The sequence below is a fragment of the Molothrus ater genome, chromosome 3 (genome assembly GCF_012460135.2).
Source record: "Molothrus ater isolate BHLD 08-10-18 breed brown headed cowbird chromosome 3, BPBGC_Mater_1.1, whole genome shotgun sequence".
Classification (NCBI taxonomy): Eukaryota; Metazoa; Chordata; class Aves; order Passeriformes; family Icteridae; genus Molothrus; species Molothrus ater.
Window position 1 is genome coordinate 7,721,748 of NC_050480.2, and position 120,046 is coordinate 7,841,793.

A 120,046-nucleotide genomic window follows, 5' to 3' on the forward strand; every position below is an offset into this window, starting at 1 on the left:
CTCATCTGCTTCTCTGGTTTCACTCCTGTCATGCATTTTGTCCCTCCATGGAGCTCTCCACTGGTCTTGGGCCTCTGGTTTCCCCCAGCTGGACTTTTTCAAAGTTCCACTCAAAACAAAGCACTGTTGCTCAAACGTACTAGTTTAACCTAAGTCAGTACTCCTAAAACCTCAGCTTCTGAAGGGAAAGATATTTAGATATTAACTTGAGCTTTCAATAAGGAAAAAAGAGTTTTGTTATTTCCCTTTGGGTTTTTCGAGAAAAGTTCGAGCATACCAAAGATAAAAATTCTAGGCTCTAAACCAAATAACATAAAACGTATTATTTCACGATGCTATTTTTAAAGACCAAGATTTCACTCATCTCATGACTTTTGACCAGAGGCTTGGCTCAGGATTTGAGTTTGCCTTCCACCACACAGGAGGGTTAGCAGAGAGAGACCACAGGGCAGAGACAGAGACCCTTAAAATTCCCACTGTCTTCTGACAGCTGTCCTGACAAACGTGCCCCAACTCTCAACATTCCTGTAAGATCTAGAGCAAAACTGCTGTAGATTCCCCCCCTTTTTCCATGTCAACCATGCAATGACTACAAGAGACAAGACCGCCAGCAGGCCTGAAACCTTCCAGTAACCAACCTGTGCAACACCAGGATGCGACTTCATGAAGCATTTTCCTTTTTTACAAACACCCAAAGGCAGGATCATAGGATCAGGGTTGGAAGGGACCTTAAAGACCATCCTGTTGGGCTGGGACACCTTTCACTAGACCAGCTTGCCCAAAGCCCCGTCCAACCTGCCTTTGAACACCACCAGGGCTGGGGCATCTGACCTCCCTGGCCAACCCGTCCCAGCGTCTCACCACTCTCACATAAAAGCATTTCTTCCACACACCCAACCTAATTTCCCCCTCTTTCAGTTTGCACCCATTTCTCCCTGACCAAATTGCATCAGGAAACCACCTGAGGCCGGAAATTACCCGGTCACCTCCAGGTGTCACAGGGACGGCCGGTCCCACCGGGACACGTCGGGGCAGCTCACCGCACCTCATGCGGGACCACCCTCGCCCCTCACGCAGCCAGGCGCGGGCACACACCGGGCACATGCCCGGGACCCCCGGCAGCCCCTCGGGCACGACGCCTGCGGCCCCCACAGGCGCCACGGGACCCCGCGCGGGCGGGCGGGCGGTGCCGTCGGGGCGTCCCCGTCCCCGCCGGGGGCCGCCCCGCCGCCGCCCCCCGGCAGCCGTGGGGCCGTGCCCACCGCGGCCCCGGGCGGCGGAAGTGTGTGTAGGGGGCAGTGCAGGAATTTCCTGTGACGTCCCGGCCCGGACTCCATTAGGTGCAGCTGGGCTGAGAGGAGACAAACCCAGCGGGCAGCGAGCGGAGCGGGCCGGGCGCCTGGGGCTGCCGGGCGGGGGCTCAGGGCAGCGGCGGCCGCCATCGCCAGAGGGAGCCCCGAGCGGGCGGCGGCGCTGCCTCCGGGACCCCCGGCGGGCGCAGGGCCCCGCTCCGCCTCCCCTCGCCCCCGCCGCCTCCCCCTCCTCGCCCCCCCGGCTTCCCACCACGGCCGCTCTCGGCGAGGAAACTCTGGCCTCCGCTTCCTCCTCCTCCGACTCGGACACCGGCGGAGCCTCCCCGCCCCCGCGGAAGAAAGCCCGGGCCTCCCCGGCGGCGGCGGAGGGAGCAGGAGAGCCCGGGGCTTCCGCGGGCAGAGCAGGCCTCACCTCGTCCCAGTCCCCCTCGGTGCCCGCCGGGCTCGCCCCCGCCGCCGCCCCGCTCAGAGGCAACAGCAGCAGCGGCGGCATCGCCAGCAGCGCCATGCAGGCCAACGGGGCGGGAGGGGGCCAGCAGCAGCAGCAGCAGCCGCCGCCGCAGGGCCCGGAGCTGGGCTGCCTGGGTGCCCAGAACGGCGAGGCCTCGGCGGGCACGGCCGCCGGTGACCAGCTGGCCCACGCCAACGGGCTGCTGCCCTCGGCCAACAGCGGCGGCCCCGGCGGCGGCAGCCCCGGCGGGCTCGGCGTCAACAACGGGGTGCCCGCCGCCGGGGGGCCCGGCCCGGCCGCCGCCGAACTGGGGGGCGGCGGCGGCGGCGGCAGCGCCCTGAAGAAGAAGAAGCGGCTCTCGCAGTCCGACGAGGACGTGATCCGGCTGATCGGGCAGCACCTCCACGGGCTGGGGCTCAAGTAAGTGGCCGCGGTGGGCGAGGGGCAGCGCGGCCGGGGCGGGGGATGGGCTCCTTCCTTCCTTGGTTTCCTGCGGCGCCCTGACCGGAGGGTCCCCCCGGGGCCGGGGCAGCCTCGCCGCCCTCCGCTCCGTCCGCGGGGAGGGTCCGGCGCGGGGTCCCCGTGGAGGATGGGCAGCCCGGAGCGGGGAGGAGGGGAGAGGAAGGGACCCCCGGCTCGGGGTGGGGGAGGTTTGGTGGCCAAAACTGCCCCGTCTCAGCCCGGAGGTCTCGGGTGAGAGGAGGGCAGTGCCCGGCGGTGGGGCAGGCCCGCTCCCGGAAAAATGGAGCCGGAGCTGTGTTTTCCAAGCCCGTGCCGGTGTCTAGCGAAGGGACAGGACAGGAGCTTCCCCTGCCAGGGATGGCAATATGGAAGTCGAGTTGCACACCGATAAGGGTAGATCAATACAAATGTGTTAGTGGGGGAGAAGTTATCTGGTAAACGTAATGGAGCCCGCAGCTGGGCGTGGGGGGGCGGCTTTTCGCAGATGAGCTCCAAGATTTGGCTTGTCAGCTCGGAGGAAGCGACACAAAGTAAACTGCCACTTTAGCAGCCCGATTGGTTTCACTCTGGAAACCTTTGGCCCTCTAAATGGTGAAGGCCTCTCTACATTTGTGCTGGACACGCGTTTTTGCTAATAATCTTACTTGTAAACAAGAAATGAGAATGTCGGCCCTTCCTTAAAACCAGAGTAGAGAAAATAATTTCCCAGTGGAATAGGGGAAGTCTTAAGTGTTTAATCATAGTGCTTTGTGAGTGAAGCTAAAGCTAGCCAGTATGTCATCATTTTGGAAGGAGGGTAGAGAAGTCCTGTGAAGCGCTTATGTAGCCACAAAAGAAGTCTTCAAAACGCTGCAGAATGGGTCAGCTATAAAGACATATTCCATAAAATAAATTGCCTCTGACACAAGAGGCAAGTTTACAGCAGCAGACAACTCGTGACTATTCATAGATGACACCACAGTAAATAAGCTATTTTTAGTATAAAAGGGGGAGGGCTACAGGTTCCTGAGTTTGTTTATTTTTTTTTAAGGAGCCACTCTTTTAAGAAGTGATGAAGAAGAAAAAATTAGGCCTGTGGCAGATGTTGTAGCTCTCCTTGTTCCTTTAGGTGGGAGGTAGGGAGGGGGCAGGGGATGGCAGCCAGTAGCTCACAGCTTTCTAGAGTGTATCTTCCTTCATGAAGTTTATCTTCTGTGCAGGGCTGGCTGTTTGTGGTGGCTGGTAAGTCACATACTTTATGGTACTTCAGCAAAGCTTTCAAGCTCCTCGACAACTTGCTTTAGGTAGAGGTAGCTTTTTACGTGTCTCAGGCAACTGAGATCACCTTCTTGAACGAGCATCTGAATCTGGTCATCGTTTTCTTGTTTAATTAAAGTTACTTTATGGTAAACTGTTATCATAGCAGGCGGTGTATTTGTGAGGGTGAAACTGGTCGGGTTTTTTTACACTGTATCTCTCCTGCAGCCAGACTGTTGATCTCCTCATGCAAGAGTCAGGATGTCGTTTAGAACATCCTTCAGCTACCAAATTCCGCAATCATGTCATGGAAGGAGAATGGGATAAGGTAACGTAGGGCTTATAGGACTGTATTAACCACTGTTGAAATTTATAGTATCTATGAGACAATTCAAAATTCATCCTCCTTATATATTTTTTTTTCTCTTATGCCGATTTCTGCAGGCTGAGAACGACCTGAATGAACTTAAGGCCTTAGTGCATTCTCCGCATGCAATTGTGGTAAGAGGCACACTTGAACTCTTTCAGAGCTGTGTAGTTGGACTAATTGTAGTGGTGTAATCTTTCACTATGGAGTTGGTTGTCCATAGTTCTTGTTTTCTCTTTTTTGTTTACCTTAAGCTGCTTGCATGCTATCTCAAACGTCATACTAATCTGAACCTTTTTTTATTCTGTTGTAGAATGTGAGATAGGCAGCCCAGAAGTATTGAGGCTAAGATTGGGTGTACTGAATGTTAAAACTCTATTAAATGTACCTAACTGATAAAATATAAATCCTGTCACAGTCCTAAAATAGGTCAGTTTCTGTAGAAACTGCCTATGTTGAATACTAATTTCAACCTTGAAGTACTTCTCACAATCTCTGTGTTTATAGGAGTTAGGTTTTCTTGAGGGAAGAGAAATTTAGAAATAAAATGCCCTAATACTAATGTGGAGTTGACATTATAATAGGACATTACAAGAATATAGAGGCTGCTATAGACCATGAACAATACTGTTGCTTTTCCAGATGGCTTTTAAAGAGCAAATGCATTTGTATTGCTGTTTGGGATTTTATTTAGAGCTTTTTCTCTTTGGGTGGCTTTTAAAAAAAAAAAAGATGAACCTAGAAATAGAAGGTTGGTGGATCCTGTGACTTGACACTACAATGTGTTGTTATGATTTCAGTTGCTCTGAGTAAAGTGTTCCTTGTTTTGATTTTTGGATCTCAAGATATAAATCATCACTTAGCTCTTCAAAGAGCTTGTTCTCTTGTTGTAAAACGTTTATTTTAATGAGATGAAGTTAGAACAGCTATGGTCACTTAGGAAGCAAACTGTATCAAGGCTTTTTGAAGTGTCTGTGACTGTAAACAATGAGGAATCAGCTGATGGCTGCTTAGTTCCACTTCTAGCTGATTCATTTGTTGTCAAGACAATTTCCTGTCTGGTGGGGGAGGGAGAGAAAGAGAGAACAGGAAATGAAGTAGGAAAAACAGATGTTTAACAAAACATCAGAGGGTACTTGACAGAAGTTTACATTTGGTTCTATTAGTTTGGTTAAAGCTTAGCACCTCTTAATTAGACTGACCAGTAGTTCACTTTCTCTTTTGTCAAAGACCTGAAGGAGTTGAGAATATTGCATGCAGCTTTCAACAGTTTGTGCAGCCTGAAAGTATGGAACTGCTATATTGGAATATCAGTGGTCATTTGAAACAAATTTTCTCACGTTTTTGACTTCTGAAGTTACAAAGTTTGTCTGTAGTATTAAAATGTTTTGCATGTTAGTGAGTCAAGAAATATAATTGAGTTTTCAGCATTGTAGTCTTTGGAGACCTCAGTTTGAGAAAAAAGAATGTTTTCCTTCTGTTGTTCTGAAGGGCTCCAACACCATTCTCTAATACTGATATTGTAACTGGTTCCATAAAGCTTGGTGCAGTAAAAACACTTGGTTTAAACTGAACTTTACCTGAACCAATATTAACTGTTTTCTTTTTCAAGTTGATCTCCTTTATATTAGCTTGATATAATTTAAAACAGGTAGCAGTTTTGAATATCTTACATGTGTAGGACAGCATTATTTGCAAGGATAAGTTGAGCTTGTGTGCATGGAGTCTCCTTCTCCCTCCCTGTCCAGCTTTTGTGCATGTGGTTGAGGTTCTGGGTGGGAAGTTAGAGAAAGGTCATGACAGGTAAGGAGGGATGCTTTATGCTCTGTAGGTATTCCCCACTGCAGAAAAGTCAGAGCTAATGAAGGTGATAAATATCTTGATCAGGAAAAGTCCAAACAAGGTGCTGCTGCAGGTAGCTCTTTAAAAATAGAAAATTGGATTTTGAGTTTCCTGACTTGTGACTCACACTATGTGACTAGATGTTTTAAAAATGTGTACATACAAGAAGAATGGGTGCCTAAAAATTTAGATGACACAGGGAGTATTTAACTAAGTAGGGTGTGTGTTCTGTGGTTTGTTTTTGGTTTGTGGTTTGGGTGGGTTTGTTCTGTTTTTTGTTTTGTTTTTTTTTTTTTTCTTAGAGTTAATATGACCTGGACAAAATAACCAGGATACATAGTTGCTCTTGAAATGTCTGGTCAGTGAAGGGAGATGCATATGTATTCAAAAAATCCTACTTGTGTTCAATTTCCTGATTTCTGCAAAGTGCTTTCAGTTCTGTGGGTGAAGACACTGAATGTGAAGGGGCTGATGTCAATTTTTAAAGCTTTGATGCAGTGTGTTGATATGGGGGGAAGGAGGGTGTGGCAGCACACAGGACAGTTTGCTATTTCTATTTGTGTTAACACAGCTGAGTGCTGTACAGTATGGGATTAGTCATGTTTGCTTTTCCTGCATATCAGATACAGCTGTCTTAGAAAATCTGTAGGAAAGCTTTATAATTGAATCAAGCATGATGTTTTTCCTTCAGCAACAGTTAGAAAACACCAACTTCAAGCCAGCCTGAGGTTTTGCTTACTTTGGGGCTACTCAAGCATGTGATGGCATCTGTCTTGGGTACTTAATTCCACCTAGGAAGAAACTTTGGGATTATTCCTCTACAGTCATCTAGAAAATACCTTCACATTGTTCTCTTTACTTATTCCAGAGGTATACAGCCTGCAGCAGGCAATACAATCTAAAAAGTGAGTTAAATATTATCATTTGAGTAAAGTGCTCCACCTGCCTGCGTGGTGTCCCTCTTGCTACCAGCATTAAGGGCAGTTCCCTAGTGGAGGTAATTACTCCCTGTGTGGTAGGACTTGGTGTGGTTGAAGCCTCATTAAATTCCTTGCTGAATTCTGTAGAGCACAATGCTTTCTGCCCTTTACGTATCAGGGCATTTAAGTTTTGGATTGTTTTTAAGTGCTTTCATCAGTGTTTTACAAAACTGTCACAGTAAAAGACTACAGGATGAAGAAAACTGAGGTCTTAGTTCTGCAGGCTGTAAGTAGAGATGGCTACTGTGTTGAGTTTGTTTTGAAACATCTGCTGATAATTTCACCATGTATTTTAGTTACCTATTTAATTTCAAAGAGCAGTTGTTTCAGCAATGTTTACTTATTTTGGACTCCTAGTACGTTAATAAAACTCTTGTGGAGTTATCAATAAGATACACAGGTTGAAAATAACACCAAAATCTAGACATAAAATTAGTTTATTTTGCATTTTGTTCATTAAACTTCTGAAGATTTACTGCTGCTTACAGTTACTGATCAGAATGGCCCAATTTCTTGCCTGTGGCTGGCAGTATGCTTGTCCTGTTCCTTTCACAGCTTTGTTTGCTGAGGTTTTCACCTTTGGGTGTGCAGTGATGGTGAGTTAAGGTACCTGCCAGACTTTCTAGAATTTAGGATTCTGGAAGAAGCTTTCCTACTAACAGTTAGGACAAGGAAGGAGTACAGTACTAAGCATTCATGTTAGTAATCCAAGGCTGTAATTTGAAGAAAGAAAAATGCTAATAGTGCATACATTGAAACAAACAAACAAAATCCTGTAAATCTCTTAACTCTTAGTTTTGCCCCAGGGTTATCCGAGTTCAATTTGCACTTCAATAATAGCTTGTAGAAACAACAAAGTAATGCACTTTATCCTCATCCTTTCTGTAGAGGTGAGAGACAGGATGAGGTACAATAACTGAACAAAGCCAGGCAGACTGCAGTGCTGACACTTGGATTGGACTTTTCCAGGGCTCCATCAGGGTGAGGAATCTTGGCTATAAGCTAAGCAATGATGGTGTCTGAATTTTGAATTGTTCAGCAGCCATGAGTGTGATGATGTTGAATTTCCTTTGCTGAGAACACTGAGATGATAACAAATCCCTGGCACTTGTGTTACTTTGGTATGGTTTTCATTATGGTTATTTTGATTTCCCTTCTTTGTAAGGCACCTAAAAAACAAATGGAGAAAGAATAAGCTACTTAATCAGCAGAGTTTGTGCTTTTGCCATACTTTAAACAGTTCTCATTCCTTCTAAAAGAGGTTGTTTGGGCTCTAAAAGAGATGGTGTACCCAAAATGGTATTGGATTTTGTAGAAGGTGGCGTTGGAAGAAATTAGAAGTACTATTAGGAGAGTGTAAAGGAGTTGAGAGAAATTTATTTGCCAGCAAAGTCAGTAATTGCACAAAAATAAGAAGTAGGAGACAGTGAGTGTCCCAATGTTAAAAATGACCTGCAATGTAATATTACTGGAGTGTGACTCTTGCCTCAAGGAAATTCATGCCATTGTTTGAGTATGCTGTAGGGCAAGTTTTGGAGCAGTTATCAAAATAGCTTAGTAATTCAATTTAATTTCCCCATCAAGACTTTAGTCCCTGCCCTCTGCTGTCGATAAGTTACTATTTCAAGTTGCTTATCTCTTACTCTAATTCTCCATTATGGGAACACTAGATTGCTGCATGAAATGTATAATACTTTGTTTTTCTGGGGGCCTTTATATTCCTAATATGCCTAAGTCACACATGGCACTGATGGCCTCTTTTTTTTTAAGCCATACTTTCTAGCCTAGAACTGAAATTACACCTCTTTGGCAGCAGCATTCTGAGTGGTATTCCTGTAATGCTTCATGGAATTGCTGAGACTGATGTTGTAAAACCCATATTATAGGGTTTTTCTGCTGTTTTTACTTTTTCCTCTGACAAAAAGAAATTAGTGTTCCAAGTCCTGAAAGTAAGGAGGGAGAAAAGGTAGGTTATCACATTTAATGGAAATATAAATTAAATATTATATGCAGTGGATGGAGAAGGAAGATAGGGAGGGATTACAGTTTTTATTACAAATAAATATCAGCCTGTTTTTGATCTGGTGGTGGTCATCAGTGTGAGGTGACCAAAAGCAGTGAAATATGGTGTGTGTCTGCTACCTGGGCATTTCCATGTATCCTGGAGAGCATGTGCACAGCTGGTGGAGGAAGTTCTTATCCCTCCTGCTGCTGGTGTATAAGCAAACAGCGTGGGGTCTGCTGGCCTGCTGCATGGAGCCAAGCACTGGGCTTGTAAATAATTGGGATATCTTTCATTTGGTTTTTCACGTGTCAGAACATCGAAAAAAGTTGTCTCACCTGGAAGAACTGTACAGTAATGGTGTAATAATTCCAAATTCAAATAAACTAAAGAGCTGGATTGGGAGTGCAATACAGGTTTGCCTGTCAGATACAGGACAGCAGAGCACTACAGACAGGTTTGAACATAAATCATCTTTACTGTGTCATGTTTTATGCTTCACAAAGCTGTGTGGTAAGTTAATAGCACTGTATGTGGAAACTTCATTCTTTTGAAGACTGAGTGTCTCTGGAAATGAAAGTGCTTTATGTTTTAACTTTGAATTTAACATCTAGGGAGCCTTAAACTTTCATGTGAGCTTTAATAGGACAGGAACATCTTAAACTTCCCCATTATCCCTCTACTTAAGGAGGCTGGCAGTGTGTTTGAAACGAAGTAAACATTGACCAAATATGAGCATGAAAATAGTGAGGTGCCTGAGGTCTGATGAAAGCAAAGGAAACTGGTGATGGAACTGGTGGTGTATTCATTAGGAAAGCAAATTTGGTTTGTTGCACTTTATCTCCAGCCTGTATGTCTTACCAGTTTGTCTAAGCATGAACATTTTCCTCATTTTCCTCTTCAACCTGGTGAGTTTTGTGGACTAAACCTGTCATTTCTGGTAGCAGCAAAGAATGTGTGCAAACACAGGATACTTGATTTCATCCAGGAACAACCAAACTGTGTTTGTACTAAATTACTATTAAAAATTTTAATGCAGTAACTTAATGCCTAATTTTTTTATTTTTTTTTTACCCACAGATATTTGTTAGAATAGCAGGCTTGATTTTTTTTTAAGAAAACAACCTAAAACTGTGAAAGGAACACTATGAAATGACAGCACTTAATTCAGAGTGTTGGAAGTGACTCCTAAATATAGGAAATGGGTTTTTCTGTAATCCTGAAAACAGCACCCAAGGAAAACAAGTAAACATGGAACAACAAAACACCCCCAAAACCTCAGGCAGTTTCAGTTTGTTACTGTTATATGTTATGGAGCTATGCAAACAATTTGTGTCAACACCTATGTAAGCAGTGTGAGAATTTGATGAGTTGCCCTGTTGTGTTCTGTGCTGTCATGCAGTCTTGAATATGTGAGTAGCTGATTTGGGGCCCTTTTGTTGATAGAATGTTTCACTGGAAAACCTGAGTAATGCAGGGTTTGAAAGATGATGACTAAAGAGAGAGCAGGTGAAAATGGGAACAATTGCAGGGGAGATCTGAGGAATAAGATAGGAACTACTTGGAGCCCCATCAGGCAGGGAAGAAATTAATGGATAGCTTAATTGCTGCAATGTTGTTGACAAGCCAACAAAAGAAGTTGAGTAATGAAACATTACTTAGAGCTGTCTTTCTGAAGGGCATAGTAGAATGGTTTCTACTGTTCTGTTTAGGCTCAAACGTTTTCTGAAACTTCAGTCAACCTTTTTCCCCTGACTGCTGCTTTCTGTCATGTCAGAGGATGAAGTTTTTGCTGCTGCAGCAGAAGTACCTGGAATACCTGGAGGATGGCAAGGTCCTGGAGGCACTTCAGGTTCTACGCTGTGAACTGACGCCTCTGAAATATAACACAGAACGCATTCATGTCCTCAGTGGGTAAGTGTTTGCACTTTGAGAGCTCTTGCAGAGATGTTTTTGAAGGAATTCTGTAGCTTTTGATAGCTGATGTTGTGAAGACTCAAGCTGTATTAAAGCTACTATCCTGGTGGATAATAAGCTGTACTGAGATGTGATAAAATGCTGAGTAAAGAATGCTGTTCAGTAGGCAGTATTTTGTTTCAGATGCTTGAAAACAACCTGATGATGAATAACTTTTATTGCTACTAGAACCCAAATTAATACATATGTATGGTTTTCTGATCTTGAGAATTATTAGCCAGTTACCTTAAAATTTAACTGAGTATAATCTGGTTTGTTCTTAGATGAAAATAAGACAATTCTACCATCCTAAAATTGCTTGTGCTTTGTTTTCTTTTTGTATGGGCAGTTTGCAGACATTTGTTCAGAAGACGTGTGTTTGTGTGAAATAGTTCCCTGCCTTTTTCCCTGTTGGTCTCAAGCTTAACTTACCTGTTCCCAGTTTGTTAAAAATGTTATGATCTGTATCATGCTTAAAAGTGAAAAGAATGATTCCAAAAAGTCTTGGTCTGTTGGTGTATGTGCCCTTTTGAAACAGGTACCTGATGTGTAGCCATGCAGAAGACTTGCGTGCAAAAGCAGAGTGGGAAGGGAAAGGAACAGCTTCCAGATCTAAACTTTTGGACAAACTCCAGAGTAAGATGTTCTAGTGTTTAGAATTTCTTCTCATCTCTGTTAAGTCCAGTATAACTTACACATCCCAGGGAGCTGACTGTGTTTGTTGGTTGGTTGGATTTTTGTATTTCTTGGTTCATGGGGATACCTTTAGGTGCCTTTACCCTTTGGTCTTCTGTACTTTAGCTTTTGCTGTCTCTGATAAACTGTTTGTAATAAGAACTGTTACTTCTTAGCTCTGCTGCATGCAGTAGTGATATACCTTGGTGATTAAATGTGTGGTTTAGGGAGGGGTGTGTGTGTGTGTGTCATAAATGCCAGCCACAGTGAGCGGAGGAAACTAAGTGTGGCCTATAACCTGTAGTGATACTGGTGCTGGTTGATAGTGGTCTCATACTTTGCTCTGAATTATGGGTTTCTCCTCTCTCTTGTGGCTGTTGTAATACTCTGGACCAAAGGTATAAAACCCATGGTATTCTTTATTTTCATAGTGCTGATAGAGAATTCCCTAAAGGAACCCAGCTGATGGTGTTATGCAACATTGTAGATTTTGTAAAATACTGAGTTTTGAGTTTGCTTGGGTAAATGGTGCTTGTTGGCCAGGAGAATGCACTCTAGAACAACAAATACCTTGCATACAGCTCTGCTTCCCACAAATTCATGCTTCTAATTCCAGGTGTATAGCTGTACATTGAAATTCAACAAGCTGCGTGCTATTATTTACTAAGATCTCTTCCAAAACCACTCCAATCAAAGTATGCCCTTACTTGTAACTTGCATTTGAGGAGTCTCTTTTTTTTCTTCATTTGTTTATTTTTTCTTCCTAACTCCTCTGAAGCCTACCTGCCCCCATCAGTGATGCTTCCTCCGAGGCGTTTACAGAACCTGCTGCGCCAGGCTGTGGAACTCCAACGGGACCGGTGCCTATATCACAACACCAAACTCGACAGCAACCTCGACTCTGTCTCGCTGCTAATAGATCACGTTTGTAGTAGGTAAGGAACCTTCCTGACTCCTGACATGGGCACTCTTTTCTTGGTCTTTTAAAATAAGCTGATGGTCAGAAACGTGAGGGCTGCTCTGAGCCGGTTTAACAGGATTTTACTGGGGAAAAAGCAGTTCTCGCTAAATGAGCAGTGGAGGTGGGGAGTAAAGGAGATGTGTAGAGGAGATTTTGGTAGCTGGATGTGGGGTAATGGGATCAGACTGAAGGTTAAAAATTTTAATCAGATTGGTGTAAAAGAAGATGCTGCTATGCTAATCCATAGCCACTTGTTTCCAGTCTATTTGTTCATCAACACAGGATTGCTGTGTTTTTCCACTGGAGATTCAGTGGTGTGTTGCTTACCCAGACTCTGTAGAAAGCCTGCTGAAGCATGGTTCTATGAACTCAACTGTCAGCTGTAACTTTGAGTGGACACAGATGCTTTTAGACACAAAGGTTAAGACAGAGGAGAAATGTACAGTAGGTTTTTCTGAGTTACATAATATATAACATGAATAATAAAAAGAACTATTTTCTCAGATATGTAAGGTAGTAAGAATTGACTGTCTCTTGTACCTTTGTATTGGCTCTTTAGACTGTCTGGATAACTTTTTTTTTGTGACAAAATGGAGGCTGCTTCTGAACCTTCAAAATGTAATACTCGTAATAGACATGAAACAGGAAGATGTTTGTTTTTAACAAATGGCTGACTTGAGCAGTTTTTCCTCATCCAGCAAAACTTGGCTAAGGACCTAAAACTCAGTGTAGCTTTTATGGAAAACTGCTGTGCTGTGCATGGTGGATTAAGGGAATAAGGGCTGTATGGGGTATCCTTATATATTTGTCCATGTAACAGGCTAACACTTGGGCTTTCAGGGGAATTGTTTTCAGTTAAGGTTAGCTCCTCTGAGGAAGTTAATTAAGAACTGATAAACTTGATTATAGAAGTTTTCTGAACTCAGCTGCTTTGACTTGCATTCTTGGGTTACTTGGAGTCAGTTTTTAAAGATGCAGGCTTCCACAGTACTTTGCTGTGGCCATCTTAAGGTTTGAAAATTACTGTCTTTGGCACTTTATATATTCAAGTAGTCTTTTAGCTTACGATTTCGCTGATTGCATTGTTTCAGCAGTTGTAGATGTGTGTGCAGACATTTGAATGTTGCCCTTTTTAAGACCTATTGGAAATGATCATGTACTGATGTTGTGGCTTCCCTCCTTCAGAACTGAGTCTTCAAATCAGACTGCCTAGAAGAGATTTAACCTTTACACAAGTCCATGAGTAGTATTGGCAGTTGTGCAACAGATTTGATACTACTTATCAAATCCCAAGGAGCATTCCAGAGCACTGTGAAGAGCTTGATTTACTGAAGCCAGGCTACAGAGAGCCAGATAGAAAAGGCAATATATGCAACAAACCTGAGTTTGAATTTCCCCCACCTGAATCTATTTGCTGACATAGAAGTTTGGGTTTTTGTTTTGTTGGTTCCTTTTTTTGGCTAAAGTAGTACTTCCTAAATTTGCATATTTGCTGTGTATATACATAGATACTCGTGGCTACTGTAATAACAGGAACCTCAGCCAAAAAGGTACCCAAAAATCCACTTCAAGGAAAGGCTTCCCTTCTGTCCTCACCCTATTGTAGCTACCTGTTGCAGGGGTCTGGCTCCAGTTCATGGTGTGCTGTATGTGCTTGGGCATAGTGAGGTGAGTTAGACACCAGAAGCCAAATTTTGGTGAAGGTGACACAAGTAACAGTAGTCTAAAAGCTTAGACAGTTCAAGTCCTGTGTTACTTAATTGATGGAACACTGATAAGTTTCCCTTTTTTTAGTTGGAACTAATCCCTTTTAGACTTATTGACTTATGGCAATATTTTGGTTAAGCATGCTTGAATTGCACTGACAAGCAAAATTATTTTTAACTATAAAACTCACTTGATAAGAGTGAGGCACTACTGGAAGTGAAGGTGAAGGATTTCATGTGATTGTGCCAGAGATTTTGATAGCAGGGAATTGATGCTCTTGGGGATGATGATTTTTGGTTTTGACAACCTTCAGCCTAGTTGGGTGTGTTGGGGTTTTTTGTTCATTTGCCTTTTTTGTTCTATTTGTTGAGGAATAAATCTTTCATTTTATGTACAGGAAATAAAAAGATAGCTATTTAGTGTTTCATTCTATAGTTTTGAACTTTTGTAAATACAGCAACAGTAAACTTTATTAGATGCTTTATCTCAGTAAGTGAATGACATAATTCAGGTGTTTTGTGCTGAACAGAACAATTTGTAATGAAACACTTCAAAAAAGATCAAGAAAAGTCTTTGGGCTTCAGTGATATCTAATTACCAAAACCAGAAGCTGGTAAGACAACTGGTTCTGGTTTCTTGTTTCAAGACTGCTGCTATTTCCTTCCACAGCCAGGTTATTTAATGTGACTTGCCATCTGTGAAGTCAAACTTGCTGAGTTCTGTTTCACTAGTTAGGTGAAGAGGACTTTTTGTGGGAGCACTCTGATCCAACTGGGTTGTGAGCAGCATAATTCAGTATTGGGCTGTGTCTGCAGCAGCCCTAATAGCTGTGTCACCCCTTCTAGGAACTGAGGGTATCTTACTATGAAAATGGTGTGCTCCAGCATTATCCTGCTTGCTTTTCATGCCTACAAAACCTTGGCTGCTTTTCTTAAGCTTTAAGATGGAAGAGCTGTTGTTCCACAGAGTATTATTTTGAAATGAAATGTGCTGAAAAGACTTTCCTGGGACACAGCAACCCCTTGTACTTTGTGTGAATTATGGATGCAGCCTCACCTCCTAGGGCAAGTTGCTGTTCAGAGCAAAACCATTAATTTCTACCAATATGGCTAAATAATAATGAAACACTGCTCCTGTAGGTGCACATTTCTGTGTGAGGGCTTGCCTGCTTCCCTCTAGACTTGAAGGGAAACAAGCTCTTCTTTCATGGGTGGGGCTTCTTTTACCTTGGGTTCAGTGTTCTTCCAGGGCCAACCAGGCAGTTCCTGGTCAGCTGAAAGCAGGAGCAGAGCACGCTTGTGTTTCTCTGTAAACAAATAAGTATAGACATACCCAAGGAAGCCAAATATATATATATACACGCACATTTTATCCTTCTCTACCATAAGAGTGGAAATGAGACTGTATGGATGTTCAATGCTCCTTGATAGCCCTGAAGCACAGACTAAGAAGCCTCTTCTAATAAAAGAAAATGCACTGAGAGGGTACAGACACTGTGTGAAGCAGAACTTTTTCCAGCTTCAGGGAAGAGGTAGTTTGTTAGGTGTCTGTCAGCCTGGCTGCTACCAAACTGTATTTGCAAACATTAATGTGAAGGAAGTAAGTTTTCTGCTTAAATTAATTGGGGGGATTGTTTAGCTTTTGGTGGGTGAATTGTGAAGTGTTTTTGTTGTTTTTTGATTGGTATTTTTGAGCCAGTTTATCTGCAGTGATAAATACAACTGTACATTCAAGGGCACCATTATTCCCTTAGTGTCACTGTTTCTCATCAGAGTTGTGTTGCTCTCTTGCACTGGGTGCTGTAAAAACTCAGCCTAAGACTAAACCACTTCAGCATCTCTGCAGTTGAAGAAAATGTGTCTGTGGTTAGAGATTATCTTTTAGTGCATCTGAACAATGAACTTGTACCTCTTGCAGTATTATTTCAAAATAAAGACATCTGCTGTAAAAGCCTACATTTATTTTATCTTAGCTCTGAAATTCTTATTTGAGAGCTTGTAGGCAAGATTTAAATCAAATAAAACTTGTCTCCAGTTCTCACCTAACTTAATAATTTGACTGTTTAGCTTTTTTTTGGTGTGTAACTAGAATATTAAATATTGGCTCTAGAGGAATGTTTGAATCTTCTCCAGTAGTTTATAATGTAATATTTTGTTTGATAAACTCAGCATTTTATGAAATAGTTTAGATTTTGTGGGGGAGAACTGCTCAAGCTGAAAGCTCAATGGTATCTTGCTAGTTATGCTTAGATATTGTATGTGGTACTCTGCAAAGGTGAAAAATGACAAAACAAAGGCAAAGAAACATCTAGTTTATTGCAAGGTCACATTCAGGAAAAGAAAGTTCTATGTAAAAATCATTTCTTAGCAAGATGTTTCTAAGTGAGTGAGATACCTACAAAAACTGCACGAGTAAAAGCATTGCACCTATGGTTCAAAGAGACCTATGCTATAGTATTTTCTATACAGTAGAAAATGGTACTGTAATAAACTGTTACACTCCTGATGAGGTCAGTTTGATTCCAAGTTACATGAAAGAATAACAGATCATGTAGGTGAAATAAGAACAGTTCTATGTTTTTATGGTTAATTATGATGACTTAATGGTGTGAGCTTGTTGCCAGGTGAGACACTTCATTCTGTACTTACTTGAAGCAGCTGTTAATAGAGGGGGTTTCTAAGTTGTCTGGCCTTGCACTTAAATAAGGTTTTTGTTTGACTGGTTTTTTTAATAGCTTGACTTTAATAAGAAAGCAGTAAGATTTTTTTTTTTTAATGTGTGACTGCATCCCTTTGTTTTCCCAGGAAACAGTTCCCCTGCTATACCCAGCAGATCCTCACAGAGCACTGTAACGAAGTGTGGTTCTGTAAATTCTCCAACGACGGCACGAAATTAGCAACAGGATCTAAGGACACAACTGTTATTATATGGCAGGTTGATCCAGTAAGTGTGAAAATGGGAGTGAACTTGTCTTGGCCTTTCCTTTCAGCTTTCTCCTGCTAGGATGGTGTGATTTTTGTAGGACAGGCTGACATGTACTGTAGCCCTGTTACATCCCATTCCCTGGGATGTAAGTCTTGTAAATCTCATAGCAGTAGGATATTTCATACATCCTTCCTACACATATCTATTGGTACAAATATAAATAAATAAAGAAGCTGATTGGTGAATCTAAACCTGTTTTGACTTGTAGAAGTGATTATGAAAATATGTCCATATATTTCATAATAATTGAAGACTGGGAATAAACTTGAACATACACACACAGCATTTGAATGTTTGTGAAACTCTTATCAGAAATAAGATCCTTATGGTTTTTTAACCACACTGCTGCAGGCTGGTATGTGAGGTGGAAAATGAAAGGTTTCTGCAGTTCCATACTGGTATTCAGTGGGGTTTGAATCTGAGTTTCTTTTCTTTCACTTCAGGTTAAGAAGCCATATAATCTGAGTCCTTTTTCCTGTTAAAATGATGGGAGGACTTGAAAACCCTGTTCCATGTGCATAAATGTTAAGTAGCCCCAGAACTAAAGCAGGCACCATGGGTCTTTCAGGCATAAGACTGCTGTGGTTTGTGTCTTACTGGGGCCAGTGTGCTGTGGGCCAAGAGCTGCATAGCAGCAAAGCTGACTTCTGTTATTTAGTTTGGAAAGTATCTGGGTTTTGTTTGTTGGTTTTGTTTGTTTTGGTTTGGTTTTTTCTTAGAGTAATTTGGGTGAATTAAGGATCAAACATTTTTTGCTGTGAACTTGTCAATTGACTGTAGATGCACATCTTCCTTCTATATTGATGGGTTTTAATACCAAACATCTTGATTAGTACATCTTAAAGTAAATTGTGAGTTAATAGCTGCTTAGTAAAACCACATCAATGTTTTGTGAGTCTTTAAGCTAAGCCTTTTGACCAAGAGTTGCCAAAGAATAAAAATCTCTAAAAAATAGTTAGTGGGAAAGTGGTTTTGTAGAGTTTTATTGGTTTGTCTCCTTTTTTGGGTGCTTTAAAAAAATTGCAATGCTTTCAAGCAGGTGGATACTTAAATAGCATTAGGCCACATCAAGTGATTCATGTTTGCCAGAACATGCTTCTCACATTTCCTGTAGCAGTTGACAAGGTCTTTTGACCCATAAATTTAAAGTGATTTTCAAGGCTTTAGGTATACAGAATTATTCTAATCTGTTTGCATAAACTACATGGAAATAAACATCCAGCAATGTCTGGGCAAGTGGTGGGAGAGCCCTGTTTTAAATGAACAGCATTTGATTTTTCCACACACACTTAACATGTGTGAGAATCCTTCATTTCTCCCTTTCTTTCTTCATTGCCCCTCTTGAAGTGTAAGGACACTGCTCCAATGTATTTTCTTACTTTCATACCTTGAATTTCTTATTCTTTTCTAAGACCCAGCCATGTCTAGACTGTGTTAACCTATGCTTCTGTTGTCATTTCCATGTGCTAATTTCAAAGTTCTGAGGAAGGCTCAGCAGCATTAAATAGTGTCTTGAGTTGACTGGGTTTGTGTGGGCTGCATTGTTTGACTGTCAGGAAGTGTGGCAGAACCTCTGTGGAGCACAAAAGGATGAGCACACTGTGCATCACCTTGTCTCACATGCATCTTTGTTAAGAGTTTTCCTTTAACAGGCTCCTTAAAAAAATCCCTTCTGCATTTTCTGAAAACTGTTGACAGGTTTTTGGTGTTTCAGCCAAGGAGCTCAGCTACTGCAGACTTGAGTTGATGCCTGAACAGTTGCTTGTCATACACAACGAAATTTTGGAAAGCTGCATGTAAGGGATAGAAGTGCTGAGATTTCTTTTGGTGGTGGGTGGGAGGCAGGTTGACTACATTTGGAGATGTTTGCCTGAAATACCACTGCCTGCTGTTTTAGAGCATGGTATGGCAGCTTTATGGTATTTGGGGAGAAGTATGAGAGCAGTATGGAAGATAGTAACAGCCCCAGAGTGCTATCATTAGAAGAGGAATATCTTATGTATCTTGTTCCTCATGAGTTTCAAATATGCTGAAGTGACAGGCTACTTTAATCCTGTTGTAAAAAAAAGTGTCTGTTCTAGACAAGCTCCAGGATGTGAGATGATGTCAGACATGACTCAATTTCCTTGAAAATCACTTTAACTACAGACACAGCAGTGTCTAATGCAGTCCAGGAATAATGATTAGAATGGGAAAGGGGTCTTGAGGAGGTCCATTCATTTGCCCCTCTTTCTCTGCACTCTTATTTTTAGCTCACTTTCTTTTGAGGAATTTACTTTTTCTAGCCAGCAGAACCTCCAGTGTTGCAGGCTGGCTGAGAATCACCAAATCCCTCAGAGCTGATCCCAGGAAATGATCCTGTGTGTCACTCTTCCCCTGGTCTTTCTCTTCAGAATCAAGAAGTGCTCTGTTGATTAATACTGAAAAAAAGAGAGAAGGGACAATTAGAGAAATCAAGCTAGAATTTCAAATTAGTCACGCTTTTTGAAAAAAAAAAAAGTGGAGATATAAGCATCTGCCATGCTTGGAAAAAACAGGGGAGGGTGGGTAGAGGGAGGACAATTTGATTGCCCTTTCCAAGAGGCTTCAGATAATTATTGTCAGTGTTTTAACAAGCTCTGTTCTGCTTGTGTATATGCTGTTCCCAAGAATCAGTGCTAATACTGTACTGAAGCATGTTTCTGTATTTGGGAAGCCAATGTGGGGTTGTTTCACAGTATCTAGCTGTACTATTTATTTTTACAAGCTTCTTGAAAAGTCAAGTTCCTCTGACGAGGCAGCAGTAAAACAGTTGTAATATAGAGATGATACAAGAGGCTGCATGTGCCAAGTATGCTTCATTCACTAAATCTGGCAGAAAACAGCTTGCTGTAGGCAATGCTTCTGAAATAAGAGCACCTCTCAAGGAAGATTTTAAAAATATCTTTCTGTAAGTCTCCTTCCTTGAGCAGCACACACAAGATAGATGCAAGTTTATAAAAATATTGGCACTTCAAGGTTTTCCCCTGTCAGCAGCTGTGAAGATTTTGGTTCTCTATTTAACCAGAACAGGTTTCCAAGATGTCTTTACTTTTCAGAAAGTAACTTAATTCTGTAAAATACAGATGATAGTACTTTCATATTCCAGTAGATGTAGAAAAACTTGACTCTACAGAAATCTTCTGTACTAAGGCAAGTGTAATGTAATGTAAAACTTTGTACTCAGTGGTATTTCTTGAGTTTTATGGTCAGAATCACAGAACATTGGAACAAAAATACCTCTGAGTGTTCTTATTTTGAAGGTTGAAGTTGAGAGCTTTCATTTTCTGGCCCTGTAAACTGTCAAAGCTCTCATGCTGTAGATGGATGCTGTGGAAGTGTGCAATGTGGTGGGAGTTGATTTGCAGTGTCTCAAGAACACCTCTCTTGTTCCAGGACACTCACCAGCTAAAACTCCTTAAGACGTTAGAAGGTCACGCGTACGGCGTCTCCTACATTGCCTGGAGTCCGGATGACAACTACCTTGTTGCCTGTGGCCCAGATGATTGTTCTGAGCTTTGGCTCTGGAATGTACAAGTAAGTGGTGGCTGAGAGTGAAAAAGAAAACTTTGTGCTGCTTTTGTTTCGATCTCTAAATCCCTTCCTGAAAGAAGGAATCGCTGCGGGCCTTGTGCCACAGGTGGGAGTGTAAAGAAGAGCTGCTGATCTCGCTGCCCTCCTCTCAATTTGAAAAAATAATTATGGCAGCTTGCAAATGCTCTTTGCACTTTGGACAGAACTGAAATTGGAGTTCAAGTCTAAGTGTCTGGGATTGTGCAGCAATTCTTGTGTGGGTGGTTACTATCATTTCTGAGAAGGGATGGCATAAATGCATAGGATGTCAGAGCTCCTGAAGAGAAGGACAGCAAATGAATCAAGAGAAGCAGAGGGCAGAAGTATCACTGAAGGGAAAGCAGTAAGCAGTTGCTCGTTGATGATTTTAGCAAGTAGGAAAAGTAAAAGATGCAAACTTCTGCTTTATGTAACCCTCCCAGTGATGTCAGTGAAAGAGGCTTCAATTCATGATTTCAGAACTTCATTTTTCCATCAGGCACTTGGGCATTTTGCCATTCCCTCCATGAATTTGAAAATCACTTTCTGCTGTTGAATTTTATGGGCACTTGAGTTGATATAAAAGCTTCCCTTGCCTCAGCTGAGAGCTGTATAGACTTCCTTGTGCTGCCTTGGACTCTGAACTAATGTAGTTTCCTAAAACAAAAACGTTGCCTTTCTTCACCCTTGGAACACTTTTCTTCTGTTTAATTGACTAAATTGGCTCAGTGAGGAGTGCTGCTGACAGTGCCACTCATTGGTGTTCTGTCTTGTGAAACAGTGGCTTTATAGGCATGAAAGATAAATTTTGGCATGGAGATCTTCAGCTCAAGGAGGAAAACATTCTAACTACTGTGATATTCCTAACTTCTTACTAAAATATATTTTGTCACCTCTTTTCTTCTAGTCTCTCCCTGTCTCCTTTCTTTGAGTGTTTTGGGTTTTTTTCATTTGATAGTGCTTGTCACTCTCTTGGCTTGTTCCTATGATTTCTTTTCATTCCACTCAAAATCTTTTAGCTGTCTGACACACCAACTATTCCATCTCTCTTGATTTGAGAGACAAAAGAAATTGTCCTGAATCAAGTCCAAATTCACTGGATATGCTAAAGTAGTTCTGCCTTTCCATTGCATTATTCATAAGTATGTCTTTCTTTTTAATAAATATATGCACCTCCAAACTATTGTTGACAGATAAAATTACCAGTGCCTTTTTGGGAAAGGGTTCTGGTGTAAGGCCCTGCTGCCTTTGTTTATTTTCCAGACTGGGGAGCTGAGGACAAAGATGAGCCAGTCTCATGAAGACAGTTTAACAAGTGTGGCCTGGAATCCTGATGGGAAGCGTTTTGTAACGGGAGGGCAGCGTGGACAGTTCTATCAGTGTGTAAGTGCTCTGCAGCTGGCCCTGTGAAAGCAGAGCAAGGAATTGAAAAGCTTGGTCAATGCTTTTATGGGTTTTGTATTGTGTACACTAAAGGTTCTGATCCTTTGCAATTCAAAGAAGCAATACATTAATGCAGATATTTCAGCAGCACTTCTGTATGGAGCAGTTTGAAGGGTTTGAGCGTCTTTGACCTGCCTCAAGGAGGATTTGTGGTCTGGAATTTTTTTTCTTAGCTGCTTCAGAAAAAAAACATTAATAAAAAGCAGTACCTTTGCCCACAAGTGTTTTTATTCCACAGAATTTTGACTACATCTTTCTTAGTTTTTGCATGCAGTCTTTGCTTAGTGAAAATAGATGTGAAACCCTGATTACTTGACTAGAGCTGGTTTGGGGTGGTGGTCCACAGTTTCACCACATTCTTGATTATTTTTTTCAACTCGTTCCCAGAATAATAATAATAATAATAATAATAATAATAATGTGGTATGCAGACCTCACTGTGAAGGTCAGCTCAGTGATGGGGTGCAGGTGGCATGAGCAAGTGACAGAAGGGATTCTCTGCTCTCAGGGGTGGATTTCTACAAAAGCCCTTGGTTAAGACAACCAACTCCCAATTCTTTAGGTCCTACCTTGTAAAGGGTAAGATTGCTTTCTGTAGCAATTGTCTGACTAGAAAGGGAAAGACATTGTTATTTGTGTCACAGCTCCTCAAAAACCTGAGACTAATGGTTGAATGTTTGTTGGTTTTTTTTTCCCTTCTGCTCAGGATTTAGATGGTAATCTCCTTGACTCCTGGGAAGGGGTGAGAGTACAATGCCTTTGGTGCTTGAGTGATGGGAAAACTGTTCTAGCGTCGGACACACACCAGCGAATTCGGGGCTACAACTTCGAGGATCTCACAGACAGGAACATGTAACTGCCTCTCTCTTTGGTTCTGAATTCCTGCTTCCTAGTGGCAGTTGTGGGGGACAGGATGGGAAACAGGTTGTTAAATGTTCTCAATATTAAAAGATGGGACAAGAATTAGTGAGCAAGTATCGACAAGCAGCAGTTGATCAAATGTTGGTAATAACTTCCCGAGCACTGGAGTAGGTTTCTGGTGGATGTTTTGGCATTTCTTTCTGTCATTGGGAGTACTTGTAGTCCTCTCAATTCCTGACATATTTTGGTAGATTCTGCCTTGAATTTAGGAGTTGAGGTCTGGAGTCCCGTTTGGTCTCGGTGTTTGGCTTCACTATAAACAAGTATTGCAGACCTGGCTTATGCTGGTTTCTAGAGTCATAGCTTATTTCAGTTTTGGAACTGTTATTCCCTGATCATACTGCAGAGACAGGACATGCCTGTTGTTTTGGTGTTCATCATTGTCTGCTTACTTTGACTCTCATGTGTTATCATTTCAGAGTACAAGAGGATCACCCTATTATGTCGTTTACTATTTCAAAAAATGGCCGTTTAGCTTTGTTAAATGTAGCAACTCAGGTGAGTTGGGGATGTTGAAAGGAAATGGAAATAAATCTTCTTGCAACTGCTACCTGTTTTTAAATACTTTGATGTGAGTTGGAATGTTTGATATTAACTAGTTGTATATTGTGTAATATGAAGGCTTTAATATTCATAAATACAGCATGGAATTATTATCTGACAAGAAGGCAATCCTGTTCTTGAGACCTGATTTTTTTTTTTGACTGATTTATAGCCAAGAGTTTCATATTGGGAAATATGTACTATTAAATGTTATTATCTGGCTGTTGCTTTGAGAAGCCAGATACAGCAAGAACTGTGGCACTTTACATGTCTGGGGCACAGATTTTATTTATCTATTTCTGCTTTTGAAACCTTGGGTAAAAATAAAGCTTTCAGAGTGGCAAGGACCTACAGTGAAAGTTGAGTTGAGTAATTGGATACATCTTTACTCTTTTCATCTACCAGCAGTACTGAAGTGGGCTCTAAAGTAGTGCACTTCCAGGTGTAATTTTTTGTCATTGTTCAGAAGAATGCCATTAATAATACTTAATGATAAAATAACATTCTTTAAATTTCTTATTTCCAGGGAGTTCACTTATGGGACTTACAAGACAGAGTTTTAGTGAGAAAGTATCAAGGTGTTACACAAGGATTTTACACAATTCACTCGTGTTTTGGAGGTCATAATGAAGATTTCATTGCGAGTGGCAGTGAAGGTAACACCATTCTCTTTGGGCAGAAAACTGGAACACTGTATCCTTCCTATACCTTCATCTTATAGATGACAGTTGCTAACAACAACATTATAAAAGCAAACCAAGTGGCTCATGAAATAAATTTGAGGCTTGCTGGGATTGTGGCATACTTCAAGAAGTAATTGTGGGCTGGCAGACAGAATCTTCTGAGAGGATGGCAGAGGTAGAACACATAATTGACTCTTTTGTGTTCCTCCTCTACAGCAAAAGCATCTGCACAGTTTTAATTAGAAGTGGGTGGGGTGTTCTTGAGGATTTTTTTTTTTTTTGTGGTGTGATATTTAGACTTCTGGTTTGAGTAAAATGTACTTCTGCGGAATAACAGCTTCATTTGCCTGTTGAAGATACAGGTGTGGTGAGGTTATTTTAATTTCCATAGAATCATTTTAATTACAGACAGAGTAGTCTCAAATTAGGCAGTTGTTGACGTAGTCTGGTAGAGTTTCTTGGTGATTAAAGGCTTTGAAGTGTGTTTTTATACAGCTGTCTGTGGCAAGAGTAGAAATTGTTAAAAGCTTATGTGTTGAATTGGTTTGGTTTTGTCACTGGTGCAGTGCCATCACCTGCCATGGAGGTCACTTTGAATTCAAGCTTATGCAGGGCCAAAAATTACACTTGTAATATGTAAACAAATTACTGTGACTACTGTGTAACTCACAGTTCTTAGGAAACAAGATTGGCCAAGGCATTTCCTACTCTGTTTTTGGAAAATATGAACATATATCTAAAATAAAATCAAGTTTCACTCTCTGACTATATCCGGTGGAATATGACTGAAGGACAGCACCTCCAGTCCTCCAATCCAGTGTGAATCTTTTCCCATGGCTGGACAAGCTTCTTTGTTTGAGACCCTAGTGCCTGGAAGTTCAGGATTTAGCCATAACTGTGTGCAGGTATAGATACTACAGTGTACCAGTCATTTTTGTCCCCCAGTTTGACTTTTGTTGTTTAAAAACCACTGAAACTGGTTGTAAGGAACTGATGGGTTCTTAGATTTGAACTGTCTGAAGCTGTCACCTTTTACACACCACCTGTGTAAATGTGGCTATTGAGACTCTTTTTAAAAGAGAAGTGAACAATAACAACAGGTCACATTCTCATAGCTGGCTTTAAAAAGTAATTGATCACATTGTCATAACTTCCTAAAACATCTTGTCAGGTTAGGTAGGGGTTTTCCTGGCAATTGCATCCAAAGGAAGAAAATAGAGGTCTGTCTCAGAGGGGAATTGACTGCTGCCTTGAAGTAGCTATCTTGTTTTTTCCAGACCAAAGTACTGGTTTGTCTTTAGGCTTTGGTTACCTGGCAGAGCAGAGGCTTGTGTGTCTATGTGTGAATTGTGTTGTTTGGTGAGTGGCATGGATGTGCAGTCCCCTTGAAATCTTAGGTGGAATGGAAGCACAGCCAGGACATGTGCATCCGCACAAGGACATGTGAAGGTGGTACCTCAATGAGCTGGTTCAGCACAGGACAAGGGAACTACCATATAGGAAAAAGCCTTGAGGCTTTCCTAGCAGAAAGGTCAGAGAGCAAGTTTGTTTTATAAGGGGCTGGGAGGAGGAATAGAGGGAAGATTGGTTTGTTTGCTGAGCCTTCAGTGGCATCTATGTGAAAGCCTCTCAGATAGATCAAAATAATTTCATTTGGTTGCTAGACCCCAGTACTAAGCTTTTGTGTAATACTAGCAATACACACTTGTCCAGTTTATGTAACTCTGTTTGGAATATTCCACAGACAGTCCTAGACAGGTAAACCCACAGACTTGTTACAGGCTGCTGGTCTGCAGCTGGGAAACCCCCCCTCCTTCTCCCCACCCCCCATTTATTCTTAAATATGGTTGGTTATAAAGAATGACTCTTCTCTAAACAGTGCAGTAGAGGGTCTAACCAGTTCCATATTCTATTTCTACCAAGTTGCTAGAAGTAATGAAAAGCTTCCTATCACAAAATAGGATGTGCAGGGTTTATTTGCATCTACTTCAATATGTACAAATTGATATCTTTAAATACCACGCAGTAATTGGTTGTCAGAGATAGTAATAGCTCACAGTTTGAGCCATTAAGCTTTAGCACTCCCTCGTTTGCTGTTTGCACTGTCTCTGGAGTGTTACAGGTTTTTAGTATTAAGATGTTTTTCATAAACTATAGAGCTGTGATCTTATCTGGTACTCATCAACAGGAGGTGGTTATAAATATTCTTAGTACTCATGACTTTATAATGCATTTACTAATTTGCAAATACAATTATTTGAGGGGGAGAAAAAAAATCTGCAAGTCTTCCTTTTGAATAAGATTTTAATTACAGGTATGGAGTTGTAGAGTAGTTTAGTTTCTCTTTTTACCCTTGTATTGACTTACTTGCATTACAGTCGAACATTTTCCTTCGAACACCAAGTGTAGTAGACTGGCAGGTGTTAATGGAAGAGTTTTGCCTGTGTGTGCTGGTGTTTGCAGGGGTTTCAGGATGAGGGAAGAGATGAGGATCTGACTTTGTTTCAGAAGGCTGATTTATCATTTTATGATATATATTATATTAAAGCTATACTAAAAGAATAGAAGAAAGGATTTCATCAGAAGGCTTGAAAGGAATGATAATAAAATCTTGTGACTGACTGGAGTCTGAGACAGCTGGACTGTGATTGGCCATTAATTAGAAACAGCCACTTGAGACCAATCACAATCTGCTGCCTTCCACAGCAGCAGATAATCATGTTTACATTTTGTTTCTGAGGCCTCTCAGCTTCTCAGGAGAAAAAGTCTTAAGGAAAGGATTTTTTATAAAACATGTCTGTGACACCTGCGTTCTTTTGATCACTTAAAAGCAAAGTTTTGTTAGTGCCGTTCCACACCGGAGGCTGGAGTTTTAATGAGAGCAGGTGTGAGAGAGAGTGCTGCTGGGTGTGTGCAGAGCAGTGCTGCTCAGGCTGCTGTCCCTGTGTTTGGCTCAGATCACAAGGTGTACATCTGGCACAAGCGCAGCGAGCTGCCCATCGCCGAGCTGACGGGGCACACGCGCACGGTGAACTGCGTCAGCTGGAACCCCCAGCTCCCGGCCATGATGGCCAGCGCCTCCGACGACGGCACCGTCAGGATATGGGGACCAGCGCCTTTCGTAGACAACCAGGATATTGAAGGTAAAAAAAAAACAGAAGAAAAAAGGCCTTGCTGAAAAATCAGTCACTGCTTTGTTTGTTTTTTTCCTAGTGTGTGACCGGTGGTTTTTATCCGAGTTACTCATTTTGTGTACGGCCGGTATTTCCAACATTGTTCTGACATGGCCCTGTAGAAAACTGTGGTGTCACTAAGAGCCTAGGATTATATTAATTTATTTATCCATAAAAACCTGGCTTTCAATGCTTAGGTTTAGTAATATACAATGTTATTAAAATTTAAACAGTGCATTCTAACCACACTGCAAATTGAGTAATGGTACTGGAATGGTTACAAAAGGAATTTGCAACAGAATTTAGACAGACTGTAAAGTTTTACCCTAGAGAACCTGTACAAAATTGTATCTTTACTAACCATCAGTAACCACATGTGTCCAGGGGAAAGAGAGAGAATGCTCATTTTTTTTGCTGCCAAAATGCACCCAGGTGTTCCCAGCCCTTCTTGCCTCCCCTAGATTGTTAAGGAGGTGACTGCTGGGCAGTTGTTGTGCACTTCATATGCTTCTGTCATTACATATTCAACCTTGCAGTAAGAATTTCCAGGAGACATTAAAATGATATATAGTATATCCTACTGCCACAGAAACCTCATGGATGTGACACCAAGGGGAACCTGGGCAAAGTAATCAAAGAGAAATCCATTAAGTGCTGGTAGATAAGTAAACACCTCTAGTTCAGAATGTCCCTTAGGTAAAAATGGCTGAAAGTTGGAAGGTTGTTAGGAGGAAGAATTACCTCTTCTCCCTGCTCCAGTGCTTTGATACATGTGCTTCTAGTCTTGGACTAGGTGGACCAGCCTGGCTAATCTGTAAGACCTGGAATGCCCCCATAAGGAGTCAGAGCCTGTCCTCCAGCTGGTTTTACTCATGGCTTTGTTGTTTGGTTTTCTCCAGTGAGCTGCTTGCTCACTCTTTCTTAGTTCCTCCAGAAAATGAACCAGTAAGTGCCATCAAAACCAAACCAACCACAAATGGATTTCTCACAGCAGTGCTTTCACAAGAGGTGTAGGTGCACAGAATAATACCTAACCACTTAGGAATCCTAAATGGGTGACAAGACAGCTCTGTCCTTAGCACACTCCCCATGAACTTGTGTGTACATGTGTGTTATATCTTTTTGGAACAGATGCTTTTTGAGTACCCACACCTAACATGCTAAAATAATTTCTAAATTGTTGTGAATAATTTTATCTAAAATAAGTAATTTTAAGCATGGAATTTAGCTACAGTATAAGATCCATTAACTAGTGCATGTTGAGTTAAAATTTATGTAAATAGACTGTATTAATTACCTTGTGATAGAAATATGAACTGTTGCTAAGATCTTCAAGCTGTGATTTCTTTCTCTCTCTGTGTTTTTGTTTTTGCTCAGAGGAATGCAGTAGCATGGATAGTTGATGGCGAATTTGGAGCAGACGACTTCAGTTTAACTTAATTAGTCGTATTTTAAATGGCTTGGGATTTGGTGCAAACAAACATGATTGATAGCTGGACAGACATGCTCGTCATGAAAAAAGAACCATTTCTGAAGCCCAGTTGGGGCCAAACATTTACCACCTTTGCTTCATAGTAACCAGTCGAGATGAAGCACGTCTTTAGAACTTTGTTGGACACCGTGTTGAAATTACCCCCCCATCGGTTGTGAAGAACTGTGCTACATTCAGGCTAACCATTGAACTCAGTATATATATTTTTCCCTCCTGCCTTTTTGTCTGGCAGGCTACTGTTCTTGTTGCTCTTCTGTGTAATGAAGTTTAAATGCTTGTTTGGAACACTTTATTTAACAGTTTAGAAGGCTTGATAGAAAGAGTGCTTTAGTCTGAAGAGTATACATTGGATAGGAAAGTATTTCCTTCTCTTGTTTCTCAAGTCTCTCTCCGCCTTACTTAGCTTGAGATCTTTGCAGCTTGGTTCATGGATTCTAGCCTTGCCCGTTGCGCAGTATATCTATCAATTGAGAGGATAAACCAATGAACTATGTCAAAAGCACTCTCAGTATCACATTTGACAAAAAGTTTTGTACTTTTCACATAGCTCGTTGCCCTGCAAAGGGGTTAACAGCACAATTTTTTAAAAATAAATTATTTATAGGATTAAAATGACTTCATTTGTATACATTTGGAATTAAAACAATGCAAGAAGTGTCGTGAAACACGGTATCACTGATGCTTTTCTGGAGTGACCTGAGACCCAATCAGAAGCAGTGGCTGGAAGGAGATTTATGTAGGCAGTAAAGCTTGTTTCAGATGGAGGAATTCACTGTCCATCTTAACAGTTAAGCTGTATTAGCTAGGAGAAAAAAGCATTCAGACTGCACCACCAGTCTAAGAGCTGAAACAAGAAGAGGTCTTTTGGTTTTTTAAATTACAGAAATATATGCAACAATGCTGGTGTAAAAGGTAGACTACACTTTGAGGGAAGAATGTGTTGAAAGAGTCCTTTCTTCACAAAGTCAACACTTTGTATAAGTAATTTACGTACAAATCATAATTAAACACTTGTATTAATGATGGAAATTTTTTCTTTATTTGATAAACAGGGGTGGACAGATTTTGTTGTTGAGAATATACTTTTAAGTTTGCAGATTTAAATGCCTCTCCCAGACCTTGTTGCAAGCTGGTGCTGTGAACATCTTTACACATCTAGGAGTAGTTCCACTAATGTCCCATATTAAGAGAAAGCAAACATTTATAGTTTAAATATTTATTCTTTTTGACATAAACAGATGGCCTGGCATCTCTGTGCTTCTGCACTACACACAAATCCATTATGGGATGGCACTGGATTCCCTTTTGCCACCTTGGGTGGAAAGGTAGTGTTGGTACTGCTGCAAAGTAAAGAAGGAGCAGGGAAGGGTGTGCCACCAGAGTCCTGTGAGCAGAAGTGTGGACTTCATCCTTTCATGAGATAATGATTTAGTGTCCTTATTAGTCACGTGTGGAAGAAGGGTGGGGGAAGGTTTGCTGGGATTCCTGGGAAGAGAGGTGTAGCCACTCTGAATGGGAGTGTGGTATTTCCCAGAAAAACAAAGGTTAGCAGGCTAGACTTTTTTTTTTTCTTTTAGATTCCAGCCATCCAGTGGTGTGTTTGTCTTGCCTTGTGTGCAAACTTAAGCATGAGTTAAGATTCTGATACTGTGGTTGAAACCAGCCCCAAATCTGACATATGAGTCTTCTAATACCTCCAAAACCAGGTAGGAACTTAATGTTCAGCCTTAAAACTAAGGTGAATGCTTTGATAGCAATTACTGTTTCACAGCACTGAAAATACATGTATAAACTTAAGATTATACATCAGTTCCTTCTTCCTTTAATCAGCTCTGGAGGAAGCTCTTTATTTCCCTTCCTAGTTCAGAAAGTGTAAGATGAGTCAGGCCTGTGGCCTTAATATTGCAGGAAAACAGACAAGTTCCCATGGTCAAATTTGAGTAAGCTAAACCTTGGGGTTTAAGGAAAAATTAATTGCCTAAATTGTAAACAGTAAATTGTAAAATGTTTTACATGTTCAAAACATGGTACAATTCATAAGCAATGCCAGCATGTGTATCTTTGGAAGTTACTCTAGTATTGTGTTACTCTGGAACTTAGGTTTTCAAAGCAAACATTGTATAGAGAGAGTAAGGAGAAGAATGGTTTTGATGTCTCTTAATGTCTCATGCAGTGGTCTGTCACTACATACTCATGGAAATAAAGTGGGAACTTAAGGCAGGTGGTGAAGGCTGGATCAAATGTCAAGTGTAGATTTAAAGTTTTGTGTGCACTTCAGGCATTTCCAGTGTGGTGGCCATAAGTGACCAGGGTGAGACTCCTTCCCTGCTACAGCTGGGGGAAGGTGTGGGCTGATGCCTGCTTTCCACAGCAGTGCAGTTAGGAATTCAAATGTAGGACCTCTGCAAAAACACTGCCCCTCTCTTCTGGCCTTGGATAGTCCCTCTGAGGTATTTAGAAGCTGAGTTAGGGAGCAGCACGTGTGGGACCTCTCTCCCTTGGTGTCCTGGTGCAGCCATGGCATGAAAAGCTCCAAGCAGGTGGCACTGCTTCCAGAGTGTCTCAGTGCCAGCTTGCTGGCATCTCAGGACAGAAAGGGGAGATTCATCTTCATTCTGCCACACTACTCAGTCCCACAGCAGCTGCCATTAGAGATGTAGCAATGAGTACCATCCCAACCTGGAGATGAAAGACCAACCTAAATTATTTCCAACACTATGTGGATTGAAAAGTACCAATACTTTTTGTGCACAGACAATAAAATGAGACTGGGGTGGGGTGGGGGGGGGGGAACCCAAATTAGTTTGCTCATTTGCAACACATTGATTTCCATGTGCTTAAAAATGTTCATAGGCTGGAGTGTAAAGCTGGAACAAGTACACACCCACAATAAATTACTGTATTTCCAGTCAGCAGGCCCATGGTTTTAGAGAAGAAAATACTGTAAGTGTGTACTCATTTTGTAACTTTCTCTGGTCACCTGTTGGCTTCAAATATTCACAGTAGCCCCAGGTTATTTTCAAGGCAGATCTCAAAAAGAAATGCTGAAGCATTTTATTATCTGAATGTTCTTTAGCTGTTCAGGTAAGTAATTTTCAAGGCACAATGGAACACAAAAGGGAAAATGGTAGCTCTGTTCATGTTTTGGAGGGGAGGGAAGTGGGGGAAATGACACCTTTGTTTTTAAATTCCCTCTGTCTTTTCTGAAGTTCTCCAACTTTAAAGTTAACTTCTCTTTATGATTGGAGCAAAGATGCAAGCTAGAAATCTGCCCAGATCTTGCCAGTTACTTCTCAACTTGGCTTCAACCAGGTAATGTTTAATAAAACTGTCTGCTGTTGGGAGTTGGTGTCTAGTTGTGTATTTTTACACTGCTAAGTGATACTCCCACCCAAAATCAGTTCTGGAAGTTTCCTTAGCAGGAAGCCAGGACTTGTACAATTAGCTGTAGCTCGAGGGGATATGTTGTAGATCCAAATGGGGAGGGAGGTAGAGAAAAAAGAATGGACATAAAAAGCAGGATTTACTGACCAACAAATAAACTACTGTAACTCAAGGGGGAGGAGGAAAAAATGCACTTTCAATAGTTTGTCCATATTTTTAGCTACAAAATACACTTGTATCTAATTTCTTTTTGAGACAACTATTAAGAGGAACACCCATCCCATAAATGGCTAATCCTCCTTTTGCCCTCCTCCTGTCTTTTCCACATTGGCTTGAGTCCATTTTCAGCTGCCATACTTGATTTTTGAAAACTGCTACTTTTAACAATGTCTAGAAAGCAAAATCATTAACTATGACACTTTTTTTAAACAGGGTGGACTTAATTGAAGTGTGCAGTGTTGAACTACTGCTGCAATAGCTGCCTCTAGTTGAAATAAACTGTAGCCAAGTTTTCTGTCTATTCATCCAGATAATCTGGATTCAGTCAAACATCTGTGAGAGTGTTCCTCCCATCTGGTGTGAGTGTGTGTGTGCATGTGTTCCACAAACAGACAGAGAACCAAATGTTCTAGGTACTTGTCATGTTTTATTGCATACTTTAAGTCGTGTGTATGTGAAGTGTCCTTTCACCAGAAGGTTTTGGTTAATATCAGTATATTTTTATAAATTTGAAATTCATTGTGCCCCATCTTTTTTTCATAAACATTTTTCATTCTTAGGGTATATGTGCTAGATTTGAAACTTAACATTTTTAGGCACAGATGGAAAAAGTTATTGGCTCCTTGAAAACACATGGGACAAAATGGATCCTCAAAGCATGTATGTACTTACAAACCAAGCTGTAGAGATCAAGAAAAGAACTTTATTGTTGATCTCAAGATTTCTAAATTGTCAAGATTTATATGGAGTTGTGGTGGAACTAGTTAACACTTAGAGCTTTTGGTATGTAATGACTATTTGCTATGGACTGATATTAAATGTTTCAAAGGATTGCGTTCTTAAACTTTCTGGATTTTTGTTACTCTCAGATATTATTAAGTAGTTAAAAATTTCTTTGCTATATTACATTAAAAACATAAGAACTTTGGGTCTCGTATTTATTTTCACTTGTTTTACTAATTATTTACAGAACACCGTTTTAACTTTTTTATTTTATAAATGTGTAGTATTTTAAACATATCTTTAAAAATTGTTCAATTGGAACTACATTAACTTCTGATTTGTTTTTATTAGGATTTTTAAAAAAAAAATACACTTTTTCCATGTCGGTGCACAGCACTTAACAGAAATGTTTGTATTCCCTTTCTTTCAATTCAATAAACAATAAATAACTGGAATGAATAGTTCTTAGTTTCCCTAACTTCACTTATATGACTGACTTGGATGTTAATTTCTTGATCAATAATTGTAGATTTCTTCCATATTATTTCACTTCCACGCTAGGAAAATTAATTTGTGGCAGTGTAGCTGCAGCTGAGTCACTCAGTGCTGTGTCCAGGCTCTGCTGTCTGCCTCTAATCCACCTCACCCTCGTGTTTGTGCTGTACTTTAGCACTTGACCTGCCCCTGTCCCAGGCTGTGCTTATCTCACTGAGGCTCTGTGAAACCCATCATTCCTTAACACTGCAGCCTGCTTCAATATCACACTCTGGTTGCTGTAGGTGATCTCTGAGTTTTATGGGGTTTTTTTGATACTTCATAGTAAGAAGGTGCTCCTAAAGTACTTGGATCTCCTGCCTTTGTGTTCCCTCCAACTTCTCCTCCCTGTGCCTTAAACCAGAACATCATCTTTGTCCTGAATTTTTATTCAGCTCTCGCTTATGTTGTGTTAAAAAGTTGTGCCTGAATTTCCACTCCCTGTAGCTTTTCCAAACTCAAACCTTTTGCTGATTTGCATTCAATTTTTGAATTCTTTTTACTTATTGATGAGAAGTCTTCACTCCCTCTAGTAGCACCTTTGTGTTAACTTTGTTCTCTCCCTTACAGTTTAGGCAGCACACAGATAATTATGGCTTAATTATGGCTTAATTATGCCTCATTCCTCTGCATGTCCTCCTTCGTGCCACTTGCCTTGGCTGCTGGCATTTGCAGGAGGGTTCTTGGGTTGCAGACCCACTTCAGCCATAAATTATTCACACAGCAGATGAAGGGAGTTACTAACAAACCCAGCCAAAAAAGCTGTGCTTCATCTGCTGTCCTGTCTGCCTTTAACAGGTCAGAAGAGTGCAAGAGAAACAGGCATATGAATTCTATGGGCCTGGGACTTTCCAGCATTTGTAACATTGAAGTCCTGTGGGTTTGGGATTTGATATTTTTGGGGGGTTATTTTAAAATCTGCCTTTTTTTTTTTTTTAATGTGTTTTTTTTGGTTTTTTGTTTGCTTTTTTAAAACAATTCAGATTATTTCAAAGAAATTCCACAATGAACCTGAGAGTAGATGTGCATTTCTTAATCAGCTTAAATCCAAGTTCTGCCTGAGAAGAGCCCTTCCTTACACCTTGTCCCTGCTCCGTGTGCTCTGTGTGTGCCTCACATGTGCCAGGGCTGTCACCTCATCCCAGAAGGATGGCAGTGCCAGTTGTCTCCTCACTTTTAAAGAACAATACTGTTCTCAAGGGTTTGTATGGCTCTGTTCCTGCCAGAACTAAGGTGCTGAAGGTACTGGTAACTGTTCATAATACACAGCCCAGATTGTCCCACTGCTGCCTCCAGTGTCCATCACACCCTACACTTAAAGGCATAAATGGTCTTTGGGCACTTGTCCAGCAAAATCCTAGAGAGCTTCTTGTGAGAAGAAGAATTAGAACAAAGGTCTGGCATTTCTGAACTGATAATGCTTTGCCTTTTTGGGCTTATCAGGGTTTCTGGTTGATTGTTAACCTGCATGTAGAATTGTTCTTAGGACTACTACTCAGACCACTGATTTACCATGTTCCATAATACAGAACCATTTTAGAAAATCAAAGCAGTCATTTATTAGATTGAGGGGGCAAGTGTATTCTTTAAAAACAGGTTCAATAACCAACAGTCTGTAGCCAATGATTAATTAGGGGGAAACATGCAATTCTACACAATTTAACTAACCCTCCAAATGCAGAATTCTTCACTGTGTTCTGTAATCTCTCTGATGCAAGATGATCATCTTTGAAGCTGGCTGGGCTGTAGATTGTGGCTGAGGAAAAGGGCTCAGTAACATCACTTAAAAGTTGGAATCCCTGCAGGACTCATTTATTTTCACTGAGCTAATGGTGCCTCACAAAGTTATACCTGAATACCTTAAGTCCAAAGGGAAAGAGTGTGAGTGAATAGGAAGGAATCTGTATTTGACCTCACACCAATTTATAGTGATTGTCAGATGATTTTTTTTTTTAAAAATCAATCTCAAGTTTCTTATTGTCTTGAATTCTGTATGCTAAGCTTGGGTTTAAATTGCCCTGTTCTCTGTTGAAAAAGAGGGAGTTTTGGTTTTTTTTCTTACCACCATAAAAATTTCTGTGCTCTGTGGGTCTCCCAGGAGTGACATAATTGCAGTATCCCTATCTCCAGCTAATTAATGTTTTTAGCTATTGCAAATACATTTTTTCTGAAGATCTCTTTTGAAGCAGGCACTGACCCTGTACAGTAAGAAGGCTTCAAAATTACCAGTGTAATTATTCAGCAGAATTGTAGTCTCTGAAACCTGCTGCTGAGGTTTTTACAAGTCTTACAATCAGTTGTTGGATATAAATGAACAGAGAACTTATTCATCATGTTTTTAGAATAAGATACCAAGCTGCTAGTTTGAGTAATGGACTTACAATTAAATGAGGGTAATGCTTATGTTTCTCAGTGTGAAACAAGTTTAGTGAACTGCATCTATTGTCAGCAGCACAGCAAGGACCTGACTTAGGCCCTTTCTCCCAACACCCAAAATACGTGTAGTAGGTTTCTTTCACACACAAATGAAGTAATTCAATTGCATACCATAATCTGCTAAAAAAGTTACTGACTTTCTACTCTTCTGAAGTTTTATTTGCTCTCCTTTCTCCAGACCTACCTCCTGTCAGAGTTTTGGCTTTACAGGGCAATACTTTTTGTAGTTTGGTGTTGTGCTGTCAGGCAGTCAGTGTCATCCAGCTGGGGTAGCTGTTTCCTTAGTTGTTTTTTTAATGAGCACAATTTTCATCATTCATCTTTAACACAGCTTAACTTGGACTCCATCTATCAAAACTTTAAAGCCAAACTTCTCCTAGAACAAACACTGACCACAAGGTTATCTACAGCAATAAAGCATCAGTAGTGCCTTTTCATGGCTAGCCCTGAAAACAGTTGTTGAATTCAGCTGTACACTGAAACCCCAAGTACTTAAAAAAGCTCATAAATTTTCAGATGGAATTACAGAAGTGTATTTTTTTAAGTGTTTTAATTGTTGTGTTTGTTCCAAGAGTCCTGTTTGCAAGCACATATATAAAACTTAAAGACAGTTATTGGACAGGGAGGGCACAAACTCAGGTTTATCCACTTGTCACTGATGCAAGAGCTGCACAAAGAGAACTTGCTGGTATCACTGAAGCAGAGTCAATCAGAACTGGAGTGAGTGGGGTTATGGGTTACAGACCATTTCCCTGAGCTAGACTGACTCTTGTTTCACCCCGCTGGCTGTGCAAACAGCAGATTCAGGGAGTAGCAACTGCAGATAGTCTCTTGCTCTGTAACCAACTCCACCCCAGTGCAGTATGATCTTTACTTTATCTGGATGTCCATGATGCACTTCAGTGACAAAATAGGAGTTGAAGGGAAAAAGCAAGTACTAATCATGTTTATCTGTGTTCTTACACACAAGTGTCATATCCACCAAAGGGATCTTAATCCATCCAAATGCAAGACTTCATATAGATTGCTGCAGTAGAGTGAGGAAAGGGAGGAAAATATCACTTTTATTCCATTGATTTTTGTCTGGAAAGAATACCAACACAAAGATGCAAGCTGTGCTCCTGTTCCACTTTGAAATCTGTTCCAAGTGCTCCTTCAAATTAGGCTCTGATAGGACAGCTTGGCAGCCAAAGTCTCATCCTGACTCCTCTCAGCAAGAATCAGATATCACTGCTGCATTTGAATGTGCTCTGGAACAACCATCATTAGCTAACGGCTGCTGAAACGAGTTTCCCTTATCACCATTCAATTCCTATGAGGTCGCTTCTGTAAGCAAGGATTTCATCTTACAGAAGCAGCAGCTCCAGAAGTTTGGCTTGTAAAGGAACAAAAACAACTGCTACACAGATCCAATGCCTTTTGAAAATATTTTATGTTAAAAATACAGAAAAATATTTCTTGTTCAAAGAGGAAAAATATACTGCATGACGACACTGATCTAGGTGTGTTCGGGAGGTGTCTGTGGCTCCACAACCAGTCACTGGAGTGATGACCCAATTTGGCAGCTAAGGGTTCTCTTTCAACTTCTCAATCATTTATCAAAGCCAGAATCATACTGTGACAAAACAGAAAACATTATACCAGTGGATTACTGAAGCTTGTGCAAGCAGGAGCAGCTCTCAGTGTCACGGGAGAGCTGCACTGAGAGAACCTGAAACAGAAAGTCAGGCAGCCCTGCTGTGTGCTGTGCTTATGAAGACAAGGCTGCAGAAGCAACACTGCAGCACAGGAGCAGCAGCTCTGCCACCCTGGAGTAAGCAGCCTTATCACACAACACATCTATTTGTAACTCAGCCAGATCAACTTCATTTTTTAAAAACAGAACTTGCAAAATAAACTTGTGCTCAGTATTTCCTTTCTAAACAGGCCACTTACTGTAGGTGCTGAAAGCATGAAACTCTTTATGTTGTACTTGTGGTTTTGATTTTAAGGAATAGCCTGAGTTTCCAAACAGTGTTAGATCAGAATGAATAAAGGCATATAGTGAGCCCAGAGATAGCTGTCAAAATGTATTACCAAGGCTTAGCAGGATGCAAAAAGCTAAGACATGAATACCAGCAATTACACCAGTGGAATAGAGGGGATAAAAATAGCTGGCAGACAATCCCTTTGTTGCTTGGGAGCAATTTTTGAAACTAACCTGTAAAGGTACATGAAGAAACAGAGCAGATGAAAGCCCAGCTTAATCATGGCTTCTTTCATGTGTGATTTCAGTTGTCCTCGGTTATGGATCTCTGTGGGATCAAATACTCCCATGTTTCCACTTGGCACCATAATGTACCTGAAAGTTAAAGAATAAAAAAAGAACAAAACAAAAGCCAAACAAACAAACAAAAAATTTAGGAAAAAAAATGAGCACACAGCAAAACCCAAAAAACGTTAGGGAGTGTCAGGGCAAGAGGCAGGGGAAAGCTTGCCAAGAAAGGACTTTCATCTGAAAAGCTGTTTCACAATTCAAGGTAAGGGAGTTCTGGATATTGCAGCTATCTCTGCCAGTACAACCCACAAATAATAAGAGAACAAGAAGTACTAAAAACATCAGCCCAGCTTCCTAGGTATAAGTGAGAGAGATTCCAGGTAACAGCCAATTCCAGCTCATTTTAATTGCTGTTCACAGTTAGTTGTTGTCATGGGGGAAACACCCACCCACACTGGAAAGATGCATTAGATGAAAGGGACTGGAAAATAATCTAATTTAACTAAGAATCAGTAATTTCTTTAGCAAAAAACCTCACAGAGAAAATGCCAAACTCCAGTGGTCACACTGAGATGGCATAAGCCAAGGCCCTGTGCTGTTACTGGTGCCTTTGTCACAGCCATCCTGGGACACCCCAGCACAGACAGAGGCTGACAGGGTGAGCTGGGCAGAACTGAACATGTCAAGTTCTGCTGTCTGAGCCCACATGAGAACAAAAGCTGCGTGAAGCCAAGTGGAATGAAAGCCAAGGAAGCATGAAAGCAGCAAACCAAATGTTTGTGTCCTGTGACAAGTGAGCCAGCAGCATGTTCTCTTGTCACTAGAATTTCTCGAGGGAGCACATGAAGTTCTCACTCCAGCTGAGCTCAGGCTACAACTTCACTTCACTCAGATGTTAAACAGGCTCTACCTTCCCGGAATCAGATTCTTTCCATGCAGGAATTTAACTCTCTAACCAATTTTAGAAGGGAAAGCAAGTGCCTACTTTAATAGAAGTACACAGTATGAAGCAGCAAGGTGGTAACCAGCACAAGAAATTTTGACAGCTTCAAAGAAAATGCATTCTGTCTGTGGCATCTCAGCCTTGCCTAAATGAAACATCAAACCCTAAACCTGCCAGCAGATCCCAAACCAAATATTGGTCACTACAGGTCACAGCTGTACACAGAGAGGGGCAAACAAAACCAGGCCAAACCATGCCCTGGGTGTGTATTTAGGCAACATTTATTTATTAAGCATAAAGTTACAGTCTCATGTTTCTCCAGCTTAGAAACATTTGGAGGCTTTGCTGGCAGTTCTGTAGGAAACAAGGGTGATATTTATCAATATTTAAATAGCACAGCTATTTTGCCCAACCAGGTTATCAGTACAGAGATCCTCAACTTTGTTTTAATGAGAGCTGTGAAACTTTTTGTTTAATTCTACCAGCAACTCAACCCATCCCTGCAAACAGTTAGCCCTGGCAGGTTCAGGCAAACAAGAGTTACAGCCAGCTTTCCATACCTGCACATTTAACATGGGGCTCTTCCCTCAGTAGAATGACTGGAGATAATTTGTGACAAATCCACATCCAGTTTCCATCAGCTAAACCCCTGTGAAGGGTCAGTTCTCCACACACCAAATGATGTCAGAGAAAAAGAACAAGGTTTGAAGTGACAGTCCCAGTGCTGCCACATGGAAACCCCCGTGGTAACTAAACCATTTCCAAGGGTGGCATGTACATTTCCTCGGTGTACAAAGAGCAGGAACACTGACAGCTGTGCTAGGGTGAAAAGGCTGCAAATCTTCCCAAATGGAAGCTTCCTTCCATTCCAAACCTTCCAAACGCAAACCTGCAGGATGGGGGCCAAAACCAGTGCAGGTGAGGGGATGGCACAAGTCAGTGAATGAAGGAGGGCGCAGGGGACAACACCACACCCCATGGTTTTACAACATATCAGGAATGGCATGAAAACATTATTAACTCAGTTTTCAGTACTATTTCATAATCCCAATTAATGTGCTATCATTTCCTGTCAATTTGGGAATGACCCACAAATGGGGATTTCTAGGCACTAAAGAGAATGCAAGCAAAGGCCACAAGTTTCATGACCTTTACCCTGTTGGGTTTCTTGTCACAAGAAATGATGTCAGTTTGATCAGTGAAGACTGTTAGCAACTGAAACATCTCAGCATGCCACATTATTCATCTTTGTACTACACTTAAAGCTAAACTAGTAACCAAGGAACCCCAGAAACCCTTGAGCACTTACCTGTATATATTCCACGTGGCCACTGGCAGGTTGAGGAGAAAGATGAACCAGTGCAATGAAATAAGCATTAATACAGTGACAACAGCATGGCCAATCACCTCAGGCACCTACCCACTGCAAAAAAAGGGGAAAGAGGAAAGAGTTACATGCACAACTCTAAATTCCTTGATGAAAAAGACATCTATTTGGGATTACAGTCTGATTATAACCATGTAAATCTGAAAAGCTGGCAGCAGAGGCATGTGGTTGCATCACAGTGTGGACAAATGAATACCTTCAGGCAGGTTCCACACTAAGTAAGCAGAAATCAAGCCCTGAGATGTTGTAACAGAGATGCTTTTTCCAAGCATCACCAACATTTCTGGAGAGCAGCACAGTCTGAACACAACTATGCTACACAAGCATTCAAGAAAGAGAACTGAGAAAGCGGAAAGAGCTCGTTTGAAATCACTGCAGAGAGGAGTGGGTTTAGGGATTCAGATAATTAAAACCTGCACAAACAGCCCCAGGCTTGGAACAGATAAGAAAGGGGATCAATATAAAAACTGGCATCATTAAACTGGGTCAGCCCCTGGCAATTCCACATTCTTGGATTGACAGGATCCTGTGCCATTCCCTCTCATATTGAGGAAAAAAAAATACCTTTAAATCAAAGTGAACACACAGATGGGTAGGGCACAGTGATTTAATGATTTAATGCTAAGAGTTTTAAGCAGATTCATTTAAAATAGTACTTTGGTGATGGAATTTACTGAAAGAGACACACGCAAAATACTGCCAATCAAGGTACCCATCACACCCCAGTTATTTACAATGCTCAGGTGAAGGATGTGGTTTTCTCAAACCACAGCAAATGCAAAGAAGAGTAATTTACTTTATTGAGCTTGGAGCAGCATGATCTAGCATTGATGTAGTCACATTCCAGATCTGATAGCGTGATTATCTGAGGTTCAGGATAAGGAAACACATTATGGTAATTCAGAATACACAAAGCTTTACTTTTGTCCAATAAACTGGGGACAACCCTCTGCTCTCAGCATCCACTGCCTTGCTCTGTCAAAGGCATATTTCAATTAGTCACAACTCACTCCTATTTTAGACAGAAGGTTTGGCTCTATTTTATCATCAGGCCAAGTGATTTTATTATGTATTCCCAGGGGCAACTATTGCACAAGTGCTAATGTTCAGTTCAGCCCGTAAAACAGATCAGGCAGGCAAACTTGCAGTATCGAAGTGTCGATACAATTGTACAATCTAACAGTATTTTTAGTATCAAAATTGTTACTACAACCCTTGTAAAATTGTATAATCAAACAGTACTTTTAGTATCAAAATTGTTACTACAACCCTTGTAAAATTGTATAATCCAACAATATAATATAAACAATATAATATAATCAAATGATCCTGCAGTTCTGTGACACTGGCAAATGCTGTTTGATACTTTTAGTATCAAAATTGTTACTACAACCCTTGAAACCAAAACTTAATGGGCAGGAGAAGCTGCTAATGCACTTTTAAACTCTCCTCACACAACTGTGCAGTTTTAAGCAGTGAATCTACTTTTTTTTCCCTAACATTTACAACAATATTGAATTAATTAATACTTTGCTAGGAAATAAGAGGGTAACGTTCATTACTGAATGAACTTTCAGACTGAAACACGAATATTTCAGACAGAAAAGTCCCCTTAAAAAAGGCTTAGGATGCACATGTGCACCTCACCACGCTGTCTCATGTAGAGCTCATGGTTCTTTTCTCCAAGGAAATGAACACTAAGACATCTTTTTCCTAAAAAACGGGTAAAGTCTGTTCATTTTTCAACAACTTATCCTTCTAGGAGGAATATTTTTTTTTTAATTGATTTTGTTAGAAGAACTGGGCAGTCCCTGAAAAATCCCATCAGGACTGGAAGAACGCGCAAGAAAAAAAAAAAAAAAAGAAAGAAAGAAAGAAAGAAAAAAGAAAGCCAGTTCTCTTTTATTGAGAAAAGCAAGGAAAAAAAGGTGAATATGTGCAAGATTGCGGACCAGCCCCTAACAAAAGAACATTGAAACGCAGCTCGGAGCACACAGAGCCAGCACAGCGCCGGCCGCGCTTCCAGGCCCGCGCAGCTCCCTCAGCACCGCTCCCTTCCTCAGCCGCTCCCGGTCCCCTCAGCCTTGCCTGTGTCCCCTCAGCAGCCGCGGCCGTGTCCCCTCAGCCCCTCCCGTGTCCCCTCAGCCCCTCCCGTGTCCCCTCAGCCTTGGCCGTGTCCCCTCAGCCTCGGCCGTGTCCCCTCAGCAGCCCCGCCCGTGTCCCCTCAGCCGCTCCCGTGTCCCCTCAGCCGCTCCCATGTCCCCTCAGCAGCCCCTCCCGTGCCCTCTCAGCAGCCGCGGCCCCGCGGAGGGAGCACGGCCCGGCTCTGAGCCCACTCCAGCCCGCTCCAGCCCCGCCCCGCCGCCCTCAGCCCCCCGCCGCCTCAGCGGGCCCGGCCCGGCCCGGTGACCCTTGCTGCCCACACCGCGCCCGCCGCAAGGAGCAGGATACGAAGTAAACGGAGAGGAAGATGAGGGCGCAGCAGTCGATCAGCGAGAAGATGAAGACCACCGACTCCATCCCGCCGCCGCCGCCGCCGCCGCGCCCGCCGCGCTCGGGCCCTCCCGGCCGCCGTAGGCGCCGCCTCGCCCGGGCGGGCCCGCGCAGTGAGGCACGCTGGGAAATGGAGTTCCCTCTCCGGCGGAGTGGCCGCCATGCGGTACCGGCCCGGCCGCGTCTCCGATCCCCGGCTGAAGCAGCGCATCAAGCAGGTACCGCCTGCCCTCCGGGGCATCCCCGGGCACCCTCGGCATCCCCGGCATCCCCGGTATCCCCGGTATCCCCGGTATCCCCGGTACCCCCGGTACCCCCGGTACCGGCAGCCGGCTCGTGTATTCTCCTTTGGCTGAGGGGCCATGAGCATCCGGCCCGCTCAGTGCTAGGAGAGTGCCCGAGCCCGGCCCTGCCTATGAGGGCTTTAGAAAGGCCTTAAAAAGGCTTCAGAAAGGTCCATTGGTTTATTTTATTGATTTTAATTTTCTGTAAAGTCTTTTTTTTTTTTTCCTTGTCATTTTTCTGCCCTCTTTAGTAGTTCTGGTCTTGAGGCTGACTGCTGCTGCTTCACATGTGAAATGAATAGGGCAAAAGAAATATAGTCAAAGTATTCATATATATATATATATATATAGGTATATAGTTATATATGTGTATATATGCCTATGTATATATATGTAGATATATAGGTGTGTATGTATATATTTACACATATAATATATATGTAATATATATTATATTTATTATTATATTTATTTTATTTTTTTATTTGTACATTTACATGCACATACCTATATACCACATGTATAAATAAATATATATATATATAAATATAGATATATACATGTGGTATATAGGTATTTGTATGTAAATATATACGTGTTTATATGTATATATTTGGACCTTAGGAAGAATTTCACTGAAAGGGTGATTAGACATTGGAATGGGCTGCCCAGGAGGTGGAGGAGTCACCATCTCTGGCGGTGTTTGAGGAAGGACTGGATGTGGCACTCAGTGCCATGGTCTGGTGATCAGTCATGGTTTGGACCTGATGATCTCAGAGATCTTTTCCAACCTAAACGATCCTGCAATTCTGTGACACTGGCAAATGCTGTTTGTGTTTGGAAACATGTTCAGGGATTTTATTGAATAGCTGAGAAAAGGGCAGAATGGGATTACTTCCCAAATACATGGTGTGAACAACAGGGAAAACTGTGGTTCCTTCAAGTGCTGTGTCACATCTTATGATAGTTTGTAATGACTTTGCACCTTGAACTCCAGGTTTCTGAGCCTGTATAAATGTACTCCACTTCTAATTCCTTAAAATGAGGCAGTGACTGCTTGGTTTAGTTCACAAGGTCACATTGACTGTGTCTTGACTATTCCTAAGTAGAAAAGCCAGCTGGGTTTATGGTAGCCTTGATGTTTCCTGCAGGGCAGGAGCTGCCCATGGGTTATCTGAAGTGCAGCATCATTTTAAAAGCTAAATACGTATTCAATTTGTTTGTTTTTTATGGAGTTATTAATTTAAATGAGGCTTTGAAATCCTCCTTGCTGTGATACTTGTGATACCAGATCTTTTAGGATGATTCTATATTTTCTTCCACTTTTTCAAGAAGGAATTATCTTTGTGGTATCAGAAGTTCTTGCTGCTGGTTTGGAGAGTGAGGGAAGAAAGCAAGTGGAGTACAGTTGTACATGAAATTTAGTACATTTTCTCACACTTTCATAATTGAGGTTTGAAAATGGGTTGGATTAGCTGCTGTCACAGCAATGAAAAGGCTTGAGAGAGAGAATTGACTTTATCAACACAGTTCTCTATAGTATGCTCTGAAATGTCTTGTAAGGGTTAAAGTTGTTCTTATGAGAGTATCCCTCCTGATTCATATAGATGGATGCATTTTCTAAATAAGCTTTCTTGCTAAATAAAAGTAACAGAATTGACCCAGCAGAAGCCCCCAAATGTAGGATGCTGCCTTTCCCCAGGAAGCAGAGCTGCCCAGGAATCTGTGCTTTAATAAACATTTCCCAGTTCATTGGGAGATACTGTCTGGTGTGTTGCAAGGCAGTGAAAAGCTGATTCTGATTCTTCAAATTTTAAGGAGGGCAGAATTTAAAATAGGCATATTTGGTCCAGCTGTTCTGGTGAAGTGATTGACAAAGATTTTATTCCCTGCTTCAAATTCTTCATTTCAGTATCTTGCAAGTAGTAAATGTGGGCAGTATGTTGACATTGGAGTTCTAGCATCTGATTTGCAGAAAACCTACAGGTGAGCCAACATTTGTCTTCTTACATCCTGTGTTCAAAATGTAGAATATATTAGTTTGTTCTATTGCATTCATTATTAAAGTTATAATTTTCCTTATGTTACCTTCCTTAGTAGTTGTTGAGGCTGATTGAAGCAGTAAGATTGCTTTGCTTCCCTCTGCTGATACATTTAATGACTCATATTTTATTAATTCATTGGCATTCTAAGATCTAGCTGTGGTTTGGGTTTTTAATGGGCTGATTTTTGTTTTGTTTTAAATAAAAAGCTGCAGATTCGTTGCAGCATGTCGGGGTTTACCCCAGTGAGTTTAAAATGTGCAACACCTCAGTGCAGACATGGGGAGGGACAGAGGATCCAGTAAGACACTAATTAATACCTTGCTCAGTTGCTCAGCAGGACAATCACCTTTTTGCCCAGTTAGTTTTTAATAAAAACCTGTGTGGAAGCTTGGGATTCTACTTTCCATGTACTTTTTCCACTGGGAATGACACTATGTTGAAGGAAAAACCAGTTGGTGTAACCTGTTTATTTTGGTTTTTTTCAGTGTAGATTATGGTCGAAGAAAAAGAAATGCCTTTAGAATACAAGTTGCAAAGGGTAGGTCTGTTAATACAGTGTCCAAAATGCCCAATTCTTTGATTGTGCTTTGGCTGTTAATTCTTAACATGGTTGAACTGTTTTCTTGCAGTGTTTGAAATAATCAGCAATGAAAAGGAGCGTGAAGATTTGGCAGTTTTAGAATCTGAGCATGTGGCAAAAAGAGCAAGACAGCAAGAGAAAAATGAGTAAGAAGAGTTTTTACTACTATATTAATAATGCCATTGCTGTTACCAGTTCTTTAAAGCTTTCTGGGTTTGGTTTATTGCATTTTGGTTGCTTCAAGGGTGCAGGTGGATCCCATAGGCTTGTGCTCTTTAGAAGTTACCTGTAGTTACTGGAATTTTTTTTTTCGTGCTGAAGACAAGCAGATATTAGAGCCAATCATGATTTCTCTGTTGTGAGGAGCATACAGCCCTGAATTAGTGGACAACCTGATGGCTTCCTTGATAGTTTTCCACATAATGCCCTGTTCCTCACGTGTTTCAGTTCCTTGGTTTTGTTCTTAGTCGTTTTTGGGTGTGGGAGATACTGGCCACATCTGAGAGATGAGACTACCAGACAGGCTGTTCAGAGTAAATCACCAGTGGGGGATGAAGATTTCCTGACTCCTAACCATGTCCATAATCCCATGGAGTGTTGTGTTTTCTCTAACCCGGGATAGATATGAAGGATCTCATAGGAAAGTAGGACACTGTTGTCAGAAGGATTGGTCTGGTTCAGCAGTGATTTGCCCTATTTCCCTTGGTGAACTGAATCATAGTGAACTACATCACTTTTATGTAGGTCTGTCTTTAAGACAGGTTGGCAAGTTGATCCAACTCATACACACTTGGAAAGGATGCATTTTTTGACTTTTCATACTAGAAGATTGAGAGCATGGGAGTCAGGAATTTCTCTCCAGCATTAGGCTACATACCATGATTATGGGGAGCTACATTGTGGAAATCACTTCTGTTTGATTTTACAGATGTCTCACTTGCAGTTCTGCTCTGATAAATTAATAGTTTTTGTCTTCCTTCCCTGTTAAGCACTACTGGAAGTGGCACAGATGACTCTGACTATGATGATTATCCAGAAGATCTAGTAAGTTGTATTTTATTATGATTGTTTGTATTGTCATAATAAATGATTCTGTGTTGTGAAATTGAAGAATTTGGAAGGGGGGATAGAGATAAGGTCTAGTCAGAGTTAGCAATTCCAGCTGAGAATCTCTGGAGCTGGAAGGAGGTTGTTTCCTGAATGAAAAAGAGGAACTTGTGGTGGGGGATCACCTTTGGGAAGGCACACTGAGAGCCTGAAGGACTTGGCTGTCAAATGGGTGAAGTGATTGAAGGAATTGTGATCTTCAGCTCCTGCCAAAAGAGGAGCCTGCCCATTAACAGGAGTCATTCCAGGGTAAATTGCACAGGCTGCTGCCCCTTCAGCCAGCACATGCAGGTTTCTATGCAGTCATTTGGTTTGCAGAGGAGTGGGTTGGAAGATGCATTGCCTATTTTCTCCAGCAGAGATAATGCTGAATTATGTTTATCAAATTGTTTTCATTGACCTCTAAATAGAAATAGTCCAAGTTAAAACCAGTCCTGTGTATTTTCCTTACAAATGTGTAAATCTGCAGTCTACAAATCACATGAACAGTTCCCTGCTGAGCTTGTACAAGAAAGGAAATCCTGATTCTGTTCCATCCACTCCAAAAAATGAGCCAGTGGAGACCTCTCCTCGTGTGAGAACAGCACCTCAAACAAGCACCCTCACACCAGAATCCAGAGGTGACAGACCAATCTCTGATGGTGGCTGGTTCATTGATAAAACTCCTGATGGGAAAGACTTCTTCATTGACCTTTCTGAGGATGGAGAAGGAGAGGAAAAGAAACTGATTTCTGAGGTACTTTGTGTTTCACAAACCCAAGGTGTTCTAAGCAGATGCATGAATAGAATTGGCACATTTCAAGCATGTTTGTACAGAAGGTAGAAAGTCACCAAGTAATTAATTTCTTCCAGATTTTTTTTGAGGCAAATGTAGTTCTCAGTATCGAGGAGGCCCAGATTAGTGCCCATACTGAGAGAAAGATGAGTGGGATGTGGCTGTTATTTATTGCATTTGCCAGTGACCAGCCTACCTGACCTGTGGCTTGCTTAGCCAGTGGTGAAGTCTTAGTGACCCTGGAGAAAAGAGGAAAGTTCTTTTTATTTCTTTTACCCTGTAATAGTCCTTCTCTCAGATGCACTTAGCTTGTGTTAGCACTGAATAACGTTTTCTTACACCCCCTTATGACTTACTAGAAATAAAACTCTTTTCCAGTGGAGTAAATAGATTTGTATAGTTGTATTCATGCCCAAATTGGGTTCCTTCATGGCAGGCAAATAACTGCTGTCTGATTTTGGTTAGTAGTTTTTAGGGGGTTTGTTTGGTTTGGGTTTGGTTTTTTTGCTCATTACTATGTTCTCTTAACAAAAAAAGTGACTATTGTAATCAACCCATTTAAAAATAAGGCACATTCTAAGTACAAAAAAGAGTTTCTGCAAAAAGGTGTAAGCTCCTGGCTTGCTTGTCTTTACTTACATAATTTGTGTAAGTTAAGCATCTTAGACACCCATTTTGTTAAGTTTTTGCAGAAGTTCACTGACTTGGAAGGTTTTTGTGTATATAATTCTGGTTTTATGTCCTAGAAATCAACAGACTTTTCTGTCTTGGAGAGTGAAAGAAAGAAGACAAAGGGCAGGAGAGCAAAAAGGAAAAAAGGAGAATTTCCAGACGTAGATGGAGAAATTGAATCCATGTTACTTAAGAAAGGTGAGAAGTTATTTTTGGTGTGTTACTCCAAACAAAGAAATAGTATTAGACCATGGAATCTGTTACCAGAAAAATGCTTTCTGATGTGCAGATAAGTGACCCCAGGCAGTTTTTAAAAGAAATTTAGCCCTAATGTTGTACTAAAATAATATTGCAGTCCTATGTCTACTACTAAAAAATAATATTACTCTGTGTGCTCAGCTTTTTGTTTAGGCTGAGTATGTTTTGTTCAGGATTAGCAAATACATTTATAGCATGGCTAAATTAGTGTCTTCTCCTCCTTAACAGTGAGAAATAAGGGGTCAGAGCTTTACCACCCTTCAGTGAAGTTTGAGGATGTAGGAGGCAATGATGAAACATTAAAGGTTAGTTACAATGTTATTGGTGGGCTACAGGATGCACTGAATAAAATGTGTCATGAAAAATGGCAGAGGAGAAATATTGCAGAGTTCATGTGCATGGCACTGAGTAAAGCTGCTTAAACCAGCAGCAAGGGGGGGAGTTGTTGGTTTTTCTCTAATTAATCTTTCTTTAAGCAGTCATTTAATTCAGATTGTTAAACAGAACTTGTTTTATTTTCCCCTGTCTGTAGGAACAGCAAATACTATTTTCTGCAATTTAAATGTAGATTTCTCTTGTTGTTACCAGGAAATCTGCAAGATGCTCCTTCACATCCGTCATCCTGAGGTCTACACCCACTTAGGGGTGGTTCCACCTCGGGGCTTCCTTTTGCATGGCCCCCCTGGGTGTGGGAAGACACTGCTGGCACAGGCAATTGCTGGGGTGAGATGGCTTCACATCTACAGCTTCTTCCTTTTCTGAGTTGCTTTTAGAGGGAGAGAGAATAATATTCTTTCAGGAGAGACTGGAGCTTTTTATTTTAGCTGTCCTGTGATAGTCTGAAATATGTTCATCTTTACTTCCTTTGTTTGAATTCCATCTGAATCTTTACTTGATAGAAGCTCATACATAAAGAGTCATGGTGACAAGGTTTTATCTGTGATTTAACTGTTTTGAGGCATTCCCAGAACAGAGCAACACAGGCACAGGTGTTTTGAGAAGGGTAAAAATGAAAGATAATTTTGGTTAAATTTACCTTACTGTTTCAAATCTAGACTCAACATTACTGATCACATTGATGACATTGATTCTGTTGGTTGTTAAACAGCTGATTTCTGAATTCCAAAACTGGATCTTGCCTTGCCTGTGTCATACTGATGTTTTCAGAGCCCATGACACTACTGGTGTTAATGGTTTGGGGTGATGGTGAACCTGCTCTGCTACTGATCCTGGTTTGGATATAAATCTAAGGACTTGTAAGGCTCTCAGTGATAACCATGGGCATTTCCTTTTCTTTAATACAGTTGCTCCTTAAATGTTACTGATGATAACCTTAAATTTAGATTCATGTAAATTACTGACTTCTGTAGTGCAGATAAGTAAGATATTTATTCCTGAAATGTGATTACACCCTTCTGACATTGTTTCAGATGTTTTAATTAAGAATATTTAGATCTTTTCTTTCTAATGCCTTATTCTAAAATGGAACCCTTTGAATCATTTGATGATATTTAATTCTTCTAAGTAAGTATTTGTATGCTGGAAGGGTCCTACACTTGAGGAAAGAAGCATGTCCCAAGTGAAAAACTTAGAGATTAAATAAATTTAATGACTGCTTCTTAAATATTTTTTTTCTTAAATAAGAGATTTTCAGTAGTGCTCTTTTAAGCAAATTAAGCACTGTAGGGTCTCTGGTAGCCTTGAGTTGCATAAATTAGGGTTCATTTTCTTTTATATATTAGGGATAGTTTTCTTTTATATATAATTCCAAGAGCTTGAAATAGGCTGCAACAACTTGTGGCACTACTGTGCTACAGTCTATTAAAATTGCAGTTGTATTTATTTATTTTTAATAGCAGAAAACTTTGAGCGTGAGCTTTGCAAGTGTCTTACTGTACAATCCTGCACAGATATTTCTGGAACGGGACTCTGGGAACCAAACCTGGTGGGGAATACCTTCCACACTGCTAAGCAATGCTTTGGGGTTTTTTTAAGTTGGAGAATGCTCCTTCTATTTTTTAAAAATTCCTAAATCTTTAGTCATGAGTACGTAATTTGTAGGTTTAAAAGATGTCCTATTGAAAAATGTTTGTCCTCAAGGGCACCCAGCATTTCTAAACCTCTGGATTTATCATAAATGCACCCAGCATTTCTAAACCTCTGGATTTATCATAAATGCACCCAGCATTTCTAAACCTCTGGATTTTCTTCCAGGAGCTGGAGCTCCCAATGGTGAAGGTGGCAGCAACAGAGATTGTGTCTGGAGTGTCAGGGGAATCTGAGCAGAAACTGAGGGAGCTGTTTGAGCAGGCTGTGGTAAGGCACACACTGGAAATAGCTCTGTGAATTGTTTATCTTTTTCTTTGTGAAGATTCATACTTTGTTGCTGTGCTTTGAATTTGAGTAAATGTGAGTGAATCTTTATCCTGCTGCACACATGACTGGTGTCCCCTCCTGTGACCAGAATTCCATTGTACTGCCACGATGTCACAGAGCACAAAGCTTTCTGTTCTGAAGCCTTGACAAAAGATGGTTCATCATAGCAATGTAAAGAGAGCAGCATAAATTATTTGAATATTTGGATCTGCTTGGCTTGATAGATTAAAAAAAAAAATAAGAGCAGTTCACTGTGCTTTTTTTGTGACAAGGGGTTTTTGCTGGATTTGTTTGGCATGGAATTTGAGTGGATGTGAGAGATTTTAGGCTTTGGCAGTCCAGGTAGAAAGCAGGAAGTTTGGAACAAACATGATAAGAGCAGGAGAAAAGTTAAAGTTGAAGTCTTGCTTTTGGATGTAGTAGGAAGCAAAGAGAACAAGACAGGTTGAGTTAATTTCAATATAAAGAAATGCAGATGTTTCTGGTTTTTAGTATGGGGCTGATGTTTTATTTCATGAGGTCAGTCTTCTGTTCCTGACCTCTGAGAATGTTCTGGTTTTCTGACTTTATTTCGTTTTTCTCTTCCCCCTTGAAACTGTTTGTAAGTGTTTAAAGTATGCCCCTAAACAGGGCAGAAAGGTTGTTTGCAAAGCTGTTTGCTATGTTTCCTGATGCAACTACATTTTAATTTTTAGAGAGCCTTGTTGAGAAATTGTTTAGAATAATATTACATAGCTTATGGCAAGGAGTTTTTAGAAATTATGTATGTTTTGTAGGTGTAGTGATCAAGGGGAGGTTGCTCTAAATTACTGTTACAGAAATAACATCTATTGCATAAAATGTGTCTAAAATAAAATCTCTTGCTTTTCTGATAGTCTCCCTTAAGTTTTCCCACTTAGTTTTCACAGCAATTTTCGTGCAGGGGAAAATATAATAATAATAATAATAATTATAAAAATAAAACCAATAAAAATAATAAAAACAAAATAAATACTAATAAAAACAATAGTAAAGATTCCTCATTATTTGGGTGGTGTGGAATCTGCATGGCCCTTCCCGCTCAGTCCCAGCGGGAACGGGAATAACCAGGAGATGGCGCAGCCGGTGCTGGGAACACCCAGCGCCGAGGGGGAACCACGCGGGTTTTTTTACCTGGGGCTTTTTGGGAACAAAATTCCGGTTTCCTTAAGTATCTGTGAAAAACGCCAATCGCTTGTTTTTAAAATTCTAAAAGTTTAATAGTAATAAAATGGTTATAAAAGTAGTAATATGATTCGAGTAATAAAAATTTGGATAATTTGGATTTAGGACAATATGAGACAATAAAAACAAAGAGTTATGGACAGTCTGGGTACCTCTTTCTGGGCAAAATAAGCCTGAAAAAGGACCCACGTTAACAGAGGATTAACCCTTAAAAGCAGCAGCCTGTTGCACATTCATACACCTCATCCATGATGCATAAATTCCATTCAAACACAGGATTCTGTCTGGTCAGTGTCAACTTCTTCCTCTGAATCCTGACTGAGTTTTCAGTCAGGGTTTTTGCTGGGCTGAGCGAGGCAGGAAGAAGTTGATTTCTCCTGATAATGGGGCAATAAATATTTCACTGCTTTTGGTCTTTTTTCTCTGAAAGATTTTGGTGTCCTGTGGCTGCTATCTCAGTGGGAGTACCTCATTCCTTTCTTTTAAAAAATATCCCACATACATAGTTTCTATTTAAACATTATGTTGTAACCTAAAACTATATTTAACAAACTACTTTAAAAAATTAATACAGCATAACTTTCTAGCATAACACATTTAATATTCATTTTAATATTTGGCAAAAGCCCATCATAAAATACACATTTTTCACAGTATCCCTTTGCATTACTAGTGCTTTTTGGGAATATTAATGATCTTACATCAGCTAAACACTGTTATATTGGTTACACTAATTATTAATCTGTATTATTGTTGGCTTTTGATAAAGTTAATGGAATTTTAGAACTTGTGGGAGTTTCTCACTGCTCATTTTTACTCTTTGAACGTGGTCAGGCTCTGTAGTAGTCTTGAAGTTCCATGACCACCTACTGCTCCTTTTGTTTCATTCTGTGTGTCAATAATGCTACTCTTGAAATTCCACAGCTCTAATGTCACTAACAAAACAAACAACAAACCCAGCCAGACCTTTCTTGTGTGATTTTCGTTTATGGACTTCAGCAGGCAGTCACAATGGAATATTTAGGGAAAACATAATGCAACACAGAGGTATATTTAAATTTTAGATAGTGTTTAAAGACTGTCTAAAATTTAAGGTCTCATGCCTTAATTATTCCATAACTTCAGATCAGTGAAGTTTCATAGTCTGGAGGCTCTCCAGATTGTCAGCAAGAGCAACAGAATTATTCCAGGACTTGATTGTACAGCAGATTTCCACTAAGAGTCACAGATCAGAAAACCTGAAATATTTCTTTCTTGTGATACACTGTGTCATTGTGATTTTGTAATTATGGATTTTCCTTGTTCCTTAGTCCAGTGCTCCTTGTGTCCTGTTCATTGATGAGATCGATGCCATCACCCCTAAGAGAGAGGTCGCCTCCAAGGACATGGAGAGGAGGATTGTAGCTCAGTTCCTGACTTGTATGGATGGTGAGTTTCAGGAAGAGCTGTGCTAAAACCAGATTAGAATTATCAGGCTCACTGTCTGCTTCCCTTCAGGAGTGACTTGTGCTTCCTTGAGAGGAGATAGTGGCAATAATTTTTCTTGTTTTGACACAGTTTGCCTGGGGAGTGGTTGGAAGATCATAATAAATTTGAAGGGGTGTTACTGCAATATTTTCACAGTGGTCTGTACAGCATTATATAAGCCTCTCTGTTGTATAAACAGAAATAATGGGGGAACCTGTTAAATTTATTAATAATTAATGAATCTGTTAGTTTTTAAATTTTTGCTTGATTGTGCAAAATACAAGTTTTAGGTAGTAGAGGCAGAGATGAGCAGCAGTTCAGTCTGACTGATTAGTTTATCTCTGCTGACTACTATCATGTGCTGCAGAAATAGAGTCCCACAGGTATTGAGTATGTGTACTGACTTAATTCCTTCTTTCCCTTAGACCTGAATAATGTGGCTGCCACTACCCAGGTCCTTGTTATTGGAGCAACAAACAGACCTGACTCCCTGGACCCTGCACTGAGGAGAGCTGGGAGATTTGACAGAGAAATTTGTTTAGGGATCCCAGATGAAGGGGCAAGAGAGAAGTATGTGTTGTGAAGTTAAACTTTCTTTTTGATACATTGATAAATAAGAAAATGAGGTGTAGGTTAACATACAATTTAAGGAAAAGTACTTTATTGTGTTTAGTTCTGTTTGTACCTGTACACACCTGTGGGTCAGCACACACTGAAAAATTGCAGAAGACATTAAATGAGCTCCTATTTGTCTTGCTAGCTGTGCCTACATTTGGAGTAATTTCCTTTCTTGTGTGCAGATCTGCTTTTAACATTATGTTAATGGCTTTCCTAGTGCCTTAACAGTACAGATGATGGAATCAAATGTATCTTTTCTGGTGTTCAGGAAGTTAACATTCTGTCTTTGGTGCTCCCTATGTAACTCTTAAATTAGGAACATAAATTAAGAAAAAAAAAGCCTGTTTGTACCTGAAGCAACAGGCCTGGATTCTTCCATTCCATTCCTCATGGAAATACACCAGTCTGGCATTAAGCTGAGCTGCAGTCATCCTGTGTTGTGTTTACTCCAAAGATCTATGACTATCAGACTAAGTTACAAGAAATAAATCTGGTTTTGCATTTTTAGTTAAAAAGGAACTGCTACTCATTTCCTCAACAGCAAAAAACATGGGAAGGGAAGTTAGAAAAACTTAGAGGTTATCTTGTTATGGAAAGGAAAGAAAGGTTAAAGGACAAGTTTCTTATTCTCAAATAATAATATTTCTAAGTTGAAGAGGCAAACACTTCTGCTTGCAGTATTGCCCACTTTGCATTGTCAGCACTCAGGCCATTATTCCCCCTTGGGTCTTTTATTTTTTTTCTCCTCCCTCCCTTCTTCCTCCAGATTTGCTGCCTGTAGTAATTGTGTTCCTCTTGGCTGTGGGCAAGACATGCAGATGGCTAGAGGTAGAACTAATGGATGACTTGAGGGGAGTTGTGATTCTCTGATAGTTCTTAGGAACATGTTAAAATGATGAATAGAAATATTTCTAATTCCCAGAAATAGCACAGTGTTGAAGGACAGGAATTGGGGATGACAGAGCCAGGGTGGTGTGTAAAGATTGTTCACAGATTCAAGTGGAGTCACAGGCATTCATATTATTGTTTGTTTGTATTTGTGTTCCTGGAGGTGTAGCCTTACAGGGAATAATGATGATTTTCTTTTTTAAGTTCTTCCCTCCTCCTCCTGCTTTCTGTTGTGTTTTGTGTTAAGCGTGGTGGCATTGACTTCTTTCTTTATTGTAAAATGGAATATTTGCACAGACCTTACAAGTCCTCACAGTGTGCTGATTTACAGGGTGAGTCTTGCTGAGGGCAAGATTTGAGCTGCTGAGTTGTGGTTCTGCAGCCTGAAGGGGTGGAGTGAGATGAGAAGGTGTACCTGGAGATCTTGCTTTACCTGGTGTTTTCTTGTGCAAATTCAGAATGAGCCATTTGTAGTCCTGAACTGTTTACACTTCATCTCAATCTGTTAACTACAGCTCTTGTCAGACAGGTTGAAAAAGTCTTGAGAAACAGGCTATAATCCCTAATAAAGATTGAAAGGAGATGATGGAACTTGCTAGTGGGGAGGGAAACAGATGGAATATATTTTAATTTTTAGAGTTTTGAAGAGTTTAACCCTTGGTTTTTTTAATAACTTTTCTATAGTTACATTATTTGATCTAGAAATAATTTGAACTAGTTTTTATTGGAACTAGAAGTATGTTACTGATCTGGACTTCTTTGGTTTGTGCTGCCTTTTAAAAATATTTTTCCAATGAAGTGATGCTTTGCTGTTGTATTCTGCTTTCAGTGGTCAGGTAAAGGTAATGAAGATTAAACCAGAGCTCCTCACACAGTCTGATTTCATTTGCTTCTTGCAGAACAGCTTGTTGTAGATGTTTCTTCAATAAATAAATTTCTAAAAAGTGGCATGGAACAGCCAGTGCAGCCTTAGGTTGTTAGGAGTACGAGGTTAAATGTGCATCTCCATGGTACACTGAAACCTAGCCTGTCAGTTGTTAATATTAGAGTTGAAAAATGACCTGTAATACTTAATTGACCAAAACTCATCAGCAATGTCTGGTTGAGGCTGTTGGTTTTTGTTTAGAAGTGACAGGAAGTTTATAGCACATTTCTGTGGGTTTCAGTGTTGGTTACTTCCTACTTGAGCAAAACCTTCCCATTGTGCTTCTTCAGTTCACGTGGACTGAAAAACACATTAAATGCTGTTTGTTTTCATGTGAAGAAAGAAAAAAAAGTAACAGCTTCTTCTCCATCTTTATGTTTTCTTTTTTTTCCCCCTCTTACTTGATTAGAATTCTTCAGACTCTGTGTCGCAAGCTGAAGCTCCCGGAGTCGTTTTCGTTCGGCCACTTGGCGCGGCTGACTCCGGGCTACGTGGGGGCTGATCTGATGGCCCTGTGCAGGGAGGCAGCCATGGGCACGGTCAGCAGGGTCCTCTTAACATCTGAGGAGCATGAGAAAAAACACACACACTCTGGGGGGAGCACTGCTGAAGGAAGCCCAGGGATGGGAGCAGACATGCTGGAGGAAGAGGCCACCAACCAACCAGAGCTTCCACCTAAGGTATGTGTTCCTTGAAGGGTGTGTTTTTAACATCTGAGGAGATGAGCCATTTTAGAGTTATGAAAGTCATTACTTACAAATTCTCAAACATCCACAACCAACCTAATATTATATTTAGATTTAGAAATAGCAGCTTCTAAGGCAGGAGCATAACTGTGGTATTTTCAGGGTCCCCAGGATGAAGGAGGAATTGATGAATCTGACTCCATGTTCTTAAAAGGCTAATTTATTATTTTATGATATGGTATTATATTATATTATATTATATTATATTATATTATATTATATTATATTATATTATATTATATTATATTATATTATATTATATTATATTATATTATATTATATTATATTATATTATATTATATTATATTATTATGCTATACTAAAACTCTAAAGAATAGAGAAAGGACACTTACAGAAGGCTTAACAAGAATGATCATGAAAACTCGTGACTCCTTCCAGAGTCCTGACACAGCTGGATGTGATTGGTCATGAAGTTAAAACAATTCACATGTTGGATAAACAATCTCCAAACACATTCCAAAGCAGCAAAACACAGGAGAAGCAAATCAGATAATTGTTTCCTTTTTTCTCTGAAGCTTCTCAGCTTCCCAGGAGAAGAATCCTGGGCAAAGAGGATTTTTCAGAAGATATGACAGTGACACATAACTCCTAATGACCCATATAATGGGCCTGGAAAAGTAGATCCCCTAAAGTAGTCCCCTAAAAAGTAGGTCCCCTAAAAATTATGTTCCTGTTTCATACAAAGTGTGGATTTACCCTGGGATTTTTTGTTTTGTTTGTGCTGTGCTGTTTTGTCTTCTAACAGAGCAGAGTTTCAAAGAGTGGCTGTCTCTCTCTTCAGAAGTGTATTGACTCTAACAGAATTTTAAAAGTATCAGACTTGAACTGAATATTTTGCAGCAGCTGTTTGCTGTGCCCTCAGTGAAATGTCTGTGATTATGCCTGGGGCTCTTCCCTGACCTGGCAGAGTCACAGTAAGCCAAGTCTAGAAGTATCTATGCAGACTTTATTTGCCTTCCAGCTATGTGATTACTTGGGGTAAATCACATGTGCTGTCTGGTACCTGTAGCAGGTTTGAGGAAGAGAGGAGCTGTCAAAGTGCAGCACAGCTGGATCTCTGTTGCAGAAAATAATATTTCAAGTGCCAGAATTATTCTCTGGCCTAAGTAACGTGAAGGTTATATAGAAATCCTTGGTCCTACTTCTCAACATTTGGAGTCTGCATATGCCTTCATTATATGCAGGCCTCCTAAAAATTTGTCTGGAGATAAGTGGGCTGAAATGCACATTGTGCTCAGGTTCTGTTTTTAGGAGGGCTGTCAGAGAGCAGTGGTGCTGTGATGACAAGAATCAATATAAAAAGCTGTAGTAAGCCTTTGTATTAGTGTAACATAAGCATGGTGCTTCTACCTCCCAGAGCTTCCTGGGGCCTGCTGTAGCCAGAGGAAAGTGGGGAGGGGCAGGTAGCTGCAGCTTTTATCAACATCACCGTGATCAAAGGGGTCATTGAGAATGAGGAAGTTTAATCCTAACAAAGCCATGTTTTGATAGCTGGCAGGAGGTTGACATAGTCTAATACAGGGTATTGTCATTAAAACCCTTGTGTTATGTTTATAATGGAAAAATAAACATACAAAACCTTTAAAAATCGTTCACACAATTCAAGTAAACAAACCCAGTGGTCTTGGCTGTTTCAGAGGTTCTCTCAATGGCTCTGTTAAGAGGAGGAGGGAGGACTTAAAAGGAATATCAGGCATTCTAAGCACTTGTATTTCTTTGTGGTCAGTTGTAGAGCTATCCTAGCTGAAATTGATAGGAAGTGATGCTTTTTCTTCCTACTCCTGTAGGAAAAACGTTGAAACTTAACAGAGTTTTTACATTTATTTTTTTCTCCCTCTATTTTATAATGAAAATCCTGAAACAGTTCTATTTGTAGCACAATACCAATTTGCTTTGATACAGCCTTAGAATGAGGATGCATTTATATTATGAAGATCTAAAGTTCTTTGATGGAATATTTTCTCAATTCCCAATATGGAACTGATTGGAGAAATTGGAATGTACCTCCCTTGGTCACTGTGGTCTGCAGCATGGGGCAGTGCAGAAAAGCATTACCCTGCATCTCTGTCCTGTTTGCCCAAACTTTATCAGGGTCTGATTGCAGAACCAGGTCTGACCAGGCTGAAGAAATGCTGTTAAAATTCAATGGTGTTAAATCCTGTTCTACAAGTGTCTTAAGAGTTTTAACAGTTTATACAGAACTGAATATTCTGCAAATTGTTGGAATTGTGCTGTCCAGCAGTTTTTCACTTTCTCTTGAAAGCAGTTTCTTGTTAAAAGCAGAATGAATACATATAAATAATACATCTTTTGGAAATTTCAGCATGGAAATACCTTTCTCCTAGTCAGTGTGGGAGAAGCAGTAGAAAGGTAAAAAACCATGTATTTTACCTTCTAGCAACTGGAAGGCAAAATACATGTGCTAGCTCATTTTCTGTAGCAACCAAATCAAGATTTTAAGCTCAGCTCAGTCCCTTCAGACCTGTTAAATATACACAGAGCTTCCCTGAAACATTTTTATCATTTATAGTAATTTACATATTTTATGTGCATTGTATATAATAATGTGATTGATAGTTGAAGTGTGGCTTTGAAAAAGCCCTAAAATGGTTCTGGAAGTCTAAACCAGTTGCATAATCTTTTTGTCTTCCTTCCCATGTATGTTAAGGATGAAGAAGCCCTTCAAATGGTTCTGGAAGTCTAACCCAGTTGCATAATCTTTTTCTCTCCCTTTCCATGTACGTTAAGGATGAATTGCAGAGACTTTTGGATTTGCTGAAGGAGCAAGCCCCCTTGCCTGAGGAGCAGCTGCAGAAGCTGTGCATTGAGATGAATGATTTTATTGTTGCACTGTCATCAGTGCAGCCCTCTGCCAAGAGAGAAGGCTTTGTCACAGTCCCTGATGTGACATGGGCAGACATTGGAGCCCTGGAGGATGTTCGGGAGGAGCTGACTATGGCAATATTGGTATGTCCCAACCTTCCTTCCAAAGAGCTTCTGCACTCCCCCCTACAGGAAATAAACCTGTTTATTTTCAATATTTCTTTAAGATATAGGGATATTTTGTAATTATTGTATTTGTGGGGTGCCCTGTGGCAGGAAGGAATGATGAATCTGACTCCATGTTCTCAGAAGGCTAATTTATTATTTTATGATACTATATTATATTAAAGAATACTAAACTAAACTATACTAAAGAATACAGAAAGGATACTTACAGAAAACTAAAAGGGTAATAAGGAAAACTTGTGACTCTTTCCAGAGCCTCGACACAGCTTGGCCCTGATTGGCCAATGAGTCAAAATAATTCACATGCAACCAATGAAACCATCTCCAAACACATTCCACATGTGAGCACAACATAGGAGAAGCAAATGAGATAAGGATTGTTTTCCTTTTTTCTGAGGCTTCTCAGCTTCCCAGGAGAAGAATCCTGGGCAAAAGATTTTTCAGAAAATCTGACTGTGACACAGTATCTTTATTTAAAACAGTCAAGCTTGTATAATTTACTTCAGAATTTGTTTCAAGTCTGCCATTTGTGTTTAATATTTTGCTTTTTGTATTCTTGCTTTCAGTGTGTTTGTATTGCTCAATCTTTAAGTATTTTAGAAGTTGTGTACCAATAACCTTGGTTATGCAACTACCACACAAAGAATTGGGGACAACTTAGCTGGAAGCTTAGCAATCTTGCTGCCAGTCAGAGGGAAACTTAACATTAAGACCTTTAGGTAACTTTGGTGAATAAAATCTTTGCCTCTGAATAAGGATATTTCTCCAATTTAGGGGTAATTAGCAGTGCAAGATACTAAGGTGCTGGTTGAATATTTATTCTTTTAGTCTATAAAAAATGGGAATAAAGAACTTGCTATGAATGATTTTTCATCCAGCTGTAACTAAAATGAAAAGTTTCATGTTTTCTTTATGCCAGAAGTAACGATGATAATTTCTTTTTTAGGCACCTGTGAGAAACCCAGAGCAGTTCAAAGCTCTGGGCCTGACTACTCCAGCTGGTGTCCTGCTTGCAGGGCCTCCAGGGTGTGGCAAAACACTGTTAGCTAAGGTAATGCATTCTCTAAACATCATTAAAAGCACTGGAGAATCCTCTTGAAATGGATGTTTTTGTAGGATGAGTCTGGATCATAGTGCAAGAAGTTGGCCTTTTGCACCACATTTCATCAGAAATCTAAATTTAGGCCTTTGTGCTGAAGTTACTTGATTTTTCTTGCATAAAGTTACAACTTTGCTTGAATGGAGTGGGAATTTCTGCAAAACTTGAAGGAATGAAGTTGATTAAGGAAGAAGTAGCAAAGATGAGGAGAAGCTCTATTGGATAACCACTCTATGGAATATTTTACTGTAGCTAAATTATGTGTTTGGGAGTACTCTGCAACTCTTACTGAAAATACTTCTTTTTTGCTTCTTGAGCATTTCAGTTCTTACCACATCTCCATGTAAATGCAGATAATCATGCAAATTTCAGATTGTTTCTCATTTTGTCTTCAGGTGCTCTTATGCAGTTGAATATCTCTTTAACTCCCATAATGATTGGACATTCTTCAGCTGGTGTGGGGGGTGGGGTGTGAATCTGGAGCTGCCTCCTCAGAGAGAGAACACATTGCTAAATTCCCTGCTCCCCTCCCACTCTCAATGGCATATAATTATACTTTGTACTGTTTTCTATATTTTGCAAACAGTTGGTGACTGTATGTTCCTCCCCTTATATTTATTTATTACTCCATGGACAGAACCCAAGCAGACATGATAAATGTGTGTTTTATATCTATATTTATATCTTTATCTATATCTATCTGGCTTTACCTTTTCTGCAGGCTGTGGCAAACGAGTCTGGACTGAACTTCATATCTGTGAAAGGTCCTGAGCTGCTAAATATGGTATGTGCTAATCATGGGGCTTTGTTATTTATGGAATTCTTGTCCAAAATGTGGGGCAAGCAAAATTCCTGATAATTACACAACTGGTACTGGTGCAGCTGAAATTGCCTTATTGAACCTCTCCTTAAAGTTTTTAGCAGTGAAAGTTGTTCATGTGAAAAGATAAAAGTCACATGTGCAGGTTAAATATTTATCTTAGTTTAAATTACGTGGCAGGTAACCCTTCTTGACTTGAAGTAGGGTTTCTAAATGACCAACTACATGCATCACTGCTTTTCTATAGCATGGAGATTTTAAATGTCAACAGATAAAAGTGCTGTAGTTCAAATTTTCAAAGCACTGGACTTCAGAAGTGCTGTGATGTAACTTCACTCCTTTTCAAAGTCAAGAGAATGTGTTGAACTGAGCAAGGTGGCTGCAGCTCCATTATCAGTCATTTGGAAGCTGAAACCCACATACTGGATTTGATTGATCTCTTCCAAATGTTTTTATATGTCTGCTTCAAGTACTGATACAGGTAGGAAATAAAACAGTTAATGAGGAGCCCACCTTCCTTGTGGAATAGAGAGAAAATGGCTGGCTGTGATTCAGAGACTGTGTTAACATATAAATTGAATCAAAACATGTTTGTTTGGAAAAAGTTAATTGTTTGCATTTACAGCTTCATAGCTCCTGTTCCTACAATTCAGCATTCAAAGGGAAATTCTGGCTGACTTTTCAGTTCCCTACCACCAAGCCCCTGTCTTCAGGCAACAGCTCTATGAACTTCAGATGTTCTTTGTGTTCACATTGCTCTCTGGGTTTGTTCATGAACAGCTGAACAACAGGGTCCTTAATTTAGACTTATTTGTTAATTCTCATCACCAGAATGATGGCAAGTTACAGTTCTTGCCCAGAAAAAAGGAATTCTGTTGAACTCTGAATGTTCTGCAAATTGTCAAAAGTCAGCTTGTGACAGTTCCCATGTAAATCATGATCAGTGAGGAAACAGAGACAAGGACTGTTGTCAGAAAAAAACAGATTACTAGATTGCATTTCTCCCTTGCAAAGTACTTTAAATAGCGTTTGAAACTCTTGATTTTTTTCCCCAAGCAAAATCTTTGTGTCTTAGACTGTTTCAAAGTTGTTTCTCTTGCTGTTTCAGTACGTGGGTGAAAGTGAGCGTGCCGTACGCCAGGTGTTCCAGCGGGCCCGGAATTCTGCCCCCTGTGTGATTTTCTTTGATGAAGTTGATGCTTTGTGCCCTCGGAGGTCTGACCGTGAGGTGAGTCTGCCTTGAGATATCTCCACAAATAAATACTCTCAGTTACAACTTTTGGGACATGGCAGGCAACAGAAGTACCCAAAAGTATTTCTCAAGTATTACCTCAGTATTTCCCAAGAAAGGCAATCCACTAGGCTTTTATTTGAGGGAAATAATGTTGGTCAAGGCTTATAAAGCTTAACACTTTTTTTTGTATGCATATATGAAAAAAAAAAATCCAGAGAAATTCAGGTTAAGCTGTAGCCACATTTCTCTCCACAGAGAAAAGCAAGGCATGATTCTTCCTAAGAATATTCCTGGGTTTCACATTCTCTGAACCTCAGAGAAAGGAAAAACAATTCTTATCTCATTTGCTGTGCCTGTGTTTGTGCCAGAGGAGAATGCAATATGGAGATTGTTTACCCACAGTGGTGGTGTTTTGTGTCCTTGGCCTGTCAGGGCCAGGGGTGTGTGTGTGTGGGGACTGTGGGGTGACAGCCACAAGTTCTGTGCATTGTGAGCAGAGTGGAGTGCTTGGCAGATTCAGTTTAAATGTAATGTAATATAATGTAATATAGTAGAGAATAATATAGTATAATAAAGTAATTAGTTAGCCTTCTGATAAGATGGAGTCAGATGCATCATTTCTCTCCCCCTCGTCAAGGGCAAAAATATCATTGATATTAAGCTTGGTTATAGGATGTCACTACTATGGAATTACTGTTTACCTCTCAGTACCTCACCTGCTTAAAATGTTGTTTCAGAGGTTTCAATATTTAAGAACTCTTTTCCCTCAAAAAACTGAATATTGAGAAATTTTTGTCTTTCATTGAGGTAGATATCAGAACAACTAGTACAAATATTTATATGTACTCCTTCAAGTGAGTCCTTTAGTTTTGATGGGAAAGAAAAGGTTTGCCATGTGTTAAAATACATGGGAAGTGTATAGCTAGCATGAATTTGGGATGGAGATGTACTGAGAGTATGAGAGAAGGAATCCACAACGCAGCTCCATTGAAAGTGTGAAAAAGAAATTTTTTTCTTTGAGTATAATATTTCAGTGCAGGGAGCTAGTAGATCTTTTGTTTCTTGAAATTTTCCCATTGCCACTGTTTCTTTGATTTGTTGACCAATTTCTCCTCCCAAAGTCAGGAGCCAGTGTGCGGGTGGTGAACCAGCTCCTCACCGAGATGGACGGGCTGCAGAATCGACAGCAGGTTTTCATTATGGCTGCCACAAACAGGCCAGGTGAGGAGCCAGAGGTCAGAAACAAGAAATCAGGCATCCTTGGTTCTCTTGTAACAAAGTCATGTGTTCCTAAATATTTGAATTCTGCAACTAAGCCAGTTCTGTACTTAAAATTACAGTGTCTGCTCAAATCCAAAGCCTTTCTGATCAGTTAATCATGTTCATGTGGTATTGTGAGATATAGCAATCTCTTTAAAATGTGTCTCACTTAGCACCTGGTATCATTGCTGTTAAAAAGCTTTGAAATACCTTTGACTGCTGTGGTTTATCTCCTTGCAATGTAGAAGCAGAAAAGAGACCTGAAATGTTTTGGAGTTTTTTTTTTTCTCTTTTACTGCTTAAATTGATTTTCTATCCAAAGGAGCTTTATGGTTTTCTGCTCTATATCTTTTTTTTTTTTTTGCCTTAAGACATCTGTCTCATGTTAAGTCATTTTTCCATGTGCTTATCTTTTGCTTCCTGGGCTCTGTGTTCCACACTAGACTGTTTGGAGCAGTTACTCTTCTGTTGCTTCATGTCCAGCTTGGATATTAACAGCTGACTTTGCTCCCTCTCTGGGCTCTTCGGTTTTTGGCAGCTCTTACAATTCCAGCAGCATCTTCTCAGTTAATAATCTAAACACTGATGTCTGCTTTACAAACATCATGTTTTACATTTTACAAGCAAATTTCTATCTCTGTTTTTGGGTTTGTTTTGTATTGTGGAGAAGTCTTGTGTTTTATACATAGCAAGAAACCTGTCTTTCCTGAATTTGAATTCCATGTAGAAGCTGTGGGTTGTAGATAAAGGAATTTGTTGTCAGTTTAGAAAAAAACAGGTGCACAAGGTGTTGCACTTCCTTGGTTATGATTATTTTCCTGAATATTGCAAGTGAAATGAAATACAGGATTACAAATCTATCTTGGTAAAACCATACTGGTGTGGGTACCACAATTCTGGAAAGAACCTCTGCACCTAGAACAGGTATTCTCCTTACAGTGAGACACAGTTATTTCTTACCTGCATGTATTAAGTAAGGACAAGATGTAGTTTTGCTGAGAAATGGCTTAACAGGAAAAATAGTAGCATGGCTATTTTGGATATAATTTGGAAGGTGGGAAAGTTAAAATACTTGATATTGGTTTTGTTCTGTAAATTAAGGAAAATTTGCTCTGAAATCATCTAGAATAGGCTACTATTAGGTGAGGTTTTTTTCCAATGTTCAAAAGCCTCAGAGATTTGGAGGAAGATTTTCCTATGTCTCGAATTCTTTGCACCATGACAGACTTTCAAGCCTTCCACGTGGTGAAGTGTGAGCAGTAGGGGCTTAAATCTCTACTGCTTGTACAAATTCTTTGACTTAAAGTGTCAGGTTTTCCTGGCATGAGCTTGCTGGTCCTGAGCTATCTAATGCAATGCAGAATAGAAAATAAGGTTATACTGTGTACAGATGCAGCTGGATGTACCAGGAGTGTTGGTGGGAGTGTCACCAAGTTGCCTCAGCAAAGAGCTCTCTCCCTAAATTAGCTGTGCTATTGCAAGCATTTGTATCAAGCAGCCCTATTTGGAAATGTGTCACTAGGGTTTCATATCTAATTACTGACTTGTCATTAGCTCTGACTGCTAATGGCAGCTTGGGCTGGGAATTCCAGCCCTGTGGAAGTGAGGACACATCCAGCTGTACTTCCTGCAGTGCCTCCTCAGCTGGCTGGGCAGGGGGCCAGTCCTTTCTTGGGCTGCTCTGAGCCAAGGATTCCTCTGTGCAAGCACTCCAGCAGCTTCACCAGGGCCAGCCTAGGGTAAATATTGCTCAGATGGTAATTTCAAAATATAAATATTTATGTGTGGCAGGTTTGTCCTAATTCCTTGGGTTAGATATGCACTGATTCTGTGCTTGCTTACAGGTCTGATTTTCATGCATATATGAAATAGACACCTGTCAGTTGTTAATTCCTCTCTCTTTAAGCCTTATACAAAGTTCATTTTTACCCTTATGTGGTTAGGAAGTACCTCTGGAATGGCTTTAGGATATTTTTTTCCCCCTTCAGTTTTAAAAAGTCATTATCACCTTTTTCAGCTGCAGTGGCACATCTACTGTTTGACCATACAGGAATAGTTAAAATTACAAAACTTTACCAAATAATGAGGTTTGGGCTCATATTTGAGGGCAGCTGGGAAATGTGTAAGGCATGAATTCAGCAGTCTATTATTAGCCAGTGACATGGTGAAAAAAAGGGGATTTGAGGTAAAAATGCCAAACTTAAAGAAAACGCAAAAGCAGGCTTATCAAATACAATTAATTTCTATTTATTGAATTTGTAGATTAATTTATATCCTTCAATTTGGTTATTTTATCTTGATAAAGATACGAGGATTTGTTTTGCCAACATTAATAAAAGGGGTTTTTTTTCAGCTGGAAGATGCCATTTGGACAGGATGGATGTCTTGCTTCAGAAGGACTGTGCATATGTGTATATATATATGTGTATGTGTGCATATATACACATATATATATACAGACATATATATATATACAGACATATATATATACATACATATATATATACATACATATATATATACATACATACATATATATATATACATACATATATATATATACATACATATATATATATATACATACATATATATATATATACATACATATATATACACACACACACACACACACACATTTTGGGAAGGTTTAGACCATAAATTTTTCCTGTGATATTTGCATTTGTCAATATGAGGAAACAGAGTTTCATCAGGACAATTTCTACTGAAGTTGTGGTTAAGTTGGGGAAGCTGATGTTTCTCTCCTGTAGTTTATTCACTGTTCATGAGCCCTAGGAGGAGGCAGTGCTCACCAAATGTGAGGTTTTGCTGGTTTGGTCTGTGTAGTTAAAAGGAGCACGCTGCAGGGAGAGCAGTGAAATCTGTGCTAGTAAAGCACTCTTAACCACCTTAAGAATGCAAAGCTCAAGCAGAGATCTGTAAGACAGCCATAGCTTAGACTGGCTGGTATATTGAAATAATTCCCCCAAACAATTGAAGTTGTGGTGCCTGAAAAGGTTTTTAAATCTTTGTAAGAGAGATTTTTCTGTCCTAGTTGTGGTGAGCAGTGGTGCTGCTGGGGAGGGGAGTTGTGTAATGTAAAGCTAAATTATATTATGTGTCCCAGCAGAACTTCTGCAGTTTTCCACTCAGCCAGTGCTGGGAAGTGTGAGAGCTCATGGTTTTTAATCCATGCTGGTATAATTTATTGGGAGAGAAAATGGCTTTTCAAGATGCTTCTTTTTTTAGAGTGATGGCATAGCTTTGAGAGTTGGGTGCTGGTACTGTTCATAACTGTTGTGTTTGCTGAAATCATTGTGCAATAGGAAGACTCATAAGTTATTATTACTGCTGTTGTTGTTATTGTTGTTATTGCTGTTGTTATTATTGTTATTATTGTTTAGGAGTAGTTAGGATAGCAGTGGCTCAACCACTTTTGGCATCAAGGTTTATTCCTGGCACAGTTGTTGCAGTGAGGTGTTGGCACCTGGGACAAAGTATTACTGTGAAATGGTGGTGGTTTTTACCCCATGGCTGAAAACTGCCAAATTCTCTTTTATATAGCCTTTAAACACTTGGAAGGCTTTAACTCCCATTTTGGCAAAAGGGGAGGCACAATAGATTGGTTCCTTTGTTTATCATCTACAATCTGCAAGTGATAATTCTTATTCTGGCAGTGGTGAAAAAACCCTTTGATACGCCCTAAAAAGCAGGATATTTGAATGTTTTTGCACTTACTCAATGACTTTGAATGTCCTCTGCAGATGTTTCTTGACTCCTTCTAAATTAGCAGGGATGCAATATTCCCAAGTCAATCTCTTTCCACCTAAATGCAGAATCAATGTCAGACTTTGTCTGAAGAGGATTAAACTTTTAAAGCATTTGGTATTATTAGAGAGGGGTGAAAAAATAGAGGCAGAAATGTCTTGTCTTGTTAGCACCTTTATGGGTCACAATAATGAAATTGTTTTCCAGCCTACTTCCTTTCCCAAATTCAAGACTAAATACTGCACAACAGCCAAACAGTACTGTTGAATAAAATCTATAATTTCCCACAACTTTCTAGCTACCAGTTTGAATTTCAGGATGGGATACTGCTGCTTTCTGCTCTTCTCTTACTTCCCCAGGCTTTGAACATTATAAACTCCTTAGAGAAATGCTGACCAAGGCATCAGCAGCATTTCCCCTGGCATCTGGGAAACTGTTTCTCATGTAAGGAAACAGACAAAACAGTGATTTTAAACTGGACATAAATTGTGATGATGTCTTGCTTTTATTCATGGCCTCTTTCTCTAGCTTTCTTCAATTAATTCTTGCAAAATTCCTCTTCTGCTCTTACCTTTGAGCACAATCCTGGTTTCAGTGAGTTCTATTTTTGTTGGCAAGTTTATTTTCATTTTTTTAGAGTTATTCACCTGAATCACATGTTTTGAAACACAATTAAAAAAATAATCACCAGTCTTTAACAATAGTTACAGTTTGGATTTGGGCATTGTTTATGTTTTTACCTGTTTATACACGTTGCTGAATTAAAGGCAAGATAAGATCTAAGAAAAGCACTTAATACATGAGGCATGGAACAATTTCTTTTGTAATAGTTCTAATTCACACAAATTCTATTTCTGCATTTCAGCAGCCTTTGAGTGTTGTGTACCTTTCACAGTAACTTCAGTTGCTGAGTGCAGCATTCACCTGGAGTCTCAAAAAACCTTTCAGGGCTTCTGAGCCTTCATTTCAGAACATCACAAATGGGAGGGCCTAGGTCTTGTGTACTTCAAATATATTTTTAAAAGCTGGAGTGAGAGCATGGGAGAAGTTTGATGGACTCACACAACAGCTGTCATTGCTTGTATGCACTGACCTTCTGTAAATGTGCTTGGCTTCTCTACAGCTGAGATAAGACCTGAATAATCAACTAGAAATGAATGTGGGACTGAGATTCTACTATAGAGCAATGGAATGTCCCTGTATAAGAATTCATGCACAGATACTTTCAATGGCACATAATGATTCTGTGAAAATTTGCAGTAGTTTGAAGAGCAGTGTAGCAAACTGAAGAGTGACTTCATTCTCTGTTTGAACCCTTAAAAACAGAGCAAGGCATGGATGTACTGTAAATATCTTTTTATGCAATTTTGTCAGATTATTTGGAAAATTATACTGCTGTCTTCTAATGACAGTCAACACCATTGACCACCTCAGAAAGGCAGGAAATTATTAACATTTCTCCCAGTAGAAATATATTCTGTCTGTGAGACAACTGCTTGGAAAAGGGGTGCTGTGTTTCATCACATTTCCATGCTTCACTTTCCTTCCACCTGGAGGGATAATAAGAGGCTTTGAAAGAGGTATCTGCAATAACTGCCTTAATTTCATTAAAATGGTAAATGTATCTAAAATGAGTTGACTCTCTTCTGTTTAGGTAAGTTTTAAGAAAATAGATATGGAGAGAGTGCTATGATTTACCAGGGTGGAATGCTTTGAAATTCCTTAAAGGGGTACCTTATTCAGTTCTTTTAAATGGATATGAAGTGCATCTAATGAGTGAGTTTGTCCAATGAGTAAATATTAATTTTCTGGGTTATGTGATGAGTTTTCAAGAACTTCAGGCCCAGATCTGAACCAGAAGAATGAAATGAGATTCATAAGGAGATGAGGAGTGTAGCTCTGTGTTTCAGACTTTGGTGTGGTCTTGTTGCTGTAAACCACCATTACTGCAGCTTATCTAGCTCTGTCAGTTGTGGTAACTTTTTGAATGCAGGCAGTGTGATAATTTCCATACAAAAAGGTGAATGCAACTGCTTCATGTTGTTGGACAAATAGCAAGTACCACGTTGTCAGTGTGCAAAATGGAAACTATTTTCCATAGCAAGCTTAATATTTTTAAATATTATTTAATACTTTATTTTTGGAACATTAGAATGGGGAAGTCAGCAAGTGCCTGGTGTTGTAATGCAGGCCCTATTGAGAGTATTTGTTTTGGTGGTTTGTAACAGATCCTTTGAGTGAATTTTGTCATCTCTTATTAATAACGTGATAAGGAACACAGAAACAGGAAAGTGCACTTGTGTCAAAAGCAAGACAAAGTGTCATCTGGAACAATGCACAGACGTATAAGTAACATGTTTTTGTCTGTGCCTGCCACGACAAGGATTCTATTTAACTCTTGTTTCATCTAGTCTGGATTAAATTAATACAAGTAATTCCTTTTTTTTCTCCCCCTCAACATTCTCATCACATTAGCATCTGCATTAGCTGATTTTTCTTCCATAGATGTTTCTGCCCATGACTGCTGTATCCTAGGGGGGGAAGAAGCTTTTGTCCAAGAAAAAGATAACAGAGTTGTCCTTTAAGCATAACTGAGAGAGCAACTTGAACAAAGCCATGCCCATCTTTAAAAAGTGGATCAAGACCATATTGTGGTAGGATCAGGTAGTTCAAGTGTGGACAGAGTTAAGCAAACCTTTTTCATTTGCAAAAAAGTGATAGTTTAACTTCCCTGCTACTATTTTAGGGCTTGGGTGGCGTCTGTTACTGTACAGTAAAGATTAGCAGCTTCACTTTTTCCAGTCCTTCCCCTTTAATGTACAGGAATGCAGTAATTTGTCTGTGAGCTCTGTTTTGTCAGGAGGGCAGAGCCAATGCAGGCTGTTGGCAGCTTCATTGGGAAGCCTTGATAATTTCCAGCTTCAGACTTAGATGGAATCATCAACTGTCACTTTAGGGAGAGGCTCTTGCAGTAGCTACCTCACACATTCCTATCATTTATATACTTTCAAATAGGCTGTTGTAGTAAAAATAGAGATTTCTTTATATCTTCTGTGAGTGCTTCTGTGACTTTGCTGCTCACATTACTGTGGCACGTAGGATATCAGCGATCACAAATCATTTAGGTTGGAAAAAATCTCAAAAATCATGGAGTCCACCTGTTAACCCAGCACTGCCAAATCTGCCATTAAACTGTGTCCCCAAGTGCCACATCTACAGGTCTTTTCAGTACCTCCAGGGATGGTGACTCCATAGAATTCCTTAGTGAAACAGATTAATACCATTATTGGGGTTTGGTAGATGGGGAAATAGGGCATCAAGAAGCATTGAGAAACAACATGCAGGCAGTTTGTGCTGAAATACAGATAGGAATTGAGGCCTTTTCCAGGTTATATGCCCTGTCTGTATCTCTTGTTATACAAATAGTCAGTATTTACATCCTGACTGACTTTGTGTACATTTGGTATCACAGCCTGTGGTGCTAAAAGGCACATTTTAGTGTAACACATTTCTGTTACACTTAAGCTTTGAATGGTTTTCTAGAAACATTTGTGATAATTTTTGTTTTCTTATTTCTCCACACATCATAAATTTGGAGTCTGTAGCTCTCCCTGGGAAACTAATTCTGTACTTTGCAGCTATTTTTGGTATTTTCCTGGGTTTCCTGTTTTACCATTCAGATAACCATTATGTAGTAGAAATACAAATGACCAATAAAATTAAGTTGGCATATGGATGGTTGTGATTGGCCCTGTGTGCTTGTTATGCTTGGCTTATCATTGTCCCTTTGGGTAAGAGTTCCTTCCAGTAGAAGAAACTGCTAATAATTAATGTGGAATTCCTCAGCAAAGATGTTCTAATTCTGTATTGCCAAATATAGAGTTGTCCTCTTATCCAAAGAGATGAAACTGGTATTTATGGGCCATCATTGATCAGCTGTGGCTTAATTTTACTGGCTGTTTGGGACTTGTTGACAAAAATGAACCTTTTTCATAAGGCTCAGAGCTTCAAATGCACGTGCATGACACAAATGCTTCTTTGAGTCTTGGTACAAATATGCATGTATTCCTTCTCATGTGCAGATATTCCTAAGGGTGCAACTCATTTCTGGATTAATTCTTTTCTATTTTTCCTCTCCCTAAGATATCATTGACCCAGCTATCCTGCGTCCTGGTAGGCTGGATAAAACACTCTATGTGGGTTTGCCACCACCTGAAGATCGACTTGCTATTTTAAAAACCATCACCAAAGTGAGTATTTGGAAATATATCCTTCATCTTGAAGCTTGGTGGAATGCTGTAAGACAAATTAAATGTTACAAAGAATTGCAGGATCCTGTCTCATGAAACACTTTCAGCTATTCCATGAGGTCATAAAAGAATCCCTCAGCCTGTCTGCTGTTAAATTTGCTCTGGGACTGCAAGGGGCTGATGAATCTTGAGTAAAGCAAACCTGTTAAACATAGAAGTTGCTGCCTTGATAGTCACAGCTTGAAGAGATTTAATTAGAAGATTCCTATCTGAGTGAGTAATGGGCCTAGAAGTGTTTTGTAAGCTTTTTTTGGGGGGTTCCAGACATCCAGCAGAATGATTCACAGGCTCCATCTGTATTTGCTCAACAGTAGTTGTGACACCTAATTTGCTTTAGGATGAAAAGAAGCTTGTGATGATTGAGGTTGTGTGTTACAGTAAATGTGAAAATGTACAATCTGTGCCTTCATGGGTCCTCCCTGTGGTGGACAGCACAATCTGCTACTTCAGACACTTGGATTATAGAATTCTGGGAGTGTTTCCCCAAGTAGGGCACAGCAGGAATCAGGGCCTTCAAAAAGAACATAAAAAGCATATGAATTACTTGGATGTTTCCTACTTTTTTCCAGTAGATCAGCATTGATTTTTATGACCAGGTGTTCTGTCAGATCTTGAATTAAGCTGCAAAGGAGACAAAGTCTTTGCTATAGAGGAGAGATAGCATTATGAGAAGTCTGGCAAAAATTGTTTAGTTTATTTTTTATTTTATGTTTAGTTTTTTTTTTTTTAATTTTTTAGTGTATTTTTAATAAGGGATAATCCAGACTTGTGTAACCTTAAAGTTGTGGTGTATAGGCAATAGTTGATTCAGAATTCAGAAAGTGAGAACTTGTTCCAGCCTGTTCTTTCATGCCAAAATGGATATTCACCAGGTGACCTCTCATTATAAATTCAGGATGTTAGACTTTCCTTCATTTGTTCTGTGCTTTGCTTCATGGAGGAAAATAGATTGAGTATTCCCCCACTTGCTGTTTGCAGTAGACAAGTTTGTTGTTTTTAAGTTTTACAGAAATACTTCAGTTCATACTTTTTACAACCCTGTTCTTAATGTTCTTCATGAGATGTTGAGAGTGTAACATCTCTGAATACTGTAAGGAATCACAATTTTTATTTTACCAGATTTATTTTTAAAGGTAATTAGGGGTGTAGGGGAATAGTGTAGCAGAGCTTGGTGCTTTGCTCCCTTCCCTGGAGCAAAGGTGGCATTAAACAGAGCTGATTTCTCTCACTCTCACAGCCACACCAAGATACAGGAACCCACCTGGCAAGGGCAGGATCACTCATGGGCAACACTGAGGACAAGGAACTGTAATGAGTCCTCATTCATCTTCTGGCTTCCTCTTGTGTCAGTGACCAGCTGGTTGTTGGGGAGAACTGTTTGCAGTTTCCCATCAGGAATCAAACTCAGAATTGCAATTACTGCCATAAATCCTGGGCGAGGTCACTGAAAAGTGTCTTTGCTCCCTTCTCCTGGGAATCTTTGTGCCTACAATCCTGTCTTCCTGTTGGGATAACACCAAGAGGAATGGCAGTGGGATGTGGTAAGCCTGTTATTATCCCACTGCCAGAATATTTTTGTCTTCTGCTGACATCAGCTTTGATGTGAACTTACCTGCTTAGGGGCCCTCTTGACAGCAGGAATACATTGCACAGTGTTTATCAGCTTGGTTTCTGTGGATCCTCTCACTGGTTATCATGTTGTTTATCTTGCTTTTTGGAATTCAAGATGCTTTCATGCATGCTTAACTCACACTAGTCTGGCTATTTTGATTACAAATCCTTGTGGTGAATGAGGAGTTAACTCCTACACATCTTTAAAGATTTATCTGAAAGAAGAACATGGAGTAGGAAGAGGGGACAATGCTTTAAATTAATTAAAATGCTTTATTTTTTGTCAGATTTCATCCACGCATTTTAGGTGAGGAAGTGTGAAAAATTTGAGAATATACTTGCTCAAGGCCAGAGAAAACAAAATGTTTGGTGCAGATGTGAGTGGCTTCTGAATGATGCCATGCATTCCCAGAAATCTCCTAGGAATACATGCACAGCATGTGGAAATGGAATCCTTGCTGAATGAAAACATGGATGCTTAGAAAGGCAGCATGAGGGGTAGAAAAGGGACTTGGGGGGAGAAACAGGTTGTCAGGAAGCCAGCCCAAATGTGGGTTGTGAAAGACTTTTATTTCAGTTAACTTGTACACATCAGTCATTGCCAATTATGCACATTATGCAAGAGAAGCCTGCCTTCACATGTTTCAGGCACTGCTGCACTTAAGCATTCCTGGAAGCTGCATCAGGCCTCCTCTGCTGCACAGAGCTGGGCACCAGAGCAGGGAGAGCAAAAAATGCCCAGTGCATTTGCTCCACAAAGCAACAGGTTAAACATTTCTTTTTAGCAGAGAAGGCATCTCTCTGGCTTGCAATTTCCCATAAGAATTACTAAAGTATCCCACGTGAAGTTGTATGAAGCTTCCTTGTTTCCAGGTTAAAGTCTCTCCTTCCAGGATGTTTCCAAATCAGGCTGCTCCTTTATCTTTTTGTTGTGGTGTTATTTTGGATTTTTTCCCCTTTGTAACTGTTAAAGATTCATTCAAGATAGTTTCCTTACTCTGCCTAGTCCTTGACTGTTCCACTGTCTGTTAAGTATTCAAGTATTTTAACTTGCCAGGTACTACACATTTTATTTTTTTCTCTTGAAAGTGTTGTAGGTATGCAGTATATTAATTCCTCTGAAGGAGTCAGAAAATATTTATGTGAATTTGTTCATTTCTGTCAAATGAATATCTGGCAGGAATGTATAATTTTATCCTAAAAGTGTTCTTTCCTGTCAAAACTCAGATATTGTTTGATCAAAGAGACATCTTGAATCTCTGTACTATCGTGATAATACTTCACTGTTGTCTAAGGATGACAGGAGGATCTCCAAGCTTACAGTGTTTGGAATTTTTGTTGCTAGTTTCAAAAACCATTTGTGTCATTTAAGACTTCTGCTGTTGGAGGTGCAAAAATAATAAGAAAAGAAACCACTTCTGGAATCTTTCTGGAGGAACCAGTAATAATATGGAAAAGTAGTGTCCAAAAATCTACAGTATATTTTTGGACAAACTGCTATGAAACTTAAATGGAAAACTTCTAAGTTTGAAAATCTATATCCAGAATATAAAAGATAGACAATTAATTTAGTCTTAAATGTGATAAGACTAAACTGACATGCCTATTGCTTAGCTGTTTGATTTCAACACACCAGAGTAAAACCAGAGGAAGTTCAGCTAAACAAGCTGCTGAAGCAACCAACTATTATTAAAAATAAGCCCACATATGGAATAATGTTGTTGTTACAATGCCCTGGGGCAGGCTGGCCATCATTTCCTTAGAGAAAATCTAATCTGTGGTGGCAAGTTAAAATTTACCATTGCTTAACATTTCCTAATTAAATGGTTTTAAGGCTGATTATCCTTCTTGCCAGTTTGAGGTTAAAAATATTTATATTTGTGGATATTGCAGGAATCTTGTCAGATATTTATATGATTCCTGATTAAAGAAACTTCATCACTTCGGGGATGGTAGATGTAAAAGAAAAAAAGTTTTCTTACCTTCTCTTTTTCCTTACCTCAACTCCTTTAGGATGGCACCAGGCCTCCCCTGGACAGTGATGTGAGCCTGGAGGAAATTGCTTACAGTGAGCACTGTGATTGTTACACGTGAGTATCTTCTACTCTTGACTTCCATACTTCATGTGCAGTGCCAGCAGTCCTTGGTGCATGATCAGCTGTGTTTTGTTGGTATTATTAAGAGGATTTTTTAATTTTATAAACCTTTTCCCTTGTGTTTTTTTTTCCCAAGAAGTTGGTAGGAATATATGGATGCTAAAGTCTTCTTCATCTGGAATAGTCTTCACATTGCAAATACAGAACAGTGGAGGCCTTTTGGTTTTCTTTGGTTTTATTTTAGAATTCTTGCATCATCTGAGGAACAAAGAGCCCTCTTTAAGTGGTGGGCCCATACACAATGGTGATGAAAGCAAATTGGTTAAGCAGCCATAACCAGCTTGTTCTGTCACAGAGTTGAGAGCACTCTGTTTGACAAAGGAATGAGGGCCCACTTCAGCTTTGGGAATAGCAAGGTGTGGCTTTAGGGAAAGCTTGATTACCATACCTGTCAGAATAGTTTGCAGTTATGGTCCATAAAACTTACAAAGCTTTAAACTATTCAATAATTTAGTAATACTCAATGTTTTTATGGAGTTCACAAAAGATAAAGTTTATGACAGACTGCTTGCCACAATATTATTGGGAAAAATGAATAGTTTTTCTTTCTGCAGCTTTCACTCACTGGTTTATGTTTCAGAGGTTTTTTATTCAGTGTGTGGGGGTTTTGGTTTGCTTTTTTGTTGTGGGTTTTTTGTTTGAGATTTTGTTGTTGGTTGGGGGTTTTTTGATGCTTGTGTTTATCTGCATTTTGAGTTTGGGGGTTTTGTGTGTGAGTGAATGTGTTTGGGTTTTTGTTGTGTGTTTTAATGTCTTTGGTTTTGGTTTATATGGGGTTTTTGTTTTATCTGGTTGGGTTTAATTTTTGATTTTTAAATACTTTCTGCCAAGTACCCCCAAATGAAGCACGGGGAGTTAATTTTGAAAATTTTTTTGATTCGATGACTTTCACCAGCTGAAAGACATGTGAAAACTTCCAGCTGTTCCAGGAAACTGGAAAGAAATACCTAAACTGATCTGACCATGCTTTGTGGATATTATTAAGAGCATGTTTACTTTGAGAGCTTTGAGCAACTCTTTTTGTAATGGTGAGGGCTCTCATTTGAATCTCTCATAAGATTTATTAAAAAAAGAAGTTATATTCCTAAGAAGTGGCACAGTATTAATCAACCCTTTGGCATTTTCAAGGATGCTGAATGGGGGTTTAGCCTCTTCCCTTGTTTCTCGTAAATTTGATCTTAATTTGTGGCTAAAATCTGAAGGGCATCACTCCGTAATGAAGGTTACAGACTGCCTAATCATCAGGCCTCTTTCCAGTGTTCTTAAGATGAAACTTTGTGACAGCACAACCAAATTTTAATGTCATTTTCAGTGTGTTTCTATATGCCATCAGCAAAACAGCAATTTATCCCCAAATAACCTGTTGTTTGTATCCCTAGAGGGGCAGACCTTTCAGCTCTGGTGCGTGAGGCTTCCATTTGTGCCTTGAGACAGGAAATGGCCCTGCAGAATACTCAAAGCAAGAAGGGTAAGAGAGCTTTAAAAAGAAAATCTTAACTGAACAGTGACAAGGTAAATGGAATATCAAGTATTTAGAGTAGTTGAAGACAAGCATAAGGCTGTGAAAGCTGTACATCATTGATTGATTGACTTCTGAGCAAAACAAAAATTGAGTCACATAAGGGGAGGCAGGGGAAGGTACAGGAAAAATGGGTTATGCCAGAAGTCAGCACAATTATTTTTTTTAAAGAATTCAAGGTTGCAGCCTTAAAGAAAAGTTTCTGTTAAATGGTTATGTAACCTGATTATTTTCTAGACTAAATAAATACAACTTTGCCAGTTTTCCCTGTCACTATCAGAGACTGTATCAGTGATGTATTTGGAGGAGGGTTGTAAGCTGCACATTCCCTGATTTCCTGCCTTTGGCACCCAGCTGTGTTGTGTAACTGAACATTTACATCCAGCACTGATGGACTTGGGGAAATCTATGCCACTTTTGATCTTTGGTGCTTAGCTCATCAGTGCCTCTTGCCAGGACTTTAACAGGAAGTTATAAATTGATTCAAGTACAATCTCTGCCCTTTCTTTATCTGTCTGCACTGCTGGTTTAAGTTGTATTTTTGTGGGGATTTTTGAATTAGAGATTGAAACTTTTATATAAAATGCCTGTCTGTTTAGATTTCTTCCCAGTGATTTTGTTTGTAATTTTATCTTTAAGCCAAAATGCAAAGCTAACATAGAATTGTGGCTTTTCAGATTATGTCCTTGGAAAATATTGTAGGCTTTCATTATGCTACTGATTTCTAAGAGCAACACTGGTATTTTAATGGCTTTGAATGATTAATTTTGATCTAGCACCTATCCAATCTTGTCTGGATTTTAGCAAGAGTAGATTACCAGAGCACAGTGTCTGTGTTCCCTGTTCTGAGGCAACAAGCATGTTCAGCTAGAGGAGGAAAAAACCCTGAGCTGTAAAAACCTTCCCTGTTGTATCACTTGGTTACCCATTTTGCTTGCTATAGCTGGCTAAAACTCTTGATTTGAGGTAGAAATATTTGAGTTTATCCTGGTCATTTTTATAATTGCTCAGAATACAGCAGGCTTTATTCAAAGCTGTTCATCCCTTGAATTCAGCCTTCACGGTTAGGATTGCAGCCTAAGCACTGACTGTGTGAATGTGTGGGCAGCCAGCAAGTCCATAATACATGTACAGCTTGATTTGCATGTTTATAGCAGCTGCTGCTTGCTTGGACTGCCCTTGGGTTTCCAAGATGTCAGCCCTGATTGGTATGAAAACATGTGAGGTGCTTTCTGAGTTGAGACCCTGTTCATTTTTATCTTCAAGATAAAGAGTGGGGATTTTGTTCCTTCAGTGTTGAGCAGGACAAGCTCAGCTGCCTCCCCTCCCACGCTCTGCTTGGCTGCTGAGTGTCCTCCCCAGTCAGTCCTTTGGAATCAGGGCTGCTCCTTTCTCTTCTGGAGAAACTGTTGCAACTTCTTGTTACACCTGATGTTTTCCCTCTGGAATAAAATCGGGGGTGTGGTTTTTTTTAACACTTGGCAGTGGTTTGCTTGAAGGTACTTTTAGGAAGTGAAATGTAAAGATATCCTTTTGGTGATATTTCTTAGGAGAATTCAGAAATTCTACTGCCAATCTGAACAGGCCTAGGCAAGCTGATCATGTTAGTCACTATGGTCTGAGAACTGCCAGATACAGAAGTTTGTAGGGGAAATTCCTAACAACTGGGCAGATTTCCACTTTTATGTAGTACCCCTGAATTTTCTCATCGCTGGGCCAGCACTGAATGCTCAGAAAGCTTCACTGTCATTTGCAAACTTGGAGTTTCACTTCTGCCTCCCTTCTCCAAACCCCTGAAGATGGTTTCAGCAGCACTGCCAGAGTGGGACCCAGCCTGCTGCAGCAGTTCTGCAGTTTCTGTCAGGCTCCTCAGAAACACCATGTGCTCCTGGTGACTTCTTCTCATTGACATTTTAACACCCCTACCTTTTAGCTTAATCTTGTGTATTTATTTCAAACAGATCTAGTTACACAGAATGTACAGGATATGAGAAATAATAGAGAGAGAGCTTTACTCCTATTTCAGCTGCAGTGACAAATACAGACCTTCTAAGCTATGACCCTTCTTGTATATTTTTGTAAGAGATAGCCAGTGGTCCCACATCACCTGCAGTCTGTAGGGCTGATCCTAAGCAGAGAATCTATGAGGCTTTTTGTTAGAGCAGTTAAGAGCAAGTGTGGTTTAACAAGTGAAAAGAAAGTTTTGCATCTTTGCAATTGAATTTGAAAAGCAAGATATGGTCCTTGTTTGATAGGAACCATGTATCCCTCACTCACCTATGTAAACTGGAAAACTCCAATTTCAGATTTAGAGTTTTAAGTATATTGTCTTATTTTTTAAAGATTGTACTTGTTGATATACTTCATTATTTTAATTTAACATTATAAATGGTTTGGTCATCAGAAATCAAGGCAAAGTGTCTGAAAGCAAGTAGCCAAGGTCTAGATTACTCACAGCTACATTTTGGACAAGCTTTTATCACATAATAAGCATGAAACAGTCTAACTGAACTTGCAGTGAGAGGTCAGCTACCTAGCAGGAGATTTTCTCTCTCCCTGTAGCCTTGTCACAGTTTGATTAAAAATTACATGCCTAAAAACAAAAGTGAAAGCAAAATTAAATTCTCCTATCTTTTTTGTTTTATGGAGTTTTAATGACTCAGTCTAAAAGTAATCTGTCTTCTGGGAAAGTCCCAATTTGAACATTTTTCTTACTGTAAATAGCATTTCCTTCAGGTAATAACAACTGTAGGCTATTTGCTCTTCTCCTGAATACTCTAGACAAGGTATATTTCATTTTTGATTTAGTATCTTCCATTTGCTTTTTAGTCTTTTACTGTATCAGCAGAAGATTTTTGTTCAACTAGGACTCAAAATATATTAGTGTCTAGAGTTTTTTCATGTTGGCACATCCCATTTCATGTGGCAGGGGTGGAAAGAAAAGCAATAATCATCCTAATGAAAGAGATTAAAAGAATGCACCAAACAAGACTACAATTTCTATTTCTGACATATCTGGTACCTGTGCACAGTGTTAGCTGGTAATTATTTATGTAATGGCATTTTAAGATTTTTAAATCCAGATTAAACAAGATACTTCCTTGTGAGAGCAGAGGAATCTATGACTTATTTGATGGATGCTTATGTTTTAACATACTAAGAAAACCTGTTCAAAAGGTTATTATTAGGAATAATTACTGTGGAGAGCTTCATTAAAGTCAAAAAGGCAATTTGCATAAACTTAAACACAGGGAGTTGTAGCAGTGAAAGCTTTCATCACTTCTGTGTAATGCCAGATAAAGCACTGATATAAAGCCAATTACTTAGAAATTGAGTAGAATTGGAATGATAGCAAAATGTTTTCTAGATACTTCTTAAATAACAGGGAAGTTTAATATTGAATTTATGTTTAAAAAAAAGCCCAGAAGTGGAAGCAGCAGAATTTGAGGGATTCACTTCCAGAAAGGTTACAGGAATTCAGTTACTTAAGTTTCATGAATGCTGCCTTGAAATACATGCAACAGTCACTTGATTGTCACTTGTCTGCAATTTCAGTCACTTATTATGCTTTGTTCTTTAAGCAGAAATCAAGATTTCTTGTAAACACTTTGAAGAAGCTTTCAGGAAAGTGAAGTCTTCAGTGTCCAAACAGGTAAGGTAAAATTCCAGTATATAAAGCTCATTACTGCCTTGGGAAGGACACTCTTCTGATGCTGGAGGCTGCTGGGAATGGTTAAGATGGATTTCAAACTGACACTGCCTGCTTCTGCATTAAACAACCCTGATGTCTGTGTTAAAGCCAGAAATTAAAGCCTCCCTTTTCAGCTGCAGATGGTGCACTGTATGTAGATGGCTTACCAAGATAGCAAGGTTTTTTTTTTACTGTGGTGCCTTGGACTTCACTGACATTCCCAGACTGCTGAGCTTTCAGTGTAAAGTCAAGGCCTTTAGTGTGCACCACATCCTGCCACAACTTTTCCTCCCCTGTGATGATGACACACAAAGATGCTCAACCTTTTCTGTTGATGTGCAAGAGATGTAAATTTGAGATGGGACACAAAACACACTTTATGATCTCAGTTATTTCTTATAGCTCTTTTCATTATTTGGATTTGTCAAGGAAGTTTGTTGTAAACCTTTCCTCATGCCCTTTTCCTTTTAATGACTGACAGGAAAGCTGCTCAGTCATCTTAATTACTGTAATTTTGAAGTTAATATATAGGAGTTGCTATTATTGCAGAGCTTGTGTCTAGGTCTCCATGTCTTGCCAAGAGTGTGCTGTATTGCAGCCAGAATACAATAATGTATTCACATGTAGCACTAGCCAGAGAGAAGTTAGTAAACTATTTCCATTTCCTTTCATTTTTATTGTGTTTTGGTGGTCAGTCACCTTTCATAAAATTGAAAGTAATCTGTGGCTCCAAGAACCTTTAAAGATGATGTTGGCTGTTGTTTTCCCTTTGCTAATCACTAAACAAACAGCCACAAAAATTTAAAACATCTCCTCTGACATGGCAATGACAGTTAAGTATTAGAACATATTCCTTCCTTCTGGTTAACAAAAAATGTTATTCTGCATCTCAAAGGCAGCTAAATATCACATATCTGAGAGTCCTATATTTCAGTTATATTCATCTGAAGATTTGTCAGTTAGATATTTTGAAATATCTTTTGCAGTACTTATCTCCCATTTCCAGCTGCTACTTCCTATCTGCTGGACAAATTCAGTCTGACAAAAACTACAGACTTTGCTATGACACTGGAAAATTTAAAAAAAAGGCAAAAAAGCTGCATCTTACTGATCTAGTGCATCTACCTTTTCTATCTCATACACATCTCTTTTTGGTTTAATTGGTTGACTCAAGATAAACAAAAAAAAAATTCTTTAGGCTGTGGGCAGACATCACCTTCTGAAGCCAGAGATTTCAGTGGAAGTATTCTGCTCCTCAAAGCTCTCATTCTGAGTGAGCAGTGGAAAGGGTTAAGGAACAGTGAGGTTAGACTAGCAAAGGATGACCCTGTCTGTTCATGGTGCAGAACTAGATGGGGGAGGAAAGTGTCAGTGCAGCAGCTCCTGTGGTGAAGAGGGCAGTGCCTCCTCAGTGAAGCTGCCATCCAACCCAGCATGGCAACAGGAACTGTAAGAACCTGCCTGAGGCCTCTGGGAATTACACACCAGTGCTGACTCTCCCTGGACAGCCTCATTTATGAGCCAGGCTATGGGAGGTTTGCCTTCTTTAGGTTTTTGTTTGTAAATGTTTTAAAATGCAGCTAGTGACTCATAGAGCTGGTTTGTTTCACTTGCTTAAATAATACACCAAGTCACTTTTAAATACTGTGTAATTTTTTACCACTGTCTGAGGTATTTTTCCTCTTCTCTTGCCACTGGCAGGATCAAATAATGTATGAAGAGCTGCAGAAGTCACTGTGCAGGTGATACATTTGGACAATTCCCAAAAGAGACTCACTACACTGGTGAAGAGTTCTGCAGTGCCTGTTTTCAAGAGGCAAGTTGGAAAGAAGCTCTACTAAATCTATCTCTCAACTTTTTATACCTGAAAAAATGATCATCACAACCTACTGCTCCAAAGCATCCTTAATTTAACTGTCTCCAGAATAAAAGATACAATGAATCCTTTTAGTGTTAAAAAGCTAACACCATTCTGATCTATTTGGTGCCCTGACTCAGAGATCCCTGAGGCACAGGCCAACCCTTCCAGGTGTTTACACTCTACAAACAGCTGTTTTCAACCACCAGAGAAAACTGCTGTTTTCCAGAACAAGGACAGTGAAAGTAGGCTGGGAAAGTGCTGCACTGGATGTTATCACACCATTAATCATGCATTTTCCAAGGACAGGTTCTCTGAGCTGCTAACAGCTTCCTTCTACCTTACCAAAATAAACTGCCCACAGATGGCAAGCTGGGTTATCTAGGAGAGAGTAAAGTTTGGAAATTGGAGAAGTGCTATGATACTATGATTCAACCTAAGAAACATTTGAGTTAAGAGGTACTTAACAAGCTAGTGCTTAATTATTTTCCTTAAACAGATAAATTTTCAAAATTGGGAAGCATCCAAGTTAAGACAAAACACTGAAAAGTGACAGATTATGAAAGCTACAAGCCTTCAGGGAAAAACCCCAGTGAAATAGTTTTTGTAAGCAACATTTAATCTCCTGCTTGAATTCATTTAGACAAATACCCTGAACAACCAGATCTAACTACAAGACTGACCTTGATAGAGAATAGTACCTTACATCTTAAATTCTTCTCAGAATTGCCAGCTAACAAGAAATCTTGCTGCACCTTTTTACCCAAAGGTACATGTTTGAAGACTATCAGATGTAACTTACCATCACAGACTTGCATTTTAAAAATATTGATGATCACGGCAGCTTGTTCTTACCACTGGGATTTTTGCTCTACATGGGATGACATTCCCTCCCTCTCCCAGAGAAGTTGGTGCCTGAGTGACTCAAATTCTGACTCATCAGACTAACAAATTAAGTCCCTGGATATAAAGTAGGTGCTGATGGTGTGCCTGCTTTTAATTGTAAATCAGACTTGAATCTTCAGCTATGATTCCCAGAAATCCAAGATGAAACATCATCATTTTCAGTCAATACCAGGTTGGGAGGAAACCTTAATGATCAATGATCATCTGGTTCAAGCTTTCTTGGCAAAAAGCAGTCTAGACATGATGGCCCAGCACCCTGTCCAGCTGAACCTTACAGGTGTCTGCCATTGGGGAATCCACCACTGCCCTGGGGAGATTTTTCACAATAACAGTCAACTAGTGGAATAGTTTTTCCTCATTTCCAATTGGAAGCATCCCTTACCCCTCATCTTTTCCATGTCACCCCTGTAAAAAGGCAATCTCCCTCCATCTTTGTGACCACCCCTGGAAGATGGTGCTAAGTTCTCTCCATAAGCTTCATTTTCTCAAAGCTGCACAAACACAGTTCCCTTAGTCTTAGCTCATAATACTACAAGAGTATAATAATGATACACTCAATTCCCTTGAGTGGCTGAGTGGACAAATGACAAGAATAAGTGATTTCTCCTTTATGGATATACAGAGAAGATTCCTGCCACCATACTGGATAGCTGGAGATGATGACCCTAAACAGGAGTGGAGTCCTCAAGTCCTGGCATATCCACCTGAGAATTTTCCTTTCCTTTTATGATGATATTCCTGTGTATGTAAGAAAGCAAAGTAGGGCTTGCAAGGCAAGAGAAGGGAGGAAATGCTATCAAGGTGTAGGGGGATAGAATAGAAGAAAATAGAGTAGAAAGTAATCTCAGCCCTAAGGAGTTGCAGCTGGGCCAATGATCAAAGATTGGGAGCAGGCCTGACATTACCAGGCCACGGCTGTAAGCAGTGAGAAGAAGATGCTATAAAAGAGTGGGGGTGGCTGGGTGAGAGGGCACTGGAGTCAGTTGGCTGCTTTGTGAGAAGAAAGAGTCAGTGCTCTGAGGAGATGCCCACGAGAAACACCAAGAAGGTATGGAACTCTTGGGATAAGGAGACAACAGTATGGAACCCCTGCAATAGGATGACAACATCAAGGAGCAGTAATAGCACTACAGTCTTGTCAAAAGTGCCAGCACAAAACAGGTTTATTACTCAGTATCTCATGATCAGGTGATAGAGGAAGTAGGGTGCAGGAGAGTTTGAATGCACAAGAAAATCTGAAGTTAAGGTGAAAGGAGAAAAAGCCAGGTCAGTCAAGTGTCCATATCCTGTCTGCTCACCTCAGCTGGGCTCCATGTGCAGCAAGGAGCAGGCAGGGCTAGGCAGCTGAATTCCATGTGCCTGCTCACACACCAGAGTTGCATCCACACTGCTCCTTGTGGGAAATTCTGCTTAGGCTATAGTATGGATCACTAAAAAAACATTATCCTTTGTACACAGAAAATGGGAACTGCTTTAAGGAAGGAGCCTTTTCACCCAATAGAGACAAATATTTTGTTCTGCATAGGCATCTACTGCCCCTCCTAGCAGACAGGCCTCTAGGTTTTGCCTCCAGTCATCTTGTTTCTGTTGTGACAAGATCAAGAAATTGTTCATCATGCCATTCTCTTCTCCCTTTTCCTGAGGCTAGCAACATATCAAAACCACAAGAAGGAGCCTGTCCCAGAGCACAGTAGGTGCTAACATAAGCATGGATGGGGGCAGAGGCAGTGCAGAGCACTGTCAAAAAGAGAAAAGAAAAATGCTGTCTTCATTCTTGGCTCAGTAGAAAACTTTTTCCCCACCTCTATTCTAAAGTCTTGTGTCCCACTGCAGGCTTGATTGTGAAATAGAAGATTTGCTAGAGAAAAGGTAGTTGCAGGTTGCTGTGCCAAAGGCAGATCCACATGATTCAGACACACCTATTTATCAGATTGCTTTCCCAGGACCTTGCAGAGGCAATGCTGGCAGACCCAGAAGTGCCTCCTGTGCCTTGCAAGGAGCAAGCTAAAGAGCAGAACTTGCTTTGCTCTAAGTCTTTTGAGACTTCCAAATTAAAGAGCACAGTTTCCAAAAGCTGTGCCAAGCTACTTACACAAGGTTGCTGCTTCAAAGTCACTTTCCTCCTCTTTAGTCCAACAGGAGTAGGGCAGGCTGCAGTCTGTAGCACTGATGTTATCACCTGCTGAACCTCATCATTAAATAAGGAATGAACATCTTTGAGCTCTGCTGTGGCATGCCACTGCATCTGACAGGAGGAATAAATGTCAGGGAGGCAGAGGTGAGCCACTGACCTCAGCTCTGACCAGTGGCCACTTGCCATGACCAGATTCATTTGTCAACAGCTGGAGACCTTTGCTCACTCAGTGAGCTCACCAGAGGAGTTCTGAACACACAGCTGGAATTCTCACCTGTTCCAACTGACCTGTGTTGCAGGGAGGAAGCCCTGCCCTGGTCTGAAGCATGGAGCTCTGCAGGCAGACAGAGATGCACCCATTTAGCACGTTCATGTTGGGAACAGACAGGTTCCACAGCAAATGGGGAGTGCCAGAGGCAAGGGTTGTTCTGAAAGAGGAGCAGACACACTCCTGTCTTGTGGGAAAACCAGTGCCTAGTACAATCAGACTCCAGGATGCATTACTGACTCCACTTAAGCAGCTCCAGATAATTAGGGGCAGGGAGCATTAAAAACCATGCCCATGCAAGGTCATTTATTCTGAACACTGCAGGTTATTCTAAAAGCCCTGAAGATTCAGAGCTCTGCACAATTTAACTGCAACTAAAATACTTGGGTGACAGTTAAAATTCCTGACTGATTGCACATAAAGGAGATGTTTTCCAAACTGACAACCTGAATGGAACAAACCCTAATAAACATGTAGAAACACCAAAGTTAACTCATTCCATCTGAATAGATTTAGAAAAAAAAAACCACTGAGTTAACTGTCAGGGTTCTTGATGCTCTTTAGGTTTAATTTGCTCTTCACCAGTTAGTCTAAGTTCCCTCCAACTTTCAGATAAAAGGTTTCAAAAACTACACTAACAGCTTTCTGCCAGATGTGTTTTAATTGTATTAATGAAAATTATTTAAGTACTTAAACCAATAACTAGATGGTTCATATTTGGTTTTTTTAAATGTTAGTGTTTCATATTCCTATGTCATGTCTTTGGAGTAAACACCATGACATAGAACTTAAATTCATTGTTCATTTAGAGTACATCAAACCAGTCAAGTAGGGCCAGCTGGTCCTAATTGCTTCTACCAGTGGTTCAGAAATGCTTCTGCTTTTTAGGGAGGAAACAATGCTGGTTACCTTTCAAATGTTCTGCTTTGGCAGTTCTTACCACTGAGGTTGGCTGCTAAGATTTTTTATGTATTACACAGGAATGCTGTGCCTGAGAAGGGTAGCTCCCAATGCTTGCAAGAATCAGACCATTGTTCAGATCCAAACTTCAATCTCACTAGCTCAGATTAACCTAATACACTAAATTGTTCTCCAAAAGGTAGCCAGCAGCAGAAAGATAATGGCAAGCACAGTACCTCCCCCTCAGAATTCTAGAACATTCAGTACCTCCTGAAGTGAAAATAATGTATTTATATTTTGAGTTGGAACAGAAAATCATAGTCTGAACACATTAAAACAAAAACTGCAATTTTAAGCAAGAAAGATGGCAACTTCAGCCCTTTTAAAAAGCAGGAATTCCATTAAATAGATAACTAAGATAACTAACTATAAAATCTTTACTCTGAACTCTGCTTATCTTAAATATTCATGTAGGATAACTGAATTTCTTAACTTCAGCTCTTAGCCATAAAACTTTAAAACTTTGTAGACACTTTCCATCCTTCATCCAGCTATGAATAAATCATCAACACCAAAGATAATTTAAAAAAAAACAAACAGTGACATTAAATGGCTTGAAAAGAAACTGGTTTGCAACTTCTTAAGCCTTTACAAGTGTTTCAACCCAAGTCAGTTTTCCTCTGCATAGGGAGGAAAGGCAATTATTCTTTACAGCTCATCTATATCACCATTCCATAGAAAGGTCTCAAATCTGCTTTAGGAATACCAAATTTCTCTAAAGCTTAAAATCCTTCAGCATAAGAAGACCAATTAAAAATTCACCCAGTATTACTTTAACCTTTTCTTTTTAATTACATGTAAAAATACTGGACAAATTCTATTTTGACATTACACTCCACCCTGAGCAACACACTGGCTACCTCACAGGTTGTGGGCATAATGAAGTCACTCTGTGGGTGGCTGGCAGACTTTCATACCACTTCTATTGTTTAGCCACAGATAGATAAGGGCCCACACTTAAACAAAACACACATTAAAACAGCACCACAGTCGAGACCGAGTTAAGAGGTGCCAGTACAATCTTTTCAGGCACTCACCTTCTCAAAAACAAACAATCACCCAAAAAACCACCCCAAAATCCAGGAGCTGAAGGCATCTAAAATTGAGTTAGAGCAGCTACTACTTCCACCTTCCTCAGATTCCATCTTTCAGATCCATGAAGAACATACACAGAGCCACCATTTGAGATTTAAGGGTGATTTGTAGCCAGGTTTGACTGCTTAAAGCCAAGAAGGCAAATCTACTGTGCTGAGGTATGGAAAGGTTGTTCACTGTCCAGCATGTCTATCTGTTCCCAATGAAAGATTTCCTAGGCAGGAAGTTTGATAACACCACCTCTGACCACATTTTAATATATAAGAAAGACAAGTATTTATGGAGGGTACTGTAGGTTTAGGGGGAAAAAACCAAACAAGATTATTTAACAACCTTTCTGTGTACACAAATGACTAATGTGCTAATAGGCAGTATTGTCAGTGGCTGTAGCTAGACTTGTTTGCCAAAATAGTATCTGTTTTCATCCATTCACTTTTCCATAAAAGCCAAATTTCCAAGTAAGTGTAAATATTTATATTTGAAGCCATAGTAACATGGTAATAATTTTTCTTCAAAGATCAGAAAACCCCCAAGCTCTCTAAACAAGACTTTTTCCAACATGAAACCCCACATCAGGTACATTAAGTTACCTAAATGCCACCTGCTCACTCTACATACCAACAGAAGCAGCTCAGGCAGTGGGTGGGACCCTTGGAGTTAGCAATACTCTTGAATTCCCCACCTTTTTTTTTAACAAAGAAGTCACAGAAGCCATCTCAAAGATACCAGTTTCATTCTGATAGATTGCTCCTTTAAGGTACTCTCACCAGAAAAGGTGGAACTTTAAAGCATTGCTTTAAATGACATATTTAAAACAAAGGCAGACTGAACAATTCTGTGCAAATTTAGTTCTTCCAACCATCAGTTTGGAAACATTTTCAACAGAACGTTTAAGTTAACAAATCATGTTAGTTTAGAATTAACAGGTAGGTACAGCATTTTAAAACTAGTCATCTAAATAGCATGTTGAGGGCAGTACAATACATTGAGAACTTTTAAACTGTTATGAGTCAGACAGACATTTTATATAGATTTAACACCTACCAAAGTAAATTCTGTAACAAAGAGATTTTGCATTAATGCATATAACACTGATCCTTAGGCAAACAGGGACACATTAAACCAACAAATCTGAGGACTGTGAGGAATGTTATAGCTGGTTGGAGTCTGCTACAAAATCCTTAAGGATGCATTGCTATGTTGCTGTACATCTTAATTCAGGACACAGGTGAACAGCTTTAGCAGGAAACCTTTATACCAGCCACTTTAAAGCAAGCAGACATTTCAAAGTTTTTTGGTTGCCAGAAGTTTAATCTTGCTTCACTTCACCCTTTAATTGCCTTTTCATGCGTGAATATGGGCTGATTGTGTCATCCATCACGAAGTCATACAGTACTCTTATCCAAGAGTTATATTGGGGCAGGTGGTCATAGTATTCAGCTGCTATTTTCTTCACCTGAAGGAGAGATATGAGGTTTATTTACTGGTTATGTTAACATCAGTTGTGACAACTTTACAACCCTCAGTGTGTAACCTGGTAATGTGTAACAGCACAGGAAGTTTCATTCCAGAAGTCAGATCCTACAGGAAAGGCCACTCGTGCCACAATGCAAACATTCCTTGAAGGAAAAAGCAATTCCCTAGTTATTAAGTAAATCTGCTGTGAAGTTTTTGGAGCTGCCAGAACAAACTCAGCTAACTTTCCAAAGTTCCTCCTTCACCATGCTTCCTACAGGGTGATGGAGCTCACAAAGCAAGTGGTTTGGTTGCTGTTCAAAGTGTGTGACTCAGTTCAGTGCTGACTCACAGATATACAACTAACAGTAAAAGGATGTTTTATATTCTAGGAAGAGCTGTTTAGCACAGCTATTTTTACTTGTAGTTTCAAATCTCGGTACTCAGAAGAAAAAAGGCATTTTATTTCTGAGGAATATTTTGTTTCTGAAGACAAACTTCAAAGAATGAATAGAAACTACTTCCAAAGGCTGTTCTCAGTTCCACGTGTTAACTAGACCACTGCTTAAACTGAGAGCAGCAGGTTCAGTTAGGTGCCCATACTGCTATTTAGGGCCAGCCACTTAAAGCCTTAAAAACACGACCAGAACAAAAAGGATTCTCACAAAATTCCACAGCTTTAGTCCAAAGGATAACATCAATCTGTATAAGCAGCAAACAAACCCGAGGTATTTACATGGCTGGTTTGAAGGCAAAGCTTGTTTTGACCCATCACACCTATAAAATGGTGCACCTAGGCAATCTACTTTTACTCAACAGTAATAACTCTCAGCTCACCAGCTGAGAGGAATCAAGTGTTCAGTACTCAGGGATCTTTAGCACATAGCACAGCAGTCCTATCCAATCAAATTAACTGCACTATTCCAAAAGAAGGCTTTGTTTTTTTATCAGAGCTGTGGATTATGAGTCCTGCAGCAGAACTGGGTGTCTACCCCTAGAATTAAATACTTGGAAAAATTCATAGCCTACTTATAAGCTAAAGTACCTACCCAAGAAGTGAAATGCTGGTTCACAGCACAGACCCAAATATCAAACATGAGTTAAAGCAACTTCCACTGCATTTGAAAGATTAAAATCTATTAATAAAAGCAATCATCTAGGCTTAAAAAAAAATTACAGAAGACCACACAAAGCCTCAGCAAACCAATTGCATGATTTACCTGCCCTGCTAAAAGTGCTGGTGTAGTTATTTCAGCTGCAGTTCCACCACTGACAACAGAAATACCAATCAAGTTTGGACTTCAGCAGAGGGATGATCTTACAAGGTCTCACTATTGCCAAATGCAATAACAAAGCTGTAAGACCAACACCACAGCTGCTGTCAAATTGCAAAATTGGTATCTGATGAAAAACTGAAGATTCAGGTGTAACCCTGAAGCCCAGGTTCCCATGCTTCAGCTGGGAAACACAGACATAGTGAGAAAGAAGCTCCTGCCTGTAAGAAGCAAAGGTTCAAGTAGGAGAAACTTCACCTCTGCTATTCATGCAGGCATGACAGGTCTAAGTCCTGGCTTGGAACTCTTAATTCTGCCTGTCCTACACTGCCAACATACAGCTGATACTTATTTAGGGTTCAAAGGCTCTTGCCAGAGGAAACTGAAGTGCTGCAGACTAGAGAAGTTATTAAACATTTGTCAAGAGTACAACAAACATTAACAGTACCTCAAACCCTCTCTCTTCCTCCACCAGAGCATGTCCCCGATAGAAGAGACTGAAGGATAAGCACACATTACAGTACTGCCCTTAACATTTCAATGCCAGAGATAACAAATCTCCAGAGTTAACCTCTTAACTAGTTTCTTGCATACTTCCAAACAAGAATTCAGAAGACAGGCTGTAATTACAGAAAGCTAAAGTTAGTGCAAAGCCTAAGATATGCGTTCCCTCCCCTCTCCTTTTATGGAAGGGGACTGAGCAGGAGCAAACTGGAAGCTTGTTCAGGCTATCACTAAAATGCTTAATAGTTACCACCTTTATCACTTAACTGATATTGTGGAAGGTTTTTTTTGTTTTTCATCTCCCAGCTTCCATTCTTCTTATTTTCATGTTAAAGTAGGCCTCAATTTAAGAAAAAGTAACAACCTTAGAAGTTAACTTACCAGTGGAAGGCTCTTGCCAGGAATATTGGGGAAGTCATGATGTTCATTGTGATAGCCAACATTAAAAGTGAGCAAATTAAGTGGCCCATAGTAGGAATAGGTCTCATGTCCTTTTAAAAACATGTAATGTTCAGCTATGAAGTGTCCCGAAATTGGGTGCAACCCGAGACCAAGTACTGAACCAGCAAGCATGTAAAAAATGGATTTGACTCCCCATAAATAATATATTACCACATCAAAGGCAAGCTGAGCCAATAAATTGATTATTTCAAGTCGACTAATGGGTTTAGGATTGATGCAGAGAGGTCTAATGGCATAGAAAAAAGGCTGAAGAACAATCCATATGAACTTCCTAAAACGGGTGCAGAAAAACCAGCCCTCGAAGTTGGTAGGAATGTCCACATCGATGCCGTCACCGCCGAGGTAACGATGGTGATCCATGTGGTACCTCTTGAAGGAGATGGAGTAGGGGAGGCCAAGAGGGAGGTTGGCAAATATTCCAAACCATCGATTCCACATGGCTTTGCAGTTGCCAAAGGCACTGTTGTGGGAGATCTCGTGGATAGCCAGAGTCATGGAGTGACTAATACAGCTTCCAAAAACGTACGCCCAGAAGACCACCCATTTCCAATCCAAGTCTTTAACCAGGTAGAATGCAGTCAGCTGCGCCAGAACCATCAGCACAACCACCCAGATCAGGTTGTAGTCTGGCTTCATCAATGCTTTGATCTCTGGATGTTTAGCTAGATGGGAAAAAATTAAACGAAGAAAGTTATTTCAAAGCTCTCCTCACAGCCAACTGTTCCAATTAGATGGCAGTTTTTTCCTCCCTTTGTCCCAATTAGGAATTGTCTGCAAAGGTAATGAAAACGCGTGACCTTTCCACTTGTGATACTTACTGCTATAGTGAATCATTTGCAATCAAGTCATTTTAGCACTTTTGCGTTGCTCAGCAACTACACACGTACATGGCAAGCACCAGTACCACATCAGCCTCCTCAGGAAGGAAACGCCTCTGAGCCGACAACCCCCCCGGTAATTCAGAAGGGCTCACGAAGGCTCAACCCCGATTTCAGCGCCGCGCTCGCCGCCGCTATCCGCCAGCCCCGGCCGAGACGCGGCTGCCGCGGTGACCTCTGCGCACAGCGGCCCCGGCACCGCCGTCCCGCTGGCAGGGCGCGGCCCGGGGCCGCCGGGGAACCGGGGCTCCTATTCCGCCGCCCGGGATGGCAGCCCGGGCCGCCGCCGCCCCGCGCCTCGGGCTCGGCCCCCACAGGCGGCCGCCCCCCCGCTCCTTTCCCCGCTCCTTCCCTTCCCCTCCCCCGCCAGCGCCGCCAAGGCGGCGGCTCCCGCTTCCACGTACGCGGCCCCGGCCCGGCTCCGGCCGCCCCGCTGGGACGCTCCGGGGGCACGCGGCGCCCCCCGACGAGGGCGGCCATCTTGTGGGGTGCCCGTGCGCGTCCCCCCCGCTCCGCCACGCAGCCGGCGTCTCCTCACCCAGGATCTCCTTGCGGCGGTCGGCGTGCGGCTGGTCCGTGTAGACCCACTCGAAATCCTCCCTGGCCACAGTGTTCCCCATGGCGGCAGCACAAAACCCCCACACCGGCTGCCCACCCGCTGCGCCGAGCCCCCGCTACCGCACTTTATAGCGCGGCGGAGGCGGCCCGGGGCCACGCCCCCCCGCCCCGCCCTCACCGCCCATTGGCCGCCGCCGGCTGCTGGGCGCGCTCCCGCCGCCGCTGCGCCCCCTGGCGGCAGGGCGGGGCGGGCCCTGAGGGGCTCGGGGAGCGGGACAGGAGGAGCCCTTAGAGCGGAGAGAAACAGCCCCAGAGAGGGACAGGAGAAGCCCTAGGAGCGGCCAGGGGCAGCCCTTAGAGCGGAGAGAAATAGCCCTCAGAGAGGGACAGGAGCAGCCCTCAGAGCGGGGGACAGGAACAGCCCTTAGGGCGGATAGCGACCGCCCTCAGACGGGACAGGGTCAGCCCTCAGAGAGGACCGGAGAAGCCCTCAGAGCTGGGAAGGAGCAGCGATCGCCGTCCTAAACCCGCGTTCCCGTGATCTGCTGTCCTGGTCTGACCCCGTGCTTCCAGGCCCCTGCCTAAAGGTACCGAACTACAAGTCCAAACGCCTGTAGCAAAGTCTCCATTTCCTTCCCTTTTTGTGGTAAGATATTTGAAGAAATTCTTTGACGAACTCCTCTGTAAGAACTTGCCTCCATTTAATCTGTCACTGCATGTATTTGTCATGAAACAGTGACTGTGGGCAGTCAGTGAGAAAGATTGCCCTGTGTAGAAGTTGAACTACTACTTGCTTGGAATTTCAGTTGTCCGCTCATAATAATCTACATCAGTAGATCAAAAAATCCACTCAAATTAATCTAAATCAGCAGTAGCGATAAAACCAATGGAGGCTATTATCACAAAGTAAATTATGCCTTATCTATTCAGGTAGTATTAGTATCTCAAGGTTATGATTCATCACTTTAAATTTATTAGTAATAACGAGTACAAAAGGCTCATGCCTACAAGCTGCTGGAAGTCCCACATGCAACAGGGCTATTGGAGGGGAAATTCAATCCCTACCTGGAAATGTCTGCAACTCTGTGAAGCAGTGGGCAAAGCACAGGATCTATAAAACATAGCACTTTTGTGAATAGTTTGGTTTGCATGCATTTCAATTAGAGCACATTGGGGTGGGATTTAGAAGTGAAAAATGCAGCAAGGAGGTGAGACACGGGAAAGGTTTTGCTCAGCCTTTCCCTCCTCAGTCACAAAATCTGAACTGTGCAGACTGGTGCAGCATAAGAGACAAAGCAGATGTCTAGATTGCATCGAGGCTCTGTGATCTTGCCAGGTTTACTTTTTGGTCAGTGACCATTTCACAATAAACCAGGAAGCTTTGGGGTTGCCAGTGCAGCAGCTGGCTGCAGAATCGCTGGGGTCACAAGTGTTTTACTCAGCCGCACTCCAAGCACCACATGGAGCGTTTCTGACAGCGCTCCCTTCTGGCTGGAAGGGATAATATGCAAATATTAGCACTGCTGATCATTGTGCTAAAGAGCTCCTCATCCATGGGAAGGATCCTGCCAAAAGGAGTGTGGCAGCAGCAGGTGACAGGAGCGCTGGAGGAGTGACAGCACATGAGGAATTCGGTACACAGAGGCAGGTTTACAGCACCACAAACATAGACAGGTTTGTAAATGGTCGTGAATTAAACAGAGGACCCCAGGTTTATAAACGAAACATTCCAGAGCAGTTAAACAAGGCTTAAACAACTAAAAAAAATATATTAAATAGGAAAGCTTTGGACAATTTAATTGCCCAAGTGTACTGGAGAGCAAAGTGTTTTCCCTATTTAATCACCGCATTTGATCATTTTGTGTAACGTAGCCAGATTTATTAGGTCTTCAGCAAGCCAACAGTGTTTGTATCTGATGTTTTCCATTCCAGAGACAGTGAGATCCAGTAGCTACTGTGTCTTCAGCTGGCACAAAGCTTGAACAAAAATCCTGGAATGTTCACTTACATGTGAACCAAAGCCAGGACTGCATCCTTAGAATGGGCAAGGTGAGATCCAGGCAGGAGAACTGCAGGAGTGGAGAGCACATGGACAAGCAAGCTGGCCCAGGTATAGTGCAAAGTAGCACAGAAATGCAGCTTGAGTTGAACAGAATAGTTCACAACTAGCAGACATGTTGCTGTAAAATAGTCCAAACTGAATTTACTAATTTATGAAGTAACAATCACTGAAATTTGCTAATTACCCTCTTAAATGCATCAGGAACACCAAGGAATCAGAGAATCCTCTCCTGTGCTGAGACACATTCTACTCTATCCTATGTCATCCTATTTTCAAGAGGCTCTTAATGTTGTAAATTCCTCTGGCAGCCCTGGTGCTCCCCACAATTCACTGTTAGAAGATCTGAGAGCAACCAAGTTTCTGTTCAATTCTGTCTCACCTTTTGCATTAAGAAGTTACACAAGGCACCCTTTGTAGCATTAATGAATATTAACATGCCATGCTGAGTATCAGAAACTGACCAAGTTCCATTTGTTTCCATCTGTTTTTAATCTGTGAAGTTTGCAGGTACTCTTCCTTCCTTCAGCACTTCCATTAGCCCAGGTTGGGAGGGTCCTTACATACTGTAGTTACACAGAAGCTGTTCAGTTTGGGAAGCAAGACCTTGTCACAAACAGCTTTTCCCTCAAAAAAAGTTCCACCGTGGTATCTTTTGATCTTATTTTCACCATGTTCACTAGGTACACAAATTCATTTAAAAAATCCCCAACCTTAATATGAAACAAAAAGCAAGTGCTATTTTTCTAAGCAAGTGCTAAGTTTCTAAGCAAGTGCTATTTTTAGAAAAGCAGCAAAGCTGGCCTCGGTAGTTTTAAGTTATTTTAAGAAATCAGATATAAGACACTTAAAATTGCTTTGCCTGACAGCTCTGACCTTTCTTTCAGCCCTTGACACAAGTACTAAAATTGAACAGTGGATGGAAATAAATCAAGTTCTCGTGTAATTTTGCAAACTGCATCTCAGTCTCACTGTTTCAAGGCTCTCCCTTGAACAGATGATACAATCACTAATCACTACCAACACTGCTTCGAGGCTGATACACCAACTCACATAAATGTGCACAGGCATTGAGAGTGACAAGAGATATAGTTTTACTTCAGGTGATTCATCAGCTTGCTCATATATTGCAAAATTCACCCTTTTTATTTAACAAGGGACAATAAGGTGTCAGAAATTAATGTTCCAGCTGTTTTGTCTGAACAATTACTTCATTCTGGTTTTATTTCCCATATTTTTCTGGTGTACATTCCAACCAAGAACCATCTGATGTTTCCTTCTCTGGGATGTGAAATAAAAACCACTGGTGTATCTTTATTGTGGAATTTCTTGTAACCATCCCCTCTATCCCTTCAGTTCATGGGCCTCATTCCATTTCACTGGAATGAAAAATGTCAGCACATGGAGGAGCAGGATGCACCTGCAATCCTGGAGCACATGATACTTCCTTAAGCTGAAGGGTCCAAGCTGGCACAATTCCCAGTGAACACTTCCCGTAACAATTGGCTGTTGTTTTCCAGCTCAGTTTAGGAACAGCCAGAGATTCCCCAACACATCCAGAAATGCTACTCTGGACTAAACCTGAAACGATTTGTACACTGGGATGGTGGGGAGGGGGAAATTGTCTGCATATTCTAGAAATTAATAGAGAAACTGAAGTGAAAAATATTCAAAATGTATGAATAAACCCCTTCATTAAATGAAATTCACAAATTTATATTTGTTTGGAAGCATTTAACCACAAGTAGCTGGTAATTAGTCCATTACAGGAATTTTTTATCACAAATAACCATTCAATGAATTTGTATCACACAGTAATTCTAGCTATCATGCTGACCCTTTGACTCCAAATTGTATTTTAAAAGGTAAGGTATATGCCAGTATTTTTAAGCTGAATAGCAGGTATCCATCTCCAAGACAGAGTTACCTGTAAAAAACATTCTGAGCTGTATAAACCAGTAAAAGCAAATGCTCCTTCAACAGTTTAAGTCTGCTCTCAGACAGCCTTCTATAATTTCCTTGATTATTAAGAAAAATGCCCTTTTTTTTTTTTGGAAAGGACTTAAACTACTCGAGAAGTTTATTTGAAAGCTGAATGTCTGTCAAATATTAGACATTTGTAATGTTACTTCTGGTACGAGCTACTGTGTTTTAGAAGTAAAAATTGTAGCTGAAGTTTCAGGAAAAACATCAGTTTGCCACAATTATATAATACCTGACCAGACAACTTCTGATTTGTTTGGTGCTTTAAATACAGCCACTAGGCTATGCTGACAGCCATACAAAATGAACTTGCACTTTAACCCACAGCAGGAATATCAAGATTGTGAACAGCTACAAAATGCAGCATTTGCATTTTCAGTGCCATACCAAGTTGAATTCAGAACCACCTAAAGACAAAGCAGCAGCTGGTTGAAAAAAGAAAACAAAAGTCAAATTATAAAGCTACATAGTTTAGTACATTAAAACAAAACCAAAGACAATGGTATTTGTATAAGATTCCAAAAATATACAGATGGCAGGGGGGGAATAATCACTGTACACAACTCTGAGGTGGTTAAAGTGACCAGAGAGACTGAACAGTGCAAGACATGCTTTTCCAGTTACAAGCTCAAAACAGAAGTGCAAAAGAAATTAAAGCTCTGTCTGAAGTGATTTACCTTTTAGGATAAGGAAAGCTTAGAATATTGTCATCAGTGTTACAGAGAAATTTCCACCCCAACCCCAACACAGACACACAGAATAGCTGAAGTTTTACCATAATACAGCATTTCACTCCAGTGATGTCCCCAGAGCGTGGTGACTCCGGGGACAGTTGGCAGGTGCTCGGTGTTGGCCCACGAGCCGAGGGATGCCCAGGCAGCCTCTCCACTCTCCAGCTTTGGCTAACAGCAGATCCCTGCCCTCCAGGCGGGGCGAGGGGCAGCCACACAGCCCGGGCACAAACGCTCTGTGCTGAAAGCAGAGACTGACTTATGGCTGAGGAACAAAGGAATTGCTTGACAGGTCTCTGTGCTCTCTCCCAGAGTTTGGAACAGTTTCAGGCAAGTGCTTTTGGCAGGCTGACTAAGCTGTACATGCATCTATCCATGCAAATGTAGAATATGGCTCCCAAGACCTAGAACCAGGGTGTGTGCATGTGAAGACTGGATAGAAGGCCCTTCCGTGGAAGTTTACAAAAATATATAGCCAATACTGTAGCTTAAGAAGTCAGTTTTACTCGTTACAGAGAACCCCAAAAAGTATTAACTACTTTTCAGACATTCCAGACAAGGTCACTTGTAACAAAAAAGGTCAAGTTCTCAAAAACAAGGTTTTAAAAGCGGATCTTTCCTTCAAGTGAACAGGACATCTGTTTTTACTCTTAACCATTTAGTCAGTTAAGACAATTTATTTAAGATTTCATGTGAACATATGCATAAACACAAATAAGTTTACTTTAAAACACATCTGCACGGAAAAAAAGGTTAACCCTTCAAAACATAACAGAGCAGGTCTGGTTAGTATGTAGCTATTGCAAATCTTAAAGACTCTGTGCATTAGGCCCACCCATATAGAAAGCAGGGGAAAAGTCAATGAAAGAAAATCACTGTTCAAGTCTAAGTGGTGTTTTGAAGAGCCAGCAGCCTAAGTGACACCATGAAGCTGGTCACAGTATCCAAACAAGCAGGCCTGCTCGGGCTACTAGAGCAGTGTATCCTCCTGAAGGCGCCGTCTCCTCCCCAGTTATTTTCTGTTCCGAAGGCGTTTAGATTTCCTAGGACAGTCTGTGGAATCCACCGCCTTCCTCCTTTTCCTGGGAGATTGTTCGTTTGAGCCGGAACCCGAAGAATTCCCTACTGTGCTCTCCATCACCTCCCGCAGCTTGCGCTCCAGCTCGGCCAAGCGGGCGTTCTGTTCCCCAATGATTTGGGTCTGCTCAAGCAGTTTCTGGTCTTGATCCTGGAGCTGCTTCTGCTGCTCCTGCACTTTGAGGCGCAGCTCCGAGATCTCCCGCTTCAGCGCCGTCAGGCCCGTGCCGTTGGCTTTCACCTGCTGCTGCAGCTTGGTGACTTCCTGCCTGGAAGGGCTCTGCTTGGAGAACAGCTGCATTGTTGTCAGCGCTGCAGAAGGCCCTGGAACTTCAGAGACAACTGTGATTAATACTCTGCGACTTACAGGTAGAAATGGCACCCCAGTGTTAATATTTTGCTTATCCCTACTCCCCACACGTGAATCTGAGCACCCACTGCGGGTTATCTGAACAGGCAAACAGATTTACAGTCACGTAAGTATCTAACAAAAACATGTGGTAATCTCAGAGCACAACCAGTTTAATTTAAAATACTTACAGCTTTTCAGTAGTCAGGAAAAAAATTCATAATTCATTTCCTGTACATAAGCCCCCCTCCTTTTGCTGCATCAAAAACTGTGTACAACTATTGTGTTGTCATCTAGACTTAGTGTCACAGATGTTAAGACAAAATCCCACCAAAAAAATTACTTAATATGGAATAGTTAAGACTGAATAAATATCTTTCATTAGAACAGCAAAATTCTGCTGTCTTAGCTGCAGCTAAAGTTCTAAAAAATTGTAATTTGGAACTTAACAAGGTATTTTGGTATAACTTACATTTTAGAAGAAAGGAATTTATTTTCCATGCTTCTTTAGAATCACTCCTCCTAAGCACTAAAACCATACTGGAATCTGAGCTTGGAACTGTTGATTCTAATAAAGTTCCTGCAAATCAAGGAGACTAACAGCTACTGTATAATTTCTTTCACTTTTTCTGCCATAAAAGGTATCTATCACTTTTTCTGTCATTATACTCTTCTAGCAACGCTGTGCAATTAACGTGCAACTTTAAGTGTTCTACAGACAGAAGAGTCTGGAACAGTCATCCTCCTTTTCCTCCTTTTTTTCCATCAGGATGGCAGCACAGCTACCATTATGGGACACTAAGGGGTTGCTATTGGAGAGGTGCTGCCCTTCCCTCAACAAGAGAGAGGCATTTTATGCACCACAAAGCCTTGGCCTTGAAAAGCTGATTGGTATCAACTGTGGGTTTGGGCAGTACTTCCTCAGCTGAGAGGCTCAGTATATACTAACACATATAATTAGAAAAAAGTTAAACCCATATATAATTTTAAAATTAAAGTACAACTAGCAGGACTATAATCTTAAAATTAAAATTTATATAAAATTTATAAAAATTGAAGTACAACTAGCAGGATATACTAAAGGTGGCATATACACTTATGGCTAAAAGGATGGACAGGACATACAAGAAACAAAAGCATCTGCAGTTAGGCCTATTGTTTTTACTTAAGATGTATTTTTCCCCCCTAATTTTTACTAAGTTATCCTTCTAGAAAGTTAAATTTCACACTTCCTAAAATGGGAACACATCCTATATAAGGAAAATTCTACAATTTTACCAATCTTTTGCCTTTTACCATTAGGATAAATTCAGCCAAGAGGCAACTACCTTGGAGTTTAGTTCACAAAAGTTCTGGAAAGTCTGACAGAATATTCGATGGACCAGTTTAATGGCTTATTTATAGACTGTTATTTTAATTGCCTTTTCACTATTACCTGTAACTATTTTGCTTGTTAGTGCATAAAACAGTACCCCCAGCAAAGTAAAAAAAGCCCATTCCAGCCCTCTGTGTACTACTACAGCTTAGGCAAATTCATTTGCAGCTTGTCCTAAAAATAAAAGGCAGCGAGTTGTCATCTCATGTGCCAAATTTCAACCAAATGCAGCGATAAAGTCTCATTCATTGGTGGCACAAAAGCATTTGTTTAATGAATACACACTATGCATAATTCTAACATACATTCAAGTGACTGTTCTTTTAGTAGTACAAAGGCTCCTTAACTTTCAAAGCAAATGAATTTCAGTTAGCATTCTTAAGAAACAAGTAGCATCAATATTTATGTAATAAAGCTCCCATTTAAGGGAGGGAGCTTAGAAAACATACAGTGCTGTGATTGTTTTAAAGAACAACTAAATAAAACTTAACTATACGTTGGAATTAATACCTGGGGCAGTTCCTATTAGACGTCCCGATACATCTGACCCAGGCATCTTTCTTTTCAGTATTGGAACAATCTTCTCATCAAAATATTCCATAGCCATGGAGGAAATGTCCCTTAGTTCTTGAAGAACTTCATGAGCTCTCTGAGGAGCTCTTGTAGAGTTTACATATCTTAGCACTCGATAAATTTCATCTATTACCTAAAACATTTAAGAAGAATTAGGATTTTCTGATAAAGGCAAGATTATTTCAGTTTGTTCTAGGAATTCTGGCATATTTAGGGGTTTTTTTTAACCACATAACAGCTGCACACCACTGTGTGTTTTAGTTGCAGATCAGCTTTTTGAAGTGTTGCTCATGATATATCAGAGAAGCTATTCATTTAATCTATCACAACATCTCTCTTCAAAGTCATGAAATAATGCTCATTAGGTGAAATTTGAAGTACAGGCATAGTTGGCTTGCAAGTTATATAATCTATACTCAGCAAAGCGTGATCATTTCCTTCAGGAGAACCTGAAGCAAGAAGCCCTAAAGCAGAGCAGTCACTACCCCTGCCAGTCATGAAACAGAATTGGAGTAGCAAGAATTAGCATTATGTCAGCCTGAAGAGCTGTAAATATTTACTTGAGTCCACTTCCATACACACAAAACATTGCAAAGTCAGATTAAGTCCAAACTATATTCAATTACAAAACATCAATTCACTATTGACAGAGAGCAAAACTCTCGACAGCTTGGAAAGCAAAGCCCTTTAGTTAGGAGAGATACAGAGAGATGAAGGGAGTCTTACTAATTTATGAATTAAAATCTGAGGCAGGTCAAGATAGGAGTGCTGGTCTCTTAGCCAAAGCTGTACAGGTATTTTGCACAGGATTAAGAATGTTTGAAGAACACACATAATAAGGACCTTGTAATACAGTTGCACCTTCTGTTCTGATAAAGGAAGCTCAGCTAAAAAGTCCCAAAAGCTACACAAGACCTAAGTTTCCCATCAAGCAACAAATAAATGACTGCTCTAATTTCATCCACTTCACATCCTGTTAGCAACATCCTCAATAGAAAACCTTGCAGCAGTGCTCTGCTAGCACAGAATGCTGAACCTCAAACCAGGATTTGCATATTTTAACACAAATTCACTTCCTGGCACTTTTATGGTGACATTTCCTGAGGGCAGCAAAGCAGGTGGGAGGGAAACCTCAGACTGTAAGTGAACACTAAGCCTTGAATCTGATTGACCAAAATATTAACTAATGGGTGAACTGGTAACTGTGCTGAGAGTGCAGCAGTGCTAGCAAACTCACACACTAAGTAAATAATTAAAAAAAAAAAAAACCAACAACTTTTTAGCAGTTGTATCAAAATAAAATCAAGGTGCTTACAAGTTGGTGCCCACAAGGAAAAGCAAGCTCACCTGCCCAACTCCTGCACACCCCTGGTCTAGGATGAGTACTGCCTTTCCCTCTACTCTTCACAACATTTTTTTAAAGTATCCCATTTACCATGTAAGTATCAGGGACTTAAGTTCATTTGACTTCATTATATTAAATTTTTAAAAATACATGATATATAGCAGTATAATGTAAAGTCATACAAGAATATAATTTAAAATGAATACCACGTCTTCAAGAGTAACAGAAATAGTTACTTCTTCAAGATAAGAATACATTCCATGCCCACAGTTTATCCTACCACTGTATGCATAAATGCCTGCATGCTTCCCCAGAATCCAGGAGAGAACTTTTCCATTCATCTCACTGCAATTCAGTTCTCTGCCCACCAAAAAGTAACATCAACATATCCCAACCTTACATGGAAGATCAATGAATAGAGCATTAGGATAATGTTCACTGATCTCATTTAATCCCTCAGCTGTACCAGTCTTCCTCTGAGCCTGATTTTGTCAATTCCCCTGTGCACTGGTCATTTCACAGCTTATAAAACATCGGTATCTCAAATGTACATCTTGCCTGCATAATTTATATTTAATGCTGGGCTGGTATTCTACAACACCAGAACTGTTCAGTAATGTTCCCATTTAACACACTTTACATTTAAAATTAATTCCACCTACTGTACAAAAATATACCATCCACTGTAATACTGAACAGTGTTTTGACATACTAAATACCTTAATTCAATTAACCTGAAGTACTCAAACCCTTAAGAAGGTGCATAAAATCATGATTGACTGAGTACCTAGTGTTATGTGTAATCTAAATTACTACATCTTCAGATGGCCTGATCACATGTTTTTTTCTAAAAGGTTGTAGAAGATGAGTATACCACAAGTCAAACATCAGAATCAAGAGAGACTCTAAGGGCAAATAGAAATCTAATTTAAAATAATTAACATTTAAATACAGCCAGGTTTATTCATTTCAGACTGCCTGGTAAGACAGAGTATTGGCTTGTAGGTTTATTTGCAAGTGTGTGTATATATATATATATATATATATATATATATATATACACACACACAATATAAATTTTCCCCAGCTGTGCCAGGTTAAGTGACACAATCCTATTTTTTAAACACAGATGCATATTCCCATAATATAGTCTGCATTTTACCTTTCCAGGTATGAAGCAACAGAGATTGGAATCCACATACTTCATGAAAGTCATATTTAGGAGAGAGAGTCTCGTTTCCACAGCAGCGAGGATGTCTGCATGGCGAGCTAATGAATGGTTTCTCCTTTCTGACTCCCGTCTGGAAAACAGACCACAAGGTGACACTGATTTAACAAGGAGTTAAAAAATCCAACTGTAACATTTGTCAAGTTAATTTCACCCTTAAAACCCTGTAACCAATAACATTTGTCTTCACAGAAATAATAGATACTATAGAGACCCAGCTAGTAACAGCACACTACACTTTCTTAGACAAAATTTGTTCTCTAAGTAATTATTATACCTTATGTATAGTAAATTTTGTATGTAATTGAGGACTATTTAAGAACAAGGCTGCAATACTGACCAGCAGCAGACACTGAGTCAGAGGGAATGTATTTATCCCACTCACTCATATGGTCAGTACTTCAATGCAATTAAATAATAAATGTAATATATTGCTAGTGAAGTTTACATAGTAAGTAACTACTGTGAAGTTTAGGTTGAGCTAGAAACCCTTTTTGATAAAGGATGCCTATGCTAAGTAGCATTTAGTTTCTTCCCTCTGGCTGGGAAATCTGATAGGACACAGCAGCAGCTGCTCTTATTCAGTGGAAAGAGGAAGAAAGACGTGGCTTTAGTGAGAAACTAGTTCCCAGTAATGCTCACATGTCAAATCCCTCTTCTTTGCTCCCATTTAATCCTTGCCAGTTGAAAACCTTGCCTTTTTTTAAGCAGAGTATTTGATAAATCATCAGTGAAGGCGGTTGTTCTTGAAAAGGAATGGCATTTAATCATTCCCAGGAATCCTCGTTTGATTTGCCAGAAGTGTTGAGTAATACAGAACCCAGACTTCTCTGTTTGAAATACCAGACACACTTCTCACACCACTATTATGTAATTAAATCTTAGGTTCAAGATTTTGCTTTTAGAAAAAATAAATTAAATAAAGGCAAATGTGACTCAAATTTTCAAGATATATAAGAGAATTAGCCAGAAAGGAATTCCTTTTCAATAATCTGCTTAAATGAATCGAACACAATTAAATTTAATTCCAGTTTTAACTGGTACATACCTTGGAAGTTGAGCTTTAACTTGCTTTTGACACAAGTTGTGGTATCTCTCCACTTTCAGAAATCCCTGATTTAACATTCTCTGGCAAACCAAGTCCATGCGCTTACAAACCTGTATTTAAGTAAAAAGAAATCTTAAGCCTCAATTAAGGCCACAACTCACTTTTACTATTATCTTACCCCTACTTGCCAGGTAGCAAAAGATTCTCTTACTGTTTTTTGCTCCATTTCAACAAGCAAAAACTGCAGTTGAGATTAAGGCATTTCCATCTCCACCAAAGATCAGAATACTCCAAAAAGGAGCAGCTATGTTTACACAGCTCACAAATAAATCTGTTGATTTTGCCTAACAAGAGACAGTGGGCTGAATGCCACCTATTAGAAGCAAACACAATTTCCTCTGATTTTAATGGAAGCTGCAAATGCCCATGCCTGGCTTTCAGCATGGTCTCCACAGTGATTCTGGTAGATGAAATTAATATTTTGTAGTCTCAAAACCAGAAACCTTTAAACACAAGAAATCACGGTGGTCTTCTTCCAGTGTTTAAGGCTTTTTAACTCAACCACAATTACAGTTAAGAACACATGGAAAACATTGCACATGGAACAAGATTCTCCTTTTTGTATAAGAAAGTCTTCTCTGTTTAAAGAATTCCTTTATTTGCTGTTGGACACCAGTAGTCTCAGGGGTTTTTTGCCGCACAGATTTAGGAAGAAGGGACATGAAGAGCTGCAGAAGATACAATAAACTGCTAAAGCTAAACCTTCACAAAGTTACCACTTACAGGACAAAGCCAACTCATACAAAAGTTTAAAGCAATTACTATTCAATTCTGAGATACAAGAGCTTAGTGACCCAACTGTTCTTTGAAATAGTTTTGATTTTGTTGGGATTTTTTAGGTACTTAGGTCCACAGCTCCCACTGTGACCCCACTTGCCAATAAATACACTTTCTCTTTTTTTTTTTTTAATAAACACTCTTTTCCTCCATACACTCATCATTTCATAACTTTAAAGTCTATGTGAGTTTATACCTTGAGGAAGAAGATTCTCACCTCTCCCAGTAAAACCTGCAATTACTTTGTGTAATGCCTTCTGTATAAAAAGAAAGAAGTTCTGCCAAGTTCTGTGAGAACTGACTTTCAGACAGCTCTGTATAGACAGCCCATTAAGCAGTGGCTGTGATCTGTCTGTGCTCCTCGGTATTACATCCTTCTGCTTAATAAAGGATCAGCCAGGCAAACGGGCAGAGGGAGAGCCTCAGCACACTCTGCCCCACACTCAATGATCCAGTTAAACCATCTCCTGTGTATAAGGAAAGATGCTGGCCCTTCCTACAGGAAGGAGGAAATCCTTCCTTCTTCCCTGAGCTCGCAGCTCCAGGGGCGCACGGGTTTAAATGGTTTTTGGGTCAAGGCTTTGCAGCTTTCCCGCAGCTCCAACGGCACCGAATCCCTGCAGCAGGGACCGGGACCCGCACAGGGCTGCGGCAGCTCTGCGGTCACCGGGCACCAGAGGAAGCATCTCCGGCCGCGCTCGGAGGCGGCAGAGCGAGCTTCAACCCCGCGCACAGTGACATCTGCCGGCAGAGGGGCCCCCAGGAGCTGCAGCCCGCCGCACCGGGCTCGGAGCCTCGCTCCTCTGCTTGCCCTGCACAGCAGGAAGGATTATTTGCTCCAATTTCTCGACATTACCCATATTTAGGCAATAATCAGTCTAGAACCCAAACTCCGGGATCACCAGAAATCAAAAGTGTTTGTTTGCAACTTATGTTAGCAATCATCTGGCAATTCTCAGCTAGTTCACCAGGTAAACCACAGAGCACCTGGATTTATAGGAACAATATACCTCTTCTATGCACAGTCATATGCAGAGTAGCTTCATTACACTTCTAGGCGTCCACAGCAGTCCAAGACAGTTGGATATTACATATTCAACAGATCATAAATTGAATTTCCTTATCCTTGTATTTACAATTTTGGTGAATATTTTCTTATTTTAGTCACAGAGCTGAAAGAGGCTGTGTTTCCTCAAAGGACAAGTCCAACCAGACCCTGTGTTCAAGTTTCAGGGTTAGAAAGGTATTCCAAATCCATCTAAAAAGCAGAAGGAGAGGTTGCTTCTTCATGCGCTGACTTTTATGTGAAAGCAGCTTCCTATGATCCTATAAACTAATTTTCCACTTCATTTGTAAACACACTGACACAATCTAACTTCCTTAAAAAGCATGTTTAATTTCTTCCAAGATTCACTACCAGGTAACCAACTCCAAAACAAATATAAAATATCCTGGAGTATTTAGATTCAATATATGTTATTTTTCTTATTACACTGACACCGTGGTCTGTAAAATGCCTTTTTTAGGGTAAAGTAAGTGGAAAAATGCTCATAACTTCATCAAGAAACCTTAAAATAGAAATGCCTGTAAATATAGACTGGGAATATTAAAGCCATCCTGTCCAAAGGCTATCAGTCCTTACTTGTGCTGTGCAGGAAACAAGCACAAGTTTGCTACAGAATCTATGTAGTCCTGATGTGTGTCAGATTCCAAGATAACCTTCTCAGACTGTTCATGGAAGGAGGTTGTGGACTGTGTGATTTTAACATGCTTGTTGTAGTAATAGCCTGAATGGAAGTGCCTTTCCAAGCTCAGACATGTGACTGAAAAAGAAACTGGAATCTAAGAATTTCATTATTATCCCACTGAGGTAAAAATTTCAAAGCTTCTGCAAGTCACTAAAAATATCCCTGTAAAAGGAGCCTTCAAAAGCTGGAAGATAGTGAGCTTGCCTGTCAGCATGCACAGTGGGCTTGTCCAAAGTATTACAGCTTCAGACACTGGCATCCTTGGGGTTCTCTGTGTTTCTCTCACGGGAATCATCAGAGGAAGCAGATGAAGTAAATACTCAAAAGGGCTGAAAGCAAAATGCTGCTGCTTTTCCTCTCATTCACTTTGTCTGAACAAAAATTCGAGGGCTCAAGATTTCCCTCATTTCAGACATGACTGCTCTCTGAATACCTATTGTTTAGTCTCTGCTCCTTGGATCTACTTCACTGCTTAAGCTGTAGGTGCTTCATTTCTGCTTTCTCACACAGTGACCCCAGGAACAGCAGCATTATGCTCAGGAAAGCAAGTGCTTTGTGCACAATGAGGGGCCCACGGCCTTGCCTTGCCTGATGGCAATCATCACAAGCAGGAAATGTTCTTTACCTCATCCTTTGAGGACAGAAAAAGACTTCTGGATCTTACGCCTGAGATTATGCTCCTCATTATGCTCTACATAAACAATGCACATTCCTATCTCCATTTCAATCTGAAAACATTCTGGTGCTCTCTGTCCTCCCACCCAGCCAACTCCTCAGTCTGCTGTTTTGTATACACTGTAGATCCAAACCTAGTTCAATCTAGAGATTTATTTTTTTTATGGATCACTGAGCTAAGGTGATCCAAAATAAAAAGCACATTAAGACATCCATTCCTTCCATGCTGGGATCCAGAAAATGCATCAAAATTATTGGTTTTAGGGAATCCACGTTTTTTGTCTAAACATGTATGATCAAACTTTGTTTAGGTCAACTGATGTCCTGGATGTTCCTGCCTTCCTCAAGATGCTTCATCCCATGGAATCTCACATTCTAAGGAGTAATGAGGCCGCTTTTGGGTATGTTTCTAATATGCATGAGACCTGAGCAATTTCACATCTGTCATTCAATTAATGTGCTCCTGCAACGTATCTTTAGCACAATACTACTTATAACATACACTCATTCATCTTTGATAAGCAGCTCAAGTCAGTCCTCACAGAAAACAAAAATTTACTGTTTGTGCAAGGCAGCTCGTAGAGCAGGAACACGCAGGTCTTTCCAAAGGCTACTCACCACCTTGAAAAATCCCAAAGTAATGAAATTTCTGAATTTATGCCTGGGCACTACTATTTTTAAAGGCTTCCTTAATTCTCTGACAAAAGCACCTGGAGCTATGAAGAACATCCAGTGTCTACCAAAAGAACACCTTCAGCTCTGACCAGCCACCTGAAAGACCCAGCTGATCAAGCTTATGGGCTCACACCAGAAAGGCTTTGATTCTTTACATTACTGCTGGTTAACAAAAGGCTACTTTCTTCTCAGGAGAATGCTCATAATGCCTTCTGATGTGCTTAAGGGAACAGTTAGGAATTTGATGGAGATTAATTTTCTTGGCTGTCACTGACTCAAAAACTCAAAGTAGGGAAAGACCAACTGAATAGTTCCCTTCATTTTACACCAGTATTGTTCTACATGTGTTTCAAAGTTGGTATTTATCAAGTCTGGTTTTGCATATTTCTAAAAGTTCTGAAAGGGCCAGTCCTCTTCTAGAAAAAGGAACTTGGAGGTGCTATACAAGGGAGCATAAACGTGTGACATTTTACTCCCTAAGTGCCAGTGAGTGTTAAACAGCTGGTTTAGTCCTGACATCCTTACCTTTCCTGCTCTCACCTTCACTGCCAACAGAGCATTACAAACACTGAGAGCTGGAGAAAGAAAAAGCCTTCTGTGGACTTGTGAGAGCTCCCACAGGCACTACCATTCATAAGATGCAAGGGAAAGCTGCAGCCACAGCCTGTGCCTGCAATTCTGAGCCTGAAACGTGGCATATCCAAACACCATGTGATTTACTTCCCTTCCCCCTGGTCAAACTGCAGGTGCCACCTGGGATCTTGGGGATGTCCTGTGCAGGGCCAGGAGCTGGACTTTTGGGATCCTCGTGGCTCACTTCTAACTCAGCCTATTCTGTGTTTCTCAAGTACCACATCTTTTTTACAGATCCACTACCTACTCTCACAGAAGAAGCTGAAGCCTTGAGGGGCTGACAGCACATTCTAGAAATATTTAGGAACTGGTGTGCTTGGAACAATATAAATGAGAACAGATTTTCTGCTTGAAGAGCTTTCAGTTTACAGTTACAGTCAGGATGCAACACTTCAGGTTGCTGATCCAGGACACAGGCAGTCCAATTTCCTGCAGAAATACACTTGTAATGTTATCCAGTTTAGACTAATCGAGTTCTTAAAATAGGAATGGTACAGTGCATGCACATTTACTGAGAGTTACATAAGCTGTGCATTAATTCCCTCACTATTATTCCATTTACAACCTCGTAAGAGATTCAGTAAGACAACAGCTTATCATAATACGACATGGTTTACATCAGGCTCCTTATGCAGGCAGTTAAATATTGATATACATTGATCTCCTCACTGACAGCTGTGGGGATTTTTGGCATTATCAAGTTCAGAGGTGCAGATACTATATGCTATTAATTACACATCCACTAAGACTAGAAGAAGCAGGCAGGGTTTTTTTTGGTTTGGGTTTTTTGGTTTTTTTTGGTTTTTTTTTTTTTTACATCTTCTTTTTTGACCCACATTTCTAGATAGGGGAGGATTCTTGGAGCAGCAGGCTCACCACCTCCTACACTTGTAGGCTTAAGCCCTATAAGCAAAAATAAACACACATATGAGACACAATAGACTACCCACCCCAACCAGTCAGTGGGAGAAACGAGCCGCCAGCAGCCCGGTGCTTTCTCACAGAGCGTGAAAGGAATGAAAGAAGTAAGAGACGGTATAAAGAGCTTTAGGAATGCGCGTATGGCAGCGCACACGGAGAGCGGAGAAGGGATAAAGCCCCATCCCACCCACCCCACCTCATTCAGCCCGTTCCCCGGCGAGCGCAGCAGCCCGGCGGGGGGCACCGGGGCCGCCGCCACCGCCGCCCTGCCCCGGGCCAGGCGGGCTGAGCCCGGTCCCGGCCGCAGCCCCGCGGCCCCCGCCCCGCCGCCTCCCCTCCGCGGCCCCTACCAAGCGCAGCTGGCTCGTCTCATCGTAGGACAGGAAGCTGAGGATGCTCTCGATAGCCACGATGGGCAGCCCCATGAGCGTGTTGCTCTGAGGCGGCGGCTCCATGGGCGCCAGCGGTTCGGCGGCCTCCGGCAGCGGGGCCGGGGAGAGCCGCGCCGAGCCCGGGGCGCCGCCTTCGCCCTCCGACACGAGCCGCTCCTCCGGCGCCGCCATCTTGCAGCCCGTCCTTCCTCCGCGGGGGGACGGCGCCGCCTCTCTGTGACGCCTCTTCCGCAGCCGTCACGGCGGGCCCGCTCCGGCGTTCCCGCAGGGAGTGAGGGAGATGGAACCTCCAGCGCTGCTGCGGTGCCCGAGGGCTCGGGTCGCTGCCCCTGCCCGGGGAGCCGTTCGCCGGCGGGCGGGTGCCAGAGGCATGGTGTCCGACTCTTGTCCGTGGTGCAGGAGACAGGACGAGGAGCAAGGGCCGTAGGCTGAAACTTGAGAAGTTCGCCAGCCAGAGGGAGAATTTTTTAAGCTCAGGGTGGCAGAGCATCTGCCCAGAGAGGTCGTGGAGTCTCTCCCTGGCGACATCCAGACCCCGCCTGGACACGTTCCTGTGTCGCCTGCTCCAGGTGACCCTGCCTTGGCAGGCGGTTGGACTGGTGATCTCCAAAGGTCCCTTCCAACCCTAATGATTCCCATGTAGGATTCCCACTCTCTCCGTTAGGAATTTCCCTTATACACAACCTGAACTTCCCCCGAGGCGGCTTTAGAGCATCCCCTCGTGTTCTACGGCTGGAAGCCAGAGAGAAGGGATGAACGCCTCCCTCTCCATGCCCCTCTGAGCAAATTCCGTGGGAAGGACCTCCCAAATCTCCTTCGGTAGGACCTCCAAACATCCGTGGGAAGGACCTCCCAAACCTCCGTGGGTGCGGCTGCGCCCCAGTCCGGCAGCGCTCCGTCCGCACAGGCACAGGTAGTGACCTACCGGGAGAATGTGCTTGGATTACAGTGAGGCAGCTACACGGTGGAAAATATCTTCGTAGCTCCTCAGCGAGACAAAACTACATACATCCTCATTACAAAGTAATCCATCGTGCTGAGTTTTACCTATGGATGGGCGAGCATCCTTTCAGTGGTTGGTGTTCAAGCTGCCCCTGCTCTGGTGGCACAGGCAGCCACAGCAGCCAGGGGGCTGCAGGTCCACTGTCAGCCTTTGGGATCAGAGCCAGCTGGCAAAACCCTCGGCAGCCCGAAAACCACTGCCTGGAACCAGGCATAACTGAGCAGCAGAACACCCAGAATAAAGGAAACTCTGCTCCTTTATTTGCCCTTTATCCTGTATGTTAAGGAGGTTTCTGGATCAGATTGCTGGGACAACAAAGGGATGGGACCAAGAGCTGTTTCTAGAACATTCTATGGTGCTTCTGAGAAGAGACACTCCTCAGTTTCACAAGCATTTTAGCCTGACAGGAGTTGGCACAGCTTTGAAAAGTATGGTGCCAGTCTCCTCAGTGCCTTCAGCTGCTGCTGCTGCTTCATTTCTCATAAGCAGCTTTGGGTGTCTGTGCTTGACTGGGGAACTGAAGACTCACTTGCCAGAGGAAATCACTAAACAAATCCCAAGAGTGCTGGTAGCAAAATGTGAGGGGAAAAGACATCAAATGTTTGGGTAGAATGAGACCACTTCTTTCAGTACCTGCACCAAGGTAGTGTAGCTTAAAATATTACAGGACTAAAGAATTAGCTGCCTGCAGCACCTCTGTACATTTTTTTTCATGCTTCCTCTCTTTGAAGTTTTATCCTAACCCATTTCTTTCACTCCCCCCTCTCCTCAGAAACTCATCTGCAACCTCTTTCTTAAAAAAAAAAAAAAAAAAAACAAACCAAAACCAACAAACAAACAAAACCCCCCAAACCAAAAAGAGGCATCTGGAAAAGAATTAACTTGGGAGCAGGGCAAAGGCAAGGGTAAGGCTTTATGTGTGTCATCCTAACGGCACTCCAAAAATGTGTGCTGAAATTAATATTTCCTTTTTAGGAGCAGAACACTGTGTGCCTTGTATGGATCTGGAAGTGTTTTGCTCCCTCCCCTCAACTCATCAATGCTGCTATCTTGCAGCAGGGCTTTTATTCTTGTGCATGGTTTTCAGACCTGATCTCCTTTCACATGCACCGTCAGCAGTTTAAAACTCACTCGGGAGAATTCTTTATGAACTTGTGACTTGGCACGTGAAGTTTGGGCTGGCAGTGTGTTGATGCTTTAAAAGGAAGTGGGATTTTTCATCCTACCTAAGCATATAAGATTTCACTTTGTTTCAAGAGAGTGTTTCTTTTGTTTTGGCTATCTAATTTAGACAATTTCAGTTTTTTAGATACAGCTCTATGTTTAATAAATATAAGCTGTATGTTTTTCATATCACCAAACAAAATAAATACAATGAACAATATATATTTTTTGCTAAGTATATACATAGCTTAACAGTTAATAAGTCTGTTTTAGTAAGTTGGGTAATTCTGCTCCCTTCCAGGTTCTGACTCATGTCCTTCTCCAGTGTATCTGGTGTCATTTTTCTGAGCATGCATCACTTTGCATTAATTTGGAAAAACACAGTTCTCATGCACTTTCACAAAACCCCCATTACAGACTCTCCAGTGGGTGAACGTTGCAGTTATTTTGGGATACTGTGAAGCCAGAAAACTTGCTAATATTTTCTGCAAGGGATAAAATAAAGTTATGTAGAATCTGTTGGCATATTACGTGTCATGTATAGTCTTGAAATAGCCTTAAATCTTAAAATCTAGAAATAGCCATCGTTTTTATTTAACCATGTTAGAATTATGAGCATAGTTGGATTGATTTTTTTTTAACTTCTCAGTGACTCACAAGAAGGTGTTAGGGGAAATGAATTTTTTCACTCCTTTCATGCAAAAATCCACATAATATTTTGATTTATGTTTGGGGGAATGAAATTTGGATTTCCCCATACTCTGGACTACATATTGTGCTCCCAATTGATTGGAGTGTGGTGTGTTCAGGCTGTGAAATTTTACTGAAATTGTGTGGAATATTTTGGTTGGGCTTTGTATGGAAGCAAGCAACACCAAGAACTGTGATGAAGAGGAAGGAGCCTGGCTCAAACACGAGTCAAGTTGTATCTATGAGATCTGAGAAAGGAGGAGAAATTAAAGAAAGGGTGGAAAGAGAGAGAGTGAGAAGCAGGAGCTAACAAGCAGACATCTGGGAAGATGGGAGTGGTGGAAAAAATTTAGCAGCGGGGGTTGGAGGTGAAGGAAAGTGTGTAAGTAGGTCAGAACTGTCATGTTGATTAGGAATATTGGAGCAAAGAGGAGTAACGTGCTCAGAAACTGATGGTAAGAGCAGAAGTTGGGTGGGAGGAGAACAGATTTGTTTTATTAAGTCAGTGTAATCAATAGAAAAATAGAAAAGCCTTTCCCACACGATGTGTTTCCTTCTCGGGGGCAGCAGCAGTTTGCTCACTTCATGGATATTAGGAATTTTTTTTAAAGAGATGGTAAATTTGAAAGAAGTCTGGTCTATTCACACAGCTGTGCTTTCATTCAGGCTGTTGGACACTAAGGCAGAGTAAAGTCTTTCTTGCTTAAAGGTCTTTTTGTGAAAGGCATTAAAAATGGAAAAAAAGTAATATTTAAATTTCCCTTGAGGGTGCTGTTAATAAACACAGCAGTGTAAATTTGAACACATTAATCTTTCACAGCTGAAACTTTTAATCCTCTAATAGGTAAATGAGTAAATATTGTGGTATGGAGTCAGCTTCAGATATGAATGTAATCCCAGTTTAATTAAATCAATATAAATATTTAACTGGATCCTTTGCAGTTTAATCAGTTTTGGACCCCGTAGTGCTACACATTGCATAAAAATCTGGTTGAGAAACTGACTCTAAAATCTACATCTACCCCTTTATTTACTTGTAATACTGTATATTAGGTATCTAAAAGTAATAATATGTTGATGTTGAGAGGCAGAAGAATATGATGCTCCATGGGAGATGAGAGGTAGAAGCAAAAGGAAAACAAGTAGAAGACAGGAAGACAGAAAATAGATTCTCTCTAGATTTTTCTGAACTGAAAGTGTAGGGACCAGACCAATCTTGAGTGGTTTATGTAGGCCAGGCATGTTGCACAGTCAAGCTTTCATCAAATATGTTTTTCTGTTTCAAATGTCAAGAAAAAATTTAAAATGTTTTCATATCCACAGGGAAAATGGCATTTGTAGACACATACTGTATTAATTCTGTACTACTACTAATTAATTCCAAATCAGGTAAACCGATGTACTTGGGGAATAAAGAAGACAAGGGTTCAGACAAACACCCCTTCTATTTCCTTGCAGTCAAAATACCTCCCCCAGGGAGGCTACAGAATCAGCTCCTGATGGTTACACACCTCCCTCACACAGCTGTACTCAGAACTAACTTTGGTCAACAAGCTTAGATAAAAAAATGAGAGGCTTTCATTAGATAACATGACTTTTGCTAATTCTCTGTATTATTCTCTTGTGGGGTGTTCGCCATCCCTAGGGCACAGAATTCATTATCACCATGAGGAAGGGCTCAGTTTTGATCTAAGTTCCAAGGAATTCCTTTAATTTCAGTATACTAGCACATATTTACACATGATAAAGATAATTCAGAGAAGACATCAGTAATGTCTCTGTGTCTCAGAGATATCAGTTCAGTTTGGTGAAATGCCATAGACACAACAAACTGCACAAGTACTTTTGATGTCCCCAGGTCTGCCAGGGTTATCTCAAGCAGAGTTTGATATTCTGAGGCACAGGACTATAGCTCTGTGTCAGAAGGTGCAAAGAAAATACATAAATTAACCATGAGAAGAGGTTTACAAAGGCATGGTCTGCTCAGTCCTGCAGTCACTTTACAAAAAAAAGATATTGTTGAGGGCCTGATCTTGAAATAATTTTATATTTTCTGAAATCCTTCTGGTTTAATTCTCTCTTGACTCCAGAGGGGCTGCTAGCATGAGCTAAGTCTGGCTTCTTGGCAGCTGAGCAATAGGGATGAGGCAACAGTAAAATGGCAGTGTTCATTTAACCCTCCACATCCTCCAAACATCCAGCTGGGATGAAGCTCCAGACTCACTGTGTGGCTAATCAGCATCTTAAAGTTTCTGGGAAGGAATGGCATTTTGATCACAGAATTTCTGTTTCACCAGCTGAATAGATTTGTGCTTAATGAGCACGTGTTTCAGCTCCTTCCCTGTTTTTCCTCCCTGGCCAGCTCCCTTATGGGGCTGGGTGAGTGGCTGCAGGCAGATAAAGCTTTCCCAAATCACTGTAATTGTCCTAAACAGATGTTTTGTTACACAGGATCCTCTGTCAGGATCTGTGCTCAGATCAATTGACAGGGATCCAGAGTGAGTGTACTGAATATAATTTGATTATTGAGAAGAATGGCAGCTGTGTGTGATGCATACAAAACACTAATTTGTTGAAGGTTGCTGGGGTCTAATGGAAGAGGAAGTTTCTTTCTCCTCTTTTGAAGACACAGTGCAGACTTGCTTTAGCTGTTCAATTACCTGTGAGGGAAAAAACCCCACACAGAATTTAAATTACATAGAAAAGACTTTTGAGTGAGGAAATTAGAATTTTCTTCCAGCAAGTAACTTGAGAAGTTGGAAGAGCTTTAGTTAAATAATTCCTTATTGATCTGGAATAAATTGAAGACATCTCTTTAAAGTGAGTGATGCCTCTGATATTAATGACACTTTCTATTTTTAGAGAATCATCCTTTGAAACTGTATTTAAATGATCTGCTTAAGGCCTGAATAGGTTGCATCAAAATTGATGCAAATTTCTGAAGTATTTTCTGAGTGCTGCTGGCTCTGTACAATTATTAGTTTACTGAGTAACATGATAATGTACTTTGTGCAGTGGGTGCATGTGGGACTGTCACAACTTAGATAATGGGGTTAGTTTACAGAGAGGATACAAGTTAAGCAAGAAATAATTTTTAACTAACTTTAAAGTTACAGAGTCTGAACTTTGGTTGTCTAATGCACTTGCTTATATGCATGACCAGCTCCTACATACAGTGACCAATGATGTTTATGTTTACTTTGTGTAGTAGTAAGTGCTATCTCAAAGCAAGGCACCATCTCTCATGGCTCTGAGTGAGGTAAATGTAACTCAGCTGTTCCTCATGTTGGGAAAATCTAGATTTTGTTTCAGCTGTGGTGTAGGGATGTGACAGAATACAGTTATTTGTTTAGATTTTAAATGGATTTAATCTGAGTGTGAATAAGGAAGCATATGTCCCAACCAAAATGGACTTGGTGTGAGCACAAAGCACACACCATCCAAGGAGGGCCCTGATGATGATGATGATGATGATGTTGATATTCTGCATTAAGCATGCCCTGATGTGATAAACTCCCTCAAGAGGCTCATTTCAGCTTCCAGACACAAGTTTAGAGAGGTGGCTTATCTCCAAGGGGAAGGTATGTCTGCTGTACAGCTCCTCAATGTCCAAGAAAACTACTCTTAGAGAACAGGCTGACAGAAGTGGTGGCAAGCCAGTGTGTCTTAATTTAAAGTTTACACTTGTTAAATGCTTCTTGATGTGCTGCTTTGAATGTAGCATGGACCAAAAGCTTTTTCTTTGGAAGCAGCCACTGGAATAACATGGGATGTCCTAGCTGATGTTGTTAGCAACTTTCTGAAAAGATTTCATAAATGTTACCTGCAGACTTTGGAACTTGGTCAAGCACTGGAACAGGCTGCCCAGAAAAGTGATGGAATCATTGCCCCAGAAGTGTTGAAAAATACATAGTTATGGCACTATAGTAGTGAAGGACCTGGCAATGTTGGGTTAATGGTTGGACTTAATGAGCTTAGAGGTCTTTCCCAACCTTAATGATTCTATGGCTCTATGAGCTAGAGAACTTTATTTTCCAGCTGGGAGATGGTAATTTCTCTGTGTTTTCCCCCAAACTGTTTCTGCTCTAAGGTCTGTTATCTGATGTTTTGAAAACAAATTCAATTGTGGCAATGCAGCATTAAATAGTGGAAACGAATCTAACAACAAGAGGGCAGCTGGTGGATTAGCAGAACTGTATGTAGGTGCTGAAAGTGTTAAACCATCTGTTTTCTCTTCTTTAGCTGCATTTTCTCTTTGTGAGGAAGTTTGACAACACGGACTAATCGAGGTCTTTGTGTTGAATCACTGCCTGGAAAAGCCTTATCTTGAGCTGAAGAGGAGCTGTCTAAATTAGGTGCCAGAATTTCAACATTGCTGGAAAGAATCCAAACTTATGAAGCTGCTGTGCCACAGCCCGATGAGTTTAGGTGAGCAATTCTCTTGGCACGTCCCTTTTTTTTTTTTTTTTTTTTCTTTTCCTTTTCTCCGCAGCAATCTTAATTCCAAAGCTTTTCCTTCCTTCTGGGCTCTTAAATCATATCCTTGGGGAATTAAGAGCTCACAAGTCTGACTTGGTGGAGTTTTAACAGTAGGTGGCAGTGGACAGCAAATCTAACCCAGCTGCCCTCCTGTACCTCTTCTGTTGCTGCTGCTCTCTTGATTTATGTCAAACACCCTCCGAAATTACTGCCTTAGAAGCAGTCTAAGAAACACATTCAGCTTTTTGCTGAAGAATTGAAGGGTTTATTAAAAACAACCAAAAGGTAGAGCTTTTCCCCCCCCCCCCCTTTAAAATCTTATGAGTTCTTGCAAAAGGAATGTTACCTGATAATCCTCCAAATTTATGTCAGGACTGTAAAAGGGGACTTGTCTGGTGTGGAAGTAGTTCTGGGCAGTCTGGTAGAGCAGAGGATGTGAAGTTACTATTAAAATTGCTTGGATACAGAACTGAAGGAATTATGTGGAGTTTTGGAGTTCTAAGTAGTGTGCTGAGAGCATGAAATACAGCAGTGTTTTTCCAGCCCTGTCCTACAGATCCCATTGTATGGGAAGATTAATGACAAGAAAAGATGATGTTGTTTATTTTTACTGATTATCATTACCAATAGTGTCTGTAATGTCTCTGCTACTGCAGGTTTCTGTGGTTCAGATCAAGCTGATCTCCTGTGGAAAGAATAACAATTCAGCTACATTTCTGTTTATTGGTTTTGTGGGGTTTTTTTCCTTTTCTTGGGTACTTTTCAAGTCATTGCAGGAGTATGAGCTTCTCTTGAAGTGATGCCTTGTGAAGACCTAGAACAAAGGCTAGGTGGAGTTAAAGAATAAAGTAGGGATTTATTAAAAGGCCTCAATGGATCCACCTTGGGCAGCACAAGAGCCCAGCCAGGGCTACACCCAAGATGAACCCAAATGGTCACAAAATGGAGAACCAGTCACAAGGTCTCTCACTTTTACAAGTTCTGGTCTATTGAAATCGGGTGACCCCAACGTCTGGAAATGATTGTCATCTGACTGCAAGGCTTTGGAATGCTGAATTCTCACTTTATTAAACTATATTATATTACATTATACTATACTATAACTATACTACAAAGAATACTAAAGAAT

At 40.7% G+C, this 120,046-nt stretch overlaps 5 protein-coding genes across 7 annotated transcripts; 2 read left to right on the forward strand and 3 right to left on the reverse strand.

Annotated features, from left to right (window-relative positions):
- The first annotated feature begins 1,330 nt into the window (after nucleotides 1-1,330).
- On the forward strand, nucleotides 1,331-33,547 carry WDR26 (WD repeat domain 26). Its single transcript, XM_036380627.2, has 14 exons — nucleotides 1,331-2,184; nucleotides 3,691-3,790; nucleotides 3,907-3,963; nucleotides 10,431-10,567; nucleotides 11,148-11,245; nucleotides 12,063-12,219; nucleotides 16,757-16,895; nucleotides 20,352-20,492; nucleotides 21,771-21,890; nucleotides 22,657-22,802; nucleotides 23,291-23,369; nucleotides 23,941-24,070; nucleotides 27,055-27,240; nucleotides 28,648-33,547. Exons 1-14 carry the CDS (start codon nucleotides 1,820-1,822, stop codon nucleotides 28,671-28,673), a joined length of 1,881 nt encoding a protein of 626 aa, XP_036236520.1. The 5' UTR covers nucleotides 1,331-1,819; the 3' UTR covers nucleotides 28,674-33,547.
- A 3,549-nt stretch (nucleotides 33,548-37,096) lies between these two features.
- On the reverse strand, nucleotides 37,097-43,206 carry CNIH4 (cornichon family AMPA receptor auxiliary protein 4). The gene is made up of 5 exons (XM_036380629.2): nucleotides 43,097-43,206; nucleotides 41,442-41,510; nucleotides 40,568-40,674; nucleotides 38,259-38,399; nucleotides 37,097-37,673 (listed from the first exon to the last, which is right to left on the reverse strand). Exons 1-5 carry the CDS (start codon nucleotides 43,163-43,165, stop codon nucleotides 37,646-37,648), a joined length of 414 nt encoding a protein of 137 aa, XP_036236522.1. The 5' UTR covers nucleotides 43,166-43,206; the 3' UTR covers nucleotides 37,097-37,645.
- Nucleotides 43,207-43,265: 59 nt separating this feature from the next.
- NVL (nuclear VCP like) lies at nucleotides 43,266-83,522 on the forward strand. 3 transcript variants are annotated; one of them, XM_036380158.2, is made up of 23 exons: nucleotides 43,266-43,356; nucleotides 45,335-45,408; nucleotides 45,953-46,005; nucleotides 46,097-46,193; nucleotides 47,037-47,091; nucleotides 47,624-47,890; nucleotides 48,676-48,799; nucleotides 49,088-49,164; nucleotides 49,448-49,582; nucleotides 51,074-51,175; nucleotides 53,749-53,866; nucleotides 54,331-54,475; nucleotides 56,746-57,016; nucleotides 59,852-60,070; nucleotides 61,059-61,163; nucleotides 61,933-61,995; nucleotides 63,140-63,259; nucleotides 64,387-64,486; nucleotides 72,437-72,543; nucleotides 76,228-76,304; nucleotides 77,750-77,838; nucleotides 81,471-81,541; nucleotides 83,282-83,522. In XM_036380158.2, exons 1-23 carry the CDS (start codon nucleotides 43,300-43,302, stop codon nucleotides 83,324-83,326), a joined length of 2,571 nt encoding a protein of 856 aa, XP_036236051.1. In that variant the 5' UTR covers nucleotides 43,266-43,299; the 3' UTR covers nucleotides 83,327-83,522. The 3 variants fall into 3 exon arrangements, 2 of the variants coding, with proteins under 2 accessions (XP_036236051.1, XP_036236052.1); XM_036380159.2 differs by having other exon boundaries at nucleotides 81,474-81,541; XR_004979905.2 differs by lacking the exons at nucleotides 76,228-76,304; nucleotides 77,750-77,838; nucleotides 81,471-81,541; nucleotides 83,282-83,522 and having other exon boundaries at nucleotides 64,391-64,486; nucleotides 72,437-72,541.
- A 5,738-nt stretch (nucleotides 83,523-89,260) lies between these two features.
- DEGS1 (delta 4-desaturase, sphingolipid 1) lies at nucleotides 89,261-94,069 on the reverse strand. The gene is made up of 3 exons (XM_036380253.2): nucleotides 93,913-94,069; nucleotides 92,416-93,158; nucleotides 89,261-90,257 (listed from the first exon to the last, which is right to left on the reverse strand). The coding sequence occupies exons 1-3, from the start codon at nucleotides 93,992-93,994 to the stop codon at nucleotides 90,111-90,113; spliced, it is 972 nt and encodes a 323-aa protein (XP_036236146.1). The 5' UTR covers nucleotides 93,995-94,069; the 3' UTR covers nucleotides 89,261-90,110.
- Nucleotides 94,070-97,061: 2,992 nt separating this feature from the next.
- On the reverse strand, nucleotides 97,062-111,752 carry FBXO28 (F-box protein 28). The gene is made up of 5 exons (XM_036380550.2): nucleotides 111,540-111,752; nucleotides 105,701-105,810; nucleotides 104,587-104,725; nucleotides 102,017-102,212; nucleotides 97,062-100,112 (listed from the first exon to the last, which is right to left on the reverse strand). The coding sequence occupies exons 1-5, from the start codon at nucleotides 111,750-111,752 to the stop codon at nucleotides 99,718-99,720; spliced, it is 1,053 nt and encodes a 350-aa protein (XP_036236443.1). The 3' UTR covers nucleotides 97,062-99,717.
- Nucleotides 111,753-120,046: the final 8,294 nt, after the last annotated feature.

Excerpts from the sequence above, each read along its gene's own strand:
- NVL (XM_036380158.2), top strand. The coding sequence starts at position 43,300 with ATGCGGTACCGGCCCGGCCGCGTCTCCGATCCCCGGCTGAAGCAGCGC. Across the intron at positions 63,260-64,386 it reads CTCGGAGGTCTGACCGTGAG|TCAGGAGCCAGTGTGCGGGT; the intron begins GTGAGTCTGCCT and ends CTCCTCCCAAAG. Across the intron at positions 64,487-72,436 it reads GGCTGCCACAAACAGGCCAG|ATATCATTGACCCAGCTATC; the intron begins GTGAGGAGCCAG and ends CCTCTCCCTAAG.
- FBXO28 (XM_036380550.2), bottom strand. The coding sequence starts at position 111,752 with ATGGCGGCGCCGGAGGAGCGGCTCGTGTCGGAGGGCGAAGGCGGCGCC. Across the intron at positions 104,726-105,700 it reads GTTAAAGCTCAACTTCCAAG|ACGGGAGTCAGAAAGGAGAA; the intron begins GTATGTACCAGT and ends TCTGTTTTCCAG. Across the intron at positions 100,113-102,016 it reads TCTAATAGGAACTGCCCCAG|TTCCAGGGCCTTCTGCAGCG; the intron begins GTATTAATTCCA and ends TTGTCTCTGAAG.
- DEGS1 (XM_036380253.2), bottom strand. The coding sequence starts at position 93,994 with ATGGGGAACACTGTGGCCAGGGAGGATTTCGAGTGGGTCTACACGGAC. Across the intron at positions 93,159-93,912 it reads CCGCCGCAAGGAGATCCTGG|CTAAACATCCAGAGATCAAA; the intron begins GTGAGGAGACGC and ends TTTCCCATCTAG. Across the intron at positions 90,258-92,415 it reads CTGGCAAGAGCCTTCCACTG|GTGAAGAAAATAGCAGCTGA; the intron begins GTAAGTTAACTT and ends TCTCTCCTTCAG.
- WDR26 (XM_036380627.2), top strand. The coding sequence starts at position 1,820 with ATGCAGGCCAACGGGGCGGGAGGGGGCCAGCAGCAGCAGCAGCAGCCG. Across the intron at positions 2,185-3,690 it reads CTCCACGGGCTGGGGCTCAA|CCAGACTGTTGATCTCCTCA; the intron begins GTAAGTGGCCGC and ends TCTCTCCTGCAG. Across the intron at positions 22,803-23,290 it reads GATCTCACAGACAGGAACAT|AGTACAAGAGGATCACCCTA; the intron begins GTAACTGCCTCT and ends TTATCATTTCAG.
- CNIH4 (XM_036380629.2), bottom strand. The coding sequence starts at position 43,165 with ATGGAGTCGGTGGTCTTCATCTTCTCGCTGATCGACTGCTGCGCCCTC. Across the intron at positions 40,675-41,441 it reads GCTGCTCCAAGCTCAATAAA|GTGCCTGAGGTGATTGGCCA; the intron begins GTAAATTACTCT and ends TGCAGTGGGTAG. Across the intron at positions 37,674-38,258 it reads TTCTTCATGTACCTTTACAG|TATGATTCTGGCTTTGATAA; the intron begins GTTAGTTTCAAA and ends GTTTTGTCACAG.